Source organism: Leopardus geoffroyi, chromosome X (genome assembly GCF_018350155.1).
Source record: "Leopardus geoffroyi isolate Oge1 chromosome X, O.geoffroyi_Oge1_pat1.0, whole genome shotgun sequence".
NCBI lineage: Eukaryota > Metazoa > Chordata > Mammalia > Carnivora > Felidae > Leopardus > Leopardus geoffroyi.
In genome coordinates this window covers 2,406,380-2,550,558 of record NC_059343.1, presented here as the reverse complement: position 1 = coordinate 2,550,558, position 144,179 = coordinate 2,406,380, and the positions used below count along the sequence as shown (strand labels likewise).

General features: G+C 42.6%; 1 long non-coding RNA gene and 1 pseudogene across 3 annotated transcripts; one reads left to right on the top strand and one right to left on the bottom strand.

Annotated features, from left to right (window-relative positions):
• Positions 1 to 40,342: 40,342 nt before the first annotated feature.
• On the bottom strand, positions 40,343 to 40,494 carry LOC123595587 (annotated as a pseudogene).
• Positions 40,495 to 76,049: 35,555 nt separating this feature from the next.
• Positions 76,050 to 131,527, top strand: LOC123595155. 3 transcript variants are annotated; one of them, XR_006711061.1, is made up of 6 exons: positions 76,050 to 76,174; positions 113,337 to 113,431; positions 117,001 to 117,159; positions 128,019 to 128,148; positions 128,887 to 128,985; positions 131,044 to 131,527. It is a non-coding gene; the product is annotated as an uncharacterized LOC123595155 (long non-coding RNA). The 3 variants fall into 3 exon arrangements; XR_006711062.1 differs by lacking the exon at positions 113,337 to 113,431 and having other exon boundaries at positions 131,044 to 131,526; XR_006711063.1 differs by lacking the exons at positions 76,050 to 76,174; positions 113,337 to 113,431 and adding an exon at positions 114,445 to 116,372.
• Positions 131,528 to 144,179: the final 12,652 nt, after the last annotated feature.

Sequence of the window (144,179 nt, the reverse complement as noted above, 5' to 3'; positions counted from 1 at the left end):
TTTCTCTCTCAAGTATAAATAAACGTTAAACAAATTTTTTAAGTGCCCCCACTTAGAACACACAGCACTGGAGAACGGACTGAATAATACTCGCGTTGAAGCTTCAGCATTCATAGTAGCCAACTTGAGGGTTCAGTGTGTGCTTTCAAGCATCGTGTATTATCAGGTGCTTACTCACACTGGGTTGCAAAGAAATTAGAAAGAGGAGGAGCTCTAGATGACAACTTAGAGCTTTCTTCAGGGCAATTTAATTATAAAACTGAAGATCCCTCAGACATTGTCTCATAATGAGATAGCGGTATGCAACACGGGAATGAAACAGATCCTATCTTTAAAGGAGATGTGACCTCGTGGCTTTTATTCAGGTGTTCACAGTACGTCTTCCACCAGAAACACCATTTCGACATAAATAGATGCAGCTTCTGAGGACTAACTTTATTATCAACCGCAAAGAAGGGAACATAATCCCATTTAAAAAGAAAGAAAGCATGTCCCAATCTTGGTGGGACCTTGATTTATTTTTGCTTACCCTTTAGAGATAATACATTGTGATGAAAGAAGTCTTTGAAGGAACGAGAAACAGAAATGAGCTGAATTATTCATTTTTATGAAACCTATTATAGTAGGTTTATAAGACTCCATAGCACTTAGCCGGAATATATCAGAGTAACTCCATTTAAAAATATTTGGACAGAAAGAGATTACACTATTAAGCAACTTGGTAGATAACTTTCCACTCTATTCTTGGTATGCCAGAGACTGGATGTCATGTTTTTCAATGGGGCCTTGGCTGGTGTGAAGGAAAATGAGGCAAACAGATGAAATTCCTCTATTGGGAACCATTGTGTAATTCAGTTTGTAAACCATTTGTTTTGTAAGTGGCAACCCCAGTTTTGAGTCCTCTAATCCCCCTGAGTAGCTAAAATGCAGCACGTTCTATTCAGAATACTGTTTCAGAGGGAACATGTCACCCCGATGATCCGCCATGGTCCTCTGTAAATAGACAAAGGCCTTAGGAAGCTGTTACTCCCAACTTCAGACAAGTTGAACTCACAGATTTGCCCAGAAACCAACCCACCTACCGACAGATACTCTCTTCCAGATCTTTATAGTATGATCATAATGTTGCGTACAGGAAATTTATTTATCCACCTGCTATAAATACCAAAAAGGAAGTTAAAATGACCCTCAGGGGCGCCTGGGTGGCTCAGTCGGTTAAGCAGCTGACTTCAGCTCAGGTCATGATCTCGCGGTTTGTGAGTTTGAGCCCCGTGTCGGGCTCTGTGCTGACAGCTCGGAGCCTGGAGCCTGGTTTGGATTCTGTGTCTCCCTCTCCCTCTGTTCCTCCCTGCCCGCACTCTGTCTCTCTCTCAAAAATAAATAAAGATTAAAAAAATTAAAAAAAAAAAAAGTGTTCTGTATTTAGGTCCTTCGTCCAACACGCTGTTCCTTCTGTGGCAAAGACCTGCCCGTGCTGTTCCCAAACCATTTTTCCTTCCCTAATAATAGGCATATAGCTGGACGGTGCTGTAAGGTCACACACTGAACTATTAAAAAAGAGACAAGCGGGGTGCCTGGGTGGATTGGTCGGTTAAGCGTCCCACTTCAGCTCAGGTCACGATCTCGCGGTCTGTGAGTTCGAGCCCCGCGTCAGGCTCTGGGCTGATGGCTCAGAGCCTGGAGCCTGTTTCCGATTCTGTGTCCCTCTCTCTCTGCCCTTCCCCCGTTCATGCTCTGTCTCTCTCTGTCTCAAAAATGAATAAACGTTAAAAAAAAAAAAAATTAAAGGGGCGCCTGGGTGGCGCAGTCGGTTAAGCGTCCGACTTCGGCCAGGTCACGATCTCGCGGTCCGTGAGTTCGAGCCCAGCGTCGGGCTCTGGGCTGATGGCTCAGAGCCTGGAGCCTGTTTCCGATTCTGTGTCTCCCTCTCTCTCTGCCCCTCCCCCGTTCATGCTCTGTCTCTCTCTGTCCCAAAAATAAATAAACGTTAAAAAAAAAAAAATTAAAAAAAAAAAAAGAGACAAGACTCCCCGTTGAACACACAACCTAAGTACAGTTTCAACCTCATCCGGGAATGGCATCTTTTATTTCAATATTTTAAATATTTTTTTAAAGTTTATTTTGAGAGAGAAAGAGAGCAGGAGCTGGGGAGGGGCAGAGGGAGAGTAAGAGGGACAGAATCCTAAGTAGGCTGCACGCTGTCAGCTTTGAGCCTGATATGGGGCTTAAACCTGTGAACTGCAAGGTCATGGTCTGAGCTGAAGTTGGACGCTTAACGATGCAGCCACTCAGGAGCCCCTTGGGTCAATGGTGTTTTTTTTGTTTTTAATTTTTTCAAATGTTTATTTATGACAGAGACAAAGCATGAGCGGGGGAGGGGCAGAGAGAGAGAGGGAGACACAGAATCTGAAGCAGGCTCCAGGCTCTGAGCTGTCAGCACAGAGCCCGACGTGGGGCTCGAACCCATGAACCCCAAGATCAGGACCTGAGCCGAAGTCGGACGCTCAACCGACTGAGCCACCCAGGAGCCCCTTGGTTCAATGTTTTTGATCAAAGATCAGCCGAGGGACAGCTCAAGGGCTCATATCTGTTTAATTGCTAAGTACATACAATACATTGCACAAATTAAATCTGTACAAATATCATGTTGATCAATGATGTATATTTTTACATAAATTGATCATTTTACTGAGTATTAAAAAAATTAACAATATTCTATATGAAAGGCTATGTAATATTCATCACATAGTAGAAATGAAGTTGCTCCTGGGCTGGGGACCACACTCTGCAAACCGCATCCTAACTGGTCTCATCCTTTTTTTTTAACATTTATTTATTTTTGAGACAGAGAGAGACAGAGCATGAACAGGGGAGGGTCAGAGAGAGGGAGACACAGAATCTGAAACAGGCTCCAGGCTCTGAGCTGTCAGCACAGAGCCCGACACGGGGCTCGAACTCACGGACCGCGAGATCGTGACCTGAGCCGAAGTCGGACGCTCAACCGACTGAGCCACCCAGGCACCCCTAGTCTCATCCTCTTTTAATCAACATTTATACAGGGTGAAATCCCAAACATTGCTGTTATGAAAGTTATAGTCTAAAGGGGGAGGGAAAGTTTACTTATCATGGGCAGAAGGAGCCCAGTGAATACTGCATTGAGCCTACATGGTCATGGTATATTGTACATATGTGTGTGTGTGTTTGTCATTTTTTTATGGCTGAGTAAAGACGATGACTTATATGTTGCACAAATACACACTGTGGAGCATGATTATTTCTATTTGTCCATCAAAGGCTGTTCCTTTTTACATCTAGCAAAGATGATAAACACCACTTAAAACTTATATATATGTGTATAGTTTAAGCATATACATATATATACGTATATACATATATATACGTATATACATACATATATATATACATATATATATGTATGTATATACGTATATATATATTCACAGAAACCATTCACAGGTTTTCTTCTTTTGCATTCACAGCATAGCAAATAGAAAAGACAGCTTCATTAACAACGAGACGGATACCCACCTGGTTTCTGGGTGCAGAATGTTCTGGGCAAGCCTGGGCCAGTAGATTAGTGCCAACCTGAAAAATTGATACGATTAGAAACAGGTGTAAATATGATTGCCAACCGACAGAGCCGTCCCCCGAAAAATAGTGCTCCGTTTGCAACCGCAACTACAACCCTTGATGTGCGTATCCTTCAAGCGCGAGATAATTTCCTCTCCTGTCTGATACCTTCGTTTCCTAACGTTCAAAATGCACCAGCCACGAAACACACATGGGGCTCGGAACATTAATAAGGGGTTGGAACATGTTTCTTCCTGAAGGTTTTATATATCTTCAGACACACTCTCATGTGAGGCCGCATGGATAGGTGATAAACCCAGTTCTCAAGGAATGTAACGGGCGTGAAAGTAAGATATTGGAGTTTGTATTTACTCTGTAAGTCAGACGCCTGACCTTAAAGTCTCTGACTTCAGAAAGACAAGCCATTCCAGGTAGAAAGCACAGGCTTACTACTCACTTCCCCTGAGGAGTCAAAATTATATATATGTTTGCATGAGGGAGACTTAGAGCCCAGAATCCTTTTGCAGAATGGTGGTCTTAAAAAGACAAAAAATAAAAAACTGTACTTATCGAGGGTATAAATTAGAGAGTTACATGAAGGGCAGTCCTGACCACGAAATCAAAAATGCATAATTTCCCTGAAGAAAGACGACATCTTTTGGAGACTGAGGTATAGGGTGCGTTAAATTAAGTAAATGCTGGGGCACCTGAGTGGCTCAGTCGGTTGAGCGTCCGACTTCGGCTCAGGTCACGATCTCGCGGTCCGTGAGTTCGAGCCCCGCGTCGGGCTCTGGGCTGATGGCTCAGAGCCTGGAGCCTGTTTCCAATTCTGTGTCTCCCTCTCTCTCTGCCCCTCCCCCGCTCATGCTCTGTCTCTCTCTGTCTCAAAAATAAATAAACGTTAATTAAAAAAATAAAAAAAAATTAAGTAAATGCTGCACCCAGAAAGCATGCCTCTTCTCGGATGCTAAAAACATCCCAGACTGACAGCAAGTTAAGGACTCCGTGTCCCAGGCCCTGAAAACAAGCAAGGTGACTTTTTCCTATGTATTTGAGGGATCCGAACTTGTCGGCTGGGTTACAAACCTCATACTGCGTTTAATTATCTTCAGCAATGTCCACACCTGATGTACCATGGAAATTTTCAGAGAGTCCCAAAGCAGGTAATCGATAGATTATAAGCTTAAGAAACAAGATGCTCGTCAACCATCTCCTTGCGAGTCCAAATGAGAAAGGAAGATATTCTGAAATACGAGTTTTGGGTCTCGTAAGGCTCCACATTACACAAAGAATGTATGGACAAGTTGAGATGACTTTGATCCATGGATTTCTTGCATTTGAGGAATTTCTCGAGGGACATGAAAAAATGAGAAACTAAAATGTCAACCAGAAAAAGTGTCCCAGGTTAGTTTATAAGGTTTGTTGACAATACTCATATTTTTCTTTTCTATAAACTAAGCCGATAGTAATTTCAGTAGCAATAGATGCTTCCAGTATAAACAGAGGGCTTACGTGTTCACGTCACAGTGAACTTAACGAGCAGGAGTATATAGAATAGCCATTGGTGTAGGAAGACTTCCATGAAATCATCAATGATTTTATTTTCATTTGTGTCATTTCATATATTTAATTTAATTAATTTATTTATTTTTGGTGTTTACTTATTTTTGAGAGAGAGACAGAGATAAAGCGTGAACAGGGGAGGAGCAGAGAGAGAGGAGAGAGAGAGGGAGACACGGAATCTGAAGGAGGCTCCAGGCTCTGAGCTGTCAGCACAGAGCCTGACGCGGGGCTCGAACCCACAAACCGTGAAATCATGACCTTTGCTGAAGTTGCACTCTTAACCCACTGAGCTACCCCAGGCGCTCCTCATGTATTTTAAATCTGTGGGTTTTATCTCCAAAATGTAATCATTTCAATCCATCATCTTAAATAATACATCAACCTCGCATAATTTATAAAGCACGACCTCACCTCTTGAATTATTTCTCCATAAAATAAGCTTAGTTTCTCACATATATATTTAATTTAAGCTTAAGAGGTGCTCCTTAATATTTCACATTGAATTTACACAGTCTCCCTCAACACTAAACTGACGGAGTCTTCCCCCCAGTGAAGAACTTAGTGCAGAAACATCCCACCTCTACAAGGCACATTGAGTAAACATTCATCGTGTTGAGCCCTGCGGAAAATTCTGTGCCCATAAGTGCAGCCTATGCAATTGACTAACATGCCCAGATACTTTTCTAAGATAGAATTTCCATTTTTGCACCGATGGAAAGGCCCCTAAATTAAATTAATGGAGGCCTCCAAAGGTCACGTCCTCCGAGTCAGGTACTTCACAGGCTGACGGGGAGACCACACAATCTTGCTTTCGCTACGTCTTAGAATTTTCACTTGACTTCAGAGTAAATGGAAAGAAGAGACCGAGTTATTGAGTGAAAGCCATGGGTGAAAATGAGCCTCTTCTTTCTTGCCTTGGGCGTGGTTTGCGATCCCCTGCATTCTTGCTCATTTAACCCTGATTCCGTGGTTTGCGATCCCCTGCATTCTTGCTCATTTAACCCTGATTCCATTCTTTGATTCTGTCCTCCATTTATCAGTATTCGTGAGGACTCTCTTCCATTTTGCAAACAAGATCAACCGTCTTGGGAATGCAAGAAGACGGCAAGGGCTATGAGAACCTTCTCCAGCCTACCGGGATTTCATGAGGCTTTCCCTGGGCAGGCTTCCCTGGTTTCACTGTGCACACTGCCTCCTGAAGGATTACTCTGGGGGAGATCACCCTCTGCCACAAGGTCAGCCCTCACTCCAGTTCCCTCCTGGATTTCATAGTCCTACAAACCACCTGTAATTCATAAACGCATTCGACAGCCTACTTTCAGTATGCATCGACCCGATTCCTTTGTTGTTTAACACTCTTCCTTCCGTATTTCCGTCTGAAGATGTGGGAATATCTGCTAACCCTTTTTCACCCCATAAATAACACACTTGTCTTGCCACGTTTCCTCACCTTCTTTTCCAACCCCATGCATCTGACGACCTTGTATAATTACCCTCTCATTCGGCCGTCTTCAACACACAGCTTCTGCAGAATCCCCATAGCTTTTCTAAAAAGTTGGACGTGGTCATGTCTCCCTGGAGATCGGACAGCATCTCAGGCCTGGAAGGTCTGTTGTCATTTTATGGGTTTTGTTGACGGGTCTGAACACACAGCCTCGGCTGTACCATTTAGAGACAATGATACCAGTCAATCGGAAGAAACTGTTGCCCATAAGTTAGGAACATACAGGTTAGATCAAATACTAAAAGGGAAACTTGTCTTCTGTCATTACATCCAGACTCTGTGATCTCCTACACAACTGGAGAATGTCAATGTGTGTTTTCCCCATTTTTACATGGCATTTGGAGAACATTAGTTATGGGGCACCTGGGTGGCTCAGTCACTTAAGTGTCTGACTCTTGATTTCAGCTCAGGTCATGATCTCACGGTTGGTGAGTTCGAGCCCCACGTCGGGCTCTGTGCTGACCGTCTGGAGCCTGCTTCAGATTCTGTGTCTCTGTCTCTTTCTCTTTCTGCCCCTCCCCCACTCTCTCTGTCTCTCTCTCTCAAAATAAATAAATAATATATTTTTAAAAAAAGAACCACTATGTGTTCATAGTACAAAATGCTCCCAGCCTCAATAAAATTCAAATGTCAAAAGTAAACTTTGAAAACCAGTGCAAATGTACTTATAATGAGACTCCTATGTTTAGTAGATTAGCACAAGAAAGTGTTCAAATTGCTTTCCTTTTTAATTTTAAAAAAAATTTTAAGTTTTTTCTCTTTTCAAGTTGTTTTAAATTAAAATTCAGCGTTCTCTTTTTATTTAAAGTGGAACTTGAAAATATTTTAAAATGCACTTTAGTCTGTATTTTTAAGTGTAAGATTTTTTTCCTGTTTATAAAAATAAGGCATGCGATAAAAAGAGCATTGTCATTAAAACTTACAACACCATGGGGCGCCTGGGTCGCTCAGTCGTTGAGCGTCCAATGTCGGCTCAAGTCATGATCTCGTGGTCTGTGACTTTGAGCCCCGCGTCAGGCTCCATGCTGACAGCTCAGAGCCTGGAGCCTGTTTCAGATTCTGTGTCTCCCTCTCTCTCTGCCCTTCCCCAGCTCATGCTCTGTGTCTCTCTCTCTGTCAAAAATAAGTAAACATTAAGAAAAATTAAAAAAAAAAAACTTACAACATCAAACACTTAAGCATTCCTCTCTGATGAACGGATTCATGATTTATGCCTAATCCCGTTGGGTTTTCTTTCCCTGGGGCTTTAATGTGAGTTAAGTAAATATCCTTCGTAGAAGGTCCGATCCTGAAGATCTGAGAATCTACAGCATGTTTTTGATAAAATCCAGTTCAGGGAAAAACATCATACTTTTCTGTTGTATCACAAAGTCCTTCTTTGCAGACAAAACAGATGAGGCCATCCCCGTTTGGGTACATTTTGCCCATGACTGGCTGAAATGTGGACATTCCCCCTTTTAACATATAATATGGCATTGTGACAGTTGGACCCAAGGAGCTTTGATTTGACCACAGACCAAAGGTCCAGCATTGTTGATGAGCAAAACTCTGCTATTTTGTTTCAAGAGAGCACATGGTCTGGACCATGAACATCGTCCCGGAGTGTAGCTTGACCCCATGAGGGGTGTGTATAGCCGGGCCGAGGGTCACTGTAACTCCCCATGATCTCAGTGCTCTGTGCATGGGGTGCTGGGTTGGGTGGCCATCAGCATGACTAATGCATGCCCAGGAAAATGAAGACAGGGCTTCAGTCTGGCATTGAGAGGACAGTTTACCCCTGCTACTCGTAGATTTCAAACCATCCAGGATCTTAGTGGGGGCCGGGAAGTGTAAAGTTGTAAGATTCACTGGGTGGTGGGTAAATAAAATGAAATGGAATAGCATTCAATAAAATAAAATAAAATTGAATTAAATTAAATTAAACTAAATTAAGTTAAATTCACTGGGTCCTCTTTATTGAACTATCTTTAACGGGCTAAAGTAGCAGAATATTTTTACGCAACGCCGACTTCTCCCTTTCCCCAAATGATGTGCAGGACCGAGGCTATATTACAGTTTTACTGAGAGCAATAGAATTTCAAGGATCTCCTTGACGTTTTCTTCAATAAATATATTTTCCACATCAGCTGTTTTGAGTTATGTTGCTGGGATTTCCCCCCACCCCCGCCAGTCGTCACACAGAACATATTTTTTGGATGGTTTCCAAGAGTTAAGACGACGCCCTGTCATTTGTGACGATTTGATTCAGATGGCACAGGTCCAGGAGTGGGGTGATGGGGAATCACCAGAATGGGCTGTTCCTATTATTTCAAGGGAAATAGATGATGGAAATCCAATAAAAACCAGACCACTAGCAAAAGGGATATGTAAAATAACTTGTAAGAAATTCCGTGGCGAGGGGAAAAGTTAAGGAAAAGCCAGCCAGTTCTCCTTTTTAAAGACAAAAAGTTGAAACTGTTATTTGGAACCAGAGGTTGGATCGCCTGCGTTTAACATTTCTAAGTAAAAGGATTCTTATTGGTCCATTTTCAAAGGTCCGAATCTTTAAGTTTTACATGATATTTGTACACATATGTGTGTTGTCTATTATCAAGAGATTGACTCTTATATTCTGGAAAAACCACGTGCTCGAATTGTTGAACCACGTGTGTGACCGATTCCCATACGAATGGGGATACTTAGATTATTTCTGGGATGGGAGACACAGTTAACAATCATCTGGTCGAAGTCTCTGGTCGTTCACGCATTTTCCCAACATTCCACCGATTTACTGTCCCGCCTACGCCTGTGCATTTCTAGGGACAGGAGATTCGATGCCTTGAAGGATACAAAGGAGAATTTGTAACGTTTTACTGAGACATGACAGAAGGGTACATTTGATAACACAAAACACTGCCTGTGTATTCATTCAAGATTAAGAGAAAACCATCGGATCTTTACCCTCTCCTGAGTTAAATGAGATAAGCCATACTTGATTGCAGTGGGTTCCAAATATATTCTGTTTCATTGTGCTTGCAAAGCTAAAGTAGGTTCCTATAGTTTTGGGGTGTTTGTTTGTTTTTTTTTTTTTACAATATTGGTGCACTGTATTGTGAAAGTGTCTAACACCAAAGCAAATGTCCTGCTTTAAAATTCTGTCGCTTTTCGGGGCACCTGGGTGGTTCAGCTGGTTGAGTGTCCAACTTTGGCTCAGGTCATGATCTCACCGTTCGTGGGTTCGAGCCCCACGTCGGGCTCTGTGCTGACAGCTCGGAGCCTGGAGCCTGCTTCCGATTCTGTGTCTCTCTCTCTCCCTGCCCCTCCCCTGCTCACACTCTGTCATTCTGTCAAAAATAAATAAACATTTGGGGTGCCTGGGTGACTCAGTCGGTTGAGCGTCCGACTTTGGCTGAGGTCATGATCTCCTCCCCCACTCACGCTCTGTCTCTGTCTCTCAAAAATAAATAAATGTAAAAGAATAAAAAAAAAATTATGTCACTTTTCCAATCTCTCATGCTAAAGTTCTTGTTCTCAAATAGACAGAAATATTTTTCAAGCCACCCCACCCCCCTTTTTTCCTAATTGGGCTTTTAAAAATATTCCCAGGGGGATATTGATTATCCAGTGTGAGTTAAAGGCAGGGACGTCTGTCTGGGTCAGTCGGTAGATCATGAGACTCTTGATTTCAGGGTTCTGAGTTCAAGCCCCACATTGGCTGTACAGATGACTTTTAAATAAGATCTTTTAAATAAAAGGCAGTTTAAGAAAGATAGGTTTCTTATTATTATTACCTGTCGCATTACAAAATACAAGGATGGACGGCAGGGGGAAATACATTGACGTTCAGCTGTGTCGATCATTCATTGTGTGAGCTGGTATAGATCACGTTTCTTTCTGAAATATCCTCTTCCCAGTGTGGTCTTTCCTACCTTTTATTATGTTTTCATCTTTCCAGTGTTGCCATCCTGGTAAGAAAAAAACCAAACCACAATAGCGTCAAGTTTAGAGTTCTAACCATGGTCCGGGATACACGTGCGGACCTCTTTGGCGATCCAGTTGACAGGCACCATTGTGTGATTTCAGGTGATGAGTCGGTACTTGGATAGATTGCATTAGCGTGAGCACGGGAGCCTGAGCTAGCACCGCGTGCATCCTGTCACATAATTACCATTTCTCTTCTTGGGCGGAGAGCTTGGAACATCTGCTCTCTTAGCAGTTTGGAAGTGTGTGATACACGAGGGTTGCCTATAATCTGTGCACCTGATCGGTAGAATTCACGTATCGGTCGCACGCTCTACCCTTAAGCAACGTTCTCTCACCCGCTGTGCTCCTGGGAACCTCCATCCTACTGTGTTTACGAGTTAGACTTTTGTTTTTTCTGTTTTAAGATTCCATGTATAAGTGAGACGTTCCAGTATTTGCCCTTCCCTCAGCTCAACGCAATCCTGGTCCCTCCCTGTTCCCACGGCTTTATCTACACAACGGCCCTAAGTATACTCACCAACGTGATGCATCATCCATCAGCACCACCTCGTTCCAGAGCTTTCCTTCTTGCCCTGCAAGCAAACCCACCTCCCAGAAAGCGGTCACTTCTCCCGCTTCCCTCCTGCCAGCCTCTGGTACCCACACATCTGCTGTGTGTCTGCACAGATTTCGCAATTCCGGACCGTTCGCGTGAACGCGGTCACACCCTCTGTGTCCTCCTGTAGTTCTTTACCCCATGCTATGGTTTCAAGGTAGAGTGCGTGAGAGCTCGCTCCATTCTGCGTTCCAACCATATCCTGTCTTACGGATGGAACCCATTCTGTGCGTCCGTTTGTCCGTTGATGGACATCTGGACCACTTCTGCTGTTTGCTGCTGTCGATAGGGATTCCATGGTCCTCCGTGCACACGTGTCTGTGGAAACACCTGCTCACGATCTCTTCCCTCTATACCCAGGACGGGAGTTGCTGGGTCCTCCTCTACTGGGTATTGCTTGTTATGTTTTTGTTTTTGTTTTTTATTTCCACACACTTAAATGTGATTTCCAGAGGCATACGTAAGCACGAAATTTAAAGACATTCTTTGTTGCTATGAAACGAGTAGTGTGCATTTAAGTAATCATTTTCTACTGCACTCAGTATATAGACGCAGGGTGTCTGAAAACATGAGCAAAATATATTTTGATGTGCAGATTTGGGCATGATTAATCCGTTCTCAGCATGGGGTGCTCTTGGAGCCAAGTCTGCTCTAAATTCACTTAAATAGGAGACACCCCGCCCATTAAACATGACCTAGGAATCCACAGGCGCTTGGAAACAGTTCGAGCGTGAACTCTGTGGTGCACACCAGATATTCCCGGCAATTCTCCCTGTGTCACTTCTCCGGCAATCGTCACTTGCAGGCCACAGACACCTTCGTGGGCTGCACCGTTTCTGTAACACAAATCTGTGCCAAGATTGAATTATTTATAGGATAATACATTGGTTAAAACGTCTGCCAGTCTCACTCAAAGAACTATTTTTTTTTTTTGCCTTGTTAACAAAGATTGACTAGTACAAACATGTAGCAACATATTCACCGAACTACCGTGCAAAAGCAAGGGGTAAGGCTTCCGTGAAAGTCTCCAGGCACAACGAACAAAAAGAAACATCCTGATGGACGGATGAAGGTGTGCTCACTGCTCTCACATACCTGCGGAAAGGCCTCCCCTGCTGGAGCCCCAGATCCGTCTAGCACATGTGATGTGATGAATTAGGGAACGGGACAGCTTAAGGAGCCCCAGACTGGTCCCCGTCCTCTGTTGCTCTAACTCTTAACATTTGTTTGCATAACTGAGTGCAGCAGCCGGACAGGGTAATTACCGCCATCCTTCTCCTAGCCCATTAATCTGCTCTAAACGGTGGGAAGCAAATGAAGCAGAAAGGAACCCAGTGGGGAAATATTTCTTTTGTGTGTGGCAAATCTTGGAACGCCAACTTGCAATTTATCTCACTGTTTCCAGACTCTTTGCAATTATGACACCAGGTAAAAGGAAGACATTCAGATAGGTTTCTGAACACTTGGTGGATGTTGGCTAATGAACGTTCTGATTTTTTTTAATGTTTTTTTAATTTTTTGAGAGAGAGAGAGAGACAGAGCATGAGTGGGGACCGGGGTAGGGGGGCATAGAGAGAGAGGGAGACACAGAATCCGAAGCAGGCTCCAGGCTCTGAGCTGTCAGCACAGAGCCTGACATGGGGCTTGAACTCATGAACTGTGAGATCATGACCTGAGCCGAAGTCGGACGCTTAACCCAGGCGCCCCATGAACGTTCTGTTTAAATGGGACCCCTGTGGTCATCTGCTCATTCCGAAACGACAGACTCTTCATCAGTTACCATCTTCTTGCCTAAGAACTCGAGCTAATACTTTGCAAAAAATAACCAGGGTGGGAGCATTTTTTTTTTTTTTTTGGTCCTCTGTATTTTTTATCTTTCTTCACTTAAGGTAATTATTTTCTTTTTAGCCATCTTTCCATTCTTTTTATTTTTCTCATAAATCTCAGTGAATTTGTACTGGAAGATGTATTTTCAACTACATAACCATGAAAACAAAACACGTTCCAGTTTGTGGTGTGCACGGGAAAGAAACAGAAAACTTGCATCTTTGAGTGTGTGCATTAGAAAAGCAGACAACTGGTCTAAGCTCCTGCTTTGAAAGCCAGAAAAATAAGTCAGAAAACTTTTGTGGCAAACCCAAAGTAAGTGGAAGAACAAACATCATTGAGAGACAAAATAGTTAAAGAGGTAATACCAATTAAATCAGAAGCTGCCCCTTTGGAAATCTCAAAAATCAGTGAATCTCTGTCTCTCTCTCTCTCTCCCTCACACACACACACACAAATATAACCTACCTAGCCCTGGGTGTATTTAACACGTTTGCAATAAAACATTTCCCCAAAGAAAACTTGAAAAAGAGATGGTTTATCAGATGGAACTTTAAAAAAAAAAGTTTGGGATGAATAATACCAAAAACATACAAAATCATCCAGAAAATACAAGGTGATAAAAATTCTGACTCCTTTTATGAATCTAGTTTTCTCACAACCTAAGACATCACAGTAAAAATAAACTACTGATGAATATCCCTCATGAATCTAGATGCAAAACCCTTAACTAAATATTAGTAAGTCGGGGCACCTGGGCAACTCAGTGGGTTAAGCCTTCGAGTCTTGCTTTCCACTCAGGTCATGATTTCACAGTTCATGAGTTCGAGCCCCATGTCGGGCTCTGTGCTGGGAGTGCAGAGCCTGGTTGCGATTGTCTTTCTCCCTCTCTCTCTGCCCCTCTCCTGCTCACACACTCTCTCTCACAAAAGAATAAACAAACATTTTAAAAAAATACTAGTAAATGGACTCCAGCATTGCTGTTATCAACGGTCCTATATCTTGGCCAAGTTGGGTTTAACCATAGGGATGTGAGGTTGGTTTAGCACTCAGTTAATCCATTCTTGAGGTCAACATATTAATAGACTAAAAATGAAAATCTATATGATAAGAATCACTTGCCAAGAATAGCTGAAACAGAAGAAACAGTTGACAAAATTCAGATACAACCACTAAAAATGTACCTTTTCTGCAAGAAACCATAAGAGAAATTATTTGTGATGTTTGATTTTTTTACACATGTTTTATGTATTTATTTATTTATTTTGGGGGAGGTGGGGCAGAGAGAGAGAGAAAGAGAGAGAGATGCTCCACAATGTCAGTACAGAGCCCAGCGTGGGGCTCAAACTCACAAATTGTGAGATCATGACCTGAGTGGAAACCAAGAGTCAAACACTTAACCCACTGAGCCACCCAGGCACGCCCCGATGGTTGAATTTTCTATTTTTAAAAACACACTTAGGAGTGTGATAAATTAACCCGACAAGTTAGGAGAAAAGATTTACGAAATAAGTAACACATAAAGTTATTTGTTTCTTTAAATCCGAATATTTTAAGAACTCTTAACCATGAACCGTAAGAAGAAAAAATAACACAATTAAAATCATTTAAATGCCCAAACCATTTCAAGAGGCATTTTATCCCAGAAATATGCAGATGACCAATAAACACATCAACTAGAACCACTTTAGAAAATCACTTGAGGGGCACGTGGGTGTCTCAGTCTAAGTGTCAAACTTCAGCTCTGGTCATGATCTCACAGTTTGTGAGTTCGAGCCCCGCCTCAGGGTCTGTGCTGACAGCTCGGAGCCTGGAGCCTGCTTCGGATTCTGTGTCCTACTCTTTCTCTGTCCCTCCCCTGCTCGTTCTCCCACATACTCTCTTTCTCTCAAAAATAAATAAACATAAAAAAAGAACATCTATTGAAAAAAGAAAATAGGGGCGCCTGGGTGGCGCAGTCGGTTGAGCGTCCGACTTCAGCCAGGTCACGATCTCGCGGTCCGTGAGTTCGAGCCCCGCGTCAGGCTCTGGGCTGATGGCTCAGAGCCTGGAGCCTGTTTCCGATTCTGTGTCTCCCTCTCTCTCTGCCCCTCTCCCATTCATGCTCTGTCTCTCTCTGTCCCAAAAATAAAAATAAACGTTGAAAAAAAATTTTAAAAAAAAAGAAAAAAGAAAATAATTTGACTTTTTCCCCCATAAAGTTAAATGCACACTTCACCCTAGACTGTCTCTTGTATGTATTTCTCTAAGGGAATTAAACACCTGTTTCTACTCAGTGACCCCCACGGGATTGTCCAAATCATTTTAAGACTTAATGACCAGAAATGGGAAAGAAGGCTGATGTCTATGGACATCACTTCACCTGGATATATAAAAAAGTTCATTTTAGGTTAAGACAAAGTGAAAGATGAAAATCCTGGGGTCACTGCACACACCCCCCCCCCAAAAACCTGACCTTCTTTCTTTTTCTAGAGTTTAGGGAGAAGTGATTGGAACAAAATTTCTGGATATATAAAAAACCAGTTTCCTGAGGTATTGGGGGCAAATTCCAACAGAGGGTGAGGAACAAAATTGGGTGCAAAGTCATCTCTCAGATAAATTGATTTCTAAAACCCCCTTTTTTAGGTAAGAAAAATGTATCTCCTATCTTATTATGTCTTTGACCCCAGGATTTTCATCGTTCACTTTGTCTTAACCTAAAATGAATTGTTTTTATATATCCAGAAATTTTGTTCCAATCACTTCTCCCTAAACTCTAGAAAAAGAAAGATAAAATGAGAAAAAAGGACAGCTTGATGTGTCCTGTCTATAAAAGAGTTCTCTTTCCATTGAACTAAAAGGCTTTTCAAAATTAAGCCCGATGAACAAATAATGTTGAAAAAAAAAAAAAGAATTTGAAGTTATTTAGCAAAAGATAAATAGACATAAGAGTTCCAGGCAAATTCTTTCAGTTGGAATTTGATCAGGAAGATGCGAAATAGAAACATAAACTAATTAGCCATCCCAACGTTTGCAATTTTTTCCAAACGTGGAATTGGGCTAAAGAAATCTAATCCATATGACAGGTGGTTTTGAAACTCAGGGCAAGTGTCTTGAATCCAAACTCTAATTCTGCTTTCATTTTATTTCTATTATTAAACAATGCAAGTCAAGGTGCCTGATTTGGTAAAAACAAAAAACAAAAAACTAATAATCATGTTAATAGTAATAATCATAGACCAGAGGGCTATTTCAGAATTCAAGACGAGATACGGTCTCTGTCTGCCCTCGATCCTGTCGACAGGACTTCAAAAAAAGAAACTCGTCATTAACTGAACTCAGGTAATGTAACCCAGAGTCATTATAGGAAATTTGCCTGAAAGGTTTAGCGCAGGGTAATTAACTGCATGAAAAATGCTCCTCTTGGACCTTACTCCTTTCTAGAACTCATTCTTTATTATGAAGCCAGTTCTCGTGCGACCGTTTGAAAAGTGTTGGAAATTAAGAGACGTCAGTGCTCCACAGGTAGACCACAGCAAAGACATACAACAGGCCTCACTCCCTCCAGTCCCCCCCCCCCAAAAAAAACCCTCAAATCTCATTCAGGGAAAGATAGCTTAAGGTAGATAGCACCAAACACAAGCATTGTCAAGAGGCAATATATTGCATTTTGCTTGTTAAAGCTTGCAAAGGAAAGATAACGGGTGCACAGAAGCAGAAGCAGATAATGACAATCAAAGGTGGGAGTAAAAGTGTCTTTGATACATGCTGTCTCTCTGAGAGAAAAGGAAATCTGATCCCAGAATAGCCCCTGTGCACCCAGGACGAATATTAAATCCGCGTCCAGTCTTCAGATGCCAGCTACAGAATGCGCTGTCCCCTGGGCAGAGAAAGTGCCTTCTTTGGGTGTAGGGGAAAGTTGGTTCCTCGCTCGCAGGGATTCTCAGTCAGCAGCTAGAGAGACAAATTCGGTCGTGAGCCAAGAACAGTTGGGTTGTTTCAAAATGTAAAATTTAACACACACGCGCACACACACACACACACACACACACACTTTGCCCCTCAGAAAGAATAGTTCTTGCAAATTCAGGTCATGACATCTACCTTTCATGTGTAAAATATTTACCATCTGGCTCTTTTCAAGAAAAGGTTTGCCCAACCCGTTCCCTACTGGATAGCAAAGATTTATGGAAGAGACAGTATGCTTTTTGCCCTACGTTTTTCCAGCCAACCCTAAAAACGCGCATAATAGTAACTGAAGCACTCAGCGAAGTAGAATCATGATGCCACCACTTTGCTTAAATGCTTCCTTTGACATCTTACCTTACAGCTTAATATGCTTTCGTGAACAAAAGTTGGTCCCGCACTCCTGATTCTCTGCCCAAAATAGACAACTTCGTTTCGTTTGTCGTCATGTTATGTGGAGGTCACGGATGCTGTGACTGGGCGCCTGGGTGGCTCAGTCGGTTAAGCTCCCGACGTCAGATCATGATCTCACGGTTTGTGAGTTCGAGCCCCGCGTCGGGCTCTGTGCTGACAGCTGGGAGCCTGGAGCCTGCTTGGGATTCTGTGTCTCCCCCTTTCTCTGCCCCTCCCCCCCCCCTCTCTCTCTCTCTCTCTCTCTCTCTCTCTCTCAAAAATAAACATTTGAAAAAAATTATAGACCTTACATATTTAACCTGGCTCCCCCGTACCCCTAAAGAAGGTTTCTTGCAAACTGTCAGGAGATTGTGGGGGCTAACGGATCTCTGATTGATAACGGACTGTGTTGTTCAGTGCACGTTAGGAAATGCCTTAGGGCACCCTTCCCATATGGGAAAAATAAACACAGTAGCTTGAAATTTTCATGGCTTTCAAGCAACACTTTCGGCTAAAGAACAATTGTTTGCTCAGTTCTATTTCTGGACGACTGTCACCGAGGCTGGAGAATGACCTCTCATGAAACTGTGCAGAATCATGTGTGACTTTACTGGAGCACATTTCCCTCTGGGAAATGGGTTCGGCACGATGAATGAGTCTGTTAATTTCAGTGTCAGTTGTGGACAGTCGCATTGTTGATGTAGGAATTTTTGTTGGAAACCTTTTCAGCCACGGTGTTAGTCAGGATTCTACAGAGAAACACCACACACACTCACACACACACACACTCACACACACACACACTCACTCACTGATTTAGGGGCACCTGGGTGGCTCAGTCAGTTGAGCGTCCAACTTTGGCTTAGGTCACGATCTCACAGTCTGTGAGTTCGAGTCCCGCGTCGGGCTCTGTGCTGACAGCTCGGAGCCTGGAGCCTGCTTCAGATTCTGTGTCTCCCTCTCTCTGCCCCTCCCCTGCTCATGCTCTGTCTCTCTCTCTGTCTCAAAAATAAATACAAACATTAAAAAAATTAAAGGAAAAAAAGAAAGTCTGGGGGAATTTTCTCTTCCATCAACTGATTAGATGCGACCCACCACATCTTGGAGTGCTCTCTATTCAAAGACTAGTGGATAAAATCTTAATCTTAGCTTTAAAAATGCCTTTGCAGCAGATTCCAAACTAGTGTTTGACTATCTGAGGCCTGTGGGAACATGTGAAATTAACCCTCAAAACCATTTTATCATACATTTGCCAAAATTAGTTTATGACTAACAAAATCTGTGGTTGTATGTTTAACTTGTGTAACTTTTTGTAAGATAGATACCTTTTTTATCATCATCCTGCTGACCTGTTGAACACTTTCCGGTCTTGGCTCAATGAGTCTTTGTTACTACGAACGGCATAATAAAATGAAAACACTCTTAGAGTATGAGAGTCAGAAAATCGACTTGTTTGGGTGTCTGTTTAATCTGGGCCCATTTAGTCTACTTTACAAATATTATTATCATCAAATATTTTAAAAAATACTCATAAGGTCCAAAAGGTAAGGTGTGTAGAGAGCAAACAAAGTTCTTGATGCTGGTTTAGCTGCCTTAAATGTTATTACATGTTTACAGACGTTCCAAGCAAACATTCATTAAAAGCTTGCACCGTTTTGCATCCAGTTTCCCGGTTATATTAACATGGATTTGTTGTACTTTTTCCCCACACACACATCATTTTAAACCTAGAGAAGTAAATATGTATGTAAATATAAATTAAATAAATGTATCATTTACACTTTTCTCAAGTAAATGAGTGGACTGAACCACCTTGAATAGCTTATTCCTCTCAGCATGGCTCAAGGTGTTCTGGCGTATTCTTTGACAAACATGCGTTTTTTTTTTTTCAGCTTGGCCACCATGTTTGCGTTCTGACGGAGCTGAATCTATCAAGCAGTGGCTTCATCTCTGGGGCTTAATCTCCAAGGAGACTCTGGAAACCAGGAAGCTTTATCATTTTTGGGTTCTCATGCTTAATTCTTGAAATCTTGCTCAAGAGACAGGAAGCAAACGTTTACCGCTCGAGGATTATTCCTGTTTGCACTTTTGCAGAAATCTCAAAATTTAGGAAGCGTCTGCCTTTCTGTTTTGCGGGAGATTTCCTGATGTGGTTTACTCTGAATTTTGTAGTTGGGGTTAGGGAACCACTAGCAACATTCTTGTCCTCCTAAATTCATTATGGAGGGCTTTAGGGACAATGGCATTCTCTCGTGAGTCAATTTCCTTGCAAATATGTGAGTAAGTTTAACTTCTTCGTATAGGGAATTCAGTCGGGTATGCAAATCTGCTATATGTTTAAGAGACTCGGGGTAGAACCTTTTCTTGCCCCTTTAGCTCCTGGTGGCTCCTGGCGATTCTTCCTCTTCCTTGACCTACCAGCCACATGGCTCCAATCTCTGCCCTGGCATCACACGGCATTTTCCCTTGGTGCACATTTCTGTCCAAGTGTCCTCTTGGATGCACGCCTCAGCTATATTCCATTAAAGCCCCCCCAATGACCTCATCTGAACTCCATCACATCTGCAAAGACCCTCTTTGTGAATCAGGTCAGCACAGACAGGTAAGGATTTCAGCAAATCTTTTGGGAGGGCACAGTTCAACCCATAACATGCGGACGCTGACTCTGTTGGTCTCTCAGATCAATGATGGATCGTAAGTTGTCATCCTCCGGTAGGCAGATCTCAGTGACCTTGGTGAGTAGCCATTTCATCAGAATACCCTGTTTGCTAAACAAAATACGCAGCGATTGAGCCAAACTCTTGTACTTAGAGCCCCGAGTTCAGCTATGCGCTAATGTTCTGTAAGCAAGGTTTAATAACGAGCAACCATGCAGTTAGCCTGTGTGGAAACATTGAAAGTGCCTGATTTACTTGGCAAACCCCGTGCCCAAACTCAAGAGACTCCAGAAAATCAAAACGACTTTCCCAGGTCCATGTGGACCCAACATTTCTTGCAAAAAAAAAAAAAAAAAACATTTCAGGAGGAATGCCGTATTTGGCTATTTCTGGTACAAAACACCCATTGGAGGACATTTCTCAATGACTTAAAAAGTCTGCTTGTCTCTCTGTCTCACCAAATTATAGCCATCTGCGACATTAAGGTTGTCCACAGTGGTCGTACTGATATTTTGGACACAATAATCATTTGTTTGGGGGTATGCCCTGTATACACTAGTAGGTAGGTGGTAGGTAGCATTCCCAGCTCCTTGCCCGCTGCGCCCCCCGCCCCCAGATGCCATTAGCATCCTGTCCCTGAGCTGTGACCATCAAAAGTGGCCCCTTCTTATGACCGCCATGTAACAGATGCTACATCACGTAATTTCCACTGAAATGGACAGCGACGATTGGGGCCGTTGGGATGTGCTCAGAAATACTTACCGAATGGGCATGAGTTGCACAGACTCCTTACATTTCCTACATTCTTGTCTTGCATTTGCTAAATGCTTTCAAAAGTCTTCTTTGAAATACTAATGCAGAGTAGCTATGGAACGGAAGCCTGATTTCCAAGTGGGAGATGAGAAAACAGGCTGGCGGGGGAAGCTGGGTGTTGGGGGCTAGACCCGCGTTCTAATTTTCAATGTTGACGCATCTCTTCCTATGCTCAGTTTAAAACATTCCCAGGTACTGGTTCCTGAGCGATACTGGACCCTTGTAATTAGCTTTGGGCACCGCACGTCGGCTCCCCAGGAGGCTTTCATGAATAGGAGGTGACGGGGATATTCTGGTTGTTTGTGTGGGAAAGACAAGGGAGGCAGGCAGTGAACCAAGTTCTTTGTGTGGCTCCGTCCTTCTCCCAGCACTGCACAGCTTTGTAAATTTTCTTTAGAGGGGATGGGAGCGGTCTTGCAAAGCAGTCCCCATTCACGGCTGTTAGTTCTCTCTGCATCTGTCCAAACCCTTAGGTCCACCCACAAGCCCGAGTTTTAACACTGACGTGTTCTTTGACCTGTTTTTTGCATTTTATAAACTTGGAACCTCACCAAATATGCCTGGGTTTTTTTTGTTTTCTGGTTTTTTTTTTGGTTTTGTTTTTTGGTTAAGTGGATTTTCTGATTCTGTGTGTAAGATTCTACTCATGTTGTCTTACGCATTTGGGTATTTATTTAATGCATTTGAATATGCATTTGAAGTTCCAGTATATGAGTTTACCTCTATTTTTTTCTATTCTAAAATTGGTGAGTAATATTATTTCCGGTGTCTTGTTTCTCAGGACACTTTTTGTTAAGTGTCTGTATGTACTTCCAGCGGGTAAATAGGTATATAAACAGTGGGATTGCTACATCATACCAGGTAACACAAGATTTATTAAGTGGCTGCATCGTGGTATATATATTCAACTGGTTGTATAACAAAGTTGTAGTTTATCTGCAGCATCATTAGCACTTGGTATTTCCTGCCACTTTATTCCTAGATTTTGGTAAGGGTATAGTAGTATCATATTGGGTTTTGAATACCGTTATTTTGATGACAGGTAATGTGAGAAACTGTTCGTATCGGTGTTTGCATTTGAGTGGTGCACTTATGTTGGAATGTCTGTGTTTTTATGGTGGAGTTTTAATAGGAGTGATAGATGAATCAATGAATGGCTGGATGGCTGGATAGAGAGATAGGTATGATGGATGGATGGATGGATGGATGACAGATATCATGAGTAGGTAGGCAGATATAGAGATGGATGGATGGACACTAATGGATAGATGGATGGATGGATAGATAGACAGACAGACATAGAAATAGATGGATGGTTGGAGGGATGGATGGGTGGGTGGGTGGATGGATGGATGGATGGATAGATGACAGATATCATGAGTAGGTAGGTAGATACAGGGATGGATGGATGGACGCTAGATGGATGGATGGATGGGTAGATAGATAGATAGATAGGTAGATAGATACATATGATGGATAGATAGATAGATAGATAGATAGATAGATAGACAGACATAGAAATAGATGGATGGTTGGAGGGATGGATGGGTGAGTGGATGGATGGATGGATAGATATAGATAGATAGATAGATAGATAGATAGATAGATAGATAGATAGATATGATGGATGGGTGGATGCATGGATACATGGATGTATGGACAGACAGATAGATGGATAGATGGATGGATGGATAGATAGATAAATAGAATTCTTTCTTGGATACATCTATTAAACTTCTATATTTTCCCACTTAGTTACATTGTCAATCTTGTGATGGTGTCATTGATAGTAAAGGAGATTAATTTTATTGTGGTGCAATTTATTAACGTTTCCCTGCATGCTTAGCATGTTTGCGTCCTATTTTAACAATTTGGTTCAATCAATGTCATGACAAAATTTCCTCTTTTCTCCTATAAACATTATATTGTTCACTTGTATATACCATACATCTAGAATGAATTTATCTAAATTGTGTTAAATCGTAGCAATTTACATAAATGATGTTAAATCTTAGTAAAGGTGCACATTCCCCACCATTCATTGTTCAGACCACATTCCTCTCTGCGCTTTACTGTCAAACCTGTCATAGGTCAGGTGACTGCATACGTAGTGTCTCTGTCAGGGCTCCCTTCATCCTGTTCCATTAGTCAATCAATTACTTTTTGTCTGTGGCAGTAAAATCCCACTGAATTCTAATAACTTAGAGAGATCTACGCGCTGTCCTGAAGTTTCAAGCTATCTTTTAGGTATGCATTTCCCTTCGTATCTCCGTGTGGCTTTTGCAATCAGTTTGTCAATATGCAAACTGGTGAGATTTTTATAGCAATTGGGCTAAATCTGTAAATTAGAATAGAAACAGTATCCTGATTCATGAACAGGATGTACTCCTCCATTAAGTAAGTTTTCATGTTTTTATAATAATGTTTGGCAGTTTATAGTGTCCGTACCTACTATATCTCATTACATTTATTTGGAAATATTTGATATTTTGATGTTTTAACTGTCCCATTTTGTAATGCGTTTTTATTTGCTCTTCTGGCCTATGGGAATAGATGTTTTCATTCTTTGAATCCAGATACGTTCCTAATTTAAGTTGCTATTTCTGGTGGCATATCTGTAGATCCTATTAAATTTTCTACGTAGATGACCTTGACTTCTATGAATAATATATCTCATTTAAAATAATATATGTGCATATATGTATCCTGCGTAATGTGTTTATGCATTCAACATTTGCTTTAAAAACATAAAACATAAAATTATAAACATAAATCTCCAGTACAGTGATAAACAGAAATGAAAAAATTATACTAACAGATATATCCTTGTCTCCTGCCAGACATTTGTGGAAAAGCTTCAATAATAAATTATTAAGAATAATTTCAGGGGCACTTGACTGACTCAGTCGGTTAAGCGGTGGAATCTTGATTTCAGCTCATGGCATGATCTTGCGGTTCTCGAGATCGAGAGCTGTGTGGGGCTGTGCGCTGACAGTGAGTGAAGCCTGTGTTTGATTCTCTCTCTCTCTCCCTCTCTCATCCACTCCCCTGATCACACTCCTACTCTCTCAAAATAATTAAACTTAAGGGGCATCTGGGTGGCTCAGCCAGATAAGCGTCCAACTTCGGCTCAGGTCATGATCTCGCGGTCCGTGAGTGCGAGCCCCGCGTCGGGCTCTGTGCTGGCAGCTCGGAGCCTGGAGCCTGCTTCGGATTCTGTGTCTCCGTCTCTCTCTGCCCCTCCCCCACTTGTGCTCTGTCTCTCTCTGTCTCTCAAAAATAAATAAATGTAAAAACCATTTTTTAAATAAATAAACTTAAAAAATTTTTTAAAATATATTTTCAGCCATACAGGTATTGGAAATAACCTTTGTCTGATGAGAAAAATTTCTCAAAAGCACAGTTAAGAGTTTATTTAAAAATCAGTAATGGCTATTACCAAGCGCTGAATCTATTAAAAACGTCACATAATCTTTATTCCTGTGTTGTTGGTGTTGAGGATTTTAAAGGGTTAAATTCACCTTGCATTTCTAGGACAAGGCCAACTTAAACACATATGCTTGCATATGCCCCTGGGTTCAGTTTGCTCATATTTTATATATAATATTTGCCTCTGTGTGCATGAGGGAAATTATATTAGTGCCGTTTTCAAATTTGGATAATGCGATCCTCATAAAATAAGTAGGGATTTTTTTTTCTCGCTCTGTCTTCTAAATTTTTTTTTTAATGTTTTATTTATTTTTGAGACAGAGAGAGACAGAGCATGAATGGGGGAGAGGCAGACAGAGAGGGAGACACAGAATCCGAAACAGGCTCCAGGCTCTGAGCTGTCAGCACAGAGCCCGACGCGGGGCTTGAATTCACGGACTGTGAGATCATGACCTGAGCCGAGGTCGGACACTTAACCGACTGAGCCACCCAGGTGCCCCTCTTGCTCTGTCTTCTAGGCAAGAGTTTGTTAATGTTGTTCAAGAATTCACCATATATCCGTTGTATCCACTGGGGCGCCTGGGTGGCTGAGTCAGTCAAGCGCCCAACTTTGGCTCAGTTCACGATCTCACAGTCCGTGGGTTCGAGTCCCGCGTCGGGCTCTGTGCCGACATCTCAGAGCCTGGAGCCTGCTTCGGAGTCTGTGGCTCCCTCTCTCTCTGCCCCTGCCCAGCTCACACTCTGTATCTCCAAAATGAATAAACGTTAAAAAAACAATTTTAGAAACAGTGACTAACTTAAACATTCATAGGGATTCCCAGGTTTCTATTCCTGAATTGTCCAGTTTTGTCATTTGTAAACGAATGTGTCTGCGGCACCTAAATTTGGAATTAAATGAGCATATATTTGCACATAGTATTCTTTTAAAACACCTTTACAGATTTTTGTTCTATTTCTTTGTGATTTTTTAAAAAAAATTTTTTTTCAACGTTTATTTATTTTTGGGACAGAGAGAGACGGAGCATGAACGGGGGAGGGGCAGAGAGAGAGGGAGACACAGAATCGGAAACAGGCTCCAGGCTCTGAGCCATCAGCCCAGAGCCTGTCGCGGGGCTCGAACTCACGGACCGCGAGATCGTGACCTGGCTGAAGTCGGACGCTTAACCGACTGCGCCACCCAGGCGCCCCATGTGATTTTAATTTCAGTATAATTCACACACAGTGCTGTATTAATTTCAGGGCCCATTAATATACCCTTAATGTTAGCAATATGTGTGATGATGTCACCTTTGGTAGTTCTTTTGGTGATGGTGGCCCCTGTTCTATTCTCTGAGAATGTCACGAATCATGTATAAATTATATGACTCTTTGCGAACAAATAATTCACGGCACCCTTGATTCTTTGTGTTTATTTTACCATTTTATTTTTATGTGGTTAATGTTTCTGAGCTATAATATTTATTCTTCCTTTTGCATTCTTGGGTCTATCGCCACTGTCTTGTCGTGGGTTTTTATTTTGGATTTTGTTTTGCTGTGCCGCACGCATGAGAAAGAAAACTCAAAAATTGTTGACCAACCTTTGTTTTTCTGAGGTCCCAGCACCTGTATATTTTGAGCAAATTCCGTTTGAATTCCATCGTGCCTGCTTTCACACATTGCCTTTTCATCGCTAGGCAGGTCATGTTTTCCCCCAATTTACGTTGTAATTTCTTCTCTGACCGATACCTTATTTGGAAATGCATTGCTTCATTTCCAAATAATTGGGAATTTTGTGTTTATTTTCTTGCCATTGATGTGCAACCTGATTTCACTGAGAGCAGAGAGTGTTTGCCATAAAACTCAGTCCTTAGACTTCAGTTGTATTGCAGCAGATTTATACAATCAGGCGGGTGTTCAAAGTGTATTTAAAAGAAAGTGCACCGTGCGTTTTTGTTTCTATCAGTCTGACCACGTTTATTAATATATTGTTGAAGTCATCTTTACCCTCAGCGCTTTTCTCCTGAATCTGTATTAGTTTCTGTGATTTGTGTTTTAAAATTACCCACCGTGATTTTGGATATTTTTATCGTTTCCTTTCTTTTCTGTCCATTTGTGTTTTTCAGTGCTGTGTCATTTACATGCATATGAATTTCAGATGGTGACATCTTTACTGCATAGGTAATTTTTCTTTATAAAATCTCCTTATTCTTCACAATTCTGCCTTCAAGTCTGTGTAGTCTGACATTTAGAACAATTATACCAAGCTGCCTTGCTTTATTTTCGCCTGGGTTCACGATTTCTTTTTTTTTACTTAAAATATTTTGCTACCTTTCTACTTAAGACATTGCTGTACTAATCAGCATATAATTGGATCTTGCTTTTTAATGTAGTCTGAAAATAGTTTTCTTTTAATAGAAGTTATAATATTCAGACCATTAACATCTAGTGTAACTGCTATATTTAAACTGAACATACTCTATTAATTGCTTTTTATGCGTGTTCTATGTTCCTTTTAAGGAAGATCGTCAGTCTGTATTTATATTTTTCCAGCTATCCATTAGCTTGTTACAGAGCATTTCACTATTCCTTACTTAGATATTCTTCAGGTTAAAACATGCTTCCTTTACTTAGTGAGGCTGATATAAATGAGTCATTCTCCCCCTTTCCCAATTGAGATGTGATTCACAAGCTGTGAAAGTCACTGTTTTACAATGTACAATTTGGTAGCCTTTAGTATATTCATACGATGTCAGTATGGCACCACTCTCCCGTTCTAGGTCATTTGCAAGACCCCAAGCAGACTCCCCATAACTGTTAGCCCTTCAATGACCATTCACCTTCCTCCCAGCCTCTGGGAGCCATAAATCTACTTTCTGTCCCTATGGATATCCCTCTTGTAGACATTTCTTTTTTTTTTTTTTAATGTTTATTTATTTTTGAGACAGAGACAGAGCATGAATGGGGGAGGGTCAGAGAGAGGGAGACACAGAATCCGAAACGGGCTCCAGGCTCTGAGCTGTCAGCGCAGAGCCCGACGCGGGGCTCGAACTCACGAACTGTGAGATCGTGACCTGAGCCAAAGTCGGACGCCTAACCGACTGAGCCACCCAGGCGCCCCTGTAGACATTTCTTATACCCAGTATCCCATAATATGTGGTCTTGGGAGCTTTCTTGGGGTGGGTACGTTCATTTCCTTGGTGTTCATTTTCTCATTCGTAGGGTGACTGTCTCCTACTGATTCTGAGCTCCAGGAGCCTTAAGGGGAGCACCACATGAAGCAAAGGTGTTGGGAATGTTTGGGAATCACAGACTTCTGTTTTAAAATATACATTATTTTACAGGAACACCTGGCCAGCTCAGTCAGTAGAGCACGTGACTCTTGATCTTGTGATTGTGAGTTTGAGCCCCACGTTGGGTGTAGACATTACTTAAAAATAAAATCTTTAAGGGGCGCCTGGGTGGCTCAGTCGGTTAAGCGTCTGACTCTTGATTTCGGCTCAGGTCATGATCTCACGGTTCGTGGGATCGAGCCCCATGTCGGGCTCTGCACTGACCGCTCGGAACCTGCTTGGGATTCTCTCTCTCCTTCTCCGCCTGCCCCTCCCATGCTCTCTGTCTCTCTGTCTAAATACATACAATTAAAAGAAAATAAAATCTTTAAAACAAAATAAAGATAAAAATGGATAATTTTGCAAATGATCATTTTATATTTTCTAGAAATATTTACTTGGTATTGTCCATAATGCCTAGGCTCTAAAACTTAAAGAAATAAGTCGATCAGACATGAGTATCGACATAGTTTTTCTTCAAACATGTTAGGTCAAATTTCTGGAATTAAGGAACTAAATCATTAGCTTCAATGGTACCCAATACATAGCCCGTAAAGTACCAGAATTATAGATGCAATCCTGAGAAAAACCCATAGTCCACAATACACATGCTTACATATCACATTAGTATGTCCCCCTTTCTTCTTCATGAAATTCTATGAAGACCCACCAGTGTGTACTTAACAGTTTGTATACGTATTTACGTGTGCACATATTCACATGAACATCTCTACGTGGTTTGTTTTTTTTTTTTAGTATTTTGATTAAGTAATGCTTAATATGATTTATAAAAATGACATGAATGAAACTCATAACTCTGTGAGATACAAGTGACCCCTCTAAATGCCAAAAACTATAGATATTATTAAATGTAGTTAAATTGGGCACCACAATTAACATCCGTGATGGGCTTGGGGGGAACCTGGCCCCATCTTAAATGCACGTGCATCATCTACTTATTTCTACTTGGTACTTCTGTTATGAGTCTCCACGTTGTTCAAAACAAAACAAAATTGTGTTTGCGCTTTAACTTTTCATTTTGTCGGGTACCTTTTCTGTCTGTCTGGTATTAAGTAACTCCTTAACCCATCACTCAGGCATCAAGCTACTAAGGTGGTTTAATAAATATTATAATTTCCTTCATTAGAAATTATGTCACCTATCCTGGAGTTGACCTTGGTCCTTTCACTGTGAATATATTTAATTAAAACAATGAGTATTGCAGCTGATGTATATCTATATTTGATTAACCACTGTTATTCTTTCTTCCTATCTCTCTAATGAGGTGTCTCTCTTAGGGTGTCGACAAATGGTCTGCACCCTCTCATTAAAAAAGAATGCCCTGATTATAAATCAAGTCTCACTGAATGAGCTACGTTAAGCTGACTAGTGAAGTAAGGTCCCTGGGAGATCAATTAGGATATAATATAGACGATCTGGCTCAATAACTGGTCATGATTTATAGAACATGCACTCGAAATCAAAAGGGGCATGTGTGGTAATAATTAAATTTTGGAGGTTGTTAATAATTCTCCATTTTCCTTTTGATTATGTCCTAAATAAAATTGTCCACTTAACTATGAGTTCATCAGCCTGCTTCTATCCTGAAAAGGCATTTATTTTTTATGTTTTTTTAAAATCGTATTACTTATTTTGAGAGAAAAAGCACAAGCAGGGGAGAGGTTGGGAGAGGGAGAGAGAGAGAATCCCACGCAGGCTCCGTGCTGGGAGCTCAGAGCCTGACGTGGGGCTCAATCCCACGAACCATGAGATCATGACCTGAGCTGAAATCAAGTCGGACACTCAAATGACTGAGCCACTCAGGCACCCCTAAAGATTTTATTTTTGGGTAATCGCCGCATGCAACATGGGGCTCAAACAGACAACCTGGAGATTAAGACCCTCATGCTCTACCGACTGAGCCAGCCAGGTGCCCCATGCCCTACATATTTCCGTCATTCTTTGTAGACTGCTTAAAGGGTGTCACAACTCAGTGCTACTGGGAACATACACAACAGCCCCAAGCGGAGATTAAAATCCCCTGGGCGAGTGAGTCCACAAGGACACGGGTGCCGTGACTCAGAACAATCCTGGGAGCTTCGTGTGGCCACAGATGGGGAACACCCAGGGCGTGCGGATGCCTCGAGAACTTTCTCGTTAATGTAGTTTAGTCACCGTCACACAAAAACTACCGTCATAACCATCTTGAAGTATAGCAGTTCGGTGGCACTAAGTGCAGTCATCATGTCGTGCAACTGTCCCACCATCCATGTCCAGAACATCCTCTCCTCCCAAACTGAATGTCTGTCCCCATTAAACACTAACTGCCCTTCCTCTCCTCTGAGGACACATCCCCTCGTGTGTTTGACTCCACCCCTTTTCTGAGCTCCTGAAACGTCTCCCGATTTCCACCTGCAGACGACGGGCGTCCCGTCGGTCCTCCATCCCTCCCGCGGCTGTCTTGCGGCTCAGCTCTGAGGCCTTGGTGCCGATGCCTCTGGTCTGCTGCTCCAGCGTTGCCTGTCTGTAGCTTTACCGGGTGCAACAGTGTCCCCCTAAATCCACACCCACCCGGAACATCAGAATGCCACCTCACTTGGAATCGGGGGCTTTGCAGATATCGTTAAAGATCTTGAGATGAAATCCTTGTAGATTTTACCTTGGGCGCCCAATCCAGTGACTGGTGTTCTTACTTGAAGAGGAGACAGAGACACACAGGAGAAGCCGCGTGAAGATTGACACAGAGCCGGGAGGGACGTGGCCACAAGCCAGGGGACTCTTGGAGCCGCAGCAGCTGCAAGCGACAAGGAATATTTCATCGAAAGCCAAAGCAAGAGAATCTCTCAAACTAAAAGTTCCTAAAACACAGCATAACGCGGCAACGTAGGCAACTCGTTGTCATCACGTTTTACCTACATGATGGGGGAACCCCTCCCGTATAGATGGGGATGTAACACCGTCCGGCAGAGCCTGTGTTGTGCAAACCCTGCAAGGCATTCTGGTCTGTGTGCTTTGCCTGTGCCCAGACTTTACATCCTTGTCATGTGTACAGGTGCGTGTTTGGACCGAAAGGCATGAGATTACCACCCCGCAGACTTTGTGTGCCATCCAGAGACTTCCTGGCCAGTTGAGCACTAAACCCTTGAACTTCCCTGGGGGAAGAATACGTCTCGCCACGGTAGGAATGAAGCTGTGGTAAAGGATAGCTCCTCAGTGCTGGCTGGTTCCTTCAGTGGTCGTGCTTACCGTACAATGAAAGATTCGGAGAAAGCCAGACTGTCTTCTCAAAAATAATCGACGCTTCTTATCTAAATAAAGACAACAAAACCCACGTGATGGAGAAAGCCTGGCGTCTTTCTGCCAAACCACTTAACCTCGTCAAGTCTATGTTTTTAAGAGTGTTAGACCTACAGACATCACATTGAAGCCAGGAGTCTCCAAGGCCGAAGGCAAGTTCTTATTTTCATCATTCAGTTATCGTCAACAACAACCTGCTCTTAATATGCTATCTGCAGACAGACAGATGATGCCAGAAATAACCTGATCTGAAATCAGAGCTCATGCTTTATTCATCAGGTCTGGTTTATATTATTTCTGGCACTAACAGCAAAATTAGTGCACGGCTCCTTTGGAGAATAATTTAGGACTCATAGATTGCAAAGAATGCCTGATAGAACAGTCTCTATCCAATGTACGCAGACAAGTTAGAGACTGGGGCTCTTGTCTGCTCACTCTGCTGAGTTCATAGAGAAGGAGGGAACACAATCTTGGTTCTTTCTCAGTGACGCCTAACCGCAGAGCCAGGTAGGTCATGATGATGTCAAAGAAAGCCCTACCCCTATAATACCTTCACCATAACAATAATGCAGAAAGTGCAGGAAGGCACTGAGTGCCACCTAGGAATGCAGCAGAAAGAAAAGTCAAGTGGGCTCAGCATGTGCAGAGAAGCAACCCTGGTCTCAGAGGCCACATGGCCCAACCATTACTATCGAACCCACTTGGGTTGGGAGTGAGCACATCTACCTTCCTCTTCTGCCTCTGCTTCCCATCAGAATGGCAGTCTGGGATGTGGCTTGCATGCTCCAGCTCTCGGACGTACGTCTCCCACAGCACAGGTACCTCATGCATTGGAACACCTGGGCCACCTTGTTGTCATGGAAATCCCATCCCTTTTGGCTTCTTAGGTACTGGCCTTCTTTCTACCGTTTTGTTTCATCTGCAAGTCCTTGGTTGTCTCCTTTCTGTGTTTTCAATTTGTTTTAGAGTCCTCTTCCAGACTTCCCTGCCAACAGCTCAAACGTATGGTCTACAGTGTAGTCACTAGCTCCCCTACACCTCCCAAATTCTGTCTTTGCTCAGTATTCATTGCACTGATTCAAGTTCATGTTTATCCAGCCAGTTCTCAGAGTGATGTCATGGCCGCCTTCTCCTTTTTTGTCCTCTCAGATTCAAACTTCTGATTATGCATTGTGTTTGTACATTGTTCTCTGTCCCCGCAGTGATCATGCTCATTCTGTCCACTCCATTGTTTTAGCTTCAAATATTTGCAGTCTGTATCCGTTTCCTAGAGCTACCGTAACGAAATACCACCAGCCGTGTGGCTTACGGCACTAGAAATATACCCTTTCCCAAGTCTGGAGGACAAAATCCAAGTTCAGAGTGTTGCGGGGCTGTGCTCTCTCTGACTGCCCTACGGGAGGATCCTTCCTTGCCTCTCCCAGCTTCTGGTGGCTGCTGGCTGTCCTGAGCTTGCGGCCACATCCCACTCACCTCTGCCTCTGTCTCCACATGGCTTCTCCTCCGTGTCTGTATCTTCCCATGAGGTTCTCCTCTCTCTGTGTCTGTCGCTCTGTTTCTTCTCTTCTTACAGGGACACCTGCCAGCTTGGATTAGGACCCACACTACACCTGTCTGACCTCACCTTAACTGACATCTTAATTATATGTTGCAGAGACCATATTTCCAAATAAGGTCACATTCCCAGCTCCTGGGGAGTAGGACTCCAACCTATATTTCTGAGGGGCACTATTCAGTCGATACCGTAGTTAAAATGCTAAATTAACTATGTTCTCTCCAACCTCAATATCGTCATTCAATACATGTCCAAGAGTTTTCTTTCTTAAAAACAAAAATGCTTACGCATTAAGTCACCTTACACCACCTCTCAGGACATATCACTGCTTCCTCTTGACTTACAAAGTTCGTTGAGATTGAGTGACATTATGCATTAAGCGTCTACAGCCTAATCACCGGCCCCACGACTGCATCACCTCCCTGTCATGTGCCACATCGTTTTGTCCTCGTTCCTGTCTCCAGGGCTCACTTCATCCTTTCTCTGTAATACCCTCCCTAGAGCAATCATGACTCCACTAAGGCCTGTGACCACCGTCCTACCCCCCGCATGGTTATTTCTCCCATCTTCCCCTTATGGAACTTTCCACGTACCCTACTTTAGTATCTGTGTCTTAAGGAAAAGGAAAACTTGTGTGTTGACCCCATACCATGTATCAGACAGAAGCCTAGATGCTTCGCCACCAGTTTCTTGCTTAATCTTGGGAAATGCCTCTCAGACCAGAATTATCCTCCTTTCAAAAATGGAGGAAGTAGGTCTCAGAGAGGCAAAGACACCCAAGGTCACAGGGCTCCAAATTGGCAGAACTATCATTTCAACTTGATTGTGACCCCATTACTCATTCCACCTACCCAAGTCACCTCTCAAGTTTGTGATCACAATGTCCCCTTGGTGCCAAGATAGCTTTATCTCTGGATTCCTATAGTTTATCACAGCCTTGAACTTTCCCAGGTGTAGATATAAAATGAGAAGGAAAATATAATTCCTTTGCTTGTTGAATTCTCTTTGAGGTGCAGGACCTTATCTGTGTTCAGGCTTAAATAATGCTATAAACAGTTCACCAAAAGTAGAGCCAGTGCACCTGGGTGGCTCGCTCAGTTAAGCGTCCGACTTCGGTTCAGGTCGTGATCTGGTGGTTTGGGAGTTCGGTCCCAGCATTGGGCTCTGTGCTGACAGCTTGGGGCCTGGAGCCTGCTTCAGATTCTGTCTCTCTCTCTCTCTCTCTCTCTCTCTTCCTCCCTCCCCCTGCCCTGCTCACGCTTTCTCTCTCTCTCTCTCTCTCTCTCTCAAATATAAATAGACATTAAAAAAAGAAAAAGAAAAGGTAGACTCATTGGTTCATTGAAGACCAATTCCCAGGCACAAAAGTCTGAACCACAATGTGGATACCTGCACCCTATCCACAATGATAAAACCAGATTTTACTCCCGGTTTTCAAGTTGTGCATCATCCTCTTTGCTTTGACAGAGACATGCCAGAACCCAAAAACTGTGGTAAATCTGAAGACAAATGTTGCAGAGTCAGCATTCAACCCAGGCACAGCTTAATCAGTATGCCTGACTTAATCAAGGCATTTCCACATGGGAGCACTTTTAGTGTTTATTATACCCCAATTAAAACGGTTTTCCTTTCTGACAAGTTCTGAGCCGTGTGCTAATCACCTTGCCTGGATAAACTTGACATGAGAGGAGATTTTGTTTTTAGTTTAAACTTTGGGACATACTGAATCTTACTTCAATTGGTTGTTTGAAGCAGGTTTTGCAGCAAAACAAAAGTATTTCATTGAGTGACTTGAGTGCGTACGTTCGAATAAGATTTTTTTTTTGCTTTGGCAAGTGTCTTCTCATACATCCATTCATTGTCCATATATATGTGGGTGTGTGTCTATTCACTTATTTGCATGATGCATGTCATTCTCTTTGCTCTTTTCATGGATCTGTATAAGAAACCTTTAGGCAATACCAAATTTGTTTGGAAAAGCAGTAAGTCCAGATACACATCTTCACCAGCTCAGATTCCCCAAAAACTAGGCATGCCCGTCTGACCCTCTCCCTAATCCTGATTAAAACCACTTCTAGAACTGGAATTGATCAAATTCCAGTGGAATTAAACTGAATTCTACTTGTAGAACTGGAATAGATCAAAATGAATGCACATTTTAAATTGTGGTGGGTGTTGCAGCACCGCTTTGCTGATGTTACAATGATTTACAGTTTCACCAATTATGTAGAAAGTGTTTCTCCGTGCTCTCATCAGTTTGGTGAGTGTTGTCAAACTTTGTCATCTTCTCCAATCTAATGAGCACATGTTTTAATTTTAATTTACATTTCTCTTAATATAAGATTAACATATCTTCTTAAATCAAATAACATTTGGTGGATGATCTATTTGTGCATGTTACCCATGTTTTACTTTTTTTTTAAAGTTTATTTATTTATTTTGAGAGAGAGTGTGTGTGAGTGCGGGACAGGCTGTGAGAGGGAGGGAGAGAATCCCAAGCAGGCTGTTCAATGTCAGCACAGAGCCCGATGTGGGACTTGAACTCACAAACAGTGAGATCATGACCTGAGCTGAAACCAAGAGTGGGACGCTTAACCGACTGAGCCACTCAGGTGCCCCACCCATGTTTCTCAATTGGACTTGTTATTAATTTATATGTGTATATCTTAAAGTACACATTATATTTATTTTATACACTAAAATAGTTTTACTTATTTTTATTTCTTTTTTTTTTTACTTATTTTTATATCTTTTGGTTTTGCTTATGGTATTTCCCTGAGCAGTGCATTAAATGTACTCTAGTATACTCATCTTTTATTAAAAAATTTTTTAATATTTATTTTTAAGAGAGAGACTGAGCATGAGTTGGGGAGGGGCAGAGAGAGAGGGAGACACAGAATCTGAAACAGGCTCCAGGCTGACAGAGCCTGGAGTGGGGCTGGAACTCATGAACTGCGAGATCATGACCTGAGCTGAAGTCAGACACTTAACTGACTGAGCCACCCAGGTGCTCCTATTATACCCAACTTTTAAAGAAGTTTATTCCTGAAATCACTTACCACTCTGAGATTATTTAAACAAAAGTTTCCCGCCCCTTTTTCTTGTACTGTATTATTTTCCTATTTCCTTTGAAATATGTGATCCATAGGATTTAGCTGTTGACTGACAGGTAAAGGAGAGTGTTGATAAGAATCACCTTTTTGTTTCCCCAAGTGGTTATTCCTTTACCTTTATATACATCCAAATATGAAGGAGTCCATTATGTATTAACTCGTTTTATACTTTGATATGAATTTCTGGATGCTCTATTTTATGCAAAATGTCTACCAAACCGTATGTAACAAAAGCCAACCCATTAATTAATTAGGCTTTATATCAAATTTTGTTTACTCTTATTTTTTATTTGTTTTCAATGTTTATTTATTAGAGCACAAGTCCCCACCTGAGCATAGAGAGGGAAAGGGAGAGAGAGAATCCCAAGCCAACTCCACACTCAGCACGGAGCCTGACAGGGGGCTCAATCTCAGGACCCCAAGATCACAACCTGAGGTGATATCAAGAGTCGGACGCTTGACCAAATAAGTCACCTGCGTGCCCCACATTTTACTTTTAAAGTATTATATTTGAGAAAATTTTGGAAAGGCAGTCATATAGAAGAGTCTTGGAAAATGCAAAACTGATAGGCAGAGATGGTTCCCAGTGACATTTTAGTTGTATTTATTTCCTGCACACGCTTCAGGTGCATGAAAATGTTGACGTATGTATGTAATCTATTTGAATATTGTATTCCCCCACATTCGTCTAATGATCTTGAGATCATATCTTCCTGATCACATGGCTAATACTATTAATGTACAATTTACATCAATTGGAGAGCCTTATTTTTATTTTTTTCACGTTATATTTACAAATAATATCTTCACGCCAATTTCATTTGTGTGATCTATCACAATCTTACACCAGGCTACAGCTAGTTATATCATCTGACCAAAATTTTTATTTTACTTTGTTCCAGAGGACTCTTATATCATCAGAGGTATGTCTTCATTAAGATTTTCAGAGTCTTGGGGCGCCTGGGTGGCTCAGTTGGTTAGGCAACCGACTTCGGCTCAGGTCATGATCTCACAGTTTGTGGGTTCAAGCCCTGCGTCAGGCTCTGCACTGACAGCTCAGAGCCTGGAGCCCGCTTTGGATTCTGCGTCTCCCCCCCTCTCTACCCCTCCCCTGCTCACGCTCTGTGTCTCTCTGTCTCTCAATAATAAATAAAGATTTTAAAAAAATTAAAAATAAAATAAAGATTTTCAGAGTCTTGGCCCCAGCACCATCTGGCTTGGTGCTTTTGGTGAGGGCGGTCCTTCTGTCCCGGGTTTAATGTTACCAGACGTCCATGGTTTATAAAAGTTCATTCTTCGCTTTGAATGAATTTCATCCTGACTTTCAATAATCCCCAGTGTAACTGAGTACCTAAAATGACTTTATTCATAAATGTTGCTAACATTTGAATTTATACTAAATTTGGAAGCGATCTTTTTTTTTCTACTGTATGAATATTTTGCATATATCAGTGAGCATTCAGAAATCATGTGTGCCTCCCTCCCTTTTTTTCTGTGAGTGCAAGAACATAATTTTTCCTTCCTCCCTTGTTCTGCAATACATGTTATCGTCCATTCATTTACTCCGCAACAAAGTTTTGCTATGCATGTAAATAGAGTCATGGAAAGCTGCATGCTGAACACAGAGTGAGGATATGTGGATTTTAATCCCAAGATGTTCTTGCTGTGAGGTTTCGTAGTCTTAACCCCATAGATGGGGTACGTGATTCCCCATCTCTGAAGCACATTTACTCACGTGCAATAATGGGAACCACTTAGGGCCACTCTCCTTTCGCGAGTGCCTGTCCACGGCGTAACACGAGACTGGCTATCTATACTGGCTGCAGGAATGCAACGCTGAATGGGCATCTGGTTGGAAATTTTATCATTGTTATGTGACTTCTGTCTCAGCGTTCTTAAATCTGCGACAGCATTTCTCAAGAACGCTATTTATCCAGCGCAGGGAGCCGCAAGCTGTCCTTGGTTGCCATGGCATCTTCACTTTGGCCCCACTATCAGGCAAACGACCTTCAAGAACTGTCCAGTGTCATGAAGAATCCTACATGAGTGAAAGCAAACCCCTTCCTTCCTTTAACCTACAAGATACGAGAGCTTTTTTTTTTTTTTTTGCCTTTTTTTTGTTGTTGTTGTTGTTGCATTTATCTGCGAGGAAAAAATACAATTAAATTTGAATGCGTTTGCTAGACTTGCAGGTGCCTTTTTACCTTCACTATTGCTTGATGATCCTTATTTCACACCTACCAACGGAAAGCTCGGAATGATTTTTTATGCCTTGTGACTGAATGTCAGGGAGCACAGCTGTCTGGATCACTATGCCTTTAGTAATCACCAGCATCACATGTGTCTTTTTCATGTTGATTCAACAAGTATTTACGGGGTGCCAGCTTGTGTGACAGGTTCCTCCAGCTGCCTAGGTTTCCTGATGAGCACAACAGATGTGATATCCAGGAGATTACATTTTTCTCTTTTGCTGTTAACTTTTCTTGCCCTCTCCTTCTCTTTATCTTCCCTCCGTTGGCCACCTCACCAGGTATCGGGTCTTTCGGTGGCATTTCCACGTCACCGTCTCCCCCACTTGCTTTTCTTGACTAGAACACTCTCCTCAACTCATAGCAGTAAACCCAGCCATCTCCTTCATGTCTCTGTTTGGTTGCTTAGCAGACATCCCACACTCACCTTCTAACCTGCTGTTTCCATGTTTCCATGCTTCTCCATTCCATCATTTCAGATGCTCTCAAAGTCTTTGCTCATCTCCTATTTTCTTTTCCCCACTACATCAGTTATTCACACCTTCAAGGCATGTGCAGGACGCAACCTCTCATGCTTTACTTTGGTAGAACCATACATACATTTCTACTTGTTTCATGGAACAGCGTCACTGGCCTCTCTCTCTTCACTCTGACCTCTTTTTATTCTCAACACGGTGGCCTGTGTTCCTCTTGGGAAAACATGAGCCGTCTGTGTTCCTCCTGTCAGCATGCCTCAGGGATTCACGTCTTTTCTTCGGGAGTAATAGCCAAAGTTGCCCGAATGACTACAGTTCTGACGTAATCTGGCCCCTTCGGTCTATGAACCCCACTTGCATGTGAAAGTGTCACTTCTGAGCACCGACCTCTACTTGGTCAGCTGCACGGACCTCCATGCTGTTGCCCCAATATGCCTGGAAGATTTGCACCTCCCAGATTAGTCTCCACTAGTCCTCCTCCCTGAAACATCACCCCTCTCAAACGGAACCATACTCAGCCCTCTCAGTGCTTCTAAACCCTGCTCAAACCCGACATCTTTGAGAGACCTGCCCTGATCATCTAGTTTTAAAATCTGACACCTCCCCATCTTTACATTTCTGATCATTCATAGCCTGCACTGTCTTCTTTATTTTTTCCATAGCTCTTATGTCCTCCTAAAATACTAAGTCGTGTATTTGTTACGCTCTTGTGGGTCTACTAACTAACTCAAATAGTTTCCATAAATGTACAGGTCTTTGTCATCTTGCTCCCCCAAAATGCATCCGTAAAGATCCCATTTAATCTTTAAATGTTATTGAATTAATGAGAGATTTAATTGAAGAGCATTCAATTTAGGCAAACTTCCAGGACAGATAATGATAAAGTCGTTCCCTGCCGTGGTAGCGTTTGCTGTCCAGGAACCAGCGACTTAAAGCAAACAAGTTACTCGGGAACAGATAACTTACCTATTCTTGTAAAGATGAACTTTAAAAAGATAAAACGTATCTCTGCTAAAAGGCAAAGGCTGTTTACTCAGTACAGTTAAGTCAAATACTCTTATAAAAATTAAGTTGAAAATGTTAAACAGACTTAGTACATTTTTGTATAAACAGAAAACCTAATATGGGGTAGTCATTGTGATTTTCCAGTGGGTACCTACCTCAAAAATATATTCAACGAGAATCTTTTCACTTTCTTTATACACGTTGAGGACAGCTTTTGTGAGTGATATGTGCTTTCAGTATGTATTCCTGCTGCAAAAGAGATTGACTCTTTTTTTTTTTTTTTTTTTTTTTTTTTTTTACAGTTCATGTATTTATTTTGAGAGAGAGCAAGCATGAGTAGGGGACGGGCAGAGACAGAGGAAGAGAGAATCCTAAGCAGGCTGTGCACACTCACAGCAGAGCCTGAAGCCTGACTTGGGGCTCAAACTCACAAACCGTGATACCATGACCTGAGCCGAAATCAAGAGTCGGGCGCTCAACTGACTGAGCCACCCAGGCGCCCCAAGCTTGTCTTTTTGCTGAATACTGCCTTTTGGTGAAAAGATGTTCTGTAATGTAGTCTTCTGTAATCTATATTTTTATCTATGTTTGCTATCTCCTTCTTTGGAGTAGCAAATTATATTTACATGTGTGCTACTGGTAAAAGGTATGCCTTGAGCCAAATTATGTAGCAAATTTATAATATGTATATATATATATCCTCGATTTATACCATGCATATATATCCTAGATTTATATTATATATAAATATATCTTTTATATAAATTTTGTACAGATTTAACCAGGAGATATATGTCTCCTAGATAAATATGCCAAAAAGAAAATTGGTTTAACATTAAAATAAGAAAAATTAATCCAAGATGAAAAGAATTCATACAGATAAAGAGGAATATTTTATGGTGGTTCATGGAAAACTTAGGAATAGTTGGAAGAGTTATAGTTTTAAAGCTCAAATAATTACAAGAATAAATTCAAAATTTACAGTAACACACACCAATAGGTCAAAGACTAAGGGCATAGGGAAATTAACAAGCATAATAAATCAGCATAACTCAAGGATAATTTTTTGTTCTAAACACATGTATGACATCAGCAGGCCATGTTCTATTTTACAGTGACTTTTAATATATTCACGTTATGCATATTGGGTTTACTAAACCTAACATAATAAAATAGTACACTTGATCTTAGCCAAAAGGCCGAGAAGCGATAACATAATAAAACAGTCAATGAAAAACCCAGTCTACCTGAACACTATCTTATTTGGATTCTAAAACTGTACTTTTAAACACTCAATAATTTAAGGTGGAAATCAAAAGAGGACATCAAAAGGAGTCTACATCAAAGGATGTGACATATATATATCAAAATGTATTCTTTAGACCCCAAAAAGATTTTCTTTTTTAAAAAAATTTTTTAATGTTTATTTATTTTTGAGAGAGAGACAGAGTACGAGGAGGGGAGGGACAGAGAGAGAGGGAGACACAGAATTGGAAGCAGGCTCCAGGCTCCGAGCCATCAGCACAGAGCCCGATGCGGGGCTCAAACCCACGAACTGTGAGATCATGACCTGAGCCGAAGTCAGACGCTTAACCCCCCAAAAAGATTTTCTAAATGGACTAGGCAACAACCCATAAAGCTAAGGAAACAAATGATAAAATAAATGCAATGCATATGAAACGATGGAGAGAAGAAAATGTCTTCACATCAACACAATCAGTAGATGAATGGATGAACAAAATGTGGACTGTATGACCAATGGAATATTGTTCGGCCTCAATCGGAAGGAACTCCTGAGATATCAGAGAATGTGGGTAAACCTGGGGGACGTTGTGCCAAGTGAAACAGGCCAGACACAGAAGGCCAAACACTGCATGACTCAGTTCCGTAAGCAAGCACGATAGCCAGTTTTTCAACTTAAATGTAAAACATCAAACTATCAATTTTTTGCACAAATATAGGAGAAAATCTTAAGGATCTAGAGCTAAATCGATGCCAGAAGCATCCATAAAAGAAGCAAGTTACACCTGAAACTAACTGAATATTGTGTGTCAATTATACTTCAACTTTTTTTTTTTTTTTTTTAAAGCAGTTCATGCATCAGACTTCAGCATTAAAACCTGGCTCTGCACAGGTTGTCAACCCAGCCTGTCTACATGATGAGGTATCTACTTGACTCTTGAAGCAGACAGTGGTATTTGAAAAGGAATTATATTAGATAAAAATTGATAATACTCAGGCAAATAGTAAAGTATAAATTATATGCTCAGAGAAAAGACACAATGAATGAAATTATTTAAACTCCTCAAGTAAACAGAGAGAGCTGAACAATAAAAAGAACAGAAGGCTGAATATAAGGGGAATAAAAACAACAAATACAATAAATAGAATGGTTACAAATATGTTAGACATTAATCCAACGACATCAGTAATTAAATATTAATGCTGAATAGACAGATTAAAAGATTGTAGGGGTGCCTGAGTGGCTCAGTCAGTTGAGCGTCCGACTTAGGCTCAGGTCACGATCTCGCGGTTCCTGGGTTTGAGCCCCACGACGGGCTCTGTGCTGACAGCTCAGAGCCTGGAGCCTGCTTCGGATCCTGTGTCTCCCTGTCTCTGCCCCTCCCCCAATCACGCTCTGTCTCTTTGTCCCAAAAATAAATAAACGTTAAAAAAAAATTTTAAATCCTAGATAGGTTAAAATAAAGGGATGGAAAAAGATACGCTGTCCTTGCCCTAATCAAAACAAATCTGGAATAGACATATTAATTTCAGACAAATCAGACTTCACAACAAGGAAAATTATCAAGGATAAAAATATCAATACATAATGTTGAAGGGGACCATTGTTCATGCAGATACATCAGGCATAAATATGCCAAAGACCAGACTATCCAAATACATGAGGTGAAAACTTATACAACTTATCAAAAATTGTAGAAATAGAAAAATCCACTCTAAACTTGCAGACCCCGTAGATCCAACAGGCAGAACATCAGTGAGGACATAGTTCATGCACATGTCACTGTCCATCAATTTGATCTCATTGGCGTTTAGAGAATACGCCAATGAGAGACCAGGGGACACATTCTTCTCAAGTCCACCTGTTATAGGTGCCAACATAGAACACATTTTGGATGATGAGACACAGCTTACCAAATTTGAAAGAACAGAAATCGTGTGAAACATGTTCTCAGCCCACAGTGGAACTGAATTTGAAATCCATAGCACATAGATGACGAATCCTCAAATAATTGGAAAGTAAACCATACCCTCCTGGACAACATATGACGGGAAAAACCCAGGTTATTCAAACAGGCTAGGACGTAGTGAAAACAATACCTCAAGGGAATTTTAAACCATTGAATGAATATATTAGAAAAGAAGAGGGGTGCCTGGGTGGCTCAGTGTGTTGAGCGTCCGACTTGGGCTCAGCTGATGATCTCATGGTTTGTGGGTTCAAGCCCCATTGGAGCCTGCTTCAGATTCTGTATCTCCCTCTCTCTCTGCCCCTCTCCCACTCATGCTCTGTGTCTCTCTCAAGAATCAATAAATATTAATTTTTTTTTGGAAAAAAAGAGAGGCACCTGGGTGGTTCAGTGGGTTAAGCACTCCAGCTCAGGTCATGATTTCACAGTCCGTGAGTTCAAGCTCTGTGTCGGGCTCTGTGCTGACAGCTCAGAGCCTGGAGCCTACGTCACATTCTCTGTCTCCCTCACTCCCTGCCCCTGCCCCACTCAGCTTTGTGTGTGTCTCTCTCTCAAGAATAAACAAACATTAAACATTTTTTTAAAATTCTTTAACATTTTTTTAAAAAAGAAGAAAGATGTAAAATCTATAACCTAAACACTGGCTTAGGAAAGCATAAAAAGGAGATGAATTTAAATCTAAACCAAACGACAGAAAAAATTATAAGTTAGAGCAGAGATCAATAAATTAAAAAACAGGAAACCCATGGAGAAAAATCAACAGTGCAAAAAAACAGGGTCTGTGAAAAGATCAATAAAATCATAACTTCGAGGCAAGCTAACTGAGCAAAAAAGAGAAGACACAATTTCGTAATACCACATATGGAAAAAAGCCATCCGTAATGATCCCATACACATGAACATGTAACAAAGGAGTATTATTAATATCTCTCTGCCCACAGGTTTGATAATTTAGATGGAAAGGACCAATTCCCTGAAAGACTGAAACTCATACAAGGAGAAATATGTAATTTCAATAGGCCTATTTATATTAAAGAAATTGAATCAATAATTAATGACCCTCCTAAAAATGCATGAGGCCACACAGTTGCACTGGAGAATTCTACCAAACCTTCAAGCGATAAAAATGTATTAGTTTACCATGGCACACGTCCCACAGGATGGATGGCTTCAACACAGACATTTACTTTCTCACAGTCCTAGAGGCTGGGGGTCTGAGATCCACGCGGGCGAGGCTGGTTCCTCCTGAGGCCTGTCTTCTGGCTGTGCAGATCCTGTGTTCTCCCTGTGTCCTCACATGGTCATCACTCTGTGCATGCCTGCGTTCTAATCTCTGACAAGGACAGCAGCCCTGTAGGATGAGGGACCACCTTCATGACCCCATTTTAACTCCATCACCTCACCTAAAAGACCTTATCTCCAAAAATAGTCACAAATAGGTATGGGGGGGCTGTTAATTCAACCACTGAATTTTGGGAGATAAAATTCAGGTGAGAGCAAACAATGCTAATTTTCTAAATCTCATTTACAAAAAAGAAAGCACTTCTTAACTTATTCTATGAGGCCAGTGTCACCCTGCCACAAACACCAGATACAGACATGACAGGAAAGGAAAACCACAGGCCAATGTCTCTCATAAATATAGATGCAAAAGTCTTCAACATAAACATTAACAAAGAGATTGCTATAACATGTAGAAGTAAACATACACAATAGTAAATCAATATGTGTACCGTATGCAAAGTTGCCTCCACACTTGAAAATAAATTTTTGTAATCAACAGTGTTAAGAAAAATCAGATGATTATATCAATTGTTCCAGAAAAAGCATTTGATAAAATCTAACTCATGATGCAAACACTGAGCAAACTAAGAAAAGAGCGATAAAGAGTGATATTTCCTTAGCTTCATGCAAACAATTTTCTTTATGAAAAACCAGATACCCTCCCATAAGATCAGGAGCAAACCAAGGATATCCTCTCCCACTACTCCTATGCAAGCCCATGTTGGAGGTCCTAGTCAATGCAATAAGACAAGAAAGGAAAATAAAAGCTACTCAGTTTGGCAAGAAGAAATAAAACTGTCATTTAAAAAAAATTTTAATGTTTGTTTATTTTTGAGAGGGAGAGAGAGAGAACGCGAGGGGGGAAGGGGTAGAGTGAGGAGTCATGGAATCTGGAGCAGACTCCAGGCTCTGAGCTGTCAGCACAGAGCCTGACGTGGGGCTCGAATTCACGAACCGTGAGACCATGACTTGAGCCGAAGTCGGATGATTAACCGACTGAGCCACCCAGGCACCCCCCACAACTATCATTTACAAAAATATAGATGACATGATTGTTATGTCAAAGAATCAATAACAACAAAAACTTCTGGAACTAATAAAGGATTGCAACATAGTCTCATGACCAAGATTATTGTATATAACCAGTTTTTTCCTATATATAAGCAATTTGACTTTGCAATTAAAATCAAAAGCTCAGGGGCGCCTGGGTGGCGCAGTCGGTTAAGCGTCTGACTTCAGCCAGGTCACGATCTCGCAGTCCGTGAGTTCGAGCCCCGCGTCGGGCTCTGGGCTGACGGCTCAGAGCCTGGAGCCTGTTTCCGATTCTGTGTCTCCCTCTCTCTCTGCCCCTCCCCCATTCATGCTCTGTCTCTCTCTGTCCCAAAAATAAATAAACGTTGAAAAAAAATTTTTTTTTTTAAATAATAAAAAAAAAAAAACAAAAGCTCAGGGTTGGGGTGCCTGGGTGGCTCAGTCGGTTAAGCGTCCTACTTTGGCTCAGGTCATGATCTTGCGGTCCGTGAGTTCGAGCCCTACGTCGGGCTCTGTGCTGACAGCTCAGAGCCTGGAGCCTGTTTCAGATTCTTTGTCTCCCTCTTTCTCTCTCCTCTCCTGCTCATGCTCTGTCTCTCTCTTCTTAAAAATAAAAAAACGTTAAAAAAATTAAAAAAGAAACAAACAAAAGCTCAGGTTGCCTGGGTGGCTGAGTTGGTTGAGCATCCAACATCAACTCAGGTCATGATCTCACAGTTTGTGGGTTCGAGCCCCACGTCAGGCTCTGTGCAGACAGCTTAGAGCCTGGAGCCTGCTTCGGATTCTATGTCTCCCTCTCTCCTCCTCCCCAACTCACGCTCTGTCTCTCTCTCAAAAATAAATATTAAAAAAAAAAGACTCATTTAATAAGCACCATAAAAAGGCAATCAATTATTACAGGTGACCAGGAAAAAACCAAACAGCTATTTAAATTAGCTGTTTATATAGGGCTCTGTGTAAAATAACAAAATATTTTAGACAATCTCAATGTCTATTAGGGAGATTGTTATATAACCATGATTGTTTATAATATACAATACAGATTACCATGATATATACTATTTGTATATACTTTCTTATATCTCCAAGCTATATTGTGTAGTACATAAGCACCATGTAATATTATTGGCAAAAACGTGTGTGTGTGTGTGTATACTAATTGATGATAATAGCTATTTCTAAAGAGACAGCTGTATTAAGGAAGCACTATTTGATGGGATTTGGTCCTTATTTGAGTTTGCAAGAAAGAAAAAGCAAGGATAATTAAATAGTGTTTGCTTCATAAAGTTAAAATTAAAAAAAAAAACTAGTAAGAATTCATTCCTGACTAATTGGGACAATTATGACAGCCGTGTAGAAACATGAACATTACCACATTATTATAAAGTTATCTCCAATTTAAGGAGTACAGGGAAGAAGAAGAAAACCTATTGAATAATCCAGACTTTGGAAACCGTATCTCATTTAACGTTCACACGATTTCTGTGAGCTCACTAGCATTATCGCCTGTGTTACAGGTGGGGTGATTGAAGCTCAGAGAAATCATTGTGAGCAGGGTCACAATCTACTGAAGAGCCCTCATTGGGCTCTCATTGAACATGGTCCGTGGACTTTAAATGCTCATGTTCTTTGGCACTCAAATGTCCTCACTTTATATTCACAAAGCAAGTAAAACTCATCCCAATGAGAGATATTATATAGAAGTAAAATATTAGACTCAGCATCATTTGAGAGGATATCATTATAAGATCCATTTCTATATTATGGAGCCATTCCTGCACCCCAGTAAATGACCCATAATAACAGTGATTTGTAGATCTTGTTGTAAAACCTTCTAATAAAAATTCCTATGTAAGTATTTAATTCATTTCAACAAGAATTCATTAGCTTGTTTTACCCACGTAAGCAAGTTTAGGAGTAAAGTTCCTTCCAAAGGTTTTCGGACGTCACCGGGTGCCACATGCTAGGGCTCACACGAGAGTTGCAGATCTAAAAAGGAGGGAGAGGAAGATGTCAGAAGGTGCCGACTGTTTTGAGCACATGTGGGAAACTCATGAATCACATAAAAATTCAAAGGTGCGCTCTTTCCACTGCGGATCTATCCTGGGAAATATACAGAAACATAAGTATATACACCTAGCCTTAATAGAAAATGGCCATGACCATTTACTTAACCTTTAAGTCTACAGAGTGGGGTTGAATGCCCTCCTTTATCTGTTGGTATCAGACTCGACTTATGTTTTGGAACATTTCTACTTGCTAGGCTGATGACATAACCATTTTGTTTTAATTTTCAATATAGATCTTATGGCTTCATTGCCCTCAACTAGAGTTTACTCCATTTAAGGAAAATCTGTCCTCTTTTTTTTTTTTATCCATTTCTCTCTTCTTTCCTTCCTTATCCTTTCTTCCTTCCTTCCTTCCTTCCTTCCTTCCTTCCTTCCATCTTCCTTTCCTTCCCTCTGTGGGCCAAGAGATCTCACATGGTTCAGATACAAAACTCAACAAGAAAACAAAATTCAGTGGAGTCCAGTCCATCAAAAGATGTGGGCATCTAAACAAATGCAGTCACTGTGTAATTCTAGAGCAGACTTAAGTACAGAGAAGGGATGAAGGAGAGATTGACTCAGTCTATCCCACAGCTCAGGAAAAGCTTCTCGGAGGAGGCAACATGAGAACCAGGATGTAAAGACAAATTAGCTTTCCGCCATGTTCGTTTCACAAGAGAATGGCACAATCCAGGCTGAGAGGATGACACATGCTGAAGGACGGCATGCGTTTGGGGGGGCATCTAAACAGTGGCATGATTTGGGAATGCCAGCAGAAGGATCCAGAAATAGAAAACAGCAGAAGCAGAAGTTGGTGGCCAGCAGGTATGGGTCTCCTGTTCTATATCATACACAACAGGGGATCCAGGGAATGACTTCAGATAGAGGACAAACATCACTGTACTGTTTGTATATATACACCTGTTATTTCAGGTGTTAGAACCATTAACAGGAGAATGAGGTCACCAAGATGGCGCGCCATTTCAATACCTGTGTGGGGAGCAGATTCCGGAGAAGTGGATGTAAACCTATGTGGAAGATTTGATGTTTTCCACATTGTAGCTGAGTCAGAAGTAAGGGTGTGGTCCATCCAGGGACTGGAGGGCAGGGGTTCTAACCCAGTGGGATGTCAGAATGCAGGCTTTCTTTTTGGTAGCCTTAGGTCACAGTGATCTTGTGTATAGCTTGACCCATCCTTTCCTGACTTCCTTCCTGAGAAAAACTTCTGGCAGGATGTCCAAGGCTACAATAATACATACCTGTGTTCTTACGATCCACCCGTGTCTCTCTCCCATCTCCCAGTTCACTCAGCGACCCACCAGAAGAGCCCAGAGATTCCTTCTTCATCTAAATACCACCTAACCCCATCGTGGGACTCCACCGCATGAACTTGTGTCATCCTAGCCCGTCCCCAAAGCCCACCTCCTCTTGTCATCACACCAGGGGTGACAGATTCCACAGATGAACTTGGAAGGTCACAACAATTCCATGCAGAACATTCTGCAATGCTACACCTGTTTCTTCTCTGGGAAATGTCACCTTGTCTTCAGGCATGACTTTGAAGGTTCCATGCCCCCTGTTCTGATTCCAATGCTTTCTGAAAGTCCGTGACTATCCTCTCTTGAACTATAAAAGACGTTCTGATCAATCTAAGAAATTCCTGTGTTTGCCTTAATGAGCTAAAATGCCTCCCTATCCACCGCCAATGAACCCATACCTACAAAGGCATTGACATCACTATTTTCTTTACCAACCAGGCGACTATTTTTTGCCTTTCAAATAATAACTTTAAGCCAGTAATGGCTAGGTGAGTTAGGTCAACCAGTTTTACTGAGTATCTGCAGCAAGGTCTTAACATGTGTTACTTTTTTTTAAGTTTATTTATTTTGAGAGAGAGAGAGAGAGACTGCATCCGAGGGAGGGGCAGAGAGAGAGAGAATCCCATGCAGGCTCTGAGCTGTCAGCACAGAGATTGATGAGGGAATCAAGCCCATAGACCTCGAGATCATGACCTGAGCCAAAGTTGGACGCTTAACCGACTGAGCCACCCAGGCGCCCCTCATTCTTGGTTAGTTGCTAAAACTGTTCTCTCCCATTAGGTATGCAAGTTCAGGAAAAAGAAACCATAGATTCACAGCACATGGAGGTCCCGTACAGCTTCCTATTGGGAATCCATAGGTATCTGGAAATCCGTAATGTCCATCTGCCATGAGCATTTCATCATTCCAGTGAATGCTTTTGTCTTTGTAAGAGCAATTACTCTACAAAAATGAACCCTGGGGCGCCTGGGTGGCGCAGTCGGTTAAGCGTCCGACTTCAGCCAGGTCACAATCTCGCGGTCCGTGAGTTCAAGCCCCGCGTCGGGCTCTGGGCTGATGGCTCAGAGCCTGGAGCCTGTTTCCGATTCTGTGTCTCCCTCTCTCTCTGCCCCTCCCCTGTTCGTGCTCTGTCTCTCTCTGTCCCAAAAATAAATAAACGTTGAAAAAAAAATTAAAAAAAAAATAATAAACCCTGATCATTTTATGTAAATTTCTGAGGCACACCGGGCAGTTTTTCATCTAGGAATGTTAGATCCTCTCACTGTGGAGTGGACTTTGAGTTGTCTCTCAATAAAAACATGGTCGACTCATGTAGTTAACATTTAAAAAAAAATAAAAGTTAGGGGCACCTGGGTGGCTCAGTCAGTTGAGCGTCTGACTCTTGATTTCAGCTCAGGTCATGATCCCGGGCTTTTAAGATCGAGCCCCGCCTCTGGTTCTGTGCTGAGTGTGGATTCTGCTTAGGATTCTCTCTCTGTGTCTGTCTCAAAATAAGTAAATAAATGAATAAGCTGAAAATTAACCCAAGAGAAGTCATCTTCCATATTTTATTGTGAAACACAACCCTGAACTTACAGCAAAACTCTGAATGGAGGAGATATGTATTGGGGACTATGGTGTCAATAGTTTCTGTATTTTTAAAATCAGTAAGTTGGCCCATTACTAAACTCTGGGCATTTGCAGACCTGCCTCTGGTAGGCAGAGAATCAAACAAGCAGATGTGAAAAGAGTGTAATAATGACTGTGGGTACTCATTTCTTTTTTTTTTTTTTTTTCAACGTTTTTATTTATTTTTGGGACAGAGAGAGACAGAGCATGAACGGGGGAGGGGCAGAGAGAGAGGGAGACACAGAATCGGAAACAGGCTCCAGGCTCTGAGCCATCAGCCCAGAGCCTGACGCGGGGCTCGAACTCACGGACCGCGAGATCGTGACCTGGCTGAAGTCGGACGCTTAACCGACTGCGCCACCCAGGCGCCCCTGTGGGTACTCATTTCTAGAAGCAAGGAAGAACCACATTAGCACCCACTGTGAGAGCTGGCTGTGGTCCTGGGGGTAACTGGTCTACTTTTGCTGTAAATATTTTCTGTGCGTTTTGTACTTTGCTATTTACTTGCTCTGTCTGTTCATGTGTGGGAATTTAGAAGTAGCCAGAAACTGGGGAGCCTGGGTGGCTCGGTTGGTTAAGCATCCGACTTCAGCTCAGGATCTCACAGTTCGTGTGTGTTCGAGCCCTGCATCAGGCTCTGTGCTGACAGCTCAGAGCCCGGAGCCTGCTGCTGATTCTGTGTCTCCCTCTCTCTCTGCCCTTCCCCCGCTCATGCTCTCTGTCTCTCAAAAAGAAAAATAAACATTAAAAAAAAAAGAAGTATCCAGAAATTACGTAGTCACTCCTTCAACTGGGGTCCCAGAAACCCATTAAATTTTTAATTAAAGGATTACCTCATCTTGGTTCTAACACTTGATACGGGATATTAACTGAAAAGCTACCGTATAACAATTACTTAGGAATGAGAATTTTTAGCCGCTTGTGTTAAAGGAAATAATTAGTCTTACAGAGGTATTTAGCATTCGGCTCACACCTGGAAAAATAATGATCATGACAATTCAAGAGTGCATCTTGATTATCCATCCATGATGAGAAATGGCATACCATAGTGTGGCAACATGTCTGTGAATGTGTGTGTCCGTGCGTGCCCATGCACGTAGGTGTTGACAGGGAGGGCCACATTCTTTTCAACAATGCAGAAGTTTGAAACTTTTATTTTTATGTATTTTTGGTTTTTGGAATTGGCTGCAATCCAAACTGTGTGCTGCAAACATGTCCCGTGGAAACTCTGTCCCCGTGCGTCACTAGGCAAACATTTCTGTGCATGTGTCTGGTGTGATTCACGCCCGTGGGAATCCTGGTCTTTGATCCTTTGGAGCATGTTAACAGAATGCGGTAGCCCTTGACAATTGCAAATAAATCAGAACGTGATGGTAGGTATTATTTTTCTATGATTAACCACATAAGGACAGTCTTTCCAATGAGCCTAACAGTTACCCTCCCTGATGGTCCCAACTTTGGGGGCTCTCACGTGACTGTGGGAAGCAACCCAGCCTTCCGAAGTTTCCTCCTCATCTACCGTTCTAATTCTCTACTGCTTCGCCGCTCTGCTTAAACATCACTAATGTCAAAACTCCTAACTGCTAAATGTTACGAAGGATTTAGTATCTTCCAGAGGTGTTAGGTTAATACCCCTCTGCTGTGTATCAGTGCACTCCCTGTGCATCCTCCTACAGATGATTATGGCGTCGCATCAAAAACACACATTTTATTACTAGTACACCCATATATGGTGCATCCACGGTGAGATTCGTGTTCGTGATGCCAACACAACAAGAAAACACAAGTCACAACCTCAATCTAAACTAGAAGCAAATCACATCCTGCCTGATTGATGCAAGAAATGCCCTCCACAGCCGGAAAGACGCAAATACTGCATTTAAAGAGGTCTAAACCATTACTGATCTGAAAAGCTGGGACTTCCTTGTGGAAAAAGCCAATTATATAGAAAGAAATAACAGTGCACATAATTTCCGTCAGTGCTCGATTGCAAAACACGGTAGGTGTCTTGACAGATTGCCCTAGAAATAAATGTGAACACAGAATTCAATGTCAAATTAAAATACCATTGGGGTGCCCAGGTGGCTCAGTCAGTTAGGTGTCCAACTCTTTTTTTTAAATTTTTTAATGTTTATTCATTTTTGAGAGACAGAGAGACAGCATGAGTGGGGAAGGGACAGAGAGAGGGAGACACAGAATCTGAAACAGGCTTCAGGCTTTGAGCTGTCAGCACAGAGCCCGATGCGGGGCTCGAACTCACAAACTGTGAGATCCTGACCTGAGCCTAAGTCGGACGCTCAACTGACTGAGCCCCCCCCCCAGGCGCCCCAGGTGTCCAACTCTTGATCTTGGCTCAGGTCAGGATCTCACAGTTTGTGAGATCAAGCCCTGTGTCAAGCTCTGTGCTGACAGCACAGAAGCCGCTTGAGATTCTCTCTCTGCCGGTCCCCCGCTTGCTCTCTCTCTCGTGCTCTCTCTCAAAAATAAACAAACATTAAAAAATTAAATTAAAATATCATTGAAGATTGGAGACCCAATATAATGTTTGTAGATGAACGCTCGAGCATGTTAGTTATGATCGCAGCAGAAAGAATCTCCAGAGAATATACGTAACTACAGTACTTAAAATAACTTTAATTTCATGGAATATGCAACGCAGTCTCGTTTAAAATATCAGGAAACACAATGTGTGGAACATGAGCGGTGAAATGGTGTTTAAAGTATTTGAAGACTTTTTCAGGAGTTAGCCCTACCGATTACCCATTTTTGCTTTATACACACATATTAAATCTGTCGGATCCCACACTGAAGAATGCCAAACATAAAATTACAAGCCGATCGGGTGGAAAGTAAGAAAAATCTTATCAATCCAGTAAGCAGACACAGAAGAAAGAGATAAAAAAGAACACCTGACAGAAAAAAGAGACACGTCATGTCCTGTCAAAAAACTCCCATATTGACAGTGCACATAACCGTGGTGAAACTTGGAAGAAATAAATGGGTAAAAGGAATTCAAACGAATCCAGTAAGTACGTATGAGTCAGTGTTCTTAAACAGGATTCATGCAAACGACAGGTTCGTGTAAACGTGAAAAGTACCACAATACTATCCAGCATTCACGCATAGGCATATGAGCAGACACCTGAATTCACATGGACGTGAGTCCACCGGACAGATTCAGGAAAATGCTCACCTAGTGACGCACAGGGACAGATTTTCCATAAGGATAAGGGCTGGCTCACGGAACGATTTGTTTTTTAATATTTATTTATTTATTTATTTGGAGGAGAGCACAAGTTGGTGAAGGGCAGAGAGAGGGGCACAGAGGATCCAAAGCAGGCTCTGTGCTGACAGCAGTGAACTCAAAACTCTCGAACCGCGAGAGCGTGATGGGAGCCAAGTCGGACATTCAACTCATGAAGCCACCCGGGAGCTTCTAGATGATTTCTAATATAAAAACTTTGAATGCAAAATGTAATGCTTCAATGTATTGCTGCTACATGGGGGCTCCCTGAACTACATTATTCTTGTTTTATTTTCTGTGATTGTGTTTTTTAAAATAAAAAAAAATTGGGGCGTCTGGGTGGCGCAGTCGGTTAAGCGTCCGACTTCAGCCAGGTCACGATCTCGCGGTCCGTGAGTTCGAGCCCCGCGTCGGGCTCTGGGCTGACAGCTGGGAGCCTGGAGCCTGTTTCCGATTCTGTGTCTCCCTCTCTCTCTGCCCCTCCCCCGTTCATGCTCTGTCTCTCTCTGTCCCAAAAATAAATAAACGTTGAAAAAAAAAATTGTATTCTGTTAAGCATGAAGAACTATCACAGTGGATTATAAATGGAATCCAGAGGAACGTGATCTTTTGAAAGCTTAGGAATTCAAATAACCCGAACTCACAGAAAGCATTCAAAACAGGGTCACTGTGCACCGCGACAAAAATATTTGGAAGACCGCGACTTGAGCCAAAACCTCTCTCATTTCCACGTTGGCCTGCGGAAGTTTGGAAAACATCCTGGAGTTTGGGACAGAAACCGAGCTCAAAGAGTATCTGTGACTTTCAAGATGTTTGCTACTCCTGGGAGCCCGAGGTATCTCCTTACATGTAGCACGTGGGAGAAGTTATTTAGGCTTTAGTGAAGCGTTTTGAAAAAATGGTACAAGAAACATGAGCTTGACCCTTTTTCTTCTTTAAATTCAAGTTAGTTAACACTTCTATCCAGTGTAGTCTTGGCTTCAGGAGTGCAACCCAGTGATTCAGCTCTTACGTGGAACACCCAGGGCTCATGCCAACAAGTGCCGTCCTCAGTGCCCATCACCCATTTGACCTGATTCGTCACAGGAAGGCTTCATAAATGTGCCCTGGATCAAACTGGACGGTCATCCACCATCGAAGCTTCTCTGGAAATCGGGACTCAGATGACAAGAACGAATGCACACCAATCCTAAACGTGTAGTGAGTGTGGTATGTCTGAGACGGGGCCACCCCGTCAGCGTACCTTCTACTGATGATGACATTTCCCTTTGTTGTGTCATAACCTGTGGGTCACTGCTGCTCATACCCCCTACTGACCAAAGCCCTCCATTCGCTTGAGGACCCGTAACACGTGCCATCAACTTCGCTCTGGGGACGCACAGTGCGGTTGCAGAACTGAGTTTCGAACGAGTCCTTGGCACTTTCCTATCAAACATGGGTTCCCAAGGACAGTGGGATTGTCATGTTGTTGAGGACCTCACGGAGGAGATACAGATACAGCAACCAATTCATTCTGTGTAAGAGGATTAGGGACAAAAGCGTTACAAATATTGGAGAATTTAACAGCATGCAATGAACTTAGTATAACTCAAAAGACCATGAGTGATAGGAGGACTCCTGACATCATGAGTCGGAAATTTAATATAAGGCTTAAAAAAATTCTTTTAGTGCGTATTTACTTTTGAGGGACAGAGCCAGCAGGGAAGGGGCCGAGAGAGAGGGAAGCAGAGGATCTCAAACAGGCTCCATGTTGACAGCAAAGAGCCTAATGTGTGGCTTGAATTCACGAACCGTGAGATCGTCACCTGAGCCAAAACCAACCCAGACGCTTAGCCGACTGAGCCACCCAGGCGCTCCTGGAAATGCTTTAAGATCCACAGACAGGCTTGTGGTGAGAAACAACCCCTGTACTTTTTAAACTATGATTAATTTGGGGCACTGTTTTTGAAAATGACAGAAACTTTCCTTTTTCACGTTTGAGTGAATCACGTTCAACAACATATGCGTGTATGAATGGGTCCCAGCTCTTAATCTTGAACTTGAGTCCTTTTGGGGCCTTGAAGGCGTCTTTCAGTGATGTTTAAAATTTTTCTAATTCTTTTTAATCCACCTTCACATAACTACTAGCTTCTTTATGGGAAACCAAATCCCATAACGCTTATTATGGAGAGAATTGCCTTGGCTTTTGGGTTTTGTTGAGCCACAAATTTAAACCAAGTTCAAAATAAGAATCTGATGGAAATAAAAAGACTGGTTGTTGCCTTTGTTTTGTTTTTGTTTGTGTTTGTGTTTGTGTTTGTTTTTGTTTTTGTTTTCCCCACAAGCTGAAAGGCCAGGAGAATTGATTTTAAGCGTAGGACGGTCTGGGGGCACCTGGGTGGCTCAGTCAGTTAAGCGTCTGACTCTTGATGTCAGCTCAGGTCATGATCTCACAGGTTGTGAGTTCAAGCCCCACATTGAGCTCTGTGCTGACAGTGCAGAGGCTGCTTGGGATTCTCTCTCCGCAACCCCCCCCCCCACACTTACTCTCTCTCTCTTTCAAAATAAATCAACATTTTTTCAAAAAAATTAAAAACTGTGGGGTGCCTGGGTGGCTCAGTCAGTTCAGCATCCAACTTTGGCTTCGCTCATGACCTCGTGGTTTGTGAGTTCGAGCCCCGTGTCGGGCTCTGCGCTGACAATATGGACCCTGGTGGGATCCTCTCTCTGTCTCAAAATAATAAGTAAATAACTTTAAAAAATTAAAAAATTTAACGATCCTGTAACATTTTGAAGGCCGATGGCATCTCTTAAAGTGTTGCATTGGGGCTCAGTTTGCTTGAACGGCCATCTCAAGAACGTAAGAACGTCCATCCCAAATCCGCAGGTACCGTCTGAGGTATGTGCATTTTCAGGAAGCCTGGGACTGCGTTTCTGATTGTCACTGGCACCGGTAGTCTGAAATCCCCCCCAGATTGTGGAATTACTGCTGATTAGTTGCCCTTTTTCTGAGTGAAACTTGTGTCACTCAGCACGTGAGTGTCGGTAGCTCTCACACCTGACTCACTTTAGCAAGAGAGCTGTTGTGTGACTGTTTTCAGGGATTGGGGAAACCCATAGGAGTCCACTGCCCTTTTCCACGTGAGTTATGACACACACCGCCTGTCCCCTCTTGACCTCGCTGCCTCCCATATCCTTCCCTCGAGGCTTTACACGTGCCGGGCAGCCCGAGCTGTGAAGACGTGCTTGCACAGGCTCAGACCTTGGAGCTGCTCTGACCTGGGTTGGAATCCGTGTTCAGGCTCTTCGGGGGCAAGCGACTGAGGATGCGTGCCCATCGGTGGCTTCACATTTCCCTCGTCGGTGTCGGAAACAGTCCCGGATGTGCCGTGATTGTGGCAAAGTCCCCACCTTTTCTTACGGGGATGATTTCCAAAATGGTTGTTCTGAGTATGGAGAGGAAAACTCACTTTTTCTTGTGGGGCCCTGAGAGTTTTGATGAAAACACACCGTTGTCAGGCTGACAACATACAATAGGTTACAACTCCTCAAGCCCTGATCACCCTGTTTGACTTTGTGGCCAACACCTCGCCTCAGGTTCAGACCCAGGACCCACTAGTCTGTTTCTGTCCTTACAGTGTCTTTTCCAGCATGTCCTATAAATGGATCAAATATGCAAGGTATTGAGACTAGCTTCTTGCACTTAGATGAACACATCTGAGGTCTTTTCCAGAACATTCTGTGAATGGAAGAAATACAATGCATGGTATGGAGGTTGGCTTCTTGCACTTAGATGAACACATTTGAAGTCTTTTCCAGAACATTCTGTGGAGGGATCAAATGGAATGCATGGCATGGCGACTGGCCTCTTGCACTTAGATGAACACATCTGAGCTCTTTTCCAGAACATTCTATGAAGGGATCAAACGAAATGCATGGTGTGGATGCTGACTTTTTGCATGTAAGTGAATACAGCTGAGGTCTTTTCCAGAACATTCTATGAAGGGTGCAAACAATGCATGGCATGGAGAGTGGCTTCTTGCGCTTAGATGAACACACCTGAGGTCTTTTCCAGAATGTTCTATGAAGGGGCCAAACAGAATACTTGGTATGGAAGCTGACTTCTTGTGCTTAGAGATACACGTTTGACGACTTTCCCAGAATGTTCTATGAAGGGACCAAACAGAATGCCTGGAATGTGGCTGGCTTCTTCCACTTACATGAACACTTTTGAGGTCTTTTCCAGAATGTTCTATGAAGGGATCAAACAGAATGCATGATATGAGTCTGGCTTCTTGCACTTAGATGAACACTCTTGAGGTCTTTTCCAGAATGTTCTATGAAGGGATCAAACAGAATGCATGGTATGGAGGCTGGCTTCTTACACTGAGATGAACACATTTGAGGCTCAGCCAGGCTGTTCCATGTATGAGTGCTTCAGCTCTTTTTTATTGCTCGACTCAGTTCCATTTTGTAGATGTGCTCCAATCGGCCTGTCCGTCATCCGACAAAGGACATCTGGGCTGTTTCCACTAGTTTTCATGATTACACTTGAAGCCATGACAAACACTGCTCATTGACAGGTTTGTGAATGAGCATAAGCTTTTTATTTCCCTTAGGTAAATTCCTAGGAGGGGGATTTCTGGCTCATGTGACAATTGCAGGTTTAGGGATACGAGAAGCCAGCAGACTATTTTCCAGAGTGGCTGTGCCGTTCTGTATTCCCACCAGCCCCAGGTAACATGATAGTCTCCATACTCCCTATCCATACTGTTACCAGTATTTTTTAAACTGATTATATTTTAGACATTCTCATCAGTAGGTAGTAGCATGTCCCTATGGTTATAGTTTTATTTTTATTTATTTTTTTATTTTAAAGAGCGAGCAGGGGAGAGGGGATGATGGAGAGAGAATCTAAAGCAGTCTCCATGATTAGCATGGAGGCAGGTGCCAGGGCTCAGTCCCACAACGCTGGGATTCAAGACCTCAGCCGAAATTAAGAGTCGGACAGACACTCAACTGACTGAGCCACCCAGGCACCCCACTGTTATAGTTTTAAATCACATTTCCCTAATGACTAAAGATGTTGAGTTTTCTTTTCAAGCACTTATTAGCTGAATATCATCTTCTGTGTAATATCTGTTCAGATTATATGTCCAAATATTTTTAAATTGTTTATTTGGTGTATTGGATTGGGATTATTATTATTATTATTATTATTATTACTGAGTTTTAAAAATAGACTTTTGGGCTCCTGGGTGGCTCAGTTGGTTAAGCGTCTGACTTCAGCTCAGGTCACAATCTCACGGTTTGTGAGTTTGAGCCCCGCATCAGGCTCTGTGCTGATGGCTCAGAGCCTGGAGCCTGCTTTGGATTCTGTATCTCCCTCTGTCTGCCCCTCCCGCACTCATTTTCCCTCTCTCTCTCTCTCTCTCAATTAATAAATAAATAAACTTAAAACAATAGACTTTTTTTATCTTGAAATAATTTCAGATTTACACAAGGTTTGTCATAGTTGATAGAATCCTTGTAGATCCCTCATCTAGTGCCCCCCCCATGATTATTATTATGCCACTAATTATCTGTGGTATGTTTGTCAAAACTACGGAATGGCCATGGGTATATCATGATTAAACTGCACACATTTTCCAGACGCTGTTACTTTTTCCAGTAACCTCCCCAGCCCCTCAGTTCCAGAATCCCATCTAGGATATTGCGTCGTACCCACTTCTCACGTCTCCACATTCTCTCTCTGTGGCCAGTTATCAATCTTTCCTGCTCTTTTCAAGACCTCAACAGTCTTGAGTACCAGCCACGTATCGGTAATTTCTATCAGCAGGAGAAGCAGAGGTTACCCTTTATGTAATTCACTGTAGGACCAACATGGAAGGTACAAGAACAAGTTTTATTTTATTTTTTTTTTTCATGTTTATTTATGTTTTGAGAGAGAGAGAGAGAAGGAGACACAGAAGCCAAAGCAGGCTCCAGGCTCCAAGCTGTCAGCACAGAGCCCGACCCGGGGCTCGAACCCATGAACCGTGAGATCATGACCTGAGCGGAAGTCGGACAGTCAACCAAACGAGCCACCCAGGCGCCCCAATACAAGAACAACTTGTAGAAGGAACTTAGGGTGCCTGGGTGGCTCAGTTGGTTAAGCCTCCGACTTCAGCGCAGGTCATGATCTCACGGTTTGTGAATTCGAGCCCTGCATCCGGCTCTGTGCTGACAGCTCAGAGCCTGGAGCCTGCTTCCGATTACGAGTCTCCTTCTCTCTCCGCCCCTCCCCCCACTCGTGCTCTGTCTCTCTCTGTCTCATAAGTAAGTAAGTAAATAAATAAATGTATAGAAGGAACTGGAAGCTATGTGCTTTTGTCTCTGTAGGGCCCAGCCTTATTTAGATGTTCAGCATACCTTGAGTGAATGAATGAATGAGTGAATGAATGAACCAGTGAGGGAAAGGCGTGATGCCTGTCATGCTGTGCGTGCACGAAAACCAGAGCCACGATGAGTTTTAAAGCTGCATTCATGCTCCGTAAATACTCTCAGTTATGTTACTTCTTCCCGGCTGTGAGGGACCCAGTTTTGGGGTTTTTTTTTTTTTTTGTTTTTTTTTTTTGTTTTTTTTTTTCAACGTTTATTTATTTTTGGGACAGAGAGAGACAGAGCATGAACAGGGGAGGGGCAGAGAGAGAGGGAGACACAGAATCGGAAACAGGCTCCAGGCTCTGAGCCATCAGCCCAGAGCCCGACGCGGGGCTCGAACTCATGGACCGCGAGATCGTGACCTGGCTGAAGTCGGACGCTTAACCGACTGCGCCACCCAGGCGCCCCAAGGGACCCAGTTTTATCTACAGATTGGGTTCATCTCTGGTGGGTGGAAATCTTCTGTTCTCCCGTCTTTTCTGGGTGGCTTTCCACGTTTTAAGGTACAGGAGCTAAAAATTCTGTGCTACCCACTGCAGGGTCTATTAACTTAATTAGGCTCAATGCATGTCCCTTCAGCTGAATTCGAATTCTAGGATCAACTGGGTTTGTTTGTTTGTTTGTTTGTTTGTTTTGTTTTCTTGCTCTGGGCCACCCCCCGGGGTGGGGAACGTGTCTTCCCTTGCTCCCTCCTTCGGTTTCCTCTTGCAGCACGAGCCTGTTCTGGAACCGACATCCGAGTGCACCATATATCTGTTTTTCGATTGCAGGGAACAAATAAATACCCGCGTTAATATGGCTTGGACAGAAACACTAAACAAAGTGTGGTTTCAGCACATCAGGTAGGAACGCTAATTATGCATAATCGACTCTCTCCGGGCCTCAGCAGCTGCAGGTGTAGTTAAAACAAAGCCGAGCCCTTGAGGGGGTCGCGTGGAGATGACAGGTTTTAAGAAAAACTTCTGTCCCTGAAGGCAACCTCCAAGCGGTGGGTCCTCAGCGCTCGAATCAACATCGCCACCTGCTGGCCGCTCTCCGGAACTGCAGGCCCCTGGCGGTGACCCCTGGGTTATTTTACACCTGTTCCTGGGCTATCCTTAGAGCCATTGCCGTCACCGTGCATATTAACATGCACCCTGGTGTTAGATGAAGCCTCATGCACGACGCCTGTGTTAAAGATAGTTACATTTTGCATATTCACAAATATAAGGATAAATCTGTAAGTATATATATTATATAGATATATGTGGTACATTGATATTCTAATATATATTGTAAGTATTTAATACATGTTGCATATATTTATAGTAAATATAGATGTTAAACTATATATAAACATGTAAAGCTATATATAAATATATAAAGTATATATTTATGAGACCATATGTGTGTGTGTGTGTGTATATATATATATACACACACAAATATATAGCAGTATATGTATGTAAAACTATATGTATGCATGCAAAGGTCATCATGGGTGCTGATCCAAATTTCTTGGCTAGGAATGCATAAAACACCGGTTGTTGGACATTCCTATATACTAGAATCCCCTGGAACCTTTCAAGTATCACATTTTCACTACTGCATTTCAAAGCAATATAATAAAAGCCTCTGAGGGCAATATGTAGGCCTGTGTACTTTTAAGTGTTTCCTGGTGATTCCAGTGTGCAGCGAGGTGTAGAGGCCCCAGGCAGCGTTTCCAGACTGCATGGCTTAGCTGAGAAGGACGCCCACATCCAAACTGAGGGGTTATATGCTCAGATGTCCCGTCACAATGTTGCCATTGAAAGCAACCGTGCAAACTTCATTGGAGCAGGAGCTAACCTAAAAACATTTCTAGCACCTGCCATGAATTACAGCTGCTTGCTATGAGGCCAGTCCCTGTTCAAGTTTGTTTCTGTTCTGTTTGCTTAAAGGGGTATTGCCTGTGGGGTGTCTGGGTGGCTCAGTGAGTTAAACATGTGACTTTTGCTCAAGTCATGATCTCATGGTTTGGTTCGTGAGTTCAAGCCCTCTGTCGGGCTCAGTGCTGACAGCTCAGAGCCTGGAGCCTGCTTCAGATTCTGTGTCTTCCTCTCTCTCTGCCCCTCCCCTTCTTTCTCTGTCTTTCAAAACTAAATAAGCATTTTGTAAATTAAAAATAAAATAAAATAAAAATGAACATTAAATTACCTTAGTTACTAAGGTAATGTATAGATAAGAAAACAAAGGGAGAGAATAATTAAACAAAACATCCAACAACTACTAATCAGTACAAGAATTTATAAAAGTCAGCCCTCAGACTGCCTCCTGCTGGTGTAAATAAATAAATAAATGACATCAAATTAGTGCTTCTTTAGTCTGATTCTCATTGGACCTTGGGGGTCACGAAGAATTCTTTTCCTGCCTGATCCCCAGAGTTTCCAAACACAAAGCAATACCAGTTCAAAGGAGTTTGTGGGCAGATTAAATGAAATATGAATGTACAAAGTGTCTTAAAATCTGTAGTCTGTTGTAAATTGCCATTTCCGGTCGCCTGCATTGTTACATCAGGCCCACGGGAGGGTGGGAATTATGCAGACGCAGTCTGACGTACACAGTGATGGAGCACATCATACATCTAACACACTGGGATAATCAAACGTGAGCAAGATGGAGTTTCGTCCCTTACAAAACATACTATCTATTAAAGCCACAGATCCATTGCCAGAAAATCTGGTGAAAATCCAACTTAACCAGCCTTCCCCTTGGGTACTGGGCAGACAGGAAGACCTTGCCAGGTTAAAATGTTACTAGCAGAAGTTGCAATTTCATAGACGCACCTTTGCAAGATTTTATAACAACTCCCGGACGTTCTTTCTGATGTAAACACTTGCCCTTGTAAAATCCTGAAATTACCTTATAGGTCTACAGATAGGCGTTTTTCCTGCTCCCTGCCACCAGCTGTGCCATCAATGTTCGGAAAATAATAAGAATCAGGAGAGAATAAAGGGATAGGAACATATCTGAGACGTTAAATGGAATGAATTTGTTGGAAGTCCCTTGGGTTTCTTCTTGAGGTACTGGAACAATGATTCATACACATTCCCTCATTTCAGACATGTTCTGATGGATGGAAAATGAAATTTGACCAATCCTTACCAAAGGCAAGTTTTACATGTTTTTTTAATTTTTTAATGTTTATGTATTTTTGAGAGAGAGAGAGAGAGAGAGAGAGAGAGAGAGTAGGAGCAGGGGAGGGGCAGAGAGAGAGGGAGACACAGAATCAGAAGCAGGCTCCAGGCTCTGAGCCATCAGCCCAGAGCCCGACACGGGGCTTGAACTCACGGACCGTGCTATCGTGACCTGAGCCGAAGGCAGAGGCTTAACCAACTGAGCCATGCAGGCTCCCCTAAAATGTTTTAAGACTACTTGTCCTACTTAACCTTGAGTATAAAGATGATGCTTTTTCGTAAAAGGTTTGAAATAGACGCTGGATGGCTCATTTCACCTTGAAGGGGAGGAAAAAACTCCAGTGGAAACTGACACAATGCAGGACGATGATAGAGTGTCACTTCAAGGCTCCCTTTCTTTTCTCTGGAACAATCTGAAATGCATGAGACTCAGTCAGAGGGACTTTGGAAAAATAGAAAGCCCAGGTCCCACATTTCCAGCTACTCACAGTTGAATTATTCAGCTGAGTCCCATGAACCACCGCGCAGAAGACTGAAATCATTTACATTAATTTTCTTAGTCTCTGGTAGACGGAACCTCCATGCACATCATTATAAAGGCAGCCAGGTCTGACGACCTGTTCGTAGAAACCCCGAGGCACAGACCATAACCCAAAGATGTGGATCGTGAGCATGCAAATCGGGAATCGATCTCGAGATGCTTTAAGCTTCCTAGCTAGCTTCCTTTACATACTTGGAGGCTAGGGAGCGCTGGAAAATTAATAGGGTTTTCTTTTTTTTTTTCTGATGAATTGGCCTTCGAGGAGGTTTACATGGAAAGTGCTCTGTATGTCTGGTTTTTGGTTTTAATTTAATTTTAAGGTTTCTATTGTTTTTTCTTGACTATGTTTGACATATAACATAAGTAAGTTTAAGGTGTACAGCATGTTAATTGGGTATGTCTCTATCTATCTATCCATTCATCCATCCAATCTGTCCCATCTATCCATCATATCATATCTATCTATCATCTGTCTGTACATCCATCTATCCATCATATCCATCATATCATATGACATCTGTTCTATATCTATCTATCCATCCATCATATCTATCTATGACATCTATCATCTATTATATGTATCTATCCCTCCATCATATCTATCTGATATCTATCTATCATCTCTATTATATGTATCTATCCATCATATATATCTATGTATGGTATCTATTATAATTATCTATGATATCTATCTATCCATCCATCATATCTATCTTTCTTTCTTTCTTTCTATCTGTGGTATCTATCTATCCATCCATCACATGTATCTATCTATCCATGATATCTATCTATCATCTCTCTATTATATATATGTATCATATATATCTATCTGTCATATCTATTATATGTATCCATGATATCTATCTATCCATCATATCTATCTATCTATCCATCCATCCATCCATCATATCTGTCTGTGTATCCATCAATCCATCCATCCATCCATCCATCCACCTATCCATCCATCCATTCACCCATCCATTATATCTATCTATCTATCTAACTATCCATCCATCCACCCATCCACCCACCCATCATATCTATCTATCTATCTATCTATCTATCTATCTATCTACCTATCCATCCATCCATCTACCCATCCATCCATCATGTCTGTCTATCTGTCTATATCTATCTATCTACCTATCATATCTATCTATCTATATCTATCTATCCATCCATCCATCCATCCATCATATCTATCTGTCTATCCATCTATCAATCCATCCATCCATGCCGGCATCCATCCATCCATCCATCCATCCATCATAGCTATCTATTATCTATCTATCTATCTATCTATCTATCTATCCATCCATCCCTCCATCCATCTATCCATCATATGTATCTATCTATCCAAGATATCTATCTATCTATCTATCTATCTATCATCTCTCTATTATATGTATGTATCATATCATCTATATATCTATCTATCATATCATATGTATCTATGCATCCATCCATCATATCTATCTATCCATCCATCTATCCATCCATCCATTCATCATAGCTATTATCTATCTATCTATCTCTCCATCCATCCATCTATCCAGCCAACCATCAAGTCTATCTATTTTCTATCAATCCATCCAGCTAGCCATCATGACTATCTATCTACTATCTACCGTCTGTCTATCCGCCTATCCATCTTCCTGTCATAGTATAGTTGCCATTGTAGGGGAAATGCTGTGGAAATTCCTCTAAAAATAAAAAAAAACACAAATTAAGTCTGCCAGCAGTTCCTCTTCTGGGTGTATATGTACCCAAAGGAAATGGAGATAGGATGTCAAGGAGATCTATCTACTACTGTGTTTATTCTTTGGACTTTTTCCCGATGCTAATATATATAAATTTCCAGGAAGGCATGTGCAGATGGAAAGTTGGTTTTAATAGTTGGCACAACAAGAGAGAACACTCAACATGGGAGTAGTAAGCTGAAGGCAACCCCAAAGATCCTATTCGCCAGAATCTCTTGATAAGTTCTCTTACATGGCAAAAGGGACTTTGCAGATATGATGAAACATCTTGAAACTGGGGAACTCTCCGGGCACAGTAGCCAGAGAGATTCGAAGATGGCAGGGACATGGCTACAAACCCAGGGATGCCTGGAGCCACAGAAGCTGGAGGAGGCAGGAAGGACCCTCCCCTGGAGGCCTCGCCTGGATCTCAGCAGCCCTGCCCGCCTGGATCCCAGAATTGTGGGAAAATCAATTTATTGTTTTAAGCTAGCAACACTGTAATTGTTTAAAAGCAGCCACATGAAACTTTAATACACCACAGAAGGCTGTTCTGGCTACCTTTCAGGTAGGGTGCAAGTGCTGTTAACGTTTATTTCATTGACGATTTTTAAAATTTTTATTTATTTTAAAAATTCAGGTATAACTAACACACCGTGTTATATTCGTTTCAGGTGCATGGTATAACAATTCAACAGTCCTACACATTACTAGGTGTATTCTTGTAGTTTCTCATTGTGATGAAATGCACACAATATAATGTTTACCATTCTAACCATTTTTAGATGTATACCTCTTTGGCCTTTAGAGCATTCACAGGGTTGTACAACCATCACCTCTGTCTAGTTGCAGAGCATTTTCACCTCCCACTAAGAAAGCCGTATTTCATTGGAAGTTACTTCCATGCCCTCCCCAGCCCCGGGTAGCCTCGAATCTACATTCTGTCTCTATGGATTTGCATATTTTGGACTTTCATATAAATGTCGTCCAACAGTGTGTGGTGCCCGGTCTGGCTTCTTTCTCTGGGCACAGTGCTTCCCAGGTCCATTTATACCATGTCACACCTACTACGATGGCTGTACTAGGAAGGAGAGAAGGAAGGAAGGAAGGAAGGAAGGAAGGAAGGAAGGAAGGAAGGAAGGAAGGGAGGAGGGAAGGGGGAAGGGGAAAGGAGGAAGGAAGAAAAGATAGATATGATGCATGGATGGAAGGAAGGGGTGAAGAAGGGAGGGAGGAAAGGAAGGAAAAATAGATATGATGGATGAATGAAAGGAACAGAGGAAGGAAGGAGGGAGGGAAGAAGGAAGGGGAAAGGAAGGAAAGATATGATGGATGGATGATAGGAAAGGAGGAAGAAAGAAGAGAGAGAAGGGAGGGAGGAAAGGAAGGAGGGAAAGATAGATATGATGGATGGATGACAGAAGGGAGGAAGGAAGGGAGGGAGGAAGGAAAACAAATCCTATCAAGAGCAAGCATATCAGAGATTGGAAAGCATTTCCTTCCCGATGGGATCCTTTGCTTCTGGATGAGCTTGTGGAGAATCCGAAGGAAGGAAAAAGCCCAGGTATCCACTGAATCCCAAGAAAAATCCCAGTGAAATGGATAGCTACCAACGTCTAACCATCTAGACGTTTCCAAGTTCAAAACAAAATAATATGCCCTTTGTAGTTTAGTGTTGTGTAGACATCTAAAACCCAGGTCATGTTACGTCATCTGCAGGCAGGAAAATGCCCACCCCCTGACACTGCAGTCATCACATATTGTACCTTCCTCATTAGCTAAGCCCGCCTTCATTTTGCAAGTTTCTTGGTAAAAAGCTCTTTTTACACATCTCAGGATATGGAAAGATTTGGGAAAGAAATAAGAAACCATATTAAATGAGCGGAACACAGACTTGCAAGTTATGTATGATCTCCCATGTTTCAGTGATTTTCTCCATACACAGAAGATGTAAAGACACCAGGGCAACGTTATTTCTGTTTGGTAGATTCCTGGATGTCTTGAGTCTTTAATATCTTGCTTCTCTACATACCAGAGGTTGGGGGCGCCTGGGGGGCTCGGTCGGTTGAGCGTCCATCTCTTGATTTCGTCTCCTGTCATGATCTCACAGTCATGGCATTGAACCCCACGTTGGGCTCTGCACTGAGCACGCATGGAGTGTGTTTACGATGATCTCTGTCTCTCTCCTTCTGCCCTTCCCTGACTCACGCATGGTCAAAAAAAAAAAAAAAAAAAAAAAAAAAAGAAGAGAAAAGAAAAAGAAAGCAGAGGTTGGATTTGGACCTAAATTCCCTGTGGGTGATGAATATTATTGATGCTGGAAAAGCTAATCCAGGAAGACCATGTTGTTTGTGCGTCTCATGGGACGTTCCTCGAGGTCACAAGTCTTCATATTCTTTCTTTTTTTTAAATGTTCCTTTATTGTTCAGAGAGAGAGAGACAGAGAGAGAGTGAGGGGTGGGCAGGGGCAGAGAGAGAGGGAACCGCAGAATCTGAAGCAGGTTCCAGGCTCTGAGCTGTCAGCACAGAGCCCGACATGGGGCTCCAACCCACGAACCGTGAGATCATGACCCGAGATGAAGTTAGACTCTTAACCGACTGAGCCACCAGGCGCCTGTGATCAATATACAGGGTTTTGTTTTGAGTTTGGCAAACCACATATAAAAGTAGACACTCACAGCTCTTGACAGAGAAGGATGCCGGAATTAAAAGGTACCTGGGAGTATTATCTTGGGGAAATTTTAGTAGTAACTGGAGATCCGTACAACATGGAGCAAAGAAGAAAAAATATGAAATGAAAACTACCCTAAAAGATGCAAAACGAATTTAATGTGGACGTGCCCCCAGGTGTTATGAGTGATTGCTGTTGAAAGAACCCATAGATATAATGAGAGGTTGGGGCTTCATTTCAAGTTGTAAGCATTCATCCACTGGCTTGAAATTCAATTCAAAAATTGTGAAAACACGCACCAAAACAGGTTTTAAAATCAGGCTGCCTTTAATTAGTACCCTTGAGATGAATGTGTGTTTCTTTGGACTAATTCCCTCATTTCCAAATTGTACTCTGCGACCTGTCTCTTACATTGAAGGTGGCACTTTCCTAAACATGTGTAAATAAACAGACATAAATCAAGGACAGATGACGTCACGGCTGCGAAGGAGTAGGCGCCTGGGAAAAGGTTTCCCGTGCCTTGGAGACGTTCTGGGCCTCCTTGGGAATGCTTGCGTCCCAGAGCGCACAAGCAACATCATTAACCGAACCACTAATTAAAGCTAGGAGGATCAGCCTCCTATTACAGGATCAGCTTTTTCCAAGGAGATGTCTTCCAGCTGGTTTAAACAGAAATGGATTCATTAGTGCGGAAGCCCTTAATTAATAGAATTTGTAAGAGCTTCCGAGAGTGATACCGATATGGCAGAAATGACGTGGGCAGGAGAAACATCCAGGCAGACCACAGCACTGCCCCCATGGAAACCACCAGCAAGGACTGGAATTATATATATTACAACATATAAAGTACATAAATATAGTGTAATACTATATTACATTACATTTTATATCTTATATATCATATTATATATCGTCATATGTGTCCCCTTCATGTCTATGGTAACCAGAAGGGCTGAGTTCAATGATGCATCCTTCACAGCTGTCTGGCTTCAGTTAGCCCCATCCAGAACCCAAACCCAAGTGAGGATTCTTATTTTTTTTTAATTGTTTTAATGTTTTTATTTATTTTTGAGACAGAGACAGAACATGAGCAGGGGAGGGGCAGAGAGAGAGAGAGAGAGAGAGACACGGAATCCAAAGCAGGCTCCAGGATCTGAGCTGTCAGCACAGAGCCTGACGCGGGGCTCAAACTCACAGACTGTGAGATCATGACCTGAGCGGAAGTCGGACGCTTAACCGACTGAGCCACCCAGGCGCCCCAAGGGAGGATTCGTTCAGGTCCTAGTACGCGGGCTAACTCCCCAGGAATGGGTGGTGTCGAGAGATAGACAGTATTTCATAAAAACGTTGCTATCAGCAAACCCAACTATGCATCGGTAAGAAAACAAAACAGCAAAACAAAGTTAACGTCACGATGAATCCTTTAAATGTTAACAGTGTGTATTTATGTCGACCATTCTGTGTGGGAAATATACGAAATCGTGCTAATAAGCAGTCGGTGTTCGTGGAGGTGTGTAATGATTCTTACAGGCGCATTGTCAAATAACACTGAAGATTATAGTCTGGTGTATTTTTAAAGTATGACCATGATGATATGAGCCATAATATTATTAAATAGCGTTTGCCCATCACAATTCCACTTGCATGTAATTTAAAATGGGAAGATAATTTCCACTGAGGGGGAAAAAATCAATAAAGGAATCTTCAACAATTTGGAAAGATTAAGAGTTTATCAAAAGTCAACAGTGGCTGCATTTTAAAAAATAATGGGCTTGTGACTCCAAACAAGGAGGTTTAACTGGCAAGAATCAGCCATTTCAGGGAGAAACAATCTTTGGTACTGATAAAAATAGGAATACAGAACGAGAAATGTTACTAATGTATGAACTACATTTGAAATAAACATTATAGGAACTCCTGGGTGGCTCAGTCCCTTGAGCACCCACTTTGACTCAGGTCATGATCTCGCAGTTCATGAGTTCGAGCCCCACATCGGGCTTTGTGCTGACAGCTCAGAGCCCGGAGCCTGCCTTGGGTTCTGTGTCTCCCTCTCTGTACGTCCCCCCACTTGCTTTCTGTATCTCTCTCCCTGTCTTCAAAAATAAACATTAAAAATTTTTTTAAAAATAAAATATATCAATATAAAAGTACATATGCGTGTCTATTTATAAATTATTTAAAATAATATACAATTATATGTATATATAAGTTTTGAGTTTACATATTATTATAGAATAATTTATAATTGGAAATAAGGATGTATTCAAGTTCACATAGATAACCCTACTTATGTATCTACACAGAGAGAGAGAGAGAGAGAGAGAAGGGACAGTGTACCAGATACGTCAGTTGATATCACAAAATATACCTTTGTTACATATACTCTTCTTGCATAAAGCCAGTTAGAATTCAGGGTATATTCTGTAAGTATACCGCCTACTTACTCCAGCTAATGCAGTATTTTTTGTATGTTTGAAAATGCACTAACAAAGTGACGTCCTGGGTCCTTCTCTACGTATCTCATCAATGTGAAGTAAGTTCCCCCCAATTAGGGAACTACCAAATTCAATGTTAAAAACCTAAACCTGTCCTAAAACAAATCAACATGTTTTTTTCTGAATTGTCTGGGTGGGTAATTGTGCTTTCCTGATAACCATATGGACTTTGAGCATGCATAAATCGTATTAATTCTTAAAACATCAACTCTGTTTACAATATTGGCCATGCCGGGAGCATCTGGGTGGCTCAGTTAAGCGTCCAACTTCGGCTCAGGTCATGATCTCACGGTTTGTGGGTTCGAGCCCCGCGTCAGGCTCTGTGCTGACAGCTCGGAGCCTGGAGCCTGCTTCGGATTCTGTGTCTCCCTCTCTTTGCCCCTCCCCCACTTGCACTGTGTCTTTCTCTCAAAAATAAACATTAAAAATTTTTTTTAAGAACAATACTGGCCATGGCTTTGTCAGCTCACCACTGTGAATAAGCTACAGGTCTTGTTTTCTTTTAAGTTTATCAACTTATTTTGAGAGAGGGACAGAGATGGAGAATTGAATGGAGGAGGGGCAGAGAGGGAGAGAGAGAATCCCAAGCAGGCTCCACACTGTCAGCACTGAGCCTGATACAGGGCTTGAACTCACAAACCATGAGATCATGACTTGAGCTGTAATCAAGAGTCGGACACTTAACCGACGGAGCCACCCAGGCTCCCTTAAGCTACAGTCTTAATAGGGGAAAACAAGTTTCAACTACATCTGGGGATTCTTTCCTAAGTCTTGAAGGATGGATTTAGAAACCATAAATAATTGATTTCTACAAGGCTACTTTTCGAATCTCCAATATGTAGGTCAATGGATGTATTCAACAAGGTTGCATTTTCTTTACTAGCAGGTACTGTTCCAATGGTATACCAACCACTGTCTGAATCAGAAGCCAGTTCTTGGGTGAGGAGATAGATCAAGTTAACATCTTCATCAACTAAACATCCACTGATAAGAGAAACAACGAAACAAATTTCAAGTGGAAAGTCCCCATATATTCAAAAGCCCAGGAGATTTTTTCTTTTAAAGCAAAGCCAAGGAGCACAGCACGAAAATACATTTTATGGGGTAGTTATTTTGTAAACCTTATTTCTCTCTCGCCCTATTTTAATGAAGAAATATGTTCTGTCCTTGAAGCCTGAGGTTCTCATGAATATTTTTCAACAATTAATCATTGGGGATTTCTCAAATTGAAAATTCTGTAACGAGTACTTGAAATTGCATATTCAAACAGTACAGCTACTAATTCTTTTAATTGTTTAGATTGACCTTGCTTCTCTGGGAAAAATCAGCTCCTGTAGAAAGCACAAAATAATCATTCCTTGACTAAAGAAGATTCAATTAGATTTAATTTGTCCAATCAGGAATGATAAACAGAATATAATTTGCCTTACAAAAGAGGAAAGCATCATCACGGTCACTTTCGGGAGCGTCATAAAACATTGGCATTGAGTTTCATCCGAGGCCATAGATTGACAGGCAAATGTACCATGGCTGTTGTACTTCAACGTGTAATTATCCATCTGGATATTTTTGGCCACCTCTGAAAACAGGTAACCACGTGGGCAGTCTAAAGCAGAATCAACAAATACTGACACAACATGCTGAGGTTGGGCTTAACGTCTTTTTCGGTGTAACTCATCACACCGTCATCTATCATCAAACACTCCCACAATAAATTGGTACCCCATGAAGATGTCATACTACAAAGGCCAATAATGAGTCTCATCAATGAATCATTTTGAGGAACACTGAACTCTGCCTTCTGCAAAGGGACACATTTTAGAAAATGGTTCTTCATCTTAAATTATCTTGCAGAGCAAACTGTCACCTTTTTAAAAAATTATCTCAGACACCAACTGTGTCCCTCCTCACTGGTTTCCAACCGTCTATGGGAGTCTTACTCACTATCGTGATGAATGAAAAGAATCCGAACATCACAGAGAAAAATTGGAGAAAAGGAAATTGGTGCATGGAAAATTAGTCATCCGTTCTTGAAAATTATTTATTACACACTTCAAGGGCATGGAACAGAGAAAGTAACTCCAGAGGCGATGATTATTGAGTTTGTGTTCTTTTGACACACACGCTGTGATCTAAAATCAAATAGGATAAATTTTAAGAACCATCTGTCTTCGAAATGTCTGTTCGATATATGCTGAATTTTTACAGATAATAAGGTGCTAAATTAGGATATGCCATCTACTGGAGATGTATGTTTGCAGTATTAGTCTCTGAGGTCTGGATTAACTGTTCTGAAGAATTCTGTGGTCCTGGGAGAAATTAAATGTTTGTGTACAGTTTTTCTTACATTAAGCATTTGACTAACCATGTGTTATATATATATAACATATAACCCCTCAGGTAATAAAATTTATTTTAAAAAGAAATAAATTAAAACTTTTCTTAGACCAGTCAAACCTTAATAGTAACCGCACTATTTGCTGACATTTGTAATCAAGTGTTAAAAATATAAACTTCAAGAAATCAACAATTTATAATATGTTTTACCCATTTGGAAAACAGACTGTATCAAATATGAAGACATATTAATCATACGGCCGTGTAATGCCAATCCTGGGTTTCCACCACAAACGTGACAACATATGTCTACCCAAGATGTGCCCATGAATTCATAGTATTTTTATTCAAAATAGCACACACAAAAAAATTGGAAACAAGCCATATGTTCGTCAAGAACTGAATGCATAAACATATTTTGTTTACCCATTGATACAATGAACAGTATTCACTAATCAAAGGAACATAGCACTAGTAAATGCAACAACAGAGATGAGTTTTGGAAACTAAGCTGACTGAAAGAAGTCAGGCACCGACGTCTACCTACACTCATGCTGCCATTTATATGAAATTCTAGAGAAGACAAAGCTACAGGACTGTCCATGTTGGCCCGGGGCCGGGAGTAATGTGGAAGGGTTGGCCACAAAGGGCTAGAGGAACTTGTTAGCATGCTTATGTCTTCATCATGGCAGTAGTTATCCCCAATTATACAATTAACAGAAGTTTACACACTTTAAAAAGGGGGGGATTATTGTACGTCCACTGTACCTCAGTAAAGCTGGAAAGTATGTTACTTTGTATACTAAACTGTCATGGTTGACTTGGTGTATTCTCTCACCTATCTGCCATCTATCATCTACCATGTATCCTCAACCAGCTGTGTTTATCATCTGTCTATTATCTGCCTATCTATCCATCCACCCATCCACCCATCCACCCATCCATCCATCCACCCATCCACCCATCCATCCACCCACCCATCCATCCTGTCTGTCTGTCTATCTGTCTATCTATCTATCTATCTATCTATCTATCTATCTATCTATCTTATCTATCTATCCATCCACCATCTATCTATCATTGTTGAGCCAAATGTCACCAATGACACATAACAGGAATCTGCTGTAGTCCCATACCAAAGAGATTCAGGCAGGTTGCTGGCAAAAGCCCGGAAAATCTTAACTCCAACCTTGATCTACTTCAATCTCTTTGGAAACAAAGACACTAAATCACCTCCTCGGCTTGTCCAGTTAATTGTCTGAGAGTTCTCTGGAACCGCTCTTTGTATGACAGACTTCAAGAAAGGACCGAGGGTCCTCATGGCAGGCAAGGTTGGAGGATTTGTGACGACCCATTTTCCAGACAGGACATATCTTCTACATCTTGTTCTTCTCTTTTGAGCAGATAAGAACCTTGTGGCTGAGCTCTGAAATGCACATATTTATCCAATTTAGCTTATTTTTCTTTTATGTAGGGGGAAACAGGCCCCAACAGACAGAGGAACGTGCTTGACATCACTTACCTAGCAATGGTCACGACTCAGTTGAATTAAACCCCAACACAATAAGGTGGGATATGAAATGGCATCCATTACGTAACACATAAATGCCCCAAAATGCATTAACGGTGTCCATTTCATACCTATTTTCTGTATATTGCTAGCAAACATTTTATTCCACCAGAGACCATTACTGATATATATTTGTAGCATCTCCTCTTGAAAAATGCATTGCATTTCCATCTAGAATATGAAAAAATGCTATTAATAATTGATGCTATTTTATAGTACAATTTTATTCTACACCCAAGCTCTGTTGGCCTTACCATAGCTATCTAGGTGGATTCTTTTTTCTTTCCTTCCTTTCCTTTCCTTTCCTTTCTTCTTTTCTTTTTCATAATCCAGGAGTTTTAGTGGTTGCTTCTGGAGCTTGTTGGTGTGAAACCTTATTTCTGTAGGAAATCAGCAATAATATCCTTTCCCTCTAAATTTTCACCATCATCCATTCACGTGTTCTGAGTTAAACTGTACAGGTAAGACATAAATCTTAGTTATAATTTGTGTAGAGATCTATTACATATATTTAAATAAAAATAATCACTTAAATTATTCCACATTGATCTCTTCCCACAAATAGGATTTAAACGTGTATGCAGATTTAATCAAACATTGATTGAAACTTGAATTGATTCTCTAAAATAAGGCTAAGGCTTTTTTTTTTTTTTAAAACATTTTAGTGTACCTTGAGATCATTCCTCGAAATCTTTGAAGCACCCATTGTTCACCACCTGAAATTTAACTATTGGCATTTATTCTTAAGGGATTATGTCACTAGGCAAATAATTCTTCAATGGGCAAATCTTTAAGTTAATATGCTTTATTGTGAATTACCCAATCTAGCATTCAGCTGGCAGGTTCTCTATAAGTAAATAGTGGGCAACATTGTAAGGCAGTGAATTCTGGACATTGGGAGAACCCACCAGAAGCAACAAGGATGCTTAAAACAAGACAGTGTAGAAGACACCTAGGGATTTCCCCATCCGCCTGTATTTGATGAATTTCTTGCAAGCGTGGCAAGGTATTATTGCACAGTCTTGGGAACAGTGAAGCTTTGGACAGGTGGCCATGGTGACGCTTCTGTGAGCGACCATCCCCTTCTCCATAGCTAAGTCAGCAAAGATGTACGTGTCTCGCCTCCTCCATTGTGGGTTGAAAGCTGGCAAGGAGACCCTGCGCGTTGCGCTCACTCAGAATTCAGGGATATAATCACATAGCTGTGGGTCTCACAAGGTCAGTGCTGTGCCTTGTCCGGAGAGTTTAGCAACAACAGGCTAACTGTTGAAAGCATCAGTGACCTTTTTCCAGTGGCTGCTCTAAGAGAAGCCTGGAGAAGCAAGAGAGGAATGAGAATTGAAGATGTGTCTTTAGAGAAGCATTAAGTGATGGGGATGCAGAGGTGGGGTTTGGGAGAGCTCCAAACACTTGAATGTGTTCTGGGTCCAGCTCACCATTTCACAGGAATTACAGCCTTCATTCTATTCTGTAGTAAGATCTTCCTTTCTCCTTTTCCCCCCTTTTCACTACATACTTGACTTCAACACAACAGGATTGAGGTTATTTGTAGAGAGATGCACTCGTTTTTTTTTATTAAATCTCGCTTTTTAAAGTATTTTTGTGTGCATTTCGATGGGGACATAGCACCAAGTTTCCTTATTTTTCACTTTGCTGTTTGTTGTGTTGGTTGAGTTAGGTTCATTAGTTTTGTTAGAAATCGTCAACAGGATGGGGCGCCTGGGTGGCGCAGTCGGTTAAGCGTCCGACTTCAGCCAGGTCACGATCTCGCGGTCTGGGAGTTCGAGCCCCGCGTCGGGCTCTGGGCTGATGGCTCAGAACCTGGAGCCTGTTTCCGATTCTGTGTCTCCCTCTCTCTCTGCCCCTCCCCCGTTCATGCTCTGTTTCTCTCTGTCCCAAAAATAAATAAACGTTGAGAAAAAAAAAAAAAAAAAGAAATCGTCAACAGGAGAGATGGACTGGGTTTTTTTTTTTTTAATGTTTTCAATGTTTATTTATTTTAGAGAGACAGCGTATCAGCGGGGGACATGCAGAGAGAGAGAGGGAGACACCAAGTCAGCAGCAGGCTCCAGGCTCTGAGCTGTCAGCACCGAGCCCGACGCGGGGCTCGAACTCACAGACCTTGAGACCGTGACCTGAGCCGAAGTCGGTCGCTTAACTGACCGAGTCACCCAGGCGCCCCAGGATCCTTTTTTCTTATTGGAATTTTTACCCATCAGCTGGATGACAGTGTTCAGGTAGGTGACTATTGGTCCATCGCCTGGCTGTGATAGCTTCCTTGTCCTAGGCGCATGGGATGTGTGGGATTATGACATCTTATGTGCATATGTGTGTGCGCGTGCTCACATGCACATTTTCCTTGTAAGATTGCGTCACAGAAGGGTCAACCCTTTATCTTCTCCATGTTCCAAAAGATTCCTCTTTGTTTGCACTTCTAAGTAACCATCCAAATGGAACTCATTCCCGAGCATGATGAAAGGGAAAAAAAAAAAAAAACATTTTCAAGCACACAGGAACAAACCTTTTGAAACAGGAGGAGAGGGGCACGTGTGTCTCAACAGGCCGCGTGGAATACAGTTTACTCAGTAATTACGACCACGATAGCTGTTTATTTTTTCCACTCTGCGGCATTTCTCCCCCTTCTGCCCATAGCTCCGTGTCTGCGGATGTGCAAGTGAAGTTCTGGCCCATAAATCCTATGAACAAGAGTCATGAAAATTTATGGTAAGAGGTACAGTTCTCCTTTTTCCTGGGAGTCCTGCAGGCGATCCCTTATCTGGGTTATGCAGAGCAGGGAGTGTTTCGGGGCCAGCGCTCAGGTGGTTAACCGTGTAGCTAGAACATTCTGGTGCATCTGAAGAAGGCCGGCAGGTGTGAAGTTCCTTGAGAGGGACTTCTCTGAAGGTCCTGCAGTCCACGATGGTAGAGATACAGATGTTGAAATGGAAGTAGGCGTAGACACAGGCGTAGAGACGTATGTGACTGTGTGGGCATCCAGACAGTCTGGCGCCCCCTTCTCCCCGCTGTCCCACTTCTCGGTCTTCGCACGCGTGGTTGCTGCTAACTTCTGCGGACACCCTTCCCCTCCTTGCTCCCGATGCCAGAGCGGTGGGAGCCTGGCAGCAGGAATCACCCTGATGGTGATGGTGTCCTGTCGTGCAGTGTAATGCCCGAAGTTCCAAAACCTCCCACAAAAGTCCACCAGAGTCGTAAGTCAAAGCCAAGCGGCAAGGGTCGTTTATTGCAGGTTCGAACCTGGACCTCCGCGCACTCGTTGCCGGTGACGCTAAGAGGTTTCGATCAGGGTTGGTACAGCGTTTTTATAGACAGGGACAAACAGCATAGGTGAGGTTTCAAATTATGAGGGGCCTGATTAGTCGATTTTAAAGTACGGACATTTGTGGTTTTCTGATTGGGCGTCCTTTGTCTGTCCTTTGGTGGGAAGGCTTTGTCCGTTACTTGTGGTGGGAGGGAAAAAGGGGGAAGGAGATAGGTGAGGAATGTGCTAAGCAAGCAGGTTTACAGAAGCGAGAAACGCCGGTTAGTTTATGTACAACCACTTATTCCATTACATATCAGACTACATTTAAGAAGGTTTACAACCCATTCTACTACACAGCGGGTTACATTCAGGAAAGGTCTCACAATACTCATAGCAAACAGCAAGCAAAACAGACTTCTCAGCAATTGTATTTCTTATCAAAGATCCATAATAAGCAGAAAAGAGAACCTAGCTTTAAACTAAGGTAGGGCTGTCATTTGGATTGTTCCTTTCAGCAGCACATCACATTCGTGGAAGATGTGGAAGGGGGACCCTGCCTTTCAGTCACAGCTCACTGGAGACACGCTGTTGACCATACAGATTATTCTTCTTTACCGACTTTTAGTACTTTTTCTTACGGAGTTGACTTTTAGTTTTTTTCTCCCCTTTGAGACTTTCATAACAATGTTTAGGGTAGTCTCAACAATGAAGAGATTTCCTCTGATGAGCAGATTACTGGTACTGTTAACACCATTAATAACCAAGTGTTGGAGCAGTGCTTTGCAAACATTGTGTGTGTGTGTGTAAGCGCGTGCAACACGTGCATTGCAACTTTACTTCCCCTGAATCTTACAAGGTGACAGAGCGTAAGACAATAGACTGCAGTGCATTCTATAATGTTCTCTTGGGCGTCTTGTAACAAACACAGCTTCTGTTTCCACAGGTCTTGGGTGTTGGGGGGCTGAGTGTCTCATCTCCCATAAGCTGGTGATGCTGTGATGGGCGCCTGGGTGGCTCTCAGTACGTTGAGCATCAGACTTGGGCTCAGGCCATGGCCTCGCAGTTTGTGAGTTTGAGCCCCGTGTCAGGCCCTGTGCTGATGGCTCTGGAGCCTGCTTCATATTCTGTGTCTCCCTGTCTCTCTGCCCCTCTCTCCACTCATGCTCTGTCTCTCTCTCTCAAGAATAAAAAAACATTAAAAAGAAAGATGCTAATACTGTGTAGCAAGGGAAACATGGGCCAGCGAATCACAGCGCCGAGACCAATTGGGGCCCACCTGATGTGTGTGTACATAAAGTTTTATTGGCACACAGCCATGCCCATTCTCTTACGTATTTCTGCCCATTCTGTGCCCTCCTGCTGCAATGCCAGAGTCGAGCAGTCGTCACCCAGACCGTACGACCGGCAAAGTCATTATGTGCAGTGTTTTGGCACTTTGCAGAAAATGTTGGCCATCCCCTAGGTTACAAATTCACTTCTTTATTAAAGTGGGATATACGCTTCCCTGTATTAAATTTCCTAGCATCGCTTCAAGAGGCATCTGCCATTATCCTTTCCACTTTCTATTTCATTGTGTTAGTTGATGGTATGGTACACGTTTCGTGTGTCCATTTACTTGAGATCCTGTTACTTGCCTGATAGAGCCTTTGCTTTCTCTCCCTGATGAGGGATGTGCATTTAGCTCTTGATAGGTTTTATACTGTTGCCTCTGGCAGTGGAGGTGGATGCCAGCTTCCAGACTCTTCATTCCTCTCAGATGCTGCCATGTGGCCAAATCAAGTCTGCCTGCCCGCTGGTCTCACTTGGAAGCAACCCCTTCCAATGTTGCTGATCTAATCTAGCTGGCACAAGGGAATGAGTTTGATTGGGGATCGCTGACCCCACATTCTCCTCTTGGGTTGTAGCCCGAGCCCCCATAGCCAACATTTTGTTTTCTCCTTGATAACTGCCTGGTGCCCTGTTCCCAAGGCTTTTGCTCCTTTATCCTGGAAGGTTTCCTGGAGTGCCCCGTACTGTGGGGCCTCCTCCAACATCTGGCTTCCCTCTACCTGCCTCTTGTCTGATCTTAGAGGTGACCCTTGCGTCTGGGCTGCTGAGAAACCCCCACCCTGACTATAGGTATTGCTGTAGGCACACACACACGTTTGCATTTGTCTGTTTCTAACACATCTGGGCATGTGGATCAGCCATTTCTTCAGTTTTGGTCACCCTCCTGACACTGAGAACAAATGCGTTCATACTCAGACATGATCAACTCTATGTATTTTAATACAGTCATCCCGTTTGCCTCTAACCCTGGTAGCATCCTCTAGATGGACAGTCTTTTGGGGTAGCGTTTGCTTTATGCGGAAAGCTCGGTAACGGACAGATATTGCCACGAGATAGCTGATAGAAACCTTTCGGTTTGCGTTAACTAACGGATTACAAAATGGAGGTTCCTTTTCTTTGCCTGAAATCTCCGAGGTGCCCCAGGAAGGTCAAATCCTATGAGCATTACACATTTCTCAGGGCGTCGAAATTAATGGGGCATTCGGACTTTTCTGCCTGCCTCATCTATGTGCTATTCACTGGACCACAACAGCCACCTTTGAATTGGTGTAAAGGCGTAGGTGTTTACCCAAACAGGATGGCAGGTCGCCAGTATAAACACAAACACAGACAGATTTTATGAGGTGGAAAGCAGTCTGTTCCAGCCGGGTATCTTCACAGATTTAAACCAAGAGTTTCTGTCCAGAAGGACTACAGCAAAATCTCTCCTTCTACATATTCTTTCCCAGGTTAAGGTCAAGCTCCTTGCTGATATCATCCGTCATGTATATTTCTTTTCCTTCATGAAGGATTTTGTATAAAATAGTCTCTTTCACAAATATCAGCTTTCACTTACTGAACGTCCCCTTCATCGCAAAACCACTGGGGTCCTGTGTGGCTACGTGACGGTTGAAGACTGGAGATTTGGTCTAAAGCAGTATTTGGGGAACTTGAGACGTCATTGGCTTCTGTGTGCACATATATGTACCTTCTTTGCCTACTTCTTACGACCGTAGGAAGGAAATCGGAGAGGGTGCGTCCCCGAATTCTGCATAAACATAAACATGTCCTACAAAGTCCGGGACCTGTATTTAAAAGAAGCCGAGTCTCTCAAATTTCTGTAATGGATGTGTTCTCCAAAGAGAGTTTTTGGTGCTTTTGATTGGGGAAGAGGAAGGAGAAAATACACACACACACACACACACACACACACACACACACACACACACTGCTATGGATAGAGACAAATTTAAAACCGAATCAAGATGCCAAGAATGCTTCACCAAAAAGAAAGGAGTATCTTCTTTTTAAGGAACACATTTAACCGATTTCCAAAGTAGACAATGCAATTGCTTCTGTTCCTAATTTCTTGAACTGGGTTCTCCTGGACTCAGGGTGTGGAAATCAGGGTGTGGACTAAAGGCAGGCAGAATGCAAGTCTTGTGAAGTTGCCCCCGCCATGATGATTTCCACGCATATAGGAAAACATAGGGTGGCTCTCCTTTAGAACATAGAGGGTCTCATGGACCCAACATGGCAGGCTCCCTTTCCAAACTCAAATTAATATGACAGTAGACAACAACCGTTCCACGGAAGAGACCAACAGGTTTATTGAAAGGGATTAAAACTCAGGACCCAGAAATATTAGTTAATGCTTACAAGTACTCGTGCTTTATTAACAAAGAATACAGAGTAAATCCTTTTTTTTTTTTTTTGCCTCCAATAAATTTTCAAGACTTCTTTATATCTAGCCACATCTTACTGTGTCTGTTAACATTCATTCATCTGCAATATTGGAAGCCTCATTAATTATTAAAAACAAGCAAACAAAGACAGATTGAAAGGCGCACCATAGCCCTGGCTTTTAGCCTCCATTCAATAGATTTCTGTGGAATAAATATTGGTAATTCTATAAACACCTTCACAAATTGTTACGGTCTTCGTTAGCAAATGAACCTTGTCTTGTGTACATGTTAAATAATTTCATTTGGAGATAATTGGTTGTAAGGTGCTTTAAATTACACTCTTTGAGAAAAGAGGGTCAATTTCAATTTGAAGAAACTGTGAAACAGTTTCAGACTGTGCCAGGGCGTGACGTTCATGTCGTAAATCAAACCTCATTTTCTGCGCAGAATTACTAATTCATTTTGCTTGGATCCTAATGCTCATTTGATCACAAATAGATATGGATGTACAATAAGATAAGCCCACAGACACCTAATTTGCAATTTTGGACATTTAACAGTTTTTAAAACCTTTTACGTTGCGAATCTCCGTTCCTTAGTACCCACAACGCTTTGACATGTAGCTGCATTTAAGAGGCATGGGGAATTTGGCCTGAGAAGTCTACATTTTGAGGATTTTCATGGTGCTTAGTTTGATTGTTATAAAGCAGAAAGCATCCAGCCTCCCCCCCCCCAACCCTCTCAACCTGTTCCAAATCCCTCCACCTCAAGGAAGTTGCCCAGAAATCATTGACTGAAATGGCCAGCATAAGGGGAGTAATGGATTGCATTCAATAATTTCTATCATTCTGGAGACCTTGATTTGATGTGAATAATTTTATTTCATCTAAATTGTTTACTTGTGAACATAGAAACCTTCTAATAATATTGAGACATCCAAGGAAATACGAAAATTGTGCCTCAAATGTAGAGATATTTTTCTCCCATAGCAAATCATGTTTTCCTAATCCTAACCTTTAGCAAATTGGCAATGATTCCCAGTAAATTACTGAATTTTACCTGATACTTGAAAGGAAAAGTTTTCCTGGGTAAACACTCCCATTGTTACATACTTCTGAAGAGAGAATTTTTTTTTTTTTAGTTTTTGTTTATTGATTTTGAGACTGTGAGAGAGCATAAGCCAGGGCTGGGCAGAAAGAGAGGGAGAGAGAGAGAAAGAGAGAGACAGAGACAGAGAATCGCAAGCGGGCTCCACAGTCAGCATAGAGCACCTTGTGGGACTAGAACTCAGGATGGGAAGGTCTTGCACACAGAATATAAAATGGAGCAGGAAGTGGTTGGGATTCCCAGAGCGAGGCTGTCACCAGGACCGGAAGCACTGGGATATGCAATCTACCGGTCCATCGTATCAAATGCTATCATGACTAGTTGGGATGCACTCACGTGATATCCTTACATCTTCAAATAATGATATCCCAGAATCGTGTGTTTATTCCCCCCAGTAAGGTCTTTGATATTCTTCTCCAATTTCTGTTTCCCCCACTGCAGATAGTAAATTGTGTGTGTGTGTGTGTGTGTGTGTGTGTGTGTGTGTGTGAATGTGTGTCTGTGCATGCCCATGTGTACCCTTGCAGATATATTATCAATAGGGGCACAGACGTAATTCCTTCTGATACAACAATTGAATTGAAAAGTAATAAAACTTGGTACCTGAGAACCAAGGCAGATTAATCCATCTGCCCTAAAATAGCATTCAGTATTCTCTTCTCCATGCCAAACAGAATGGGAGACACACAATGGACACTCCAACTGGCTCATGAGAAATGACAGGCAAAATAACAATCCCGGACTGAGTGAAATGTCCCCTCCTTGAGCGAATATGCATAATCTCTGGTCACGACCTCCGTCCGAAGCCTCAGGACAAATGTTTGCATCCATTTGAATGTTAGTGACCCAACGGAGCCTCCGTTGAGCTTGCCAGAAGCTGGCAGCTTCCTGGAGTGTCCCCTGACTGGGTAGTGCCCCCCTGAGAGGACTTGCTAATTTCTGAGAAGGCATCTCGGTCTCAGAATGCACGGTGATCTGGAAGATGTTCCAGATTAGTCCTAAGCGCAGGGGTGGGGGGAGGTTAAGTGGGCTTTTTACTCGGATCTAGAATATCCCAATCGTATTCTTTGGCAACCGCTGCCTCTCTTTCTCCCCAGGACCTCCACTCTTCTCCTCCAAGTCAACAGGAGGCTGAGCTAAGTTTTGAACCTTCTTCAGCTCTCTAGTGTATGTGCCTGGGGCTGATGGTAAAAGCATAGCTCATATAATGAGCCAGCCTCACATTGGTCTTGCAACCAACATCAATACCCTCACCAACAACCAGAGACTTTCAAACTGCACTTGCTACTTAAAATAATTGTTTCACTTGTAACCCCTGTGCGTAGACACTTCAGATACCTTTCACTCCCAGCTGAGGCAGGAAGGAAAGTGTGTGCCCAGACTGGGTGCAAAGATATTTATGTTGATGTTTTTAAGTGACCATCTGTTACCTTTGATTTGATGCGTACCTAATTCACACTTCCTTTCTTTTAACCTGCCACATTCTAAAAATATCTCTGCAAAATACTCAGTACACAAGTTTGTTTAAAGATACCACAGATAACACCATCGAGGAAAATATGGGGGGAAAAAAAGTCTGTACAGTACTGGTCAAACCATCTTCTAATTGCTAGCTAGACGACTAATTAAATTACATCAGCTCAGTATTTTTAATAACCAATTCCTGTACGAAAAGAAACATGTAGACATCACAGAAATTCATATTGTCTGTTAGTTTCCAGTTTTCAAGACTGGGATGCATATTTTGAAAATATCAAGTTCAGAAAATATTCACCAACACCCAAGTTAAATATAATGTCCATAAAGTCTGGCTTCAGAATTTTTTTTCCAAAGGCTTTTCTCACCTGATCAGTCCTTATTCTATTCTATTCTATTCTATTCTATTCTATTCTATTCTATTCTATTCTATTCTATTCTATTCCATTCCATTCCATTCCATTCCATTCCATTCCATTCTTTTCATTTCCAAACATTTCGTTTAGGGAGGTCTGTTTAGCCATGGGAATGCATTCAGCACTGATGAGGCAACCTTTCCTTACTTTTTGAAACAAGCTTTCTGATGGCTGTAATCATACAATGCTAGAGACTTCATGATTCACCTGACGCAGATGTATGTCACCTGTGTGCTGGTGGCATGTGTTAGGGCTGGGGACAGAGAACTTACTGTCCCCTGTGTACTTCTGTTGATGTAGGAAGGGTATGTATTCCTGAGGTCCAACCATTCATCATTTGTGTTCCCAACAGTATAAACAAAATGCCGTATCAAGAATCTGAAATACGGAGGGACGCCTCGGTGGCTCAGTCGGTTAAGCATCTGACTTCTGCTCAGATTATGATCTCGCGGTTCATGTATTTGAGCCCCCAGTTGGGCTCTGTGCTGACAGCTTGGAGCCCGGAGTCTATTTCAGCCCATCCACCAAACAAAATCGAGGACCATGACGAGCATTAATTTATCTAACATCCTCCTCACGAACACGTCTCCCCATCTTGACTTAAACATCACGGCAAATCCTGCATTCAGGGTTTTCTTCCTTTGGCTAAGTGAACGTATGTTTCATCAACACGTGCTCTTGAATGGGGATACATATTTTATTTTTTCCTTGACTTTGACAAAACAGGGTGACGGGGGGGGATCTGTCACCTGCTGGAACTCACGGTCTTAGTGTGTAAATCTATCAGACATTCGCGGTGCTATGTATGAACGGGAACTCTGAGCTGAAATCAAGAATTGGAGGCCTAAGCGACAGAGCCACTCACACTCCCCTAACCTGTTTTTCAAGGAGGATTCCCCAATTTTTCTGACCCACAATGCATGAAGGATGCTTTCAGATCACATCTGCACCTATCCTTGATGCCCACGGGCTCCGGGGGGGTTGACAGATACCATCTCAAGGCATGCACCCTTTTCTCACGTCTGATGTAAGGATGGTACCTCCCCATTTCAGGAGGCGTTTGTTGTGACATTTTTATGCATTCTTTTAACCCCTTAAGTAAGTTCCTTTGGATTCCTAATTACAGACAGTTTTGACAGAGGAAACTCAAATATTGTCACTGCTTTTTCTCCTTTCATCCAGGTGATTTTATTTTTCTCTCAAAATCCAACCCCGTGATAAATCTCTGCCATGCGGGGACATCCCCAACTAGGTCATGGCACCCTCTTTTGATTTTTGGTACCTTGTTGGGTGAAACATGTTCATAATGCCTTTAGATTTTTGAAACCAAATTGCTAAGTGCAATGGAGTTCTTGTTTGTTGTTTGGTTTTTTTCCCCCCACTGCCTGTTAAACTCACATCAGCCTTAACAGGGGGGTGGGGGCCATTACATGTGTATCGTTCCCCTTTCTTCGGTCACTTGTATAAAACTGGGATCATCTACTAATTGAATGGCCCGTGAACGTCCTCTCTGTCAGAAGCCCTTTTAACCACTGCTGTAGCATCTTCACCACATACGATTTTCATTCCTGTCACCTCTTGGTAAGCCAGCCCGAAAAAAGATTCTTAAACTTTGCTTAAGAATGACGTCCCTCCCGAACGCCAGAGTCTGTAAAAGGGTGATGATATTCTCCTCTGCATTTCATCTCTGCCTTACCTGCATTGATGACCCCTCCTCTATTCATCCATTCATTTATTTATTTAATTTTGAGAGAGATTGACAGAGACAGAGTACAAGCAAGGGAGGGGCAGAGAGAGAGGGAGACACAGAATCCAAAGCAGGTTCCAGGCTCCCAGCTGTCAGCACAGAGCCCGATGCGGGGCTGGAACTCACGGACCGCGAGACCATGACCTGCCCCGAAGTGAGACGCCCAAACGACTGAGCCACCCAGGCTCCCCCATCCCTCCTGTATTTAAAATGTAGTCCCCTTGTATTGTTAGCCAGTTGACTCGAGAAATACTAGCCATACAGCCCCACTTCTTTCTATCTTGTCTCCTCATCTGTTAGTCAGTATTGCCGGAGACCTACCCCTTTTTCCAATTTGTTATAAAGAACAACTCGTGCTTATGTTGAATTTCCCAGTCCTACGGTTATCATCTCTACTGTCTGTTTCTTCTCTTACTTGCGTTATCGTTCCCTTTACATCCTTGGGGTTGTTTGTTAGATACTGTTGTTATCTTTATGTGAAATCCTTCATTCTTTTCAAGATAGTGTGGTTTCTCATGGAAATTTTCAGGACGTGATATCCCCCCATGACTCAGTCTATTTCAACATAGGATTTTGGTAGGTGGGACAACGAGTACCACTTATTTCTAACAATACTTTGGATTTCTGGTTATAATGCCTCCTGTAACCCAGCGCTGATTTACGTAATCCCTGTTTGTATGTTTTATTAAATAGGCAAGAATTCATTACCTCCCTTCTCATTAATGTATACATTAGTGTCCGTCCGTGTCAATAGAATATGGAGGAAGAGGTAGACAGAAGCGTGGTCTCCAAGGCACTTTATCTTTGGCGTGTCTTGAGTGTTCTTATGGCGTTTCTTGAGCGTTAATATGTGGTCAACTATTACAATGGTCTGTAGGCGCTTAGGGAAAGATGTGTATTTTGAACGGTCTCCCTGACACCCACACTCTCTTTGGGACATTTTTCTGCACCACTTCCAAATTGTTTTCAGAACTGCACACTCTTCCAAAGCTGCAGACCTCCCGACCTCTGCAGGCCGCCGGGGTGTGTGAGGACATCAAGGTGTGTGGGTGGGGGCCAGAATTCACAGGGGCAGGACAGGGGCCAGCACGGTGCCTGCCCTCTTCATTCCCAAATGGGCAGTTTTGAGATGCAGCTCAACTGCCATTGGAGGGGTCCGCCCAACACCTGTTTTTCTCAGCTTCTCACAAGGTCAACCCTCCTTGCCGCCTTTCTGTGGCTCAGGAGAGGAGCCGCCTCAGAAGCCTGAGGCCACAGCAGGGGACAAATAAAACAAAAGCTCGTGTCGCCCCACAGTTCAATGTCACAGACGTGCGTCGCTGCCCGAGGCTCAGGCAGCCATCACCTTCTGCAGCCCGCCTGCTGATGCACCTGCTCCACGTGGGCCGGCTCTGTCTGCTTTGTTCCTTGCTGTCCCTTGCCATTCTTCAAGGATCCGTGTCGGCAGAGGCAGCTGGCGGCTTTAGGAGGGGACCTGCATCATAATTCAGGGCACACACAGCTCTCTGGATGGACGGTTCTGTCCACGCCTGTGTGTACGTGCACCTATGCGATTTATCTTCCCGGTGCCCGCCTGCCAGAGTCCCCCGAGCGGGGCGCCCAGAAGAGTCCCAGGGCGTCAGTCAGCCCCCTCGTCCCTGTCTCCTCTGGGCTGATTCCGCAGCTACTGGTGTCAAAGAGCCTACCTATTCACTCACCCTCTCCCATTGTACGCCTTAAGGGCAACTAAACCCTGCCATCAAAAAACGTGTTCGACAGCACGAGGACCTGTTTTGAAACAATACCAAGAAGAATCTCCCTCCTGCCCACCCCGTGGCAGCGATCTGGGGGAAAGATGGGCACGCTGTGTGCCACGAGCATTTTACGGTCAGAATTGAGTCGGCTCGTCATGAAGGGCCAGTGGGTAGCCTTGAAAATGAAGCTGCTTACTTTTCAGACTTGAGAATGCAAAGTGTCTCCTTGATAACATGCCGTTTTCATTTCCCTGGGACCACATGTGTAATTAGCTGGCGGCACAGTGAGGACCTTATGTTGTCCTAACCTTTTCTTCCTTACCCGTTCTCCGGCTTTTAAACATGCTTTTTACCTTTTCTATCTGAAGCCAGAAAAACCACAACATCCCAAAGGGAAGAATGCCGAAACCTGACCGGTGTAGAAGGGCGTCGTCGGAAAAAAAATGGGGAGTTGCTTGAGATAAATCATGAGTAAATTTATGTTAATATTTTTATAATTAAAAAACCAAAGCTGAGTGACTATCAAATCAGTTCCAAATAATTACTTGCAAGTATATAATATGAACACGCATGTAAATGATCGTGATGTTTTCAGCCAACACTAGATCGTTACTGTTCAGTCATAAAACTAAGATATAGTGTAGAAATAACTCAGATGCAGAATATTATACGGGAATCTATTTTGTAATTCCCAATATGTCTTGCTTCTTGTTTGGTTGATACAACCTCCACGATCGAACTCTGAAATAGGCCCTATGATTTCAGAGCTGAACTCTCCGGATGTAAGGTCTCCATTTAAAATCCTGGGTGACCAGTTTCACTGGGAAACTAATTTATTGATTTTCGTTTTTTTCTGCATATAAATGATACCCTAAAAAAAATCTTGGATGATTTTTTAAGTAGCTTTATTTTAAGTAGACTGACACAGGCAAATGCATGTTCTCCGCCATATTGGTTCCCGGTGGAAGTTGGAACCTCTTTGCATTGATCCTGTCAAGATTCCAAAAATATGGAAGTCTTCTCCAGGAACTACAGTGCATTTTCATAAATCTGTCTTCTACCCACAGTCCTTGTTTGGATCTCATTTTGGCCATACAATTACATTACGGAAAGAAAAGTATTCCTCCTCACTTACCTCTTCCCTACTCACCCAAGCCGCATCTAGACTCTCACTCAGCATCTTCCTTCTGGAAAATTGTAAAATAAAGTTGCAGCCATAGGTCTTCTGATCCATGATCTTTCCCAATACGGTGCCCATCATGGTCTTGAAAAGCCAGGGACAGATTCCTGGAAGAGGCACCGTAGTGATGAGCTAGAGGGAGTTTAGCTTTATTGCTCTTGTGTCTAAACTTCAAGGTATCTGCTCTTCCAGTGCTTTGGGGACTGAGAGGCACATTTTGCTTCATTTTCACCTGCAAGGTCCCCTGCGTCCAAATTCTACACTCTGAGTGTCTTGCTTCCACCCAGGTGCCACCTACCTCCCCAAAGCCCATTCATCTAACACAAAGACGCTAAATGTTTATCGTGACTGTGACAAGGGATGGGGAAACCAAGTAGAAAAAAGACTCGGGTGAGTTTCTTCTTCAGCAGCTCACAGTAGCTGAGTTGTGAGGTCACACTGAAGGGTATTGTGGCGTGTACAGTGCGTCCTTAGTGTCCATGAGCCATACAAGCTCAGTGGCGGTGATGATGGCTGGACCATGGCAGAACTCACTGGGATGTGACAGTTGGGATGGGCTGCTACATGAATGCTGCTTACATCCCTCGTTCTACTGAGTGCATGCAAGTTCCAGATCTCCTCACATGCCCGCCCAGGATAGCCTGTCCCCTGTGTCCCTCTGGCTAGAGCTCAGAACACAGGGTGAGGCTCACTGTCTACACTGTGGTGCCTACCTTTTGCTTGCCATACTGAGCATATGAATGTGACTGTGCTGGTCAGCCAACAAGGTCTAGCCATGGCTGAGCAAAATCCTTACTGCTTATTAAAGCAAAACGCAACATTTTATATGCCTGTTCATAAAGCCATACACCCCAAAGACAAAAGAAACACAGAATTAGCCATTATGTATGGGTTGTATTTTTTCAGTAGGTGAAGTCCCCCATTAACTTACGATTGCTAACACCCTAGAATAGGGGACAAATTGAGCACTATGGAATCACTAAGAGGTGATCTGCTTCATAATAAAGTCTCTTATTCTTTCCTTTTTCAAGGAAAAACCAAGTAAAAGAGGGCCATCCGTTCACAAGATTTGGAGATAATTACAATGGAGGTGCTTTTGGGAAATGCTTAAAGTTTTTAAATTTTTTAAAAAATTTTTGTTTTACTGTTTATTTTTGAGAGAGAGAGAGGGAGAATGAGTGTGTGAGCTGGGGAGGGGCAGAGACAGAGGGAGACACAGAATCGGAAGCAGGCTCCAGGCTCTGAGCTGTCAGCGCAGAGCCCGACGCGGGACTCGAGCCCACGGACTGTGAGATCATGACCTGAGCTGAAGTTGGATGCTTAACTAAGCCACCCCGGCACCCCAGGGAAATGCTTAAAATTATTTCCAACGTAGAAGGGCAAATACTCAAGAACAGTTACACCACTGTGTCATTCGGAATACTGGTGGGGGTGACTAATTTGCATTTCTGTGATTTTTATACATAGATTTTCTGCTACTAGAATTTAAGGCGTAAACACTTTCCACTCTTCTGAAGCTCTCCATTTTCTTGGTCTCCAGTCTTTGCTTTTCCAAACATCGTTCAACAGAGAAGCACCAAATACAAACGGCAAATAGACATGTGTAACACGAGCCGGTGAAATAGTCTCATGGGATAGCTGGACCCTTCTGAAATGTGTTTCATACGTGTAACATTTTTCGTGATAGCCTGATGCTATAGTGTTGGCATCGGTGACGTCAGTGCTACCATTAAATGTAGGATTTTTGTGTTCTCTCTGCAGCACTGCTATGTAGAAAGTGCCTGATTTTATTTTATTTTGTTATTGTTTTAAGTTTATTTATTTATTTTGAGAGAGAGAGAGAGCAGGGAAGGGCAGAGAGGGAGAATCCCCAGCAGGCTCCGTGCTCTCAGCCCAGAGCCCAACACGGGGCTCCGTCCCATGAACTGTGAGATCATGATCTGAATCAGAATCAAGAGGTGGACGCTTAACTGACTACGTCACCCGGGAGCCCCTGAAAGTGCCTGATTTTAAATCATGCAGAGGGATACCCGTAGGAGGACCACATATGAAAGGGCCTGATTTTAAATCATGCCCACATAGGGCAGCTCGAGGAGTCCCTGCTAGAAGTCAGTGTTCTGAGCTGGCCTTGATCACACACACGTAAAGACTCCGAAGTCCCAGGGACCGTTCAATACAGGCCTGCCCCTGGTGTGGGACATTCCAGAACCAAGAAGGGGCCTAATCCCATCCACAGCAAGTCTCTCTAGGAGGACACTCTGAAAACATTGTCACTCACCATGAGGAGTTATCCTGCCTTCCTACAAACGTTCAGGTTTTCCAAATGTGCTATTTCTTTTTTTTTATTTTTTTAAATAATGTTTATTATTAAACATTTAATGTTTTTATTTATTTTGGAGACAGAGAGAGACAGAGCATGAGCAGGGGAGGGACAGAGAGAGAGGGAGACACAGAATCCCAAGCAGGCTCCAGGCTCCGAGCTGTCAGCACAGAGCCTGACACGGGGCTCAAACTGACGAATCATGAGATCATGACCTGAGCTGAAGTCGGACGCTTAACCGACTGAGCCACCCAGGCGCCCCTAAATGTGCTATTTCTAATTTGAAAGAAACCAATGAGCCAAAATACGTTTAGTCTTCAGTGAGAACGCTTATATTGTTGTTTTGTTTCAAATGCAAACTCAGATTTCTATCTCTCCCTCAAGAAAAATTGCATTAGAGGGGCGCCTGGGTGGCGCAGTCGGTTAAGCGTCCGACTTCAGCCAGGTCACGATCTCGCGGTCCGTGAGTTCGAGCCCCGTGTCGGGCTCTGGGCTGATGGCTCAGAGCCTGGAGCCTGTTTCCGATTCTGTGTCCCTCTCTCTCTGCCCTTCCCCCGTTCATGCTCTGTCTCTCTCTGTCTCAAAAATGAATAAACGTTAAAAAAAAAAAAAAATTAAAGGGGCGCCTGGGTGGCGCAGTCGGTTAAGCGTCCGACTTCGGCCAGGTCACGATCTCGCGGTCCGTGAGTTCGAGCCCAGCGTCGGGCTCTGGGCTGATGGCTCAGAGCCTGGAGCCTGTTTCCGATTCTGTGTCTCCCTCTCTCTCTGCCCTTCCCCCGTTCATGCTCTGTCTCTCTCTGTCCCAAAAATAAATAAATAAATAAATAAATAAATAAATAAATAAATAAATAAATAAACAAACGTTGAAAAAAAAAGAAAAATTGCATTAGTAACTATGGATCTTCAAATAAAAGATGCTGATCTATTTTGTTTTAAAAAAGAAACCACGGTTTCCTGTGTTGATACTTCATTCCAATTTTCTACCTTCCCTTGGTAGGAAAGGAAGGGGTGAAATGTTGCGTAAGGATTCTAACTCAGCACTGAAATATCCCAATACCAGTCACCCAGTGTTTTGAGCTTGGGGGTGGGGGGGAAAATGTGACCTGCTTATATAATATCTAGATATTGTCTCAGGAATAAGTAGGTCAATTACAGTTTCTCAGGGATGTTTCAATTACTTGACTACTTTAGTAAAAACGTTTTTAGCTACCTGATTAATTGCCTGACTTCTGCAAATTGTCTGCCACCATCATGTAAATCACTTGGAACAGGAGGCTGATGCCTTGTCAGGCAGGAGGATTGGAGGTCCGGCTCAGCTTAATGGAAGCCATGTCGATGTGAAATTAAAAAAAAGAGAGAGAGAGAGAGAGAGAGAAACACGAAAAGGGACTGTTTAGCTATAACCTAAGGACAAAGTAAGGTCGAATTGCTGCTTGCATTGTTTTGACACATGCATTCCCAAGGCTGGTGCTTTTCACCAACATTGCCATTGCAACCTAAGGGAGTCTGGGAATTGTGTATATTCCATCAGAAGAGGTGGCTCCAGGGAACGTGGATTCCCTTGAAGATTCTGCTTCAGAAAGTCTAGGCTGACAAACAGCAATGCGGTTTTCCTGAAAGCTTCTCAGATGTGTCTGCAGATCCATAGGGCTTGAGAATTCTCGTGTGCGGTTTTTCCCAAAATGAGATTGTTTTTGTGAGGGAAAGAGGGAGGAGATGATGCCATGGGTCTTTGAGGTCGAATACATTTAAGAGGGTTTTGTTTCAGGTTTCCTTTTTAGACATGGTCTACACTGGTGGACACCGTCCCAACACTGAAGCTCCTGGTGGGACGGAGTGGGTGAGCAAACTGAGTTTGTTTAAACCAATATTTCTCATGTGGTAAAACCATAGTAACCCTCAGAGAAAGTCTATTCATGCAACCACATCATCCCCTGACCTGTAGACCCCAGTGGTTACAAGAGAGTGTGTGACTTCAGGAAGCGTAGGGAAGCCCAGCCCCAAACACCAACATCCTCATGGTGGAGGGACCCGCCCCTTCCCCTGGGCAGATCCCACAGGGGCTAAATAGAGAGACCATCACAAGAGTTAATCCTTTTGTGTTTGGATTTTTGGGTTTTCATTCACGTTGGTGGTCTCTGTTGCTTGGCGGTGATAGTTCCCCAAGTAGCTTCTCATTAAGTGGCTTTAGCAAAGCCACTAACTCTACTCCTCCTTTGACAGAAAGGAGCTAACGTAGGTGAGTTTCAGGTCTTCACTGAAATGTTTGCGTTTTCGTCCAGACTTAGTGAGATGGAACTAACTCTGTTTCCAGATATTGGTCCTGCTCAGAGACATAGCACATTTGATAGGAGAGTAAAGACCCAGGGAGTTTGTGCCCTGGATGTCTCTTGGACGTTGGATGTTCACTTGCTCCTTTCCTGTGTCTCTGAGTGTCTGTCTCTCCCTTTATGCCCCCTTCTGTATCCCCCCACCTCTCTCTCTTTCCTTATCCTTTTCCTTTCAGTGAAGCTTCTAGATATGTAAACTCCGTGGAGTCTGATGAGTCCTTTCAAACACCCAACGCTTGGGAAATCTTTGCGAACATATAAACACGTTTTGAAATTTTTATCACGTTGTAAAATTTTCATGCACCGCTCCTGTTCTGAAAAGAAAAACAAACAATCCCAAATGTCTCTAAAAGTGAGCAATTTCAGGGACGAGGCTTCTTCCTGAGGCTGGTGCTAACTTGTCTGCCCGTAACCCCAACTGCTCAGTGAGACTCCATGTTTCCAAACCCAACGCTGGCTTCTTCGCCGTTGCCTGTACCAGGAAGACGAAAGCAATTTCACCGGGTGAAAAAATGGTAGGATTGCATTTCACATAAAATGTCGGATTGGTCTCAGGTAGAAAAGTTATAGTTTTGCTATGTGGCAACCATGAAAGTGATCAAGTCAATATAGATCATATTGACTGTCAGAAAACTCCTGTGTTCTGGGTTCAGGTTCATTTACATGTTTGCTCCAACTGTGAGCAGCTAAGATGAATTACTTCCCCTCTCTCCTCAACATCCAGTCTCTGCTACTATGAATGCCTACTGATGTCTTTATCTTCCACACTCCTGAAAAGGGCAAGCTCTAAAATGTGGACATCGTGGGGCGCCGGGGTGGCTCGGCCAGTTGGGCGTCTGACTTCAGCTCAGGTCATGATCTCACAGTTCGCGGGTTCGAGCCCCGCATCGGGCTCTGTGCTGACAGCTCGGAGCCTGGAGCCTGCTTCCGGTTCTGTGTCCCCCTCTCTCTCTGCCCCTCTCCCACTTGTGCTCTGTCTCTCTTTGTCTCTCAAAAATAAGTAAATTTTTTAATGTGGACATCGTATTGGCTACCGAAGCCCACATGACAACAGATTGATGGAAGAGCCTTAAATCAATAACCTTCTCATTTAAGGTCATTTCTGAAGACCACAGATTTCCTCATTCCTGGCTCATTACGGAAGTCTCTAAGCGGTGGACGTTTTCATCAGGCAAAGGTGGGGCTGTGGGGCATCACTCAGGTGCACACATCCATCCTTTCTCGGGAAGGTTCTGCACCCGGTACCAACGTGTGGGTTTTGCCACCACTGAACAATTCTGTGACACCAACAGGGTATCCTACAGTGCAACTCAATTCTGACACTATCTCCCGGGAAATAGGGTCAGATCCCACACGGTAAGGACTCAAGTCCTACGAGACTGCTGCCCAACGTCAGTTGCCAGTTGGAAGCCCGGGTTGTGACCTGGCTGGCTGCGAATCAGGGTTCTAACCACCCCATTCCTGGTCGGATTCATCTTCTAGAGCGGCTCACAGAACTCGGAGGAACATGTTACTAGATCACCGGTTTGTTCTAGAGAGATACAACTAAGGAGTAGCAGGATGGAAAAGACGGAGAGGAGTGTTTCCTCACACTTGGTCCTACAACCCAGCTTCCGTGGCCTCCCCAGATGAGCCTGTCTCCCCGAACTTCCCTGTGTTCGCCAACCCCAGAAGCTCCCCAAACCCTGCCCTTTTGGGTTTTCATAAAGCACTCAGCACTTAGGTATGTTTGATTAAATCCCTGACCATTGGTGACTGAAGTCAACCTCCAGCCCTTCCCCCCTCCCCAGAGAGATGGGAGGTTGGGACCGAGTTCCAATCCTCTCCTCAGGGGGTCGGTTCCCCTGGCAACCAGCCCTCCACCCCCCCCCCACCCCACCCCCGCCCCGTTCTGCGGGGAGCAGACCCCTGTCGCCTCTTTAACCTAACAAGGGCACCTTTATCACTCTCATCCCTTACGAAATTCCAAGGGTTTAGGTGCTGGGCAGGGTAGAGGACCCAATACAGATTTCTTACTATAAATCACAACGTCATGCACAGCTCTTCAGGACTTCACTTCTTGGCTCTGCTTTGCTGTGCCCTTCCATGTCAGACTTGGATACTTCTCTGCTGTGTTCATCTACGATTCTCTGCATCCCAGAGTCCAAACCCCCTCCTTCATTGCAGGAGCCAAGCTCTCCTTCAGGGTCCTTTGAAATTGGATCTTGCTCAGGCCTCTGATAGCTTTGTTTGTTTGTTTCATCATGAGTATTTAGTTTAATTTGTCAGCTTTTATTTTACATATTTAAACCAACTTCTGAAACTTGTGGTCACAAGTGCTTACCAGACAATACGATCTTTAAAAAGGTTCTTTTTTCCCTGATAGTTTCTTTGTCATGCCTGAAATTTCAGATGAACCTGCTCAGGGAGTTTTATATTAAGAACAAAAACAAAGAAGTTTCTGGGGGCACCTGGGTGGTTCAGTCGGTTAAGCTTCTGACTCTTGGTGTTGGCTCAGGTCATGATCTCACGCTTCATGAGTTCGAACCCTGCATCGGACTCCGTGCTGACACTGCGGAGCCTGCTTGGGATTCTCTGTCTCTCTGCCCCTCCTGCTCTCTCTCTCTCCAAATAAATAAATAAACTTAAAAAAAATCAAGACTCTGTATTTTTGTAGGAATGGATTCTAAGTTTCAAAAATCTGGCTTTATGCACAGCCGTGTATTTCACTCGATTTTTTTCTACAACAGTAAATTATACTAATTACATAAAAGGCAAAAATGTTACAGACTCTGAAAGTATTTAATGCATAACTCTGATTTTAATCTTTAAAAAGTGTAAGTATTGTACATGTAAAATTAAATATAGAAAACAATGGCAGATGGCCAAGAACCCTCTATACAGACTTAAAAGGTAACTAATATCTCCCCTTCTACTTGGTTCTGGAATCTCTCCATTATTAAAATGAAAATCTTATAGATATCAACAAAGTCATTTCACATTGACTAAGAAGATGTTATGGCCCGGATTATGGTCTAACATCCTAAATAGTTTGTGTTCTCTTGAAAGAAAGGTCTCCTTGGCTATTCTTGGGTGGACTGTTTTATTATTACAATTGAGCCAAGTTGGTCGATAGTGTTGAACAAATCTCTGATATCCTTAACTAATTTTTCTGTCTCCTTTCTCTACCAGTTGTTCAGAGAAGGATATTCTAATCCCTCACTTAAACTGTGAATTTCTCTGGTGGTCCTTCCATATCTGTTTTGTTTGTTTGCTTTTTGCATTTTTGAGACTTTGTTATTGGGTGCATCGGCGTTTAGGATTTTACATCCTCTTAATAAATCGGCCTTTTTATTGTTAAGAAATAATCCTTATCACTGGTCATAGTCTTTGCTGTGATACATCCTTTATGTGCTAGAAATGTAGCCGCCCCAAATTTAACCTCCTTGTGTCTTTATATTTAATGTGTTTTACAGGAAACACACACAGTTGGGGATATATAGGCAGCCTGTCTAGTTGGTAGCATATAATAGATTTGAGTCTTGCCTTTGTTCATCTTCACTAACTCTGCTTTTAATTGGAGTTTACAGACCATTCACATTTAAGTGATTAGTGATTTGGCAAGGTTTAAAATACCACGTGCTGTTTGTTTTCTTCTTCTTTGTCTCATTTTGGGTATTTTGTTGTTGCACTGTCCTCACTTTCCCATTTTTTGCCTTCTTTCGTATTATTTGAATATTTTTTAGAATTCTCTTTTTTCTCCCTTGTAAGCTTGTTCACTATGATTTTGCTATTTTGGTGGTTACTTTAGGGCTCACAGTTCACATCTTTAATATTTCACCGTCAACACGCAAATGATATTACACTTCACGTAGAATATGTGAAGATGACTAAGTTTGCTTGCGTTTCCCTCCCCCTCAAACCAGATCAAATTTGCTTAAAGAGTTGCCTGTCTTTTGAAGAGATTTAAGTTGGGGCACCTGGGTGGCTCAGTCAGTTAAGCGTCTGACTTCAGCTCAGGTCATGATCTCACAGTTCAAGCCCCGCATTGGGCTCTGTGCCCACAGCTCAGAGCCTGGAGCCTGCTGGATTTTTGTGTCTCCCTCTCTCTCTGCCTCTCCCCCACTTGCACTCTGTCTCTCTCTCTCTCTTAAAAGTAAATAAACATTCAAAAAAATTTTAGGGGGCGCCTGGGTGGCTCTGTTGGTTAAACATCCAACTTCAGCTCACGTCATGATCTCACAGTCTGTGGGCTCAAGCCCCACATTGTGCTCTGTGTGCTGATAGCTCAGAGGCTGGACCCTACTTCGGATTCTGTGTCTCCCTCTCTCTCTGGTCTCCCCCACTCATGCTCTGTCTCTCTCCCTCTTTTCAAAAGTAAACATTAAAATTTTTTTTAATTTAAAGAGATTTAGGTGATAAGGAAAACTTTTAACAACACAGTTCTAATTTTCATGTTGTTATCATATTGGTTTAAACATTCAATTATCCTTTAAAGAGATCCAAATTGTAAGAACCCGTTCTTACACGTAATCAATGTACAATGTTTGATGTTCCACATTGCATTGTATAGACCCATATTTCCATAATCACACCTGATATCATTTTCCTATTTGAGGATGCTTTTAACATTTCTTGGAGTGCTGTCTATATTAACACTTTCTTTCTGCTTTTGTATGTTGGAAGCATCTACATCTTCTGTGATTTTTTTTAAAGTTTATTTATTTGTTGTGTGAGAGAGAGAGAGAGGGAGAGAGAGCGAGCAAGGGAGGGGCAGAGAGAGGAAGAGACAGAGAATCCCAAGCAGGCTCCAAGCTGTCAGTGTAGAGCCTGATGTGGGGCTCAATCCTATGAACGGTGAGATCATGACCTGAGCCGAAATCAAGAGTCGGACACTTAACCAACTGAGCCACCCACGGGCCCTACATATTCTTTGATTTTCAAAAGATTTATGTGCTGGTTATGTGATTCTGGATTGAGTTTCTCCCACCTTGGTACCCTGTAGATGTTATTCCACTCTCCCCGTGCTTGCCTCGTTTCTCACAAGAATCCTGTTCAATCGTACTCTTTGTCGCATGACATGGAACCTGTCTTTCACGTGTGGATGCTTTAAGATTTTTCTCTTAATCGCTACTTCTCAGTAACTTGATTATGGAGTACTAGGCATTTCTCTGAAATACGACATAGCATCATCTCACAAATTCAATAAATTGGAGTTTAATTCATAATGTTTGTGTTTGTTTTGTGTTTGACTGAACTTCGTGAAGTTTGGGATTATAAATTAATATCAAAAATGGAAAATGCTTTGTCATTATTTCTTCAAGTATTGTTCTCGTAATCGTGTTTTTCAGGAGTTCAATTACATATATACTAAGGTGCTTAAGGTTTTTCCACAGCTCACAGAAGTTCTATTCTTTTTTTAAAAAAATCTCTTTTCTCTTGTGTTTTATTTTGTAGATTTTTCCCCCGTAGCTTTAAGTTCACTAACCATTTTTCCTGCCAAGCCTACTCTACTCTTAATCCCACTCAATGAGTTGATCATCTGACTCATTGTGGTTTCCATCTGGATGTTCTATGCGGGTGTTTTATATATCTTTCATACGGCTAGCTTTGCGAACATATGAAACACAGCTGTCATAACTATTTAATGTCACTGTGCATATTTGACCCTCTGTGTCGCTGAAGGGGCCATTGCCATTGATCAGTTTTTTTCTCTGTCTTATCTGTTATATTTTCCAACCGCTTCTCATGCCTAGAAACTTTTGTTTGGATGCCAGATGTTGTACAATTTATCTTGCGGGGGGTGGCCTACTTTTGTATCCTGTAGGTATTTCTCAGCTTACTTTTAAGGTGTGTGATATGCATGATCAGATGGACACAGAGTAGTAACCAAGTTAGACCATATTGTGGACCTATAAACAAGTGTCTGTAAACTCAAAAAAAATCAACTCATACAATAATGGTACCTGACCCCAGCGATATTGAATCATAATAAAAAATTGAAACATACCTAGGAAATCCACTAACATCAGAAACTAACACACTTTTAAATTACTAAGGTGTCAAAGAAGAAGTGAGAAGGGAAATTAGAATGTGGCTTGAACAAAATCAAAGCAAAATTAGTAGACGTGTGGGATGATATTAAAGCATTACCTAGTGGAAATGTATAGCTTTAAATGACTATGTTGGAAAAGAATGAAGGTCTTAAGTCAGTGACCCCTGCTTCCACATTAAGAAGCTAGACTAAGAACCTGTCAAACCCAAAGTAGACAGAAAAATGGAAACAATGTAAGGGAATGAAAAGGAAATAGAATAGCCAGAGTAATAATACAAAAATTGGAATAAGGAATATACAAAAACAATAATTACCTTCCCTAATAACTAGAGACATTCTCTTCCAAACAATAGCAAAGTAATATTTAACAAAATAGAAGAGATTGCCACACTCAGCATTTTCTCTTTTTCCCCCACTGTGACTTTTTACAGTAGAATTTCACTCTGATTTCCTAAAGTCAGGCTGCTATGCTGTTTTCTTTCTGACCCATCATTTCCAATGGCTTCTTTGTTGGGTTTCCTTTGACTTTTCTTTTTATATGCTAATATTCCCATACGTACACTTCACATTTTCCCCCTTTCTTCTCCAGAACAACACCCAAGCTTAATGACCCACCTCTTTGATAGGGTTATTCCCACACTCTGTCAGACTCTTGGCATCTCACTGAGATTCTGATTCACCCCAAACTTCATCCAGTGTCAAATATCAGTGTGTCTGCATGTGACCACAACTCCACATAAACATTGTCATATCCCGGTTTCTTTATAAAGGTGAAAATCCCACCGTAGTTTCCTGGAACAGACATGTGCTCACTGTATTTGGGAACATGATAAAAAGGTCATCTGCTCATTATTATAGCTAAGAACTACATAGAATCACATACTCTTCATCGATATGTATATATTTATGAGTTTATATGTATAAACATGCAAAAATCATGTAATGTGAACACCTCTATATGTATGTATATAGAGCATATATACACATACGTATAAAACAAAAATACATAATTATACTTTACATAATATATAACACACATCATTCTAATGTAATCATCATAATTAATATATCATGTTAACACATATAATGCATGATATAAATATTCCATTAATATTAATTTATATAATCTATAACAGAAATATTAATTTATATGCAATTATTAATATAATATATAAATGTTAAGTATTACATAATATATGAGTATTAATTTATATACAATCGTATAACATAAGTATTAATTTATATATAGTATATCAATATTAATTTATAGAATTATATAATATAAACATTTATATATAATCACATAATATGTTAGTATTTATACGCAATCATAAAATATGTAACCATTTATTTATATATAACATAGTGTGTCGATACTAATTAATATAATTATATGATATAAACATTAATTTATATATAATCACATAATATGTTAGTATTAATTTATACATAATCACATAATATATAACCATTAAATTATATATAATATAGTGTATTGATATTAATTTATATAATTACATAATATAAACATTAATTTACATATAATCACATAATATGTATTAATTTATACACAATCATATAATTATAAGCATTAATTATATATAATATAGTGTATCGATATTAATTTACATAATTATATAATGTAAACATTAATTTATATATAATTACATAATATGTATTAATTTATACACAATCATAATTATAAGCATTAATTATATAATATAGTGTATCGATATTAATTTATGTAGTTATATAATGTAAACATTATATATAATCACATATGTATTTATACACAATCATATAATTATAAGCATTAATTATATATAATATAGTGTATCGATATTAATTTATATAATTATATAATGTAAACATTAATTTACATGACAATGTGATACAGGAATATTAATTTACCTATAATAATGCATCACAATAGAGAAATATTACTTTTCACGTCATGTATGTAACAAAAATCTCAGGATTGAATGGAAACGCCCTGGACTTTGATCTGTATCATCTGCCATGAAAAACACATTTCTCCCCCCAGGAGATAAATTCTAAATAATGCAAGTGAGAATGAGAAGTGAACAGACCTAAAACGTGCCCCCGGCGACGTAGAGTGATGTGTCCCAAATAGGTTCGCAGAACCCATGCCTCGTTCGAGGGGAGGTGCATCCACGTGGTGGAAAGCGTGTGCGTGCACCCTGGGCCTTGTGCTCCACGCCGTGGTCCACGTTTATGCCGCACGTCAGAGCCTTTCCTGTTGTGCAACTCTTGCCTCCCACCCCCACTTGTGAAGGAACATCCCGTTTTTACGTAGTTGAGTCACCAGTGGCTGGTGATGGGTGTCGGCACACATAATGAGGCATGCCAGAGGACACCTGTGGGACGTTTTCACAGCAAACTGCCCTTGTAGTTATCAACGTGTGATCTCTCTCAAATCTCCTTCATGAATAAAATCAGAAAAGCCAAGACTTCCCTTCATTGCACGCTTTCCGGCAAAGCCTTGAGTAGGTCTACGCGGAGAAGCTCCGAGAGCATCCTCAATTATGCTTCTAATTGTTTCCGCCTGAATCTCTCCGGGCAGGAGATACAGTGTTCTTTCCCCAACTTTTCTGCCTCTGGGTAGAAGCTTCCGGACCTTTGCGGGGAGAGCAGGAGCCAGCCTCTCCCATCTCCTAATTGGTATTCACTCAGGGTGTTCACAGTAATTGTGTGGAGAGAATCGGAAGGAGGCTTTCTGCAGTGGTGGCTGCATGACATCAGCGTTCTGGGCTCCTGGAAGGACTCTGCAACGTGGCCAAAGCATCCGCAAGCTGAAGATGAAAAGCACAGCGGATTTCTTCCTACTCACCGTGCGCTGTTGACACGGGGTTCTCAAAACTGTGTCTCTCTTTATAATTGTAAACGTTGAGCCCCATAAATGCAGTTCATTAGAAACAGAAGAAAGAAAGGCAGACAGAAGCCCATTTCCCTCTTTTAATTCATTGCTAGCTTCGAACGCACTCTTGCCACAAAGCAAGAAGAATCAGAGAGAAACATGCTTTGTGTGTGCTGATTGTGTGTGTGTGTGTGTGTCATTGTTCTCCTAGAAACATGATTTCTTTTTACATATAACATTACCCTAAAGAATAGCTCAGCAAGCCTAGTACTTTCCTAGTGCTGCTGTATCAGAGTCCCACAGGCAAAGCGGCTTCAACAACACACATGTGTCCTCTCTCAGTCCTGGAGTTTGCGAGTCCGAGATCCAGGCGGGGCTGAGGCTGGAAATGTTAGATCCAGGTGAGGCCGAGGCTGGTTCCTCCTTGGCGTGTACATAATGTGTTCTCCCTGTGTCCTCACGTGGTCATCCCTCTGCGCATGTCTCTGTCCTGATCTCTTCTTTTAAGGACCCCAGCCCTAGGGGATCAGGGCCCATCCTAATGACCTCATTTCACCTTAATCCCCTCTTTTTTAAATGTTTATTTATCCTTGAGAGACAGAGAGAGACAGAGAGAGAGAGAGAGAGAGAGAGAGACCATGAGTGGGGGAGGGGCAGAGAAAAGGGGAGACAGAATTCAAAGCAGGCTCCAGGCTCCGAGATGTCAGCACAGAACCCGACGTGGGGCTCGAACCCACGAACCGTGAGATTGTGACCTGAGCCGAAGTCGGACGCCCAACCAACTAACCCACCCGGGCATCCCATTACTCCACTCTTTAAAGACCCAATCTGCAGATATATCCACATTCTGAGGTCCTGGGTTTAGGACTTCAACATATGGTATATTTTGGAGGGGCTGTGACTATGGCACAATTCAAAGCATCACAGCAGTATTTAAGGAAAGACTAGATTTCCCCCCATAGGCTATGTCTGCTTAGGTAAATCAACATGATCCTTAAGCACATTTTAAAATTATCTGATGGATATGCAAAGGGCTCTTTAGCAATATGAGCCCCCAAAACGGAGGAAACAAAACCTTGGCCCCTTTCCTTTGATGGCATATCTGAAGGTCCACATAACTACAGGGATGACATCTCCCAACCTCCCCCAGTCTAATCAGGAACACAGCAGTGCAAATTAGTCACAGAGCTGGGACTTCCCATGCCTCTTAGTTAAATATACTCTAAAGCCGGTTTTACATGTTTTATCTTGCTGTAAAACCCAATTCCCTCCATACAGGTCTACACGTCCTCGAACTGCTCTAAAAACGAATCCGCCCTCCCCCTCCCGGTTTAGTCTTATTCAACGATGGAATGAAACTACGTCCCAGGTGATTCTCCTCTGTTGCTACATATTCGTGTTTTGGGGAGGGGGCGTGCGGAATCTGAGCCACAAGCATCAGAGTATGAGTAGCTGGTGACTCTTGGTCTGAAGACGAGGGGCTCAGGGCTGTTGGGAAGTGTCATAAATGCAATCCTTTCTGTAGTGGATACATCAAGAAAGAAATATATAAGGATATTCTGCAGATTTACGGTGATAACCCAGGAGAATAACTAAAACCATAAAGAAAATAAACTTCGGTTTACCCGTCCGCCCATCACAGGCTAGAAATATTTGGTCTTACTTTGTATCCTGTCTCTGTCTGCTTCTCTCTCCTTCTTCTTCATTTTAGTATATTATTATTATTATTATTTTAAATGTTTTATTTATTTTTGAGAGAGAGAGAGAGAGAGAGAGAGAGAATGAGTGGGGGAGGGGCAGAGAGAAAGAGGGAGACACAGAATCCCAAGCAGGCTCCTGGCTCTGAGCTGTCAGCACCGAGCCTGACGCGGGGCTCGAACTCGTGAACCATGAGATCATGACCTGAGCCGAAGTTGGAAGCTTAAGCAACTGAGCCACCCAGGTGCCCCGTATATTATTATCATTATTTTAAGCAGGTGACTGTGGAGTCCGGCTTCTACTTGAGGTCACTGCTATTGGGCTGTATCGAATAGGCAACATGATTCTAACACGAGGCACTTACTAATTCTTACTGAAATGTGTCTCTCAAAGGTCGCTATCGGTGCCCATTAGCCCACTGGTTTCCTATGTCACAGACATTTGACAATTCACTGTGAACTCAGTGCACATCCGTGCAGGATGAAATTGCCAACCAAAAGAGGAGGCATTTCATGAAGCCCCTCGAAGCAAATATTCCCGACCACACCGAGTCCCCGACCAACGTGCACCTGGCCATCAACACCCAAAGAAACTCTTCACTAAGCTTAGCAACTCAGCAAGTTTCAACCATGTCCCCAAGGACACTTGGCTCTTGAGTCACAAGGAACGAACCGGACCTTCCCCCTCTGTCTCTGTTTTATTCTCATTGCCCACTGATGCCCCACAAGTTTGCTCAGCCAACTGTGCTCATTCCATCAGCCACGTGCTTGGCCACGTTTTGACTCTGAGAAAATCGGCTGACTCACTGATGGTGGCTCCCCTGTATCCATCCAGTATCTCCTTTACCTCTCAGATCGCAACACTGGCTTTCTCTCCTTGCTTTCCATTCAATGCCCACGATCGTTCTGAGTTTTAAGCTTACCATGCTTTCCTGCCCTGAAAAGAATGAGGCTAATTTGCAAAATCCCATTTTAACATCACACTTTCCTGCTTGTCTCCCAAGTACATATTCTCCTTCCTTTGGGGGCATCTTAATGATGACAGACAAAACAAACCAAGATTTCCATTTTCATTCTGTTTCACAACCAGGGTGATCCTTTTGTTTCTGGTGAAAATGCCCTTCCTCCCTGTTACCTACCTGCATACCTATTTCCTTCCTTCCTTCCTTCCTTCCTTCCTTCCTTCCTTCCTTCCTCCCTTCCTTCCCTCACTCTCTCCTTCCCTCACTCTCTCCTTCCCTCACTCTCTTCCTTCCTTCCTCCCTTCCTCCCTTCCGTCCCTCATTCTCTCCTTCCCTCACTCTCTTCTTTCCTTCCTTCCTTCCTTCCTTCCCTCACTCTCTCCTTCCCTCACTCTCTTCTTCCTTCCTTCCTTCCTTCCTTCCTTCCTTCCTTCCTTCCTTCCTTCCCTCCTTCCCCCTTCCTTCCTCCCTCCCTTCCTTTTTCCCCATTTCTTCCTTTCTTCCCTCTTTCCCTTCCTTCCCTCTCCCTCCTCCTTCCTTCTTTCCTTCCTTCTTTCTTTCCTTTCTTCCTCCCTCCCTTCCTTCTTCCCTCCCTTCTTCCCTCCCTTCCTTCCTTTCTCCCTTTCTTCTTTCCTTCCTGCCCTCCTTCCAAGAAGCTAAACACATCTGTCTCGTTGATAGCATGAGGATAATATACACTATCCCCCCACTCATGGGACTGTCTAGATGTCAAAATAGGAAGATGCCATATTTCTTTCAAACTTGCTTTCCAGGTGGGTGGCATATATACATGGCTCTCCACAAAGCTTCCCAAAGAGAAAATACTCTAACAAAGAGCGTTATCATTCAGTCAGCCTAATAGACATGAAAGCCTGCATGCGGAGGGCTTGCATTGCAAAAGCCCTGCATTGACACAGATGCATGGTGCATGAACGTGCAGATTTAATGCTTACCAAAGGCGAATGGATTCAATGCATGCCCCGTCCTTCACACTGGTTTGCAAACCCCTTCCTCCACCTTACCGCTTCCTTCAGAATTGTGGGTTTCCTGGTGAAACTGGCACCCACATCTCCCTCTCTCTCCATTGATAGAATGTTCTACTGGGCAATACTGTTAACCTGTGTGTCGTCCCCTATCCCGCTTTACATCTGTCTTCTCCATTTAGCTGCTCCAAGATCTCATTCCCGGAACATCATGGCCCCTGACAGTGTAGAATCTGGAGGACTCATTTATCATTTCTTATACGTCTCTCTGCCATCATCACCACATTGAGAGTAACCCTAAGTCATATCTTTATTTCTTATGCAGAACTTGTGGTAGGTCAATGCTAAAACCAGTCTGTGCACATCGACTGTGGCTTGAAGAAAATGTGCAAGTCGAATGCCAATGATGGATTCTTGCTCCGTGTTAGGGAGGGGACCCGGCAGAAAGGTGATGAACAGTAATTAATCTGACTCTTCTCCAAGGGGAAAAGAAAAGTCACCATAGGGGAGCCCTTTGACAAGGCACCCTTGTAAAATTCAAAAGGATACAATTACAGGCTTATGCTCTCAGAGTAACTAACCCTTCCCAGGAAGAGGTTGATATATACTTAGGTGTCTCCAGGGGATGTTGGAGTATTATCTTATGGGAAAGTCGATGATTAATTACCATGGTCCTCCACGAACCACTGAAGCTCAGCTTGTGCCCAACTTGATTGAAAGCCCGTGTCCAATGCAATTACCAGCTTGTCGATCAGATTTCTCAAAATAGAACGTGGAACGTCGCATGGGGCGGGTTAAAATATTTATGTTGCATTAATTGTGATGCCCAACATCAAAAACACAATGTCCAAAGAGAAATTTCACTATTTCCTTCAAAATTCCATGATGGCATTAAGATTAAAAAAAAACAAAACTATTGCTAGTAGTTGAAGGATCATAAAGTACAAATAAGTAACCACCTGCTTAACCTTTTTTTTTTTAATCTTTAACGTTTATTTATTTTTGAGATAGAGACAGAGCATGAACAGGGGAGGGGCAGAGAGAGAGGGAGACACAGAATCCGAAACAGGCTCCAGGCTCTGAGCTATCAGCACAGAGCCCGACGCAGGGCTCGAACTCACGGACCGTGAGATCATGACCTGAGCCGAAGTCGGATGCTCGACCCACCAAGCCACCCAGGCGCCCCACCTGCTTAACTTTTAAATTGCATATGGTTGAGGCACCTGGATGGTTCAGTCAGTGGAGCATGTGACTCTTGATCTTGTGGTTGTGAGTTCCACCCCCACATTGTGTGTAGAGATTACTTTAAAATAAAATCTTTAGGGGCATCTGGGTGGCTCAGTGGGTTGAGCTTCTGAATTGAGCTTCTGAATCTTGGTTTCAGCTCAGGTCATGATCTCATGGTGCATGAGTTGGAGTCCTGAGTCAGGCTCTCTGCTGTCAGCACAGCTGCCCCCCCCCGCCCCTCCCCTACTCACTCTGTGTCTCTCAAAAATAAATGATGATTAAAAATTTTTAAAAAACCAAAATCATTAAAAGATAAAATAAACTACATAGGGTCAAAACATGTAATAGATGCATCTGATGACAAAAGTTTGAAGATGTCCTACATCTCCTTGGAAAACCTTACACACACATAAATTAAGACATGAATTAACACATTTCTATAAGAACAGAGTGTAATATGAGAACACATTAGCAATTTGTTGACATGGAAAGATCTTACAAATAATTTTGTGCAAATCAGACAGAATAACTTTGCACGTCAGACACACATAGTAGGCATACATACCCACCTTAAATTCTACATGTGTGTGGGTGAAATGTCATATGGAGAAGAAGGAAGAGAAGGACATGGGAGATGAACACACAGACACCCACACAAACTAGAAGTCAAAACTCTCGTGCTCAAAACACTTCTTTCTTCAGATTATGTCCTCTTTTTTCCTTGCACTACACCACTTCCCATCCCTGGAATGACAGCCCAGAGCCATGCTTCTCAAATTTCAGCCGACCAGAGCCTTGCACAACCTGAAGACCTTCTCCCTATTAGAATTCCCATCATTTCATGCTTTCAGTGGTGCCTCTGCCCCCATTTAGAATGTGAATTCACTGCATGGAAGTGAAATAGTAATTCTTGATTTATGACATATTCTCATTACTGGTCCACACATTGCTTCTTTTATTCTCCTTCCCTTCCTCCTTCCCTTTTTCGTTCATCCCCTTTATCTCCCTTTATCCCCCACCATCCAACACACACACACACACACACACACACACACACACACACACACTGACCTAACAACAAGCTGTAAATACTTATTACACGTACTTCATTCCTTTTTCCTGCCACAGTGCCTTCAAGAAATTCACCTTGGGGTGCCTGGGTGGGTCAGTCACTTAAGTGTCCAACTTCGGCTCAGTTCATGATCTCAGGGATCGTGGGTTAGGCCCCCCATCAGGCCCTGTGCTGACAGCTCGGAGCCTGGAGCCTGCTTGGGATTCTGTGTCTCCCTCTCTCTCTGTCCTTCCTCCACTCGTGCTCTGTCTCTCTCTCTCTCTCAAAAATCAATATTGAAAATGAAATAAAAGTGTGATCTACAGCTTGTGCTATTTTAGCAATTTCATTTCTTTCCTTTAACGCATTGCAAAGTTTCCTGAACATTATTAGGCTTTGTCCTGCCTGATTTCTTTTGATTGCCATATAATATTTCCTGGCATTAAAATACAACACGGTTCCATTTACAAGTTGTGGCAAGTGCTCGTTTATTGCTTTTGACCACCAGGTATATCACTGTAGTGATAAATGAGTCTACTCACAGGAGAGGTGTAGCAGGAAGGTGCTACATCGAGCATGTAAATATCCCACACGTTGAAAAGCAGATGACGATGTCCTTGTCTATGTGCAGAGTCCTGCACTTAGGGGCTTAAGTTAAATGTCATTTTCTCAGAGGATCACATGGCTTACATTGCACGTAAGTGAGGCAGGAGTGAGCCAAGCAACAAAACAGATAAAAAACAAGGTCACCAGATTCAACACAGATTTCGAAGAAAATAAAACTGTTGGTATAGAGAGAACACAGCAGACCACTTCTCCCTCCCTGAGTATAAAGGAAAACAATGTAAAAATGAGAAAAACCAGGGCGAAAATAAGGACGAGATCACATCACACATAGTGATCTCTGCCTCAGAAACAGTAACCGGTCTCAGAAGTTGCTTGCATTGCAAGCAGTACTCATCAGCGATTCCCACATGCTTCCCAGGAGCCTAGAAATATACTGGATGCTTCACAATTCCAGCTTTCCTTTAAAACTAACCAATATATTGGTTGTCTCTGTTCCTGACACCTAAAACAGCTCTAGGCACTTGGGAGTGCTGAATACAAATCTTTAAACATAGAGGATGCCTTACTATTGATAAGTAATTTTTACATAGAACAATCCATATAATCATGCCCTCCATCACTGGATAAATTTACTGTCATTAATTCCCACTCCATGCCGTGCTCCGTAGCTCTTTAGGCAGAATATGAGACCAACAGTGTAAAACATGAATAAAATAACTGGGATCAACAAATGCACCAGGCTTTTTTTTTTAAGTTTATTTATTTTTGAGAGAGAGAGAGAGCAAGTAGGGGCAGACAGAGAGAGAGAGAGAGAGAGAGAGAGAGAGAGAGAGAGAATCCCAAACAGGCTCCACACTGTCAGCACAGAGCCTGACACAGGGCTCGAACTCACAAACCATGAGATCATGACCTGAGTGGAGAAATCAAGAGTCAGATGCTTTATCGACTGAGCCCCCCAGGTACCCTAACAAATGCACCAGTTTTATTAGAGAAAGGATTACCGAAAAATGGATTTTCTTCCCAGTGATGATCATTTTACAGGTTTTCCATGAGAATGTGTATTGCTTTGCTAATGGAAAGAGAAATGCATTCTTTAGAAAAATCACACCCTTCACACCTAGGACGTATGAAAAAATGGTGCCCCTATGGTAGGTATGGTCCATATGATTAAAGGGAAGCTGGTTGCAGTCTTGCACAAGAAGAACTCTGAATCTCCCTATTTCAAATGCAATTCCAACAAGCAAGCCCTTTGGGTGCTCAGCTGTTGGGGACACGCAGTAGGTAGAATGACAGTTGACTTGTTTTCCTTTACTCTGAAATCGATTACAAGCCCACTGGACATGACTCGATAATGAATATTTGCTAATTAAATCTACTCCCATTTTTTAGATTAGGATTTTAGCTGTTGAAATCAGTGACCCAGACTTGATAATATTTCTGTGCCGGAGACTTACCAGCGACGAGGCACCTGAGCGCTATTTACTAACAATGAATAGCAAACAGGAAAACAGTGGAGATTCAATGGATTCAGTTGGTGGCCTTTAAAATCCCCCCCAAATCGGGGCGCCTGGGTGGCGCAGTCGGTTAAGCGTCCGACTTCAGCCAGGTCACGATCTCGCGGTCCATGAGTTCGAGCCCCGCGTCGGGCTCTGGGCTGATGGCTCAGAGCCTGGAGCCCGTTTCCGATTCTGTGTCTCCCTCTCTCTCTGCCCCTCCCCCGTTCATGCTCTGTCTCTCTCTGTCCCAAAAGTAAATAAACGTTGAAAAAAAAAAATTAAAATCCCCCCCAAAAATGTTATTGTCTACCATTGAGTGCCTGCAGTATTGCAGACTCATGTTAAGGATTTTTCTTTCAATAGTTCATGAAGTCATTATACTAACATGCCGAGGCAGCTCATGCTTGTTTTAGTTATGAGAGAAAGTCCACAGAGAGGAAGACACATTGCACAGGATAGTTACTAGTGGAGTCATGGTTAGAATGGTGGCCCCACATCTAACAAGAGCCAGATTACTGGGAAGTATGAATAAATGGTCTTCTGGATGGGCAAATGTTTTCTTTCATCTTCCTACCCCTGTTCCTCTTTCATTTGTGACTAAGGGGTGGCCAGAAACAGAGCATGTGGTGATTCTTCCAGAGGACCACACAGCAGCGTTTCCTGGGCCATACAGTAGGGTTCTGCATGACTCGGGAACAACACGTGTCCCCATTTGCTTGGAAGGAGAGTGGCCTCCAGAGGAAACTGCCAGTGTCTTGACAGCTGCCTCGTGGTTACATCCGGGAAACGGAAGAGAACTAAGCCTCCAGAACTATCACCTGGAGACGTCCACAACCTGAGCTTTGATTCCTGTGAATAGGTCACCCTCCATGGCAAAGGGGGCTTTGAGTATGTTATCACATCAAGGATCTTGAGGTGATGGGATGGTCCTGGATTATCCAGGTGGGCCCATTGTTGTCACAGGGGCCCTTATCAGAGGAGGACTTGAAGATCAATGTAGAGAGAAGATGTCCTCGTGGAAGCAGAGGTGGACTGAATCTGCCCTTCAAGACTCACTTTGGACTTCTGGCCTCCAGAACCATAAAAGAACAAATGTGTGTTGTTTTAAGCCGCCAAGTATGTGCTCATTTGTTACAGAGGCAAAAAAAACACTCATACGCCCTCCCACCACGGCCAGCCTGGCAGTCCCTTCACTGTGGAGGAATTTGCAAATTATTTCCCTTTTACATTACTCAGTCGTCCAGAAATTCATCTTCAGTAGAGGAGCCAGTGACATGGCACCTCCTTGGAGGTACCAGGTGACCGAGATGGCCTATTTTTTTCATCAGTGTATTCACCAAAGACCACTAAAACGCAAGTCAGGATTCTTAGCATCTCACAATTGTGATGTAAGACAGCTCTTATTGACGAAGAAAACAAAGGCACTGAGGTATAAATTGGAGATTTCCTCCTGGACACTTTTCATCCAAATACCCATTACCTATTCGGTAACTGAAATAGCGTCTGATGTTGTTGTATGAAAACTGGTAGGATTTTCTTCCTTTCTTTCTTCTTTTCTCCCTCTCCCGCTATAACATGTGAGTGTTGCAAACCTGTAAAATAAAGGGAATTTAATCCAGTGCTTCTCAAACTCAGGGAGAGCATCAGAACCACCTGGATCATTGTTAAAAACACAGATTGATGCCTCCCCGCCCCCCCCAGGAATTCTGAGTCCGTAGGGCCATGGTGTCACTTGAGAAACGGCAGCACCAAGAATTCCCAAGGGAGAATGAAGTTTCTGGTCTTTGGAGGACATTTTGGAAAGCACTATTTTAATCTTTAGTCTCCATAAATAATCCAAGTGATTCTCAACTTGGGATATTTTAGCCCCCAGGGGACACTTGGCAATGTCAGGAGACATCCCAGCTCTCATCTTTGGGGAAGTGTGGGATGCCTCCAGCACCTAGTGGGTAGAGACCAGGGATGCTGCAAAATTTCCTACTTAGAGTGCACCACCAAAGAATGGTCTGGTCCAAAATGCCAATGGCTTTCTGGTGGAGAGCCCCAATGACATACAGCGAGATCCACACATGCTATGGCTTTTTGTCTTTGAGCAGTTTACTGAGTGTCCGTAAGCTTTAATTTGTCAATATATAAAATAGAAATAAAATGTTAATAGAGTTATAAAAAAGATGAGATGAGATAATGCAACAAATTATGCAGCAGATTGTAAACTCGCCGTAAAAATGTATTGATATAAAATGTATCCCTCCACTTTAATAATATATAATTTCCTAGTCAAGAAAGGCATATATTCAGAATCACAGGGGGCTTTGAGGTTCTATTATAAATAAGCAACCTATTGTCACATCAAGCTAATCACCCAGCAAAAAAAAAATGCATATTGGCCTTTCCTGGCAAGATGCGTCTTTTATTTTTTAATGTTTATTTATTGACTTTGAGAGAGAGAGAGAGCAGGGGAGGGGTAGAGAAAGAGGGAGAGAGAATCCCAAGCAGGTTCCACACTGTCAGCACACAGCCCACTACGGGGCTCAAACCCACAAACCGTGAGATCATGACCTGAGCCGAAAGCAAGAGTTGGACGTTCAACCGACTGAATCACCCGGGCGCCCCTGGAACGATGAGTCTGGAGAATTGAAAGAACAATGTGTCTTCTTCTGTTTCCACCAATGGAAACTTCCGTTTCTTGATAGCACCCTGAGTCACCAGACTTAACATCAGGCCAACAGAAATCCATTCCAGCCCGTGTAGCTGATCCACGTGGCTACCTTATTTGAAACCCTCCACTGTGCTGGTTAACTCGCAAATGAACTTGCCATGATGATGAGAAACGATGGACATGTCTTTTACAAAAGTGTGTCCATGGTTTTGCCAGGAAAATATCAGCCCTCATTCAAGCATCAGCAAAGCGTTATTAAAGAATGGGTATGCGTGACTTAAAAGTGTTTATTTACCGCCCCCCCCCCCCAGTGCTCTTGATATTACAAAATTTATGGTTTTTCAAATGGTATTCTCCAAAGTCTTTCTCTCCAGGGCCTGCTGTTTTGATATTTAATACATGAGATGTGTCAGATAGAAGGTTGAGGAGGAGGAATGTCTATCAAAATTGCTAATAATTTAGAGCCATTATGCCGGGGAGCTTTTCAGAGGAAGAAGCAGAAAGGATGAGACATTTCAACGTGGCTCTGACATCCCTCTCTGCTATTCTTTCCACCCTCAGCTCTTAATTGCCCGCGGACGCTTCTCCAGTGCGTGCCTGACAGTTCTGCCTTTCCGGAACTCGCACATGGGGGAGTAAACAGCCTTTATTTTTGCGTAAGAGTCTTCAAATGCAACATTTATAAACACAAGAAGCAAGCCGGAGGGCCAAGGACATGGTTACGCATGCTAATGGGTGATGAATATTCTCAGCACTGGTGTCTACATAGTGCTGAAGGAGAGAGAGCCCACTGGACTCCTGTAGACACCTGCCTGGCTGACGATGCCTTTTTGTCTGATCTGAGTTAGGTTCTCTCCAAGGCAAGTGTCAGCTCTGAAAAGGCTCTTGGGGTTTCCTTGCTGTGATGGACTATGGCAGGGACACGGGCCCTCGGAAGTGATTATTTTGACACTTTGGCAGTTGTTGTAGATATATATAGATATATATCTCTCTCTATATATATAGAGAGAGATTTTTTTTAATGGGCTAGGCTGTTAAGTGGATGCCATCGAGGAGGAGAAATGATTGCTTGGATCTCTGGAAAATGTACGAAAACGTCAGTGGGAGATTTTTGTCCTTCCCCGAGACGTGTTTACTATCGTAACTGTGAGAGCAATATTACCACAATTACGTGCAATGCCTTCTCAAACTAACTTTTTCCTCGTTCTTTTACTCAAAAAACATATCTTTGGTATCTTTTAATGTGGGCGTATCCCACAAACACAGCACTCATTTCCTTTCTGAACTTTTGAGAACAAAAGACTTTCGCCCTAATACGAACTTTGTCCTGATGATAAGAGTCAAAAATGGGAGAAGGCCTCCAGTGTTGATCTTGCATTTTGGTCTGCCTCTCCAGAACCCCCCCCAACTCTTAGTTAAAACAAGCAGAAAAGCATTGGGTCCATGATCTTACTTTCCAACCACGTGTGGGCTCCAGTTAGCTCACATTTGACTGATGATCTCATCACACTACTGAAGCTGTTCTAGCCAGGATTTTGTTTTTAATTTTTTTATTAATGTTTTTATTTATTTTTGAAGGAGAGAGAGAGACAGAGCATGAGCAGGGGAGGAACAGAGAGAGCGGGAGACACAGAATCTGAAGCAGGCTCCAGGCTCTGAGCTGTCAGCACAGAGCCCGATGAGGGGCTCGAACCCATGAACTGTGAGATGATAACCTGAGCCGGAGTCAGACGCTTAACCGACTGAGCCACCCAGGTGCCCTGATGATGGGTAATATTTTAATTGAAGCAACACCAAAAGGGATTTGAGGGCAGCCATGGCTGAAGAACTGGAACATTCTAGTCTAGGTTCTAAAGAAAGCTCGGTGCGAGGCAAGCTGGTTTCCCTCGCTTGCTCGTGCATTTATGAACAAGGGACGTGTTTATCCTGTGCCTCGTGTGCTGTTTGCCCCATCGGGGTCTGCACTGATGCCGTGGCCTACAGTCAAGAGATGGAGGAAACAGAAACAGTCGGGTGGAAAACCCTGGCCACGTTTTCCCCGAACCCGAAGCTCCGTTCCAGAGACCTGCAGTGTAAGTCACCAAGGAGGAGCCATGCTCTCTAGCAGGCAGGAAATGAGCCTGTGGGGCCAGGCTGCTGGGGAGGCACTCTCTCCGTGCCACCTCCCCACTCTTCCCTTTGGATGCGAGCATGATACTGTTGGGCACTCCGCTCGGAGATGCCCGCAGATCAACCGTCAGGAAGCTGATTGCAAATAACTTGATCATCACTCAGCACCTGAGAAATACTCTGTTTCTCTCACGATTACACAATCTCTCAACGAACGTGGATTTATTTCACTGAAAAATGTGTAAGGCGAAAATAGCATGTGCATCAAATCAAGGAGTAAGGAGGAAAGCTCCCTGTCCAAATGAAAGACAAAGGGAGATGCGGTCATGCGCTTGGTAGCCTCAAGGATCCCTGTTCACCGTCAGCGTTCAGTTCTTCGGGGACATTGAGGCAGGGTCCTCACAGTTGTGCTCCCGACAAGCCAGCCTGATGTCCCCACTCCCGCCCTCTGTGCTCCCCCAGTGTCCTCTGAACACGTCTCACTTCCAGTTCTGATGCATTCTTCTGCTGTGTTCACCTCTGCCCCCTGGCCTCCTCACTGCTTCCAAGAGCATTTCTTGCAGGATTTGTTAACAAACACAGGTGAACCACCTGTCACTCAAAAGAGCAATTCTCAAAAGGTGAGTTTTCATTGGAAAGGAACTTCAGCTTCACCCAGGAGGCCAGCAACCTGGGGAGAAGGCAGACTCCTGTCCAAAAGCCAACTCTGATTTCTGCCTGGCCCATGGGTCTTTAAAGGGTTTCATCAGTTAAGGGAGTGCGGTGGTCTGTGATGTTCCTGGTAACAGGCAGGCTCGATGACCTCAGCTACAGAGTTATCTTGGTGCTTCGATGTTGTGCGAGAAGTTCTGGTTCTTGGTACCCAGGGAGTGGTTTTGCAAGGTCTGGTTCTTTGGAACCCCCAAAAGCAGGGCAGGTGGGGGGAATGTTGTGCAAATGTACTCTGTTCTTTCTGCATAGGAGGGCAGGCTGAACAAATGCACCCAGCGTGGTCAGTAAAGTCATTTGTGTGATCTTAAAAAAACAAAACCACGTGCTCAAAGATTGCCAAGGTTATCAGAAAACCAAGGGCCTTCAAACAGACCTGTGGGCCTCTGTGACCTGGGAACGTTGAGGTCCTTCACTCCACAAAAGCCACCGGACTGCAGATCTCAAAGGAAGTAAATTAGTTCCGTTACAGATCAAGGGCCTTAGGTCAGCAAAGAAGGAGCGTGTTAACTTGAAGCAAGTTAACCCTTAAACACTGGCTGCAGTCTCTAGGTAGCTGGGACCAAAGGAACAGTGTTTGGAGAAGCCACCTTAATGAACCAAGGTGTCCAGCCATGTTGATGAAGGACGCTCCTCCCCGCAAATCAGTGAACACTCCATTTTCCATACATCCTTTGGGATCTGCAGTCCAGTGGCTGCCGTCCAGTTCCAGTGGGAACACGCGATGACATTCATTTTTATCACTCATTGCCGTGGCGATGGCTAACTGTACTGTTCATGGTATGTCTGCCTCCATGATGCGTCGTGCAAATTAATCATGGGATTTGTACCTTCACAAACGTTATGTAATTACTAATTCCTGATATTTTTATTAAAATTACAGATATGCAACTGGGAAATTGAAAGAAAGCTGCACACAGGATGTGTGTGGCCATAGTTCTTAATCCTCTTGTCTTTGGAATAAAAAGTGGGACTCCGTGTTCTCCCTGTTGTACCCCTCATAGTTTTTTAGCTTCATGCCTGTCTATGTCCTTCTGCTCCAGGAAAGGAAAAACTAATAGAAAAGCCCAGTTCTCTGTTCTTTTGTGCCAGCTGGAAGTTTACCCCAGCACCAAGCCCTAACCCAGTGAAAACCCCAAATCTGGGACGCCTGGGTGGCTCAGTCAGTTGAGCGTCTGCCTTCAGCTCAGGTCATGATTTCACAGCTTGTGGGTTCGAGCCCGCATCCGGCTCTGTGCTGACAGCTCGGAGCTTGGAGCCTGCTTGCGATTCTGTGTCTCCCTCTCTCTCTGCCCCTCCCGTGCTTACATTTTGTCTCTCTCTCTCAAAAATAATAAAGCATTTTTAAAAATTAAAAAACAAACAAACAAATCTCTCTTCTTTCCTTGTTCTTTCTACCCATTTTCAGATGTTGGGGAGGAAGAATTTCCTCTGCCATTCAAGGTCCTCCTGGTTGAACTAAGAATCAAGTTGACACGAGGCAGATGAGCATGAGAAAATCACGTTTACTTTACTACGTACGGGGAACCCACACAGACACGGAAATTCCAATGACAGGCAAAATGAGGTACATATGTCATTCTGAATTAGGGGAAAGGGGCTAAGGGTCCGGGTCTTCAAAGGAAAGGAACGTAGTTCTCAGGAATACGAAGAAGGAAATGTTTGTCTCTGATCAGAAACCAGTCTCGTGGCTGTTCCTAAATTATTCGCAACCAAAGAGAAAGTGAGAGTCTCTTGTCTGGCCCGCATCGAATGATCCTTATGCTCTGGGCTGGGGAGAGGCTGAGCTTTCCAGGGCGTGTCGTTTAAACAATATCAGCCTCCTAAAAACTGAGAAGAAAGGAAGGTCTGTTCACCAGACAGCCGTCCCCATCTGCTACCAGCAGTCACCTATGCATGGAGTACTTTACGCTTTCTCCAGTCCCAAGCCGTGGCAAGCAGGGAACAGCCTCTTTAATTTAACACTGTGAATATGAAAATAAATAAGCTCACAGGGTACACGCTCTGTGAAAATATACGGCCAGGAATAATAGCTATCTTCGACCTTTGCCTGCAACATTCATGTGTTTCAATTAATTTTTAAGACGGTCTGATAGTATAGAAATGTACAGGGAAAGACATCCAAATAATTGTGGAAGGGAGAAGCTTGAGTTATTTGTAATCATGTGGAAAATTAATTAGAATTAGATAATCACAGCTTTTTAAAACGGTGGGATATTTCATTTAAAAATTCATTAATTTATGTATGAATAACAATCTTTAATTTAGTCACTGTATTTTAGCATCTAATTATTTGTGGGAGAGCCATAATTCGCTAATTTTGAGTATACCCAAATGGACTCATTTGACTTCTTAACAACCAGAGGACTAAACTGTGAAACATGGCAAAACCTTTTAAAAACGTGGCACCTCAGGTTGTCATCAAAATCTGTCATAACATAATATTTTAAGGCTGCTAAAAGCATCCTACGGTAGAGCGTTAATCAATACTGAGAAGAAAATTAGTGTTGGTGGTTATGAAATACACGTTAAAACGTTTTCGTTAATAGTTTGGAGTTTCAAATAATGCACAGGTTCGGGGAGAAATCTTATGTGAGGCAGGGGGATTCTGAGACACGTGTGCAGCTGTGAGTGTCGTGTCAGCACTAAAACAGCTCCCCGTCCTTGGCTGGTGCATCAGTCACGAGCCTCGTAGGGTTCAAAGCTTATGAATGTTTACAGGCAACGCCTGCAAGGTTCAACTCTGAGTCATTTGTTTGGAAGAAAATAAAGTATTTGTTTCTGCAAAGCCGTGTTATTAATAATGGCAAGGTTCCCAAACAACCCTCAAAAAAATCTTCTCTCGCCTGCCACAAAAAACACAAGATACTCAAGACTTTCGGTGCACAACCATAGGACATAACACCATGGTAGTCATAAATAAATGAATATAGACTCGAATGTTTTAAAACCACAGTTTCAGAAACCTCTTAAATGTTGAAACACAAAATGAAGGCGTTTCCTTTGGAGGAGGATGAAGTGTCAGATGTAGCACTTTATGGGAATTCTGCAGACTCATTCTGGAACCTTTGAAGGAGTTGGTACGTTTGATTTCTTAGCACTGGCTGCAAAGACAGAGGTTGGACCAGAAGAGGACGTGTGGGCAAACATTCCTTGAGAGGCAGGGACTGTCGCTAGGAAAAAACCCAGAAAGGAACAGAACAGGGCTTGGGGAGTGATCCTCGTCACCCTAACAAAAATGATGCAGACCTAAACCTTGGCGACAGAATTCTTAGGCCAACACTGGGCGGAGCCGTTGAGAATCTGGTTAAAGCAAACTGGAGGGTGGAGTCCATTCAAAGGTACATACTAACCGAGCGAGCGCCCAGTGCAAAATCCCTACATAGCATTTGAGAATCCAAGGTCAAGTTTCAAAATGCAAAGCTTAATTGCGGGGTCAGTCTTTGCTGGTTGGCTCATTTGTATACGGGACTTAAATGTTTCCAGAATTTCAAAACGCATACCTTAATTGTAGGGTCAGTGTTTGCTGGCTGGCCCAGCTGCGTATCGGAGTTAAATATTTCTTTTTTTTTTTTTTAATTTTTTTTTTTTTTTAACGTTTATTTATTTTTGGGACAGAGAGAGACAGAGCATGAACGGGGGAGGGGCAGAGAGAGAGGGAGACACAGAATCAGAAACAGGCTCCAGGCTCTGAGCCATCAGCCCAGAGCCCGACGCGGGGCTCGAACTCACGGACCGCGAGATCGTGACCTGGCTGAAGTCGGACGCTTAACCGACTGCGCCACCCAGGCGCCCCCGGAGTTAAATATTTCTAAAAAGATACTTCCTTGCTTTTGATGGTGACCAGACTAGTTGCCCAGACATCCAAGCTATTTTCTGACGTGTCAGAGTGACTTCAGGCCATCTCCATTGAATGAGTAGCGACCTCATTACCCTAAAGATGCAGAAGTTGTACTTAAAAAGAATCTGTTTGCTTTGTTTCCATTTATTTCTTGCATATTGGAAATGTAAATTTCTGAGACTCCAATTCTCCCGTTGCCTTTTCTCACACAAGCTACCGGAGGGGGATTTCATAGATGCTTCCTCAGTATTTACCAAATACTTAGCATTTCCACTTGTGGTTTCCAACTCAACATATCTGAAAATGACTCCGTTCAATGAAGCCGGGTTTTGGTCTTGGGTCGTTCTCTTTAGAGGTGATAATTGGGCTGGGGTTTGAGACACCGGAACATACTTTTTGTCTTATGATTTCCTTCCCCCAAAAATTATGGAACTGAATCTGTTGAGCCGTGCTTTTCCATTTTACCACCATATCCTCTTTATTGATGCTGGTAACAGACCAACTGATGCCTTCTCGTGTGCAAAACCTTTGTGAGCACAGCCTAGTTTCCTTGGTATTAGAATGATGTTGAGTACATTAGAGTTTTTCACATATTATATGGCATTTATTTTATGAAAGCTGTTTTAGATTCTCGCCAAAACTGGGGGTAACTCATTTTGCTGATCTAGACTTAAGTTTGATTTTTTAAACTACAAACAGTGATCACGTCTAAGGACAAGAGACTTAAAGACCTGTCAAAGATATAGAAGGTACGGGCCAGGGCAGACAGCACGTTTTGCCTAAAATTAGGTATTTGTTTCAAAAGAATGGAGCATAGGATCTTGGGCAGAAATCGTGCAAAAAAAAAAAAAAATGACCATGAGGATTTGACAGGATTCTTGGGCTGGCATAATTTGTGAATTGTGATAATTTTGGGGTTCCTTTGGTTGGAATAATGTGAAATCGTATTATCCTAAGAAAGATGCATGCAGGTATTCGCGTGATGTAGTTGGCATCCATTCACAAAATGTTTATTTTCCCCTGTGTGAAGACTGCAAAGACATCAGTAAGTGTATGAAGGTGGGTCGAGACATTCAGGTCTCAGCAGTGGCACATAACTTAGCATCTCTTGAAACACCGTCGACAGATAATGCATACTGCTGTCCACAGTAGGTGGTGACCCACTTATGGGTAAAATAGGGCCTTATTTATGTTTCCATACTAATGAAGAATATCTTACCACAGTAGGAACATAATAGCATAAAGAAAAATAAAGAAGGAAAAACACCTAAGGAAAGCAGTAGGACTTACTCAAAAATCCCAATGTGACACCAATTACAAATTTTGAATTGCCATTTGAGAATGGGCATGTCAATATCTTGAGGCAGAGGTAGAAAGTTCCATTTTGTTTTATTTTATTTATTTTACATTTATTTATTTCGAGAGAGAGAGAGTGAGCAAGAACACGGGAGGGGGAGAGAGAGAGAGGGAGAGAGAGAACCCCAAACAGGGTCCCTCATATCAGCACAGAGCCCACTTCAGGACTTGAGCCCACAAACCATGAGATCGTGACCTGAGCCGAAGTCAGGAGTCACAAGCTTAACCAAGTGAGCCACCCAGGTGCCCCTAGGAGGTTCTGTGTCAGAGGGAACATTCACATGAGGGCAGAAGTTTTGGTTCTCTATTCTTGAAATATGTGGTTTCAATTCCAACCAAAGAATCTTTTTCAGGCATATCTCATGACACACGTCTGGGTGTCCTTAGAGAAATCATTGAACCTCAGGGTTCCTAAAGGCCAGTGATAAAAGTCTGTAGCAAGACCCTTAAAACCAAATGAGAATGTTCAACGTTTGAAGCATGCATGCATTATTCTAGAGAGAGACTCATAATGTGAATCAGATGCTCCAAGGCTCTGTGATCCCAGAAATATTAACAACCACTAACAATTCCCTTGAGTCTATTTTTTTCTGATTTTTCAAATGATGGAATGGAGCACACTGACCTTAAAGTCAGTAGTAGCTCTATAATTGTAGGCATCTGTGAATTATATAGTAACTTCTTAGAGACAGACTTCCTCTCCCCCTTCCCTTGGTATCCTATCTCAGTATGGCCTCCTAACATCTCCACAAGGAAATAAATCACGTTGAACCAAAGCAAGTGATCACAAAGACAGAACTGCATCTGTCAGTGCCCACAGATTCAAGATTCCCTTTGAAGAACGTGTCAAATACCATGGTTTATTGCATCACAGGGAAATATTGTTTAGAAATAATAGTAACTGCTACCTAAACCATAGGAAAGTGTCTTCAATCAATCAATAAGTCCAATAATGGCATGTTGCTACAGTGCCGTTTCATTCAAAGGATCGATCACTTGCAACAAATCCACCTGCATAATCATTTTCCAAAACTAATAATCTTGCACATTTATGGGGAACTTTTTCTTTTGCAGTGGGTGTTCACCTACTTTGAAATCATTTAGTCTTCATTTAATCTCATTGCCCTCACATATAGTCACATAAATGTGAAGATAGGTAGCCATATTTTTCAGCATTTAGGAAAAAAAAATACCATCCCAAACCATGAGATATTAGGAATGTCTCCCCAATATGGCACAGACAGGAATGGATGGGAAAAGTACCAATCAGGTCACGGTTCATGACAGTGGCAGGAAAAAAATAAAACCTTAGCAGAAACACACCTGTAACACAAACAAGGAACGAAAACAGACCCGTATATGCTTGTTGTAGCAAAGGAGCCATGTCTGAATAAACCGTGGTGTAATCATTTGGCATTATGACTTGTCTTCAGAAATTATATCAATTGACTTAGGGTCACCGCCCAGAGTTGCCGGCTTGAGTATGTATCCCTCATGCATATATTGTCAAAAGTGGCAGCATCCAGTCGTGCCTGCCCTCGTGGTGGAAATCAGCTTTTAATTTATGCCACACAAGGTCTCTGCATGTATCCCACGCCATGTCGCACAGGGGCTGGGTAGTATTCCTTCTCATGTTGGGAGACCACAGTCCGTGAAAAAAGGAATCTCCCCATATGTCCATTTCAAGAAGTAAATTTGAGATGTTGTATTTACAGGTCCTGTCTCTGGTAAGTGGAGATTCTTTGCTATTTTTGGTTTGTTTTTTTGTGTCACAGAAATTGGGAGTGTTGGCAAGATACGATGCAGTGAGCCAGAGAACATTACCATTGCGTGGGGTGCCCACCTAGCCATTCAACAGAGGAACAGAGAGAACCCCACATACGTAAGGGACAGAATTCCCAAACATTGCTCTAGGATATCTCAAAGGGAGAGTGCAGGATGGCAAGGAGAATGGACTGGAGGCAGCGGATGAGCCATGGCATTCATATACTATTTCACCCCGACTACCATGGTGGCGCCACATGGCCACCATCTTGGACCTTTGACACAGTTCGTAAAAACAAGAGGCAACTCTTCACTGAAGGGCAGGGCCAGTGCCCCACCCTTGGCATCCTAGGAACATGCAGTTGAAACACAGAGGAGGTAGTTTAGGTAGAGCTTCGACCTCGAGCCAGAGGAGACACATGGGCTATCTGAATTCACAAGTATATTTCACTTGGCCCGCAAAATGGTTTTTTAAAACGTTTAACCTGTGAGTACTTCAAGCCCCAGACACATTCATCAGTGCCCTACATTCTCCACCATTTCCCTTATTATTACCCCTGGCCTTAAAGGAATTTGAATTTCCAAACAGTGCAGAGGATTGAGTGCTCTCACACTCAATAATTTTGTAAATCTAAATTTACCTAGGAGAGACGGCAAGACAGCAAAGACATGTCCACTTAAATAGCATTACGATTTCCATCTTTAATAGAGTGAATACATGTCTGGTCTAGCTCCAACTGTAATCATTGCCTGGTTATTTTTTTTTTAATAAGACAACTGAGTGATTTAAAATCCAATTTTTCTTCTTTAGGGCTTTATCTATTTATCATTCATTTCTAAGTGGAAAATAAGTTAGGCAAGCATAAAGTATTGGTTATAAACTTAGCATATCAAAAAAGCTCATGTGCAGAAATCCTCAACAATATAACAAAGACCCGAATTTGTTATTAGCCCGAAATAAATTTTCATTAGGAAGGATGAGGGTATCCAGCAGTGGAATTAGGGTATGTGGTGGTTTACCTTGAATGTCCTTCACACGTGCCACTCTGAGGACTAAAAATTTAATAAGAAGTTATTGGATTAAACTTTCTTCTTTGAAAACAGTGACAGAATTACATGGGCTCTGATCATAATCATCCGTTAAAAAGACATGTCAAGGGAACCAAGTGCCTTAAGACAATGTAAGACTTTGAGGCAGGGAAGTTTTATTATATGGACAAGTTTGACTATGGCTACAGCACAGAAGTGAGCAATCTTGGGTGAACACAGATGTCACCTTGTGCCCTAGGAAGAATTAGGGGCATCGCCTCTAGCAACTTAGCTAAAGGTGTTCTCTTAAGCTGGGAACTATTTCTATAAAAGACAAACTAAGGAGGAATTTGGCTTTCAAATCCATAGGCTTAAGGACAAGACAGAGTTCTAACAAAATGTTTTGCATGTATGCGTTGCCTTCATGGCCACCATGGTTTAACACGTACCACACCTCTTTAAAAACCTCAGGTGTTTCTCTGTTCTCTACCCAGGAGGTGTTAAAGGTGCCACATCATGCATGAGTCAGCTATAGCTCAGAGAAGCAAAATATTTTGACCGGGGTAAGACTGGTTGAGTTGGTTTTCGAGAAGTCTGGCACACTTTACCATTCATGCTCAATCTTTGGAATCCTGTCCAAAGGAGTAGGGATATGAAGAGGAAGCCCAGAGAAATCTTACCTCTTTTCTTTCTTTCTTTCTTTCTTTCTTTCTTTCTTTCTTTCTTTCTTTCTTTCTTTCTTTCTTTTTCTTTCTTTCTTTCTTTCTTTCTTTTCTTTCTTTCTTTCTTTCTTTCCTCCTTCCCCCTCTCTCTCTCCCTTTCTTTCTTCCTCTTTCTTTCTTTCTTTCTTTCTTTCTTTCTTTCTTTCTTTCTTCTTTCTTTCCTGTTTCTTTCTTTCTTCATTTATGGATATAGTTACGATGTTTCAAGATGTACACCTAATCTCATGACTCACCCCTTAAGAAATAGGAGATAATAGGGCGCTTGGGTGGCTCACTTGGCTAAGCATCCGACTCTTGATTTCAGCACAGGTCATGATCTCATGGTCTGTGGGTTCGAGCCCCACGTCGGGCTCTGTGCTGACAGCTCAGAGTCTGGAGCCTGCTTCAGATTCTGTGTCTCCCTCTCTCTCTGCCCTTCCCCTGCTTGTTCTCTCTGTCTCTCTCAAACAAAAATTAAAAAAAAAAGAAAGTTGAAATGAGATGATCTCCCTTTTGTGTTCCAACCACGTACCCCCAATTCTCTCAACCATGTCTACATATCTTCACAAAGTCACCAGCAAGTTTGACTTTTATGTGCTCATGCACTATTCAAGAGCAGCCTGCTTCAGCCTGATTCCTGCCAGTATCTGAGTTACTGAAGTTGCCTTTTCATCGCCAAAGATGACTGTGGACCAAGCCCACAGGACCTGTCTCTTAGGAGCATTCCACTCAGCTGTCCATCCGCCCCTTGAGTCCATCCTTCCTTCCACGACTGGGAGCTCATTTTCCTACCTCATTGAATGGTTCATCTTTATGATCTCTTTCCATGGCTTTCTTCCCAGTTTTTAACACTGGGGAGCTCGACTAGCTTGGTTTGGGACTTCTGGGCCCTTCCCTCCATCTACTCTGTCTGTAGGTAACTATATTCGTCCTCACACTTTACATCCCATCTCTGTATGGGTTGATTTCCAAATTACTATGCCCAAGGGCCCCTTCTCTAAATTCCCATCTTATATAAGCACTTGACTTCATGGTTTCCCCAGAGTGTCATCCCACGAGATCTCCAACTTACCAACCCAGAGACAAAGCTTTGATTTTTCTCTCCAGACTTGGAGGAGGAGGAGGAGATAGAAGATAAAATAAAGGAGAAAAGCAAAGATGTGAGAACAGAGACTAGAAAATACACGCCAGGTTCAGTCCCTGAGTCCCATCCTTGGCTGGCTGGCCCAGGTGACAACCGGCCTCTTTTGTGGAAGTCTGCTTCTGTTCTGTTTTGGTTACTGTGAAACAACACAACCTCAGCACCCTTAATCATCACCTCCATGCACGTTGTTCCCTAATCAGATATCTGTATCATGGCCTCTCCTCTTTGCCCCAGATTCACATTTACAAAGGTCTCTCAGATATTTCTGGCCAGCTGCCCTGCCGGCACCTAAATTTCAACAAATCTCGAACCTAATTAATCATCCCATCCCCAATTCCAACCCTTCTCACTGGGCTCCCTCTTGTCTTAATGGCTTCATCATTTTTATAGTCAAGGTGGAATCCTTTGGGCTGATCTGTCATCCGTGCTGTGGTCATCCTACTATTTGCCAGCCAGCGGCGTTTTGCTGACGGATGTGCGGTGTGCAAGCACTCCCCCACATTTTGACCTTTGCCTGGCATTGACTGTGTCCTCAATAACATCCTCAAAAGACAAGTGGAACCCCTTCTTGGTTTCCTCACACAGGGCCCCTCATAAGAATCCTATATTGCCATCCCTGCTGATGTCTTCACCTTTCCCTCCTCAGCTCACGCTAAATGAAAATTTCCACATCACCCATCAAATGCCATTCTTGGGGGTTTCTTCTCCCTGCTTGTCCTCATCGCTTGTTGGTTCCTTACTTCCCCATCCTTCTCTGTGGCCTTCTGGTCCTCCCTCTCCTCTGACACCAGCTCTCCCTCTCCCTTCCACTCTCCTTCCTCCACTCCCCTGGACTGTATCCTTCTCTTCCTTCTTCCCCCCACCTTTCCCTTTTTTGTACCCCCTCTGCCACCATCACTGCTGTTCTCTCCAAGATGTATCTGTGTTGGGTGCTTCCTCTGTTTCTCTCTCATCTCCTCAAAGGCCCTGCAAGATGGATGTTGCCCTTGTTGCTCGGTAAACAAGACGTCTGTGGAATGTGGGGTAGGTCCCCTCACTGACCCTCAGCCGGTTGCCCTGCAGCTCAACCAGTATCCATTGCTGAGTTGGGCGCCCTGATCATGGGTCTCCATGCTTTGTTGTTCCCATCAGCAATCATACAAATGGTACCATCTTGCATTTCATTATTATTTATTTTGCATTTTGTTAACTTTATTTGTCTTGAGAAAGACAGAGTATGACCACTGAAAGGGCAGAGAGAGAGAGAAGGAGAGAGAGAATTCCAAGCAGGATCTGCACTGTCAGCACGGAGCCCAACCCAGGGCTCAGTCCCATGAACCATAAGACCATGACCTGAGCCGAAACCAAGAATCAGACACTTAATGGACTGAGCCACCCAGGCGCCCCTCAGATACACAATCTCGAATTTCAAAGTGAGTTTTAAATGTTACAGGAGGTCACGTTCCCCACCTTCCTCTGCTCAACTTCGCAGAAAAACTCCTCAATCACTGTTGAAATTCACTAACTTCCTTTTCTCTCCTTTATGTTCTCTTGAGTGCATTCCTGTCGACTATTATCCCCATGACTGGACTGAGCCACTTGTTGGACAATTTGTCCAACGATCTCTTCGAGTACAAACTCATCGGTCATCTCTTGGCATTCCTTGTTGTCCACATCAGTGCTGATTTACCAACTTTCTCCTCTAGTCTTTTTGGAAACTGCTGGCCCACTTCATTTGCTTCCATTCATTCATTCAATAAAGACAAACTTTATTAATAAAAGTCAACCCTTCTCTGCATCACCTCCACCCACCAGAACAAATGCACTTTCTCTTTCCAGCAAAGATATAGACGCGTCTCTAAGACGGATGCTTCACATTTGGCTTCCCACCTATTGGATGTGTTGTCTTTTCCACTGAATTTTTATCCTCTAGGGGCCAAAGCTGATAAATTTTGCTGTTTCTCACAGTCTACAGCATATGGAAAACTCTCACTAAATATTTGTTAAATGGATAATAAAAGAGAGAATGGATTTTTATCATTTCTCACTGTGTAAGCCTAACATCTCTACTTCGCTTAATAAAATTCACAAGAGAGTGGATTGTCACTTTCACGGTTAGTTTTTATCTTCAAGATAATAACAGTAGCTGCATGATTCCAATTCCAGTCAACAGCCAACTTTTTTTTAAATCATTTCTCATGTTGTTTAAGTTTCTCTAATGAGTTTGAAAATTCTATTTCAGGTTGCAAATGAAAAATTTAATCACTGCTTTTTGGTTTGGAGTATCTCCATTGATGTCCCTAGTTTATTCTGTACAAATGCGGTCCTTTGATATTGTGATGCAGGGAGTGAGGACATTTTTTTTACCATGTCCTCTCTGCTTGGGGAGCTCAAAGTCCCTAAGTGACACGTGTCCTGACTGTGTCTACCACCTGCATGGAAACCTTGACTCCTTGCCTGTTGCCTGTGGAGTAACCCAAAACATTTTCACCTGCTGCTACGTGTCTGGGGAAAATTCTCATTTCGGTTATTTGTAACTGAGTCTGAACTCGGTTCGCACTTCGACTCACAATCACTTTCCTGATTCTACCATTTCCACTTGTGTATCACAGAGTCGAGAACCTAAGCGTTTCCGAGACCTGTGTTTATGGCCTTTTATTGACCAGGAATGGCCCCTTCATATCCTATGTGGTCAAATCCAAGATGCTTTTCAAGGTCAACTCACTCAGTCACTCTTACTGGGTAAAGTACTATTCCCACTGAAATCACTCGTTTTCTCTTATTGATTGCTATGGGCTCATAGCTGAAGACACCACACCCACAGCCTGTAGGATCTTAATGGTTTTTATACCACATGACATTTGTGCAGAGAGGGGCACGGCTGATTCTGTTTCATTTTGACTGCCTCAAATAATTCATTTGTATTTTTTTTAAGTTTATTTATTTTGAGAGCAAGAGAGCATGTGAGTGAGGAGGGCCAGAGACAGAGAGGGAGAGAGAGAATCCCAAGCCGGCTCTGAGCTGTCAGCACAGAGCCCAACACGGGGCTCAAACTCACGAACCATGAGATCATGATCTGAGCCAAAATCAAGAGTGGGACACTCGACTGACTAAGCCACCCAGGTGCCTGGTAATTTTGGTTTTAATTTCATTAAAACACAGTGTGTTTGCCTTCAAAAGTCTTCATCATTAATGCCATTGGATGGCTGTGTTTTGGGGAGAGGAAATGTGAAATACTGAGTTTGGATCCAAGCACACAGCCAGGGCTCTGTCAGTCTGTAACTCATGGAGAATATGTTACCCCCAACAGTTAACGGTTGACCTTACACTGATTTCCTGCTAGGTCCTCACAGATACAAGGATGCCCCAATAACACGTGTCGCTGGCAAAGCTGTTGATCTCTAGGGCATTTTTTTCAGTGCATTATATTTTTAATTCCTCTGCCCCTCCATGATACTGGTTTGCATTTTTATTTCTCAGGTGAAGACTTGCAAATCAATCAGAGCATTAAGTGGATCTCCAGAAGTTTCACAGCAATTTAGAAATGAAACCAAGATTTAATACCAGCCTGCTTAAAAAGTATGTATTCGACAGGAAGTGAAGGTATCATGTGATTTATTTATTTTTTGGTATCACGTTATCTAAATGGTTGCGATACATAATGACAACACTGCCTTTACGCAACAGGAGAAGTCAAACATTTCTATAAAATATATATTTTTTAATTTTAAAAAATGTCTTTCAAAATATCCATCATCATATGGGCACTCGGTTAAGCATCTGACTCTTGATTTCAAGCCCCACGTGGGGCTCTGCACTGACAGTGTGGTCCCTGCTTGGGATAAGTACATTTATGGCGACTTACAAACCTGCGAAACCCACCCACAATTATACCTTTGCATGTAACAAAAAGAAATGTATTTATGTACGTATGCATTATACTTATGTATATGTTTAAATATCACTTCTTTTTAATGTTTATTTATTTTGAGAGAGAGCAAGCACAAACAGGGCAGGGACAGAGAGAGGGAGAGAGAACGCCAAGCTCCAGCACAGCCTTGAACCCATGAACCGTGAGTTCGTGACCTGAGCTGAGATCAAGAGTTGGGCGCTTAACCAGTTGAGCCAGCCAGGGGCCCCTAAATATCACATTTTTAATTTAATTTTTTTAACGTTTATTTATTTTTGAGAGAGAGAGAGACAGAGCATGAACGGGGGAGGGTCAGAGAGAGGGAGACACAGAATCTGAAACAGGCTCCAGGCTCTGAGCTGTCAGCACAGAGCCCGACGCGGCGCTCGAACTCACGGACCGTGAGATCATGACCTGAGCCGAAGTCGGACGCTCAACCGACTGAGCCACCCAGGCGCCCTTAAATATCACATTTTTATAACCATTGTCACAGTTCCAAGTTGTGGAGGCTTTGATCATATTATAATTCAAGATGAATTATATCTATATAATATATATATTTATGTGTATATATATTACAAATTATTAACATTACATATTACATAATACAAATATATTATGTATATATTTATATATATTATATAAATTACTTATATAGTATATATACACGCCATAAAACTTTGGTTTGCAAGAATAATTCGTTCCAAAAACATGCTTGTAATCCAAAGCACTTGTGTATCAAAGCGAATTTCAAGAACATTGGCTCAGTTGTAATCACGTGACATTGGGCATCACGTACCACTCGTTAATGCAAGACATCTCTCAGTCATCAAGTTAAAATGTATTAGAAATGTTTGCTCGGGGCGCCTGGGTGGCGCAGTCGGTTAAGCGTCCGACTTCAGCCAGGTCACGATCTCGCGGTCCATGAGTTCGAGCCCCGCGTCAGGCTCTGGGCTCATGGCTCAGAGCCTGGAGCCTGTTTCTGATTCTGTGTCTCCCTCTCTCTCTGCACCTCCCCCGTTTATGCTCTGTCTCTCTCTGTCCCAAAATAAACGTTGAAAAAAAAAATTAAAAAAAAAAATGTTTGCTCGTCTTGTGGAACACTCGCAGAACAAGTCATTCACAATCCAAGGTTTTACTATATATATAAATGATAAATACATATGAATATTTAGGTGCCGCTTGTAATTTACTTTGTATCTGCTGACATTTAATATTCTTCAGTATGATCATAAGCAACACAGAGCAAGACAAGTTCACCCACCTTAAAAATACTACCAAATGGGGACGCCTGGTGGCTCAGCCGGTTAAGCGTCCAACTTTGGCTCAGGTCACGGTCTCACACTTTGTGAGTTTGAACCCCGTGTTGGACTCTGTGCTGACAGCTCAGAGCCTGCTTGGGATTCTCTCTCTCTCTCTCTCTCTCTCTCTCAAAAATAAACATTAAAAAAAAAACTACCAAGTGTCTGTGTGAACTCTGACATCCATCCTCTCTGAGGACATCCCTGTGTCTGGCCATGTGCTGACAGCTCAGAGCCTGGAGCCCATTTCAGATCCTGTGTCTCCCTCTCTCTCTCCCCTTCTCTTGTTCATGCTCTGTCTCTCTCTCTCTCTCTCTCAAAAATAATTAAATATTAAAATAAACAAATAAAATAAACACTTGTCACCTACCGAGAGTATTTGCTATAGGACCACACCGTATCACTATTCCCCCCATTGTCATCCAGGGTGCCATGTCGATGATGCACACCGTGCAACAGATGGGAAAAATCCTCATGCAACTTAACAACATGCTCACGTTTTCCTGTAGTTCTGCCGAAACACAACTTTGTGAGAGCTCCCTCCGTTACCGCCAAGATAAGCCACACCTGCTACAAAAGCATAGCTCCCATGTCCACAAAGTCTCTGGTAGCCTTGAACGTCTGATTCTCCTTCTGGGAACATCCTGTACAGACTAGAGTATAGGCGGGTGCGTGTGTCTTTTCTTTGGGTTTTTGGATTTTTGTTGTCATTGGGAGGATGCTACAATGAGCTGGTGTTCCCAGAGCTGTATCTGTAGGAATTCTTGGAGGGTTGCATTTGAAATATGTGCTGCTCAACAAAAATACTGTTTCTACCAAACTCCCGGAGGACCAACCAATTTAGAATTATTTCTTTTTATTTCTTTTTTATTTTTTTAAATGTTTATTTGTTTTTGAGAGAGAGAGAGAGAGAGAGAGAGAGAGAGAGAAAGACAATACAAGCTGGGGAGGAGCAGAGAGAGAGAGAGACACACAGAATCCGAAGCAGGCTCTAGACTTAGCTACAAACACAGAGCCCCACACGGGGCTCAAACTCACGAGCTGTGAGATCGTGACCTAAGGTGAAATCAAGAGTTAGACGCTCAACCTCCTGATCTGTAAAGACCATCATCCACTTTTTTTTTACTAATGACAACCTTCGTCTCTCAGGAGTGGCTGGAAACGCTCCCTTCTGGCTTTCATATTTGGGGAACACGTCTTCGTGTCCTCCTCAAGGCACTCGGGGGTCATTTTTTCCTTCTCTCTCAAAGTTTACAATAATAACTTACAGTATGGAACATGGTGTTTTGTGACCAGTTATTTTTCCTGCATCTCTTTAAAAACTTCCAGACTTTTGAGGGCAGGAGGTTGGGAACCCTGACCCAAGCCAGAGGAGGTACATGCCCATCACACTCAAGATGAACACACAATCCAAAGAGAAAGCTCATAGGCCAATGGTCCATGTTGCTGCAATTTATATTTTCGCTCTAATACATACCCAGTTTTCATATAGGATCCATCTTGATTAACAGACTCAATGTGTATTCTCAAATGTATAATAAAATAGAAAGAAAAGCCATAAAGTGTGCCAAAAATTGATATGCCATCAAGCCCAGTGGCTCCGGGCATTAAAAAAAAAAAAACTAAATCATGAATATTTCTTATTCAATTCTCTTGGGCTGAGCAATGCATAACCAGCTTCTCTACAGATTAGATAAAAAAAAAAAAAAACATTGGATGGATATACTGAATTCAGCTAAAACATTATATTCTAATGCATGTGCCATTTGAGATATATCTTACTCTTTTTATACAGAGTGAGTCCCTGCCTTTTATTATTTTTTTAATAACATCAGATTACCGTGGCCACAAATCAACTCGTGAGACCATAAGCAAGTTACTGAACTATTACTATTTTTTAAATTTATTTTGAGTGTGGAGGAGATTTAAGAATATTCACAGGCTGGTTCAGAACTACATTCAAATAAGCCATCAGTGAAGGCTGGGTGTATCAGACAAGCTCTCAGTGCTTCGTCTGTACGCCTTCAACTTGTCAGAATACTTGAATACCCTTTCCTTTCATAATAAACTGTCCCAAAGGTCATGGAGCAGGATAAAAAAAAAACACGTGATAAATGTTCTCATCTTTTGCATTGCAATGGAAAGTATTCACTGAGCTTCACGGAGACTGAAAACTCAGCCCATGGCTTTTATACTGAATTTCTGGTCTCCTTTTTTTGTTATTGACATTTGATAATAGCAAAGAGAATAGCGCTGATACTATTTACCTTAAGATGTTCCATTAGCAGACACACCCACGGAATTAGCTTTGTAGAGCCCTGTCCCCACACACTGTGGGGCTCCCTGACTGTCACATCCTCTCTGGAGGGAATCAAGTGCTTTCCAAAGGACATGCGTTTTTCCAGTTAGGCGTTTAGGGGGTCGGTGTCCTTTTAGAAGCTCCCCCCAATCTCAGAATGTGGCGTATTTATTTACAGTGACACTCTCACAGTTAAGTCGCGCCCTCGTGTTTAGTGAGTGGCGAACATTTTCACAGAGTGACCCAGTGTCTTTGGAGAAACAACCCCAAGGAGTCAGGAAATTTAAGTCGGGTGGTACAATAGCAGACACTGAGCGTGTCAGGTTCATGGGGAATGTAGCAACAGCAGGTGCTGGGGATATGCTGGGTCAGAGTTTGCACAGACACGACCCTGTCGGTTCTGTTCTAACTTGATTAGAAAACCCTTAATCAAATACTGATAAGCAAAGTCCTTAAAGCAAAACGCTGACTTCAATATACGGGGTAACCTCTCCTACAATAGCCAGTGAGAAGACCCTTTCTTGTTATGAAAAAAAGTATATTATTCTTTTTTGCTTTGCCTAAAATTTGCATGGGTGATAACAGTGCCCACATCTCCGGGTACCTGTTCCTTTGCCATTTGCAAGATTTTCCCCGGGCTGTCAGAACACCTGGAAGGATTCTCTAGCAAGGATGGCAAAGAGGCTATGTCCAGAATGAGCAAAGCGACTCTATAAAGAGAGCACAACAGACACATTTAGAATACGGAGGTGTAGAGGGTATATACTGTTTTCAGAAATCAGTTTCTATTTCTGATTAATGACCTCCCTGTTCCCCAGATGGATGCGTATGTAGTTTAGGTTACCCGTTAGGGCTCAGATAATTCTCCTGACCTCTCTGATCTTTTTTTAAAAATGTTTATTTGTTTACCTTGAGGGGGGTGGAAAGGCAGAGAGAGGGAGAGAGAGAATCCCAAGCAGACTCCCTGCTGTCAGCGCAAAGCCTGACGCGGGGCTCAGTCCCACGACCGTGAGCCCAAGTCAAGAGTCAATGGGTCAACCCACTGAGCCACCCCGGTGCCCGCTCAGTCTGTCCTCTCTGATTTTGATTCTTAACGTAATCCATTCTGAAAGAGAATGGGAACTGGCATCAGTTTTCCTTTTGTGTTTCATTCCTGAGTTCTCCCAGTAAAGGTAGACGTAGTTATGAGGGGCAGGCATATGAGGACATAGTTTTTTAATCCTAGGAATTGGCTAAGATAAAGTGGGCCCCTCAGGCCATTCAAAAGACGAAGGCAAATCAAACGGAAGTAGATCGTTTTTGGGGAAATATAACGATGCCTTTGGGTCAGGCTCTACGCAGTGTCCTCTCTTGCATGGAAGCCTCCGAACATGGAAAGAAGCCTTCCTGATGTTTCCATTTTCCATGAGCCACCACTTAACCTTATTAATATTCCCTTATAATCTCTGTGGAGCTGGTCTTTTGAAGTAATTTATATTATTAATTATTCCCTCCGGATACTTTCTGAGATCAAGAAAAGTATCAGGATATTGTCGACAACGACCACCTACTTTCTATACGTGTTACTCTGTTGTGGCTACTATAAGAGAAACCGTGGACCCGGGGGCTTATGAACAAGGGACACTTATTTCTTACAGATGTAGTTTCTGCTGAGGGCCTTGCTTCCGGGCTCATGGACGACATCATCTCACTGCACCGTCATATGATGGAAAGGGCCGGGGCTTTCTGCAGTCTCTTCTAAAAGGACACCTAATCCCACCATGGGGACTCCACCCTAAAGTGGAAGGAATCCCACCCCACCGCCTAACACCGTCGCCTTGGGGGTTAGGATGCCAACATATGAATTTTGGGGAGGGGGACACAGGCATTCAAATACAGATATTTACCAACATATATTTACCATGTACCCACTACTTGGGTAGGTAGAAACTGTTCCACAAGGTGTCTGTGCTCACTGACTTTATATTTGAGGTTGATTCTCGGTAAACAATAAGGAAAACACACAGATGTCGGAAATCACCATACACAGCATGACTTTAATAAGCAGGATGAGGGGTCCGTAAGTGGAAGGAGAAGGTATATGCAGGGGTCACTGGTGATCACGGGTCTGTCCATGTGAGCCCACACTCCCCTCACTAGCCATACAACAGGTGTAGACACCAAGCAGGTTCAAGGCTAAATTTGCATCCATTGTACCATGGGAGCATTTGAGCTGAGAATGCAGATCCCTCCGGGCCCCTTAAGAGAAACACCGTTAATCATCTGAACTAGTCAGTTCTCTTTTCACAGGTGCCTCCAAGTAAATGATTATTTATTCCCTCAGCTGATGGATATCAATGAATCCAGAGACACCACCCCCATATGGCCCCAGTGTCAAACATATTCCATCGTGACTTGCAGAGAAAAATCATACGCAGGGACAAAGTCGCAAGGGAGATCCAAAGAAGCCCATCTTTCTAGAGCCTTCAAGAGGTCAAGGTGCTCCCACGTTTCCATGGCTGCAGGGACACAGGAGTAGTTGTGAGTTCAGCTAGTCACGCCAGGAATGACACGGGAGCATCGCGCCTTCTGGCTTATGGACCTACCTCCTGCCCACCGAGAATTTCCTTCAGACCAGACAACTTTCTCATCAGCCAACAAATCCACCATACTCTCCGGGAAGGGTGAAGAAATGATACCCCCAAGATTTATTACAGAGCATTACTTACATAATTTGTTGGGCAAATAAAAAGAAAAGAAAAAGAAAAAGGAACAATGATAGAGACAGTCTCCCTGGATTTCCTTTCTTTCTTTCTTTCTCTCTCTTTTTTTTTCTTTTTTTACTTTTATGATTTTTACTTTAAAAGTCATTTCGAAGACATCGCCTTAGGTAAAATAGGATATTCTTTATTTTATTACAAGCAAAAGAATCAACTTTAATTCACTTCCCTAGAGATTTTCCAACTTCTATAAAGATGATAATGTGCACAATAAAATTTAACTGACTTCTAGAAAATCTACTATTAGGAATTTCATTTGAAATCATCTTGAACTTTTTAAAGGCTCTTTTTTTTTTGATGTAGTCGGATGCTCCTCCTTCTTCAGAAGGAAGAAGGCTTCAGACTATGACAGATTTTCCAGAAAGGCCTTTAATTTGGTGCCTCAGGCTTCTATCATGAAAATAAACATGGGATGTGAAACAGAGGAGCCTATTTTGATTTTGTTGACACTAAGTTACAAAATAACAAGGACTCGATTGTGGATTTTAACAAGGCCGTTAACATGATAAGAAAGCTTGCTGTTAAACCACAAGGACAATTCGGGTCAAAACTTACAGTTTTCCAAATATTTATTCAAGTTCTTCAGCAACTTCTTTCTGGAACTATGGCAACAAGAAAACAAAAGTCTATGAATGCCATTTTCCAGGATGTGCCCTGAAAATGTTTATAGTAAATGTGCTTCCACATAAATTACTCAATGAACTAGACATAAAATGTAATTATGTTATGCTATTAAAAAGTATGTCAGAAGGACCAACATTGGGCACATAATTCAATCCAGTGCCTAAAACCTATGCCCTTCATGTTTTTAAAGTAAATATTTGATGCTTTTGTATTTTTCTTTTTAAAAGACTTTTTTGGTTTTTTTTTTTAATGTTTATTTTTGAGAGACAGTGAGCAGGAACATGGTGGGGGGCGGAGGCGGGGACAAGGATCCAAAGTGAGCTCTGCTCTGACAGCAGAGAGCCCCGTGCGAGATTCAAACTCCCGTACTGTGCGATGATGACCTGAACCGAAGTTGGATACTCAACCAACTGAGCCACCCAGGTGCCCCTAAAAGACTTTATTTTTTAGAACAAGTTTAGTTTCATGGCACAGTTGAGAAGAAGAGACAAAGAAGTCCCATACACCCACTGTCCCCCACAAATGCACAGCCTCCCCCGTTATCCACGTCAATCAAAGTAGGACATTTATTACAACTAATGAGCTCACAGTGCCATGTTCTCATCCTATAAAGTCCACAGTACACATTTGGGTGCATTCTTGGTGTTGGACCTCCTGACTTTGACCAGGTGTCCACCATAGCTTATCATACAGAATACTTTGACTGCCCTAAAAAATCCTCTGTGCTCCGAATATTCATCCCTCCGTCTGCCCCAACCCCACAGTGCATATACTGGTTCTGTTTCTCCAGGGAACCCTAACACAATGGTTCGTTCTTTTCTCCTAATTATGAAGGAAACACTGTTAGATAATTCTGTACATTCAGTTTGACCAAGATCAGACGTGTAAAAGAAGAAAGGAAAAAGGAAGAGAAAGGTTTTCTGCCTCCTGGGATCAAGAACAGGAACAAATGTGGCTGATCAGCCGTACAAATGGCCAGCATCCATCACCCCACAGGCAAAATTATCTCACTGGCATGGTGGACCCTGGAAGAGCTGACAGCTGAAGAAGTTCTTGCTGAGAAGTGAGCTGCATGGCACCACATGGCGTCATCTACCTGTGGGTCGACCAGTTGTACAAAAGAGTTCCATAGAGTACATTGGTCTCCCCCGAAAAGCCAAGAAGAGACCAGGTGTAGGGTGTTGAGGGGGGTCATCTGTGTCTCCCTGAGTCAGTGGTTAGGTTGAGCTCACATCATGTAATTGAGTCACCAAACCCACAGCCTTGAGATGCATTCTGGACTCTGGAGCCTGGGAAGCTGGAGCCTCTCCTGAAGAGAAATACCCCTGCAGCAAGGCAAGCCAAATCCACCCTTTTGTAAAGAAAAACCAGTGACACCTTCTAGGGGCCACAAAAGAAGACATCAATCAGATATGATCCGACCCCTCTTTTCAGGGGACAAACTCAGTGGGCAGAATAATGGCAGACTGGTTTCATCAAGCTCAGTTGTATGACTTAGGAAGATTGAAAAATGGAAGTACCCCTCTAACGGGTTGTAACTCGTTGGATGCTGCTGCATAAACACCATCTGAGTCCCTTCTCTCCCCCCTTGTCTCCTTCATTTCTTCCTTTTTCTCTACATGTATGCGATGTGCAGTAGACACGTTCTTCTTATAAAGCTTTCAGTTGAAAATGTAACTCAAAGGACGAGCAAAAAAGATATCTGCCCTTGAGGACTTCATACTCTGTTGCAGAGCGCTGACTGGCAAAGTAGAGTCATGATGGGGCTCCACGATGGCTGGTTTTCCCAGGAATGGACACGAGAAAGGAAGAACTTCTTCAACAAGATACTCAGTGCTCTTAAGGACAAGCTACTACCGTGACGTGGCCGGTAGTGGTAGTATGTCACATGAAGTGACCCAAATCGGAGTATGAATATTAAATACGTTTCAAAATTAGAGCAGGCATTGAAAGATACTCCTTTCGTGGCCCAGTTGGATTTGCTTAACTCATTTGATATACGGCACCATGTGGCAACCCGCAACAGCAAGATCTCAAATAGAATTTCTAAATGTTAGATCAAAGGAGAGTGAATGGGGAAACAAAAAAGGATCCAGCAACTTGATTTGTAAGACATCTGCCGAATGGTGGGAGGCTCAAGTCTGGCCGCAGGTGGCTATGCACCAAGAATGAGATGTGAGATCTCAGGGATCCTGTTTCCACAAGACGTCCAGTGCCTCAGTCTCCCCACTGCCCGTTGGATGGTGCACACCCCATATCCACGGCAAGGCGCACAATGCATTGCGGGAAGGATCAAGCAGTAGAGTGCGAGTTATTCTTTTTATGGGATACATAATCTTAACCAGCAAGACCAGATAGCAGGCAGGCACTCATGAGTGATACCAGAATGCATTTGTAAAGAAGCACAACTAACATCAAATTATTACACACGCACTGGGTGTAGCCATATACAAAGGAGCTGATGTTGGTTTCGAACCCCCTTTGGAGATTCATGCGTGACATTTACAAAATTGCGTGAAAAATGCCAACCTTTATTCTAGAATTGGAATGACTATATTTCAGGGGGCATGGGTCCCTAAAATGTAAGCGCTCTTGCAATGTGCAGACAAAACTCCCTTACTACGTTGGTGGATGGTTTATATGGCAGGATGCTTTACCGATGTCCTCATCTTTGTGGTTTTCTCAATCCTCCCCTCTTCCTACCCAAGGTTTGAATGGTGGTCTTTTCCAGGAAGCAGACCCTAGTTGTCCTCAGGCTCATTTAGCGGACTTTTTGTTTTTGTTTTATTTTTTGGTAACAAAGCTCCCTGAGAAATTTTAAAGAGAGATTTGCCTTTCTTACCTAGAAATTTCTTGAACCCATAAATTCCAAACAGAGCAGTTCCTCAGAAAGTTAAACGTGGACTTTCCATATGACTTAGCTTGACTCCTTATGACATCCCCTGCCTTCAAACATACCCAAACCAGTTGAAAGCCAGGACTCAACACACGTTTGTACACCAATGTCCACTGCAGCATTAGTCACAGTGCCCCAAAGGTAGAAGCAGTGTAAAAGTCCAGCAGATGAAGGGAGAAGTATATGCAGTAGAATGGGGCACAAACATACAATTGAGTTTTAAAAAGGCAGGAAGTGCCGCCATGCTACAACATGGATAACTTTGAGGTCATTATGCTGGATGAAATAGGTTTGTCGCAAAAAGACAAGTTCTGTATGACTGCACTTATATGGAACATACAGGGTCACATTCATAGGGACGGAAAGTGGAGGATGGCTCTCAGCATCTGGGAGAGGGGGCTGAGGACTTAGCATTTAATAAGGTGAGAACTTCAGTTTGGGGAGATGGAAAAGTTCTGCAGACAGACGGTGGGCATGGTTGCACAACAATGGAGTGTATTTAATGCCGGGAAACTGTACACTTAAAAATGGTTAGAAGGACACATTTTAGGGGCACCTGGTTGGCTCAGTTGGTTAAGCATCCAACTTCGGCTCAGGTCATGATCTCGTGATTCATGAGTTCGAGCCCTGCATTGGGCTCTGTGCTGACAGCTCAGAGCCTGGAGCCTGCTTCGGATTCTGTGTCTCCCTCTTTCTCTGCCCTTCCCCTGCTCACACTCTGTCTCTGTCTTTCAAAAATAAATAAATGTTAAAATGGTACATTTTATATACATACCCCCAAAACACATATAATGGAAGCCAGCAGAGAGAGAGAGAGTCCCAAGAACAGTTGGATTGAAGGCAGGATCCCCATGGAATGGGAATGTAAGAAGGGGTGCTGTGTCTCTGGAACCCAGTGGTTCCCAATGCTAGTGTCCTTGAGGCAAGAGTGAGTCCACAGATGGACGTGGCTGGAGGCCTGGCCCAAACATGCTGAATCCTGACACAATCTGACTGACCTTTCTGACTTCCACGTGAACCATTGGTGCAGATCTGGGAAGCAGCATCAATCACAAGAAAGTTGCAAGGGTGCAGAGTGATGCAGGGGGACTCTACCACTGTGTTGGGGCCCCACGTGGCCTCCTAGCTGCTCACAGATGCCCGCTGTCCCTGGTGCCTCAATGCCCACCCTCCAGTGACTAATCAAAGTTTATTACTGCTTCACATGGAGGAAGTCAGGATGATAAATGCTTCATTTCCAAAGTTAAATTAAAGTCATGTAGGGATGCAGACTGGACACACAGCATTTAGTGGGAAATCTCTGTGCCCTCCTCCCCAGGTCCTGACAACTTCTTGTCTCCGTGCATTGGTCTCTGACTTCATAACCTCCACCACCACGAACAGAGAGCTATTTTCCTCTCTCCATAGTTCCCAGAAGCTAAAATGGAAATATGTGAACATCCATGAAGCCAGGAATTTCAATTCCTGCATGTGGAGGGGCAGAGACAGAGAGGGAGAGAATCCCAACCAGGCTCCGTGCTGTCAGCACAGAGCCCAATGCGAAGCTTGAACTCAACAAACCGAGATCATGACCTGAGGCGAAACCAAGAGTTGGATGCTTAACCGACTGAGCCACCGAGGTGGCCCTTGAATGTATTTTTCCACCAAGGCCCCCAGGTGTACTTTTTCATGTTTAAAATGGAAGAGGTGACATCCTTCAAATTTGCATGTTTATTCTCAGAATAGCACAGACAGTGTAGTTCGGTCTATGCTCTCAAGAACTATTCCTGGCTGCATAAATGAAAAAAATGTCAACCTTATACGTACTAGTTCCTATCATTCAAAACCATCTATACCCCTCTGAGATTTTGTGCTGCCTTAATATTCGGATGCACCATGAATATAGGCTGATGGTCCTCAGGACTATGTAAGCTAGCATTCGTTTAAAAAGGAGAAGCTATGAAGATAATCTCTCCAAGACATCTTTAAGAAAGCCATTCGTACAAACAGATCATAAGAATGCAGTGGACGAAATGATGGCACAGGAAGAACTTGGGATGAAGGCTTTGGTACTAGATGGAAAAGCTAATTGTGAAGTGTTCCTGCTTTTAAAAAAGGTGGTTATGGGGTAATGATTTTGCATTCAACATGAAGATTTTCTTCATTTCATTTCAATTATTTTTCTCTTTCGCCAAAGCCAGTCCATGGGCTAGCGAAGAAAAGCGAAATGCCACGTAGCATGTACACACAATGAAAAATGAGGCAATAAACCTTAGAGAAAATACATTTCAAAGAGGTAATTCATAATCCCAATTAACAAACGTACGGGAACAAGACCGCGTCTGTGTCTAATTTTAGTAGGAGAGGCAGGAAAATTTTCAAAGTGAACACAGTATCATTGTCTGAAGCATTCTCCACAAAGAAACTATAAATTCAGCGCGAAGCAGTCTTGTTGATAAAATAGGAGTCATTTTCACGTCATAATATAATTTATGGAACATTTTCGCACACGTAAGTTTCTTGGATCAGAAGTCTTTCTGAAGGAAGGAGGCCATGGGCATTATCTCTATTCTGCAGAAAACTAACAGAGGCTCATAAATACTGAAACTTGTCAAATTCACACACACACACACACACACACACCCCGTCATTTTAGGCTATCTACGTACACGGTTGCTCTTCCGCGGCCTTTAAATGCGATAATCTTCATCTAGGCATGGATTTGAGTTCATCGCGGGTAGTTTTTCTCTTCATATTTTTCCTACTATTGTCTTTTTTAAGATGCCATTTCTTCGTTGTATTGAAGTATAATTAACATACAATGTTATATTAATTCCAGATGTACAACATATCGATTCAACCATTCCATACATTACCCAGGGCTCCTCTAAGTATAGAGTATTCCTCAGTCACCCAACAATGTATTACACTATTATTGACTCTATTGCCCATGCTGTGCTTTTCGTGTCCATGGTTATTTATTTTCTAGCTCTTGATCTCTTTTCCGTATTTCACCCATCCAACTACCCACCTCTGTCTGGCAACCAGCAATTTCTTCTCTGTATTTGGGAGTCTGTTTTGTGTGTGCATCTGTTTTGTTTCTGAGATTCCACATGTGAGTGAAATCACATGGTATTTGTCTTTCTCTGACTGTCTTATTTCAGTTAACAGAATAGTCTACAGCTCCATCCATGTTGTTGCAAATGGCAAGAGTTCATTCTTGTGTATGGCTGAGTAATATTCCACTGTGTATACGTACCACGTGTTTTGTATGCATTCATCTTAGTGATGACACTTGGGCTGCTTCCCTACTTTGACCGTGGTAAATAATACTGCGATAAACACAGGGGTGCCTATATCTTTTTGAATTCGTATTTTTGTTTTCTTTGGGTAAATAAACCCTAGAATTAACAGGATCATGTGGTATTTCTAGTTCTAACTTTTTGAGGAACCTCCATACCGTTTTCCACGGTGGCTGTACCAATGTACACAGAAGACACGTGACATGGCACTTTTATAGCAACGTGGCACTGATGTCATCGTAAGACTTGATTACACATGAGGGTTATTTTATTTCCCACTTACTCACCTGCAAAGTGAGTTGAGCTAACAGTACAGTTAGCACTAAAGAGTGGCTTGGGGGGCGCCTGGGTGGCGCAGTCGGTTAAGCGTCCGACTTCAGCCAGGTCACGATCTCGCGGTCCGTGAGTTCGAGCCCCGCGTCGGGCTCTGGGCTGATGGCTCGGAGCCTGGAGCCTGTTTCCGATTCTGTGTCTCCCTCTCTCTCTGCCCCTCCCCCGTTCATGCTCTGTCTCTCTCTGTCCCAAAAATAAATAAACGTTGAAAAAAAAAAAAAAGAGTGGCTTGGGGTCTGAAGGCAAAAAGACAGGGTCTCCGCTTCTGTTTCTACACAGGCAGTCCATCTAGTTCAAACATTAACCCAAAACACATGAGATGCAATTGGAAGAAAATCATTCAGCAGAATGACCCCTGCATGGCACGGTGTATCGCTCAGGACGTCGTAAACATAAATGTGGATGTGCTCACCATCCCCTTGAGATCTTCCTAAATGCAGATCCTACTTCAGTGCCTAAGAGTCTGGCATGAAGTTCACCCCCAGGAAATTGTCGTGTTGCTCATTCAAGAACCATTCTCTGAGGCACAAAAACCTGGATTTGGGGGTTTTTAAGGGTTTTATGGTCACAGCCAGGCACGCCTGTGGGTTTCCACCTGTCAAGATGCAGCCATTTGAACACGTTGGCATCTTACCCAAGGTAGGCACTTGACAATCCTATCAGGTTTTTATCAGCTTTTTTGAGATGAAATTCGTATACCATAGAATGTGCTGTTGAAAATGTACAAGCCAGGAGCACCTGGGTGGCTTAGTCAGTTAAGCGTCAGGTCATGATCTCATGGTTCGTGGGTTCGTGCCCCACATCAGGCTTTGTGCTGACAACTCGGAGCCTGGAGCCTGCTTCAGATTCTGTGTCTCCCCCTCTCTCTGCCCCTCCCCTTCTCATGCTCACTCTCTCTCTCTCTCAAAAAATAAATAAACATTAAAAAAATAAAAAGAAAATGCACAAGCCAGTGTGTGTGTGTGTGTGTGTGTGTGTGTGTTTTAGTATATTGAGTTGTCCAAGCATCTCCACTGCCTATCCCAGATCATTTTCATCACCACAAAAAGCACTTTTTCACGCATGGCTAGTCCTTCCTGATTTCCACGTCTGCAGTTGTGAACCACCCGTCTACATTCTGTCTCTATGGATGTGTATATTCAAAGCAGTCCATTCATATAAATGGACTCCTACATTGCGTCTTTGATGACTGGCTCCTTTCACTTGGCAGAATGTTTCCTTTGCCATGTTTTAAATATGCAGTATCATGGATACTTCCAATCAGGATGCTAGAAAAATACCCCTGCTGTAATCGACGATGTGTGTAATTCCCAGAGAATATGTGCATCCTGGAAACAGATATTTCTTATGTTGACCTACTGGACTAAAAT